The 124,517-nt window shown below is 34.4% G+C and overlaps 11 protein-coding genes, 1 long non-coding RNA gene and 2 pseudogenes across 14 annotated transcripts in view; 5 read left to right on the forward strand and 9 right to left on the reverse strand.

The window, feature by feature from the left end:
* LOC145611509 (DNA replication licensing factor MCM5-like) overlaps positions 1-3,774 on the forward strand; it is a 4,863-nt gene extending 1,089 nt beyond the window's left edge. The window contains exons 5-18 of the mRNA XM_081666845.1: positions 67-203; positions 292-400; positions 495-629; positions 717-794; positions 966-1,070; positions 1,207-1,298; positions 1,409-1,541; positions 1,647-1,742; positions 1,936-2,027; positions 2,122-2,212; positions 2,394-2,503; positions 2,733-2,862; positions 2,945-3,046; positions 3,333-3,774. Of these exons, the coding sequence (XP_081522971.1) occupies positions 67-203; positions 292-400; positions 495-629; positions 717-794; positions 966-1,070; positions 1,207-1,298; positions 1,409-1,541; positions 1,647-1,742; positions 1,936-2,027; positions 2,122-2,212; positions 2,394-2,503; positions 2,733-2,862; positions 2,945-3,046; positions 3,333-3,416 (1,494 nt within the window). The 3' untranslated portion in view covers positions 3,417-3,774. The remainder of the gene's footprint in view (positions 1-66; positions 204-291; positions 401-494; positions 630-716; positions 795-965; positions 1,071-1,206; positions 1,299-1,408; positions 1,542-1,646; positions 1,743-1,935; positions 2,028-2,121; positions 2,213-2,393; positions 2,504-2,732; positions 2,863-2,944; positions 3,047-3,332) is intronic.
* Positions 3,775-5,563: 1,789 nt separating this feature from the next.
* LOC145610229 (uncharacterized) lies at positions 5,564-8,822 on the forward strand. The gene is made up of 9 exons (XM_081665521.1): positions 5,564-5,720; positions 5,804-5,861; positions 5,981-6,089; positions 6,370-6,484; positions 6,595-6,646; positions 6,718-6,864; positions 7,036-7,147; positions 7,225-7,351; positions 8,056-8,822. Exons 1-9 carry the CDS (start codon positions 5,656-5,658, stop codon positions 8,513-8,515), a joined length of 1,245 nt encoding a protein of 414 aa, XP_081521647.1. The 5' UTR covers positions 5,564-5,655; the 3' UTR covers positions 8,516-8,822.
* Positions 8,823-9,412: 590 nt separating this feature from the next.
* On the reverse strand, positions 9,413-12,654 carry LOC145610227 (glycerophosphodiester phosphodiesterase GDPDL7-like). The gene is made up of 9 exons (XM_081665520.1): positions 12,524-12,654; positions 12,129-12,425; positions 11,891-12,003; positions 11,234-11,732; positions 11,087-11,128; positions 10,715-10,996; positions 10,465-10,610; positions 9,861-10,344; positions 9,413-9,738 (listed from the first exon to the last, which is right to left on the reverse strand). The coding sequence occupies exons 1-9, from the start codon at positions 12,621-12,623 to the stop codon at positions 9,440-9,442; spliced, it is 2,262 nt and encodes a 753-aa protein (XP_081521646.1). The 5' UTR covers positions 12,624-12,654; the 3' UTR covers positions 9,413-9,439.
* Positions 12,655-19,858: 7,204 nt separating this feature from the next.
* On the forward strand, positions 19,859-24,578 carry LOC145612293 (uncharacterized). Its single transcript, XR_014106567.1, has 4 exons — positions 19,859-19,933; positions 21,059-21,254; positions 21,757-21,844; positions 24,347-24,578. It is a non-coding gene; the product is annotated as an uncharacterized LOC145612293 (long non-coding RNA).
* A 4,824-nt stretch (positions 24,579-29,402) lies between these two features.
* Positions 29,403-31,511, reverse strand: LOC145611760 (temperature-induced lipocalin-1-like). Its single transcript, XM_081667120.1, has 2 exons — positions 31,013-31,511; positions 29,403-29,833 (listed from the first exon to the last, which is right to left on the reverse strand). The coding sequence occupies exons 1-2, from the start codon at positions 31,400-31,402 to the stop codon at positions 29,648-29,650; spliced, it is 576 nt and encodes a 191-aa protein (XP_081523246.1). The 5' UTR covers positions 31,403-31,511; the 3' UTR covers positions 29,403-29,647.
* Positions 31,512-35,370: 3,859 nt separating this feature from the next.
* On the reverse strand, positions 35,371-38,602 carry LOC145610449 (two-component response regulator ARR10-like). The gene is made up of 6 exons (XM_081665791.1): positions 38,485-38,602; positions 37,803-37,955; positions 36,615-36,971; positions 36,455-36,531; positions 35,582-36,337; positions 35,371-35,433 (listed from the first exon to the last, which is right to left on the reverse strand). The coding sequence occupies exons 1-6, from the start codon at positions 38,600-38,602 to the stop codon at positions 35,371-35,373; spliced, it is 1,524 nt and encodes a 507-aa protein (XP_081521917.1).
* A 5,305-nt stretch (positions 38,603-43,907) lies between these two features.
* On the reverse strand, positions 43,908-46,154 carry LOC145610333 (uncharacterized). The gene is made up of 5 exons (XM_081665660.1): positions 45,650-46,154; positions 45,517-45,553; positions 45,005-45,241; positions 44,842-44,889; positions 43,908-44,719 (listed from the first exon to the last, which is right to left on the reverse strand). Exons 1-5 carry the CDS (start codon positions 45,949-45,951, stop codon positions 44,462-44,464), a joined length of 882 nt encoding a protein of 293 aa, XP_081521786.1. The 5' UTR covers positions 45,952-46,154; the 3' UTR covers positions 43,908-44,461.
* A 1,942-nt stretch (positions 46,155-48,096) lies between these two features.
* Positions 48,097-53,173, forward strand: LOC145612461 (ATPase 8, plasma membrane-type-like). The gene is made up of 12 exons (XM_081667831.1): positions 48,097-48,153; positions 48,440-48,559; positions 48,694-48,930; positions 49,317-49,631; positions 49,878-50,324; positions 50,640-50,762; positions 50,880-50,984; positions 51,117-51,426; positions 51,512-52,026; positions 52,224-52,580; positions 52,662-52,843; positions 53,077-53,173. Exons 1-12 carry the CDS (start codon positions 48,097-48,099, stop codon positions 53,171-53,173), a joined length of 2,865 nt encoding a protein of 954 aa, XP_081523957.1.
* Positions 53,174-55,002: 1,829 nt separating this feature from the next.
* LOC145610341 (FIP1[V]-like protein) lies at positions 55,003-69,165 on the reverse strand. Its single transcript, XM_081665671.1, has 9 exons — positions 68,181-69,165; positions 66,496-66,719; positions 62,051-62,177; positions 61,747-61,815; positions 61,533-61,670; positions 61,352-61,453; positions 60,953-61,278; positions 57,884-59,543; positions 55,003-56,217 (listed from the first exon to the last, which is right to left on the reverse strand). Exons 1-9 carry the CDS (start codon positions 68,964-68,966, stop codon positions 55,654-55,656), a joined length of 3,996 nt encoding a protein of 1,331 aa, XP_081521797.1. The 5' UTR covers positions 68,967-69,165; the 3' UTR covers positions 55,003-55,653.
* Positions 69,166-75,774: 6,609 nt separating this feature from the next.
* On the reverse strand, positions 75,775-76,559 carry LOC145612542 (uncharacterized). Of its 2 annotated transcripts, XM_081667894.1 has the most exons (4): positions 76,427-76,559; positions 76,206-76,343; positions 76,045-76,120; positions 75,775-75,906 (listed from the first exon to the last, which is right to left on the reverse strand). In XM_081667894.1, the coding sequence occupies exons 1-4, from the start codon at positions 76,493-76,495 to the stop codon at positions 75,899-75,901; spliced, it is 291 nt and encodes a 96-aa protein (XP_081524020.1). In that variant the 5' UTR covers positions 76,496-76,559; the 3' UTR covers positions 75,775-75,898. The 2 variants fall into 2 exon arrangements, with proteins under 2 accessions (XP_081524020.1, XP_081524019.1); XM_081667893.1 differs by having other exon boundaries at positions 75,775-76,120.
* A 968-nt stretch (positions 76,560-77,527) lies between these two features.
* On the reverse strand, positions 77,528-81,806 carry LOC145612116 (uncharacterized). Its single transcript, XM_081667485.1, has 9 exons — positions 80,407-81,806; positions 80,118-80,171; positions 79,908-80,010; positions 79,740-79,814; positions 79,510-79,663; positions 79,266-79,335; positions 78,713-78,778; positions 78,082-78,204; positions 77,528-77,928 (listed from the first exon to the last, which is right to left on the reverse strand). The coding sequence occupies exons 1-9, from the start codon at positions 81,362-81,364 to the stop codon at positions 77,741-77,743; spliced, it is 1,791 nt and encodes a 596-aa protein (XP_081523611.1). The 5' UTR covers positions 81,365-81,806; the 3' UTR covers positions 77,528-77,740.
* Positions 81,807-82,647: 841 nt separating this feature from the next.
* LOC145610266 (formin-like protein 13) lies at positions 82,648-98,233 on the reverse strand. 2 transcript variants are annotated; one of them, XM_081665577.1, is made up of 17 exons: positions 97,929-98,233; positions 96,449-97,149; positions 95,393-95,614; positions 93,924-95,305; positions 93,701-93,830; positions 91,965-92,036; positions 91,146-91,244; positions 90,902-90,943; positions 89,750-89,830; positions 89,629-89,679; positions 89,332-89,413; positions 88,057-88,151; positions 85,820-85,891; positions 85,632-85,748; positions 84,724-84,759; positions 84,536-84,602; positions 82,648-83,579 (listed from the first exon to the last, which is right to left on the reverse strand). In XM_081665577.1, the coding sequence occupies exons 1-17, from the start codon at positions 98,005-98,007 to the stop codon at positions 83,452-83,454; spliced, it is 3,456 nt and encodes a 1,151-aa protein (XP_081521703.1). In that variant the 5' UTR covers positions 98,008-98,233; the 3' UTR covers positions 82,648-83,451. The 2 variants fall into 2 exon arrangements, with proteins under 2 accessions (XP_081521703.1, XP_081521701.1); XM_081665575.1 differs by having other exon boundaries at positions 84,691-84,759.
* Positions 98,234-101,402: 3,169 nt separating this feature from the next.
* Positions 101,403-102,089, forward strand: LOC145610450 (EG45-like domain containing protein pseudogene; annotated as a pseudogene).
* Positions 102,090-106,596: 4,507 nt separating this feature from the next.
* LOC145612016 (RING-H2 finger protein ATL13 pseudogene) lies at positions 106,597-108,506 on the reverse strand (annotated as a pseudogene).
* Between the last annotated feature and the right edge of the window lie 16,011 nt (positions 108,507-124,517).

The following is a 124,517-nucleotide window of genomic DNA, read 5'->3' on the forward strand; positions in this document are numbered from 1 at the left end:
GTATTGTTTGATCAATTTCTATCATTTTCATGGGTCGTTGTTCCTGATAATAAATGTAATTGGTAGGATGTTCCAACTGGAGAGCTGCCTAGAAACATGCTTCTTTCCGTTGATAGACATCTTGTTCAAACTATTGTTCCTGGTTCCAGACTCACTGTCATTGGAATTTACAGCATCTTTCAAGCTGCCAATGCATCTACGGCGTAATCACCCTTTACCTTACCATTAAATTATCATTGCAGTCACATACTTATCGCTGTTGTTTCTCATTCGTTGTTGCTTCCCTTACAGTCATAAGGGAGCAGTTGCTATTAGACAACCTTACATAAGAGTTGTAGGGATTGAGGAAGCCAATGAGGCCAGCAACACTCGAGGTCAAGCTGCTTTCACAGTTGATGAGGTGTGCTTCTCTTTTATGTTAACATACCTTCTTTATCTTTTCTTTAGATGTTCAAGTCTTCAGGACTCATGTTTCATATATGCTTTCGTCGCAGATTGAAGAATTCAAAAGGTTTGCTGCTCAGCCTGATACATATGAAATTATATGCTCTAAGGTTGCTCCCTCTATCTTTGGCCATGTTGATGTCAAGAAGGCTGTGGCTAGCCTTTTGTTTGGTGGATCACGCAAGGTACAATCTTATCTTGTTAATCATCTTGTGATTTTCCTTTAATTCTTGGAAATATATGTGATTTACCATTTTTTTTTGTGGATGCAGTGTTTGCCGGATGGTGTGAGGCTTAGAGGTGACATTAATGTGCTGCTATTGGGGGATCCTTCTACCGCCAAATCACAGGTAGCTTTCTCTGCACATTTCATGATTTTGGCGGTCTAATGTTTAACCCTATATTCTTAATGTTTCTTTTAAATCAATAGAAAAATCACTGGCTAGTAAAGCAGCCAATTGACAGCCCATTTTTACCTTAACTCAATAAGCTAATGACTTAATCACATTTTCTCAATGAAGTTTCTCAAGTTTGTCGAGAAGACTGCACCTGTAGCTGTTTATACATCGGGTAAAGGATCTTCAGCTGCTGGACTTACAGCTTCTGTGATTAGAGACAGTGGTTCAGTAAGTTTGCTAATAATTTCTTTAGTCATGAATGTGTTATTCCTATGTCAAACCTAACTGACATTCCACTGAAATTCTTTGCTAATATTTTTCTTAGTTTCATTTCTTGATTCCGATCAATCTTGTTTATGTGCAGCGTGAGTTTTATCTGGAAGGTGGTGCCATGGTACTGGCTGATGGAGGTGTTGTCTGCATTGATGAGTTTGACAAGATGCGAGCAGAGGACAGGTTAAGTGGAGTTTAGTTGCTTTAATTTATTTTTGAAATGACCACAATTGGTGTAATAATTCATTTTGCATATATTTCATAATTGCTGATTTGCAATCTTGCTTGTACAGGGTTGCTATTCATGAAGCTATGGAGCAGCAGACAATCTCCATTGCTAAAGCAGGTATCACTACTGTTCTTAATTCGAGAACCTCTGTGCTTGCAGCTGCCAATCCTCCATCAGGGCGTTATGATGATCTTAAGGTTTGTAGCTTATTTTATAAGTTTTTTTTTTAGTTTATGCTCCATACTACGACAATGTTTGTTTTAGCAGTAAATGCTAATAGCAACAATCCTCCTTTCTTCCAGACTGCGCAGGATAACATTGATTTGCAGACAACTATTCTTTCTAGGTTTGACCTGATCTTCATTGTCAAAGATATCAGGATGTATAGCCAAGATAAGGTATAGATACAGCATAAACTAAAGAAATCTTCAGCATCTTTTTGCTAGTTATGAGTAAATTAAGTGCTCAATTTTCATTCTTTGTGTTTGGTTTAGAACCTGGTTAGTTGGATTCATCTGCTTTCTCTCCCTATGATTCTTCACAAAATAAGCACCCTAGTGGTTTTCTAATTATTCAAATATTTTGTTTCAGGAAATTGCTAAATATATCACACTTCTACATACAAATGCTGCTTCGACTATGGGGGAATCTAAAGTTTCAAATGAGGATAATTGGTTGAAGAGGTACTTGTGTACATTATCAAGACCATATACTTCCTTGGTGCTACATTTGTGACTACTACGTTGGTATTAATTGCTTGTGCTTCATTGTATACAGATACATACACTATTGTAGATCTAATTGCCACCCTCGTCTGTCAGAATCAGCTGCAAAGAAGTTACAAACTGAATATATTAGCATCCGACAGGTATTAACCACTTACCTATTTGCATTGTTGTGAAGTTAGGAATAATTATAGTCAATGTTTTTGGATTGTTGAACTGGGATAATAGTGATGTGAAAGATAAAGTGTCATAATACTCTTGAATTAGTTGAATATGATATATTTTGGTTGTATGTCTAATGGATTCATATTATATCTCTCGTAGAAAATGAGGCAACAATCAAATGAAAGTGGTGAGGCAGCTGCAATACCGATTACTGTCAGGCAACTTGAGGCAATAGTTAGGTTAAGTGAGGCCCTTGCAAAGATGAGATTGTAAGTACTTATATTTAGCTCTAGTACTTGGTAATGGTTTGCTTGCTTAATTTAGTGTACGTTGGAAAGCTGCTTGAGACTGGTGATCTGCTGATCACCACTCTGAGCGAGCTGTAAATCAGTTATGGCTTTTCCTTCCAAGTGAAAACATTTATGCCAAGTGTAGCAAGACGATTCTTTCTGTCATCATCATGTTGGCTTGCTAAATGTTTGTAAACCCTGGTTACAGGTCTGATGTTGCCACAGATGAGCATGTAAAGGAGGCAATACGTTTGTTCAATGTTGCCACCTTGGACGCAGCTAGTTCTGGAATTAATCAGCAAGTAAATCTTACTGCTGAAATGGCAAATGAGATTAAGGTCTTGAAGAATTCTTGTGTTTTTATCAGGTTATCTTTTAGTTTTGTTTTTCTTAGGCCTTTCTTCTGTTTTTTGTAAACAGCAAGCAGAAGTACAGATAAAGAGAAGAATTGGCATCGGTAGCCACATCTCAGAAAGACGTTTAATTGATGACCTGAGCAGGATGGGGTTGAATGAATCCATTGTAAGTGCAAAGGATGACATTCCAAATTATTTTTTAGTTTGCCTTTTGCAACTGTATATTACATCAAAGTTTGGCTGGTACATTCTCCGTTAAAAAATTCTGTTTTGATGGGGAAAACAGATACTGTATACGATAACATATGTTTAAAAAAATTCTATCCTGAACAGGGGTTGATAATTTCTAAGCATGAATTTATTTAATCTCCATTAGAATTTAGAACATTATGAGTGACTTGTGAATCATGCGTTGGTTTCCACATGACATTAACATATTTTTGACTTTGCAGGTGAGAAGAGCTCTATTGATAATGCACCAAAGGGATGAAGTTGAGTACAAGAGAGAAAGACGTGTGATTGTTCGTAAAGCTTGAGGTGTCTATGGCCTATGGAAGCATTCCTAATCGCCAATTTGTTAAGTCAGTGTCATCTCGAAAATCATTTGTGCCGTGCAAACTGTATATTTCCATCAGATCAATGAGATGTTCTTTGGGACAAAATACTTGGTGGTCTTGGACTCAGTTATGGGTGACCAGCAACCTATTTGCATAATATTAGCAATTATGTAAATTAGAAGTTAGGATTTTGTTTGTGTTTGTCTATGATGATTCATGGTTGGCTGTTAACAGGTTACTTTTCTTGCCATGTCGCAGTAGTATCTGTTTCTTCTCAAGTTTCAATTACATAATGAGTACAGTTAGTAGTTTACCTGTAACTATACAGTCTCAACAAGCTGAGCAGCTTTAGGCACCGAAATGACATATAGGTTCACCTTAGGGGCTCCAAAAGGCAATTATTAGTCTTTGGATATACGACTAGGTACTCCTATATACGAAGTAGTATATAATATCTCTACTGGATTATATAATTACATCAAGCTAACAAAAGGTAACATGTTATCAAAAGGAATTGAAACACTCTGTATGTAATATAACAAGACAAGGATAATGGAATAATTTAAATTTTTTATTTATTTTTATTTTTTAGTACATATGTTTTTTGTGTGTGGAACATACTAAGGCCTTGTTCTTTAGAGCTGTTTAGTTGAAATTTACTCTGTCGTACCCTATTTAGAAAAAATAATTAATATTGAATTATTATAATATTAATTAGTATTTAATAATAATAAATAATTAACATTTATTAATAATGTGTAATATTTAATTATAATAATAATAGTAATAATAATAATAATGATAATAATTAATAATAATAATAATAATAACAATAATAATAATTGATTTTTTATAATTAAAATTAATATTTAAACATAATAAATAATATTTAAAGATAATAATAATACTGACCGAGTAATCCCTATAATACTAACCGTATAACATTAACCGAGTAAGGCCTCGTTCTTTAGAGCTGCTCTGCTGAAATCTGCTATGCTCTACTCTGTTGAAAACTACTCTACTTTACTCTGGATTAATATCAATTAATAATATCAGTAAAACAATAATTAATATTAATTAATAATTATAGTTAATATTTAAGATCGGGGACTGATGAAGTAACCCCTATAAAATTGATTGAGGTACTTTGTGCTGTTTTTATGTTATTACTCACCACAACTGTCCAAAATCTCATTTCTTATACTTCCTCCGTTCTTTTTTTTATTGCATCATGAGGGATTTCACCCTTGTCAATGCATTACTTTAGCTATTAATATCTTCAATTATACTTTTGTAAAAAATATAAAAATTTGGTATTTGAAAAGAAGATTTCTAAACGAATCTAACTAGATCCCTCATGACTTTATTTTTCCTGGTGGATAAATCACAATGATGGTCAAAGAAGGTTAAGCGAATAGTGTTAAAGTCCTAATGGTGCAATAAAATAAAAACGGAGGAAGTATTTTGTACACTTTTTTTTTTTCGAAACTAACCTCTAAATTATTCACCCCTCAAGCCACAAAAAAAAAATGTAACTTCTAATTCTATTACGGAGTATATTTTTTCTAAACAAGCATACTACATACTTCCTTCGATCCAAATTAGATGTCATGTTTTGACTTTTGATACTATTCATTAATCTACTTTGACTAAGGGCCTGTTCACACATACTTATTTTCAGTTCAGCTCCAATCAGTTCAGTTCAGTTCAGCTCCTAATTTTCCTCTCTCATAAAATATTCATTTCAGCTCAATTCAGTTCAATATAGCTCCAATCAGTTCAGTTCAGTAAATGTGAACAGGCCCTAACATATGTGATTATAGGTACATAAAAACGTAGTCACGTGAGATATGTACTTAATTAAAATTCAAGTTTTAGTATTTTTTTACATTAATATAATTAAATATTTATTTGATTAAATTTTTACATTAGCAAACGTGATAAAAGAAACATATCATCTAATTTAGAACAGACGAAGTATAACCCGTGCAGGTGCACTACTACACTCTAGACTCTGGAGTCCATATTTTCAATAGTCTTTCAACCCTCACTATTTTTTTTAATCCGGTAATTGTGCCAATCTAGTACTCCGTAGTCCGTATTAGTAATAGTCGGATACAACAGCTAAGCATTGGCGTGGATAGACTATAGTATTCTCCTACAGTCCGACTCCTTAGTTGAAGTAAAGAAGAGAAGAGAAGAGCAGAGGAAGTAGGAGATGATAAAAACTCCAATTCAACAATGCATCTTTGAATCCCAGCTACCAACAACTAAATCGCTCAGGTCTCTTGAAATCTAATTTATCCGATTATTATTTCAGCTTTGTATTTTATTGATTTAATAGTTAGAGAAGTTGTTTGTAATAGGTGCGCTGTTCTTGGTGCCGGCTTTGCTGGGTTGTCAGTGGCATGGCATTTGCTATCCGTAATTCATTTCTCTCTATTTCTTTCTTTACATTTAACAAATTAATTTATTAGGGTTTTGTTAATTGGGTATTGATTGATTGATTGAATTTGAATGTTTTGTTAACTAAAAATTGGCAGCACAGCCCCAAAGAATTGAAAGTAAAAGTTGACATTTTTGATGATGTTGGCATTGCTGGTGGCGCTTCTGGTGTTGCTGGAGGCCTCGTTCACCCCTATTCTCCTAAAGGTAATTAGCAAGTACTCCCTCCGTTTTTAAATACTTGCTTAACTTTTCATTTTCGTCCGTTTTTAAATACTTGCTTTATCTCCTTATTTGGAAAACTTTTACAATATTTAATTCATTTCTCTCAACAAGTGTTGTCATTTATCAAAGTATTTACTACCTAAGTTTCATATTATTTGTAACGATTTGACACAAAGTTGAGAGGAAAAATGTCTAATCGTTGTAAATAATATGAAACGGAGGTAGTAATATTCATTCTCATATTTCTCATTATTTCAACCAGTCAAGCCTCTTTGGAGGGCTGATGAATGCTGGACAGAGTTTTTGAATCTTCTTAATGTTGCTGAAGCCGCCGTAGCAGCTGCATCTTCTGCTGATGACTTCATTGTCAGGAGAACGTCTGTCTTTCTTTGCTTTCACTGTTTATGTACAACTTAATAAATATGCTTACTAGTTACTACCACTTACATTACAACAATCGAATCTAATGGTATAAGTTTTACTTCAGGGGCATATTGAGGCCACCTGTTAATCACAAGATATTGGATGTTCTGCACCAGGTTATACTTCATTTTCACAACCGTAATCCGTCTCCTCTCCTCACTTTATAACTCTGGCTTCTTATTTGCAGAATGCTCTCAATAGTCTACCAACTTGTCCGATACAGACCCTTGATGGAACTGCTGCTAGGGAGCTTATACCAAGTTTATGTACCCCTTTAAACACAGCCTTCTTTATGCCTCTAGCTGTCAATCTTAATCCGCGCAACTATCTTAAGGTGTGCTACTGCTAATCATCTCATTACTTTTTCCTGCTGCTGAATGTTTTTCATTTCATTATGTTCTTTGTCGATGAATAGTACACTGAATAGTCAAATTTGGTTCATGTAACCGACCCCACTCATGGGATTAAGGCTTTGATTGATTGATTGATATGTTCTTTGTGCCAGGCACTTTTTCTCTCAATTCAACATTTGGTCAACAAGATCTCATCAATAGGCTTTCCTACCAAGGAAATAACTTTGCACAAGAAACTTGTAGCTTCACTAAGTGAACTGGGAGGTTATTTCTTATACTATCTTTACACAAGTGATGGAGTGCTTTCCCCTCACCTGACTGGATGCAGTTTGTTTATCCAGATGAATATGATGCGGTCATAGTTTGTCTCGGTGCTAGAGTTGATATGCTGCCTGAGCTATCTGGAATGCTTCCTTTAAGGACATGCAGAGGGATTGTTGCACACCTTCAGTTGCATGATTCCTTGTGGTAAGAGTATAACGAGTTTTAATTTCAAGTTTTCTTTGACAGTAGCATACTGGTTGTATTTTGATTGAATAAAAAAAAGAATGACTTATAAGGACATGGCTGTTAGTAGTGCTGTAGTCCATGTTTTACCTCTTGATGGATGAGTCTATGGAGGGATAGGGGAAGGAAATGATGCTATCCATGATTAGGAGCCTCATAATATTCCAATAGAGGATGAAAATGAGAATATACCACTTGAAGATAAACCATTGAATGTAATGAAGAAATGTTAAAGGAAGAACATGGCCTTTTTATCAATTCTAATTTGTATGAATTCAATTAATAATGATGGAATAGAAACTGTGGATACCAATAATTTACAAGGGGAATTGGGTTGAAAGCTGTAGTCAATTTTTCAATTACGCATACAAAGATGATCTAGATAAAATTATATTGAAAATTTAAAGGTTTTCCCTTGTCCTTGAAGCATCCTACAGTCCCACACTCTATTTTCCAAATGAAAGTGCCTAAATTCATCTATTTCAAAATATTGCAAAATTTCCCATTTTGTTGTTGAAGTTGTAACGGGATTATGCATGTGTACACGTGCGAATCAAATATTTATGTTTTTTTCGTCAATTTCAAAGTGATGAGTCATCTCTCTTTTTTTTTTTGGTGGGACGGGGGGTTATGAAGTTATGTTTATGCTTTATTCTGTAATGCAGTGAAGAGTATTGTGAAGATAGTCCTTCGATCCTGTCAGATGCTTGGCTTGCTGTTCAGGGGCCTAAAAGGCTACTTTTAGGGTCAACATGGGAATGGGGATCAAGAAATTTCTCTTCTATTGTCTCCTCCGAAGAAGCCTCTGGTACTCTGCAACAACTTTTACCTAAGGCAAGTATGGTTTATCCGCAAATAACTAAGTGGACTTTAACAGGAGCACAGGCAGGTGTCAGGGCAATGCCACCTCTAACTCCGCAAGGATCATTTCCACTTTTAGGTTCCATAGATGATCTTGTAGGGGGAGATTGTTCTTCTAAGTATTGGTTGATTGGAGGTCTTGGTGCCAGAGGATTACTTTACCATGGCTGGCTTGGAAAGTTGACTGCACAAGCTGTGCTTTCCTCTAGTGAAGGTGTGTTACCTCCTGAACTAACCTCATGGAAGAAGATGAAAACCAAGTGACTTCAGTGTATTTGATCATTGATGAATACTCATGTAGCTGTCGTAAAACTGCCATACAATTTTAATTTAATTGTTTAGTAAAGTTATACATGGAATTTCTAGTTATGTCTAGTGTTAGTTTAGTTCCACAATTTGATCCTCCATTCATTTATTTGCTTTGTAATGATGTCCTGTTTGGTTAAAAAAAAAAAATATAGTAAAAGTAATTATAATAATTTTTTTTAATTTCCCGAGTAATCTGCATTGTGTATGGTTTATGCTTAGGTTGTCATTTATTTACCTTTTCTTAAAGTGAGCCTCTCTTTTTTGTGTTAATAATGGTAATTAATTAAGAAAAATCATGATGTTGCAAACTTTTGTACACTGTCTATGTCGTCACATTTGAATATTCAGTCATTCTCTCATGTATTTCATATGCAAAGCAATGCACAGGTTATGATAAGTTTTTTGGTTTTCTGAGTCTAGTAGTCTACCATAAGTCATTCCTTGAAATTGTGCCTAGACAGTATTTTTTTTTGTAAATAATGATATTTGAAGAAAATTTTCATCTGACTTGCTCATTCTTCACTCTCTCTGCACTTACCCTAAATTTTCTTAAGTATTACAAGAAATGGGATGTCTCTTGTTTATTGCTTAAAAATATAATTGTCTTAATAGTGTACTATTGTCATTTCTCTGCATTAAAATGAGGTTGTGTTGTACAATAAGCTTTTGGTGCAGGATGCTTTTAACCCTTGTTCTATGGAAGAATTTTATGTGCCCATTGTACATCAAGTATTTTGTCCATCAAAACTAGACTTCTGGTAAGAAGTGTACTGAGATATAATTACCGATGATTGGGGGAATTTTTTCTGTTACAATCTCAAACTGGGGCATACAACATTTACAAAATATTCTGGCAAAAAGCCTTCAAGTACTTCATTGTTAGTGAACTGTTAGAATCAAGCTGAGGGCCAGTGCCACCACTAAGGAGAGACATAAACTGGTGGTGCTCCTCCCACTTTCACTCTGCTTCTGATCTGCAGGTGCAGGAGCTGCTGGGTTTTCCTCCTTGGAAACTGGTGGAAGAGGTGGATCTACGATGTTAGCTACCTCAAGAGCCGGAGCTGGGGCTCCTGATGGAGGAAGTGCTTGTGGCGCAGCTATTTCAAGCAAAGCCCCTGGTTCCACTGGACTTATCGGGTATTCTAGGTTTGTATTTCTTGGATCTGAGCATGGGCTTCCTTCAAGTTTTGCAAGATAAATGTATAAATCTTCTGAAGTAGTGGTGGTAATAAAATTTTGGGACTTTTTTAATTAGGAACTGACAAAATTAGAAAGAGGGACAGGAGTTAAGAGGACTTACTCAAGTAAGCATTGGCTGTAGCCGGGTAGTCAGTCACTACTGCATCAACCTTGAGGGCCTCGATAAGGGTGGCTAGCTCTACCATAGGATCGGCAAAAAAGTCAAATGCCAAGGTGGTGTACTCATTATATAGAGGGGAGACATGTACAGAGATATTTGCTGCATGCATCTCCTCGACGACTTTGGTGAAGTTACTAAGGAAAAAGGCTGTGCTTTTGAAAATGCTGGGCCTCCGGACATCAACAGCATCTGCGTATTTCTTGATTTCATCCACCGATGGCTTTGGGGCATCACCTATTATGTCCATGATATCATAGACTCTATGGTATGACGGGACTTCCTTAAACTTTGCCAGCACCGAGGTATCATCTGATTGGATCATAACTTGCTGGGTCGATTGCTTGTCAAATGTGGCATTGCTCAAGGCAGTGGTGACAGCACCTACTATGTCTAGACCTTTCTTTGAGGCTAGGTAGGGTGCATTCTGGTTTCAAACAGCAAAAACATTGATGAATACAGTTCAGAGACTACTTGTCAATATTTTTTTCTCTCAGAAATTTAACAATAGTTGAAATTGAGATGTGCCATGAAGATTATGTCTCACCTGTATGTTAATTAGAACTCCAGTAACTGCTTTGGCCTTGGCAAAGTCAAGAAACTCAGCTAGGGTTAAGAATTTGCCCTTGTTCTTATTTGCTGGATTTCTTGGCAAGCCTCCCATATCTTGTGACAGTGGGCTCGTCAGTTGTGCTGAAATGACAACAATATTCCTTTTTAAAGTGTTATTCATACAAATTCCAGAATAAAAAAACTAACTGTATTTTAGAATATGGAAAGTATTATGAGAAGTTTACGTTTCAGGCTTTGGATCTCGCTCCAAGTGAGATCAAACGAAAATATTCCTTTCATGGGTTGGATTTCAGGGATGCTGGAGGACCGAGACATGAAAGTAGTGATGGCAGTGGTATCCCCCAAAAGGTCAGCTGAATCGAGGCAGAATGCTACACCATCCTTCGACATTTGGACTGAACAGTCAATTATATCAGCCCCATCCATGACCGCCTTCTCATATGCAAGATCAGTGCATCCTGCATAGTCTCCGCTAGCACCATTGTGACTAATTATTAAAGAGTGCCCTGGAAAACAGAAACCAAAATCTAACTTAAAGTCCTGCATCCACTTGATACAGCTTCAAAAGAGAGAGGAACCAACTATGGGATTCTCACCTTTCTTAGGCTTGCTAGCATTTTTGTTGTGTGCTAAACATGCTGCAAAGGAATAACAGCTTTAGAGGAGAGACAAGCATAGAACAACTAGTTCAATTTTCAGTATAACTCAAATCAAGTACTGGTAACATGTCAGATATCACATACCAATTGCTTCGGATGCTGTAGGAGCAAAGTCTGTGAGCACACCATCAACAGAAAACTGACCGTTATCAATAAACTGCAAGTACTCAGCTGTTGGGTCATAGCTGTAATTATAACTGCCAGGGGAATCATTGGCGAACCCAGAAGCATATACTTCAAGGCCTTGTTTGTGAGCATCAGTTACAAGAGTAGAAGGTGGCATAAGATACATTTCCTTGTTAACTGGCCATATATATGTTTTGGGGACCAGAATGCCAGAAGCAAATGGCTTTATAGCCGCAAGGTTTTTCACTATCTCACCATATGCTTGGTTGGTTGTAGGCTCAATTGCTTCAGGTTCTAGGAACCTCAAAACAAGTTTGGTCCGGACTTTGTCCACTTTAGCTCCTATACTTTTCAAGAAGCCGATTTCAGGAGAAGATATGTAATTGATTCCTGCAAATCTCAAATCCTGAAGGTATAATGCTGGGCTGATTTTGTGCTGGTTGTAGAACAGGTCATACTGCCAAAAAAAGGTATGAAATATAGTCAATTCACCTGATGCATTCTCACTTAAATTACAAATTGCACTCCCCACTATTTTGCTTTCTTTTCTTTGATTCTTTCTATCAGATGGAACAATTGATTGACAGTAAATATGATATTGCAATTTGCGCTAACCTGAACATTCAGCCAGACTCTTGGAGGTGGTTTGCTAATAGAGGTCACATCTTCGACTACGAGTATTTCTTGACCATCAAAAGCATTGGGTCTAGTCAGTACATTCTGGACAGCTGCAAGGTACAAAGAAAGAAACAATATGGTTTGTGGAGTCAATTCAGATTCTTTGCAGCAAAAAAAAACACTTCAAAAATCAGAATCAGAGAAAAAATAGAGAAGTATCATATGAATGACTCACAGGTTAAATTAGGTAAAAGCTGATCTGCAAAATAATCAATAGCAAACCATCCACGCATATCTTTTCCATTCACATTGTATCTCTTTTGGCCTTTCGGAAAGAGGGTGGCTATATTAGTAGAATTGCCAAGATTTAACTCTGTTTGGCAGAAGCCTACGCCATCCTTTGTTAGTTGCAGATCACAATAGTAAATGGAATCAGGTAAGCTCACTTGTGACACAAAATCATATGCATATCGACTCGAATCAGGAAACAATCCTGAAAATCCTCCCCTTGCTATCACAGCAGGCTGTTTCCCTGCACCCCATACATATATCAGAATAGCATTATTCGTTCTGCCTGCGTTTATATGGATGAGAAAATCGTGTTCAATTAAATTCAAAGACATATATTACCAGTTAGTGTCAACCATGTTGGAGGGGCTGGATTTATAGGATGCTTCTGTGCTGTGATTAACTCAATCAAGAGGAATACTACCACCAAATACCTTATCATTTTATTGATTCTCTTGATTGATTTCGCTCCCTGTGAGCGTTCCCGGAATAACTATATTTTTAAACTAAGTTAGCCATGTATCATATACACAACACACACACACAAAAATTATCTCCATAAACCAAAATTACCGTTTTTCTGTTCTTCAGTGCAACAGGAAGAATATCTGCAACCGAGCCTGAAACAGCAAACATACATTTTTTATTTACTAACATAGTTTGTCTGTTGCTTTTATTGCCTATTTTACACAGATGATGATAAACCATTAAATCTGATCCTGCTGTAATTTTCTAAGAATATCATGAAACCCGATCCTGCTGTAATTCTAAAAAAAAAAAATAACGTTCCACATTTGTTCATTCACAAAGTCATATCTCATATGTAATGTATGATGAATTCCTTACAGTTTGATGTCATATTAATTTTTGCTTGGAAATTTTTTGAGGCGCTTATTTACTTGCGTACATGAATGTATGTTATTGTAAATCTCTGAATGCCCAAGGATAAAATGAAAAACATGGAAACGAAAACAAAATTTAATTGAAAAGAGATGGAAGAAGAATGTAGACTTACAATGATCTCAATACAAGAGAAGAAAGCTAGCTCCAAATTTAGGTGGTTAGTTTTTAATAACTCCCACGCATTAATCTTCTTGGCGTTAATTGATATAGCAGCTTCATAGAGGGATGCATCATTTACTAAATTAAAATATAAAATAAAATGTGATTACTATTTAAACAAAGATGACAGGTTTTCAAATTCTATAGTTACCACTAGTCCTTATGTCTTAATTTACCTTTATTTTTTGACCCTCCACCTTTTTTTATTTGCGTGTTAATTTCGCGGGAATTGCAATGTTGATACAGCTCAATACTCCCGAAGTCCCGAGTCCCGACCTCCCCTTAGGCTTTTTAACAAATTATTAAACAGGAGAGAAATCAAATTTATCTCCCCGGGTATTTTCGAGAATTCGCACTTTAAAAGCGGGGGCAACACTGGAAAGAAAATTGTGCACTACCTTTTAAGTTAAACCCCGTCAAACGGCCATTTACTGATGTGTACTAAACCAAGGTTAAGTTGGGGTCCCACAGTTAAATTATTATTCAGTAAATTTATTACCTTTACCCTTCTTCAACCTAGATCCATTTACTCCTCCTTCAACCTCAACGGCTCAACCTCCAGTTCAGTATGTCTTCTCGAGAATGATGTTATGTCCTTTGGATTGCTTTAGGGCGATCAACATGGTCATCTGAATTATATTTGTTGCATTATATTTGTTGGTTTATGGCCAATACTACCCTCATTCTAATACATACAATCTTGTTATTCCACAATTTCGAGTACTAATTCCATTGATCTATTGCTATTATCAACTGTATTTGCTGTGGGGAGTGAATTTCAGGGATAAAATTTAAGAAAACAACTCACTCACGCCACGATATGAGGAAAATGGAATAGAAGTGAAGAACACAAGTTCAGACAAACTACTAACCAAGTAACCATGGTGTTAGTGGAAGGAAACGGCAAACTTAACATCGTTAGCTGACAGAGGGACCCACAGTTACTGCTATATTTCCAAACAAATTATTATTCTATTCAGTTTTTAACTTTTTTATTCTTACTTTATTGTTTGTGTCTTGGGATATATTCAGTTTGTTTATGGGGGGATTAATGGGGGTGCGCTCAACATTAAACAGTGACTCTATTTCTATAGTTCCTAAAAACAAGGATACTTTGTTTTTACTTGTAATTACATAATCTTTAATTAAAGGAAAAATTATCCCCATTAATCTCAACTTTGCCTCGTCCGTCAATATTAATCCTAACTTTTGATTATTTCATATCACTCCCAATTTTGTACCCTATTAAGTTACCTAGACACGTGTTCACACGTGATAGGTCCAAACAAAATTACAAAAAATAAATAAATAAATAAATAAATAAACAAAAAAAAACATTTTAAAAAAAACAAAGAAAAAACCACCTCCGGCAGCGGCGCCCCTATCATTTTCGGCAGGCGGCAGCCTTGCCACCTCTGACAATAGCGCCAACAGGGAGAAATCCCCAGTTCTCCAGCAGTTTTCGCCCCCTTCGCCGCCGATTTCACCCCCTCCTCGCCGATTTCGCCTACACCTTCCTTTCCCCTTCAAATTCCGCCCCATTCCCCATCGAATTTCGCCCCATTCCCCTAACCATGGGCAACATGCGACAATCAACCACAAAATCGGCCACAAACAATCGAAATCGGCCAATTTTGGGGTTGAAATCAACCATTTAGCCCCAACATCGGTCGATTTCGGCAATTTGTGGCCAATTTTGGTGGTCGATCTTGGGGAGGGGGTTGTTTTATTGGTGGGGAAACGGCCGTTTAGGGCTGTGATGGGTTTTCCGGTAGTGGTGGGCTAGTAAGGGAGTGCGTGTGATGGCTGGCTGCCCTGGGCTGTGTGTGGGGAGGGTATGCGTCGGTGGTGGTGGAGGTGGGGCAAGTGCTAGGTTAGTTTTATGAAATTTAATTTTTTTTAAAACATTTTTTTATTTTCTCTTTTTTTCAACCAATTATATATTGACACGTGTGCAAAATAAATCTAATTCACGAATGTTTACCTAATTAACCAATTGCAAGTTATATGGGTGCAATAAAATTAATCCCATACAAAGTTGGGAGTGATGGTGAATAAACGATAGTTGAGATCGATTAATATTGGCGTATGAGGCAAAGTTGAAATTAATGGTGGCAATTTTTCCTTAATTAAATGAGTGAATGACATTGCATCATTTGCATGATTGTATTGTAGATACTTTTATCAGTCTTGGCTTTCAATTTCGTAGGTACTCCAGGGCTGTTTTTGAGATTTTGGAAGCCCTGGGACAAAATAATATATAATGTGCTTACGAAGTATATACTCCCTTCGTCCCCAAATGATATTCCCTTATGGCCTATTTTTAGTCCCATTTGCTTTTTTCAAGTACTATTAATATCAATTTTCGTATCAAATTTCCATTTTATTGCAATGCAAATTTAACTTTTTTATGTAAATTTTGTTTTTCAATTATTTTTATTACTTTCTCTCTATACTATTTTACATACCCAATGTAAATTTATCTTTTCAGTTTAATTTTACTACTTTTATTTAAATTTCTTAATTCCTTTGATTTTTGCCTATCCATAAGGATCTATCATTTGGGGACTGAGAGAGTACGTTAAAGTATATACTTTATTTATTTATTTTTTTTAGTTTTAATGTTGGACAGTTGGAGAGTAATTCCAAACTTGCACCGATTTCACGAACTCAAGCCTACCACGGATATTTATGACAACATATAATGGTCATATATGATTCCAAACAACATTATATGACCCAAAGATGTATCCCCTACGGTATCAAAACATTTCACCGCTGGGCCTCGTAACCTCAAAAGTTCCTCAAAAAGCGTGGATAATAGTCTTCAATTTTGGAATTTTTTGACATCTTTTCGCCTAGAAATAAAAATTGCCGAGATATTTAACATGGTCCCTAATACCCTCCGGGAGTCCAATTCGGTGGGTGGAACCATCCAATACGCCTTGAAACGGTCAATTTACCCGTATGAAACTTGCACAGATTTCGTGAATTGAAGCCTACCACAGACATTTTTAAAAACATATAATGGTCATACATGGTTCCAAACGTCATTATATGACCTTAAAACGTATCGCCTAACGTTTCAAGACATTTCGACACCAGACCCCGTAACCTCAAAAATTCCTTAAAGAGCGTGGATAATAGCCTTAAAAATTGTCGAGATATCTACCATGGTCCCTATTACCCTCCCAGGGTCCGATTGGGTGGGAGCAACCATCCAATATGCCTTAAAACGGTCAATTTACCCGTTCGAAACTTGCACTGATTTCATGAACTGAAGCCTACCACGGACATTTTTTAAAATATATAATGGTCATATAGTTCCAAACGTCATTATATGACCCTAAGATGTATCCCTTAAGTTCTCAAAACTTTTCGCTACCGGACTCCATAACCTCAAAAATTTCTCAAAAAGTGTGGATAATAGCCTTTAATTTTGGAATTTTTTTACCTTTTTTCACCCGAAAATAAAAATTGCCGAGATGTTTACCATGGTCCCTAATATCCTCCGGGAGTCAAATTGGGTGGGTGGACCCATACAATATGCCTTAAAACGGTCAATTTAGCCATTCGAAACTTGAACCGATTTCGTGAACTGAAGCCTACCACAGACATTTTTTACAACATATAATGGTCATATATGGTTTCAAACGTCATCATATGACCCTAAGATGTATCCCCTAGGGAATCAAGACTTTTCGCCACCGGGCCCTGTAACCTCAAAAATTACTAAAAAAAAGCGTGGATAATAGTCTTTAATTTTAGAATTTTTGACCTTTTTTCGCTCGAAAATAAAAATTGCCGAGATGTTTACCATGTTGCTTAATACGCTCCAGGAGTCTAGTTGAGTAGGTGAAACCATCCAATATGCCTAAAAACGGTCAATTTAACCGTTCGAAACTTGCACCGATTTCGTGAACTGAAGCCTACTACGGACATTTTTTACAACATATAATACTCATATATGGTTCCAAACGTCATTATATGATCCCTAAGATGTATCCCCTCGGGAATCAAGAATTTTCGCCACCGGGCCCCGTAACCTCAAAAAATTCCTCAAAAAGCGTGGATTAGCCTTTAATTTTGGAATTTTTTGACCTTTTTTCGCCCGAAAATAAAAAATTTCCGAGATGTTCACCATGGTCCCTAATACCCTCCGGGAGTCCAATAGGGTGGGTGGAACCATCCAATATGCCTTAAAACGGTCAATTTAGCCGTTCGAAACTTGCACAGATTTTGTCAACTGAAGCCTACCACAGACATTTTTTACAACATATAATGGTTATATATGGTTTCAAACGTCATCATATGACCCTAAGATGTATCCCCTAGGGAATCAAGACTTTTCGGCACCGGGCCCCGTAACCTCAAAAATTACTAAAAATGCGTGGATAATAGTTTTAATTTTGGAATTTTTTGACCTTTTTTTGCCCGGAAATAATAATTGCCGAGATGTTTACCATGGTCCTTAATACCCTCCAGGAGTCTAATTGAGTGGGTGGAACCATCCAATATGCCTTAAAACGTTCAATTTAATTGTTCGAAACTTGCACCGATTTCATGAACTAAAGCATACTACGGACATTTTTTACAACATATAATACTCATATATGGTTCCAAACGTTATTATATGACCCCTAAGATGTATCCCTTAAGATCTCAAGAACTTTCGCCACAAGGTCTCGTAACCTCAAAAATTCCTCAAAAAGCATGGATAATAGCCTTTAATTTTGGAATTTTTTGACCTTTTTTCGCCCGGAATTAAAAATTGCCGAGATGTTCACCATGGTCCCTAATACCCTCCGGGAGTCCAATTGGGTGGGTGGAACCATCCAATATGTCTTAACACGGTCAATTTAGCCGTTCGAAACTTGCATCCATTTCGTGAACTGAAGCCTACCACAGACATTTTTCACAACATATAATGGTCATATATGGTTTCAAACGTCATCATATAACCCTAAGATGTATTCCCTAGGGAATCAAGACTTTTCGCCACCGGACCCCGTAACCTCAAAAATTACTAAAAAAGCGTGGATAATATTCTTTAATTTTGGAATTTTTTGACCTTTTTTTCGCCCGGAAATAAAAAATGCCGAGATGTTTACCATGGTCCTTAATACCAAATGTCGAGATGGTTACCATTGTCCCTAATACCCTCTGGGAGTCCAATTGGTTGGGTGGAACCATCCAATATGCCTTAAAACGTTCAATTTAACCGTTCGAAACTTGCATCGATTTCGTGAACTGAAGCCTACTACGGACATTTTTTACAACATCTAATACTCATATATGGTTCCAAATTTTATTTTATGACCCCTAGGATGTATCCCTTAAGGTCTCAAGAACTTTCGCCACAAGGTCCCGTAACCTCAAAAATTCCTCAAAAAGCGTGGATAATAGCCTTTAATTTTGGAATTTTTGGACCTTTTTTCGCGCGGAAATAAAATTTTCCGAGATGTTTACCATGGTCCCTAATACCCTCCGGGAGTCCAATCGGGTGGGTGGAACCATCCAATATGCCTTAAAACGGTCAATTTACCCGTTCGAAACTTGCACCGATTTCGTGAACTGAAGCTTACTACGGACAATGTTTACAACATATAATGGTCATAAATGGTTCCAAACGTCATTATATGACCCTAAGATGTATTCCCTAGGGTCTCAAGACTTTTTCGCCACCGGGCCCCGTAATCTCAGAAATACCTCAAAAAAATGGATAATAGCCTTTAATTTTTGAATTTTTTGACCATTTTTCGCCCGGAAACAAAAATTGTCGAGATGGTTACCATTGTCCCTAATACCCTCTGGGAGTCCAATTGGTTGGGTGGAACCATCCAATATGCCACTAGTGGAAAAAATCTTATTTGTAACAAGCTATTCGTAACGGACATATGATTTTCCGTTACAATTAAGTCATTCGTAACGGGCAAATTCAATGTCCGTTACAAAAAAGTTATGAAATGGGCAGGAAAAGGGTTATTCGTAACGGACAAATTGGTGCCCGTTACGAAAAAGTTGTTATTCGTAATGGACATATTGGTGCCCGTTACGAATAAGTTGTTATTTGTAACAGGCATTATTCTGCCCGTTACGATTAAGTAACTAATCGTAACCAACAAATATTGCCCGTTACAAATAGAAAAGTCAACAGAATTTTGACCTTGTTATTTGTAACTAACATAGGGTGTCCGTTACGAATAAAGTAAGCCCTAAGTTTTCGCTTTCCCCTTTCTCACTCCCTCTGTCAAAAAAATTCCTCTTTCTCTCTCCAATATTGAAGCAGCTCCCGCGCGTTTTGCTCCTCTCATTCTCACTCTTCTCCTCCATTGAAGCGCACTTTGATTTCTCCATTATTGAAGCGCACTCCGAGTTCTCCATTATTGAAGCGCACTCCGATATTGAAGCGCACTCCGAGTTCTCCATTATTGAAGCGCACTCCGAGTTCTCCATTGAAGCGCACTCTGAGTTCTCCATTGAAGCGCAGTCCGAGTTCTCCATTGAAGCGCACTCCGAGTTCTCCATTGAATGAAGCGCACTCCGAGTTCTCCATTAACGAAGCGCACTCCGAGTTCTCCATTGAATGAAGCGCACTCCGAGTTCTCCATTAACGAAGCGCACTCCGAGTTCTCCATTGAAGCGCTGTCTGAGTTCTCCATTGAAGCGCTCATAGTTCTCCATTAAAGCGTACTCTTTCTCTGTCCTCCCCCAATTTCGTAACCCTTGTTTCAGTTTGCTTAATTGCAATTACTGAATTATAGGTTTTATTTTTTTTTCCCCAAATTAATTGATTGATTTTACTATTTTCCATTTGTTTTGGGTTTTATTATGTTTTAGTTTAAAAGCCTTTGAATTTTGAGCTAAGTATGAATTATGTTTTTGTCTGACTTGTTTTTGGAGAAAGTTACCTGCTATCTGAGAATATATGCTGTAATGCTACATTTTCTATGATAAATTCAGTTTATATGAAAAATTATATAGTGGAAATTGCAACCAAGTCAAGGATGAGGCTGCCTACTATATTGATTCAACAATTATTGAGGTGCACAAGTGGAAAGGAAGTTTTGAAAAAAAATAAATAATAATAAAAGATATTTCCTTCAATGGTGTGCTTATTAGATCATATTTCTCTGTAACTGTAATGAGGCTGTGTGGATTATTAGATATATAAAAAATATTGGGGAATAATGCCAGCCTTTGTAGTGCTTATGAGTATGTGTGTGTTTTTACAGGAAGGAACTTATGTGTTTGAACTAATTGTTACTTGAATCAATATGTTGCATTATGTGACTGCAAGACCTTGTTTTGTACAATCATAGAGTTGGCAAAAAATCGCTTTATTGAGCTAGGTGCTGAGCTATGGCATTGTTGTCACTAATTTTTCCCTTGTGTTTTATCCTCAAATTAAAATGGTGTTAAGTTGCTGAAATATCTGTGTTTGCTTCTTGCCGACTAACTGTTATGTCTTATATAGCACTTTGTGCATTCCTGCCCTTTCCTACTGAGATAGTACAGCTTCCATAAGATAGCACAGGGCGTGCCAACTTTCCATGATAGCCTGTACACATTATCTTGTTTGTATCAGAACGCCCAATTAGCAAAATAGTTTGCCTTTTTCTGTTGAGATAGTGGTGATAGGAAATTTTGTGCCATGTTGTAACATTTTATGATTGTTACATTCTGCTGTTTCTTGTGTAATCACTCTCTGGATGTGCAAGAAGCATGAAATTGGTTTAGGACCTCCATTTTCTATCATGATGAAATTAGTGTTCTCTTTGGTTATTGATTGTGTTTATGTTTGTTGATGTTCAGGTTTCATCATATCTGGTTACCGTAATTCCCAGCAATAATAAGCATCGCCAATTGATTATGACATAAGTTTTCATTCGTGGTATAAATTTGACATTTCTACAACACAAGGGCTCTTTTCAATTGCTTGGTTTAGTTTGGTTAGAAAGGAAAATCAGTAGGGAAGGATTTCAAAATTTTTAATCATATTGAGAAAAAGGTATCCTTTTCTCATGAAACTATCTCACTATATAGTTTATCAATAAGGTTAATCCTTTAAAATGAGTAAAAAAAAACCAATCACAATACGATGAAAAGGTATTTGTATTATCAACATAAAACTTATCTCATGTCTTACATTATAATGTTAGTTGTTCAATTTAATGTTACTCTAAAATTGATTAAAAGTTACCCAATAATTATTTGATATGATATACATACATTAATATCGTTAAACATCCGAGAGTGAGGGGTAGCTCAAGTTGATAGAACTTCCCTCTCTATATATATGTATTATTATATGTATTCTTATTTCAAATAACTTTTGAATGTTATCAAAATAAAAACCTTTACAAAATTGTTATCTGACCCTAAGTTTAAAAGTCTTACTACAGTGATATTCCTGGCCATTTGTTTGGAAATGGAAACTTACTTCTATTTAATTTGATATTTTGATTTTGGTGGGAAATGGGAGTGACTTGAATCTGATGTTTCAGGAGCAGCTCGGTCCTTAGCTCCCTCAACTCCATTAAAGAAGCTCCGTCCTCATTTCAAGATGGTGTTTTGATTCGGCTTAAATCTGACAATTTGGTATGAGTAATTAATTGTTTTGTAGCTTGTTTTTTTTTGTTTAATTAGTACATTGCATTTAGAGTTTCTTTCTTATGATTTTTGTTTAATTTTCTTCCAATTTTATGCCAATTCAAATGTGTTAATATTTATTATGCTTTATATTTTCATTAGGAGTAAATCTTGAATAGTCCCCGTTTGGGACTGTTCTTGGAATTGTATTCTCACTTAGGATGTAAATGGATGCTTGTTTTTCGGAAGTAAAGGTAATTTTGTGTTAGCATTCCCTAATGAAGGAGGCGTTGAATGTGGCTACTACATTATGAGATACATGTATGAGATTGTTACTTCTCACTTGGAGTGCAAAGGTGTCTTAGAAGAGGTTAGTAGTTTTTTTTTTTTGCAAATTTTGAAACCTTTTTAGCTCTATACGCTCCCAAGAGTAAGATAATGGTCAATTGTTATTGATTTCAATTCATAAAAACCAAAATATAAGGTAATTAAGGATGTTTAGTGTTATATTGTATTAATTTGGAACAATACATGAAAGATAGGAAAGGTAGAAGTCCCTTAGGCAATTTTCAAGCCTTTTTGGCTCTATACGCTCCTAAAAGTGAGTAATTGGTCAATTCTCATTGATTTCAATTCATAGAAACCAAAATATAAGGTAATTAAGGATGTTATGTGTTATATTGTGTTAATTTGAACAAATACTTGAAAGATGGGAAAGGTAGAAGTCCCTTAGACAATTTTGAAGCGTTTTTGGCTCTATAAGCTCCCAAGAGTGAGATAATGGTCAATTTTCATTGATTTCAATTCATAAAAACCAAAATATAAGGTAATTAAGGATGTTTAGTATTATATTGTGTTAATTTGAACCAATACATGACAGATGGAAAAGGTAGAAATCCCTTAGGCAATTTTGAAGCCTTTTTGGCTCTATACGCTCCTAAAAGTGAGTAATTGGTCAATTCTCATTGATTTCAATTCATAGAAACCAAAATATAAGGTAATTAAGGATGTTATGTGTTATATTGTGTTAATTTGAACAAATACTTGAAATATGGGAAAGGTAGAAGTCCCTTAGACAATTTTGAAGCGTTTTTGGCTCTATAAGCTCCCAAGAGTGAGATAATGGTCAATTTTCATTGATTTCAATTCATAAAAACCAAAATATAAGGTAATTAAGGATGTTTAGTATTATATTGTGTTAATTTGAACCAATACATGAAAGATGGGAAAGGTAGAAGTCCCTTAGGCAATTTTGAAGCCTTTTTGGCTCTATACGCTCCTAAAAGTGAGTAATTGGTCAATTCTCATTGATTTCAATTCATAGAAACCAAAATATAAGGTAATTAAGGATGTTATGTGTTATATTGTGTTAATTTGAACAAATACTTGAAAGATGGGAAATGTAGAAGTCCATTAGACAATTTTGAAGCGTTTTTGGCTCTATAAGCTCCCAAGAGTGAGATAATGGTCAATTTTCATTGATTTCAATTCATAAAAACCAAAATATAAGGTAATTAAGGATGTTTAGTATTATATTGTGTTAATTTGAACCAATACATGAAAGATAGGAAAGGTAGAAGTCCCTTAGGCAATTTTCAAGCCTTTTTGGCTCTATACGCTCCTAAAAGTGAGTAATTGGTCAATTCTCATTGATTTCAATTCATAGAAACCAAAATATAAGGTAATTAAGGATGTTATGTGTTATATTGTGTTAATTTGAACAAATACTTGAAAGATGGGAAAGGTAGAAGTCCCTTAGACAATTTTGAAGCGTTTTTGGCTCTATAAGCTCCCAAGAGTGAGATAATGGTCAATTTTCATTGATTTCAATTCATAAAAACCAAAATATAAGGTAATTAAGGATGTTTAGTATTATATTGTGTTAATTTGAACCAATACATGAAAGATGGGAAAGGTAGAAGTCCCTTAGGCAATTTTGAAGCCTTTTTGGCTCTATACGCTCCTAGAAGTGAGTAAATGGTTACTTTTCATTGATTTCAATTCATAGAAACCAAAATATAAGGTAATTAAGGATGTTTTTGTATTATATTGTGTTAATTTGAACAAATATTTGAAAGATGGGAAAGGTAGAAGGCCCTTAGGCAATTTTGAAGTGTTTTGGGCTCTATACGCTCCCAAGAGTGAGATAGTGGTCAATTATCATTGATTTCAATTCATAGAAACCAAAAAATAATATAATTAAGGATGTTATGTGTTACATTGTGTTAATTTGAACCAATATTTGAAAGATGGGAAAGATAGAAGTCCTTTAGCACAATTTTGAAGCCTTTTTGGCTCTATACGCTCCCAAAAGTGAGTAAATGTTAACTTTTTATTGATTTCAACTCATAGAAATCAAAATATAAGTCAATTAAGGATGTTATGTGTTTTGTTTCTATATTATGAGTTTTATTTCTATAATTTGGTTCATCACATTTATTCTAATGATTCTTTTTATTATGGATTGTTTTTATTTTGTAATCACTTTCATATGGTTTTTTTTTTCAATAGGATTTTAGTCCAAGGACCGCCCCGTATGATGTTGACGAGTTGAATTTGGTTCGAGAACAATGGGCGCAATACTTTAGAAGTAAATATTTATTGAATGCTTAACTATTAGCTTAGGTAGAACAACGTAATATTTTTAGTGTTGTTGTATATGTTGGATAAATTTATACAAGTTTTTATTTGTAATGTGTTACTACTTCAGTTTTTATATTACGTCGTATTAATTTTTACGAAAGATTGTTTGGTATAATTGCTTTTTACAGGAACAGGTATATTATAACAGGTTTTAATTAATATATATTAATTATATATAAATACATGCTGTCGAAATTAAATAAAATGAAAATTTAATTTAATAATTATTTGTAACGGACAGCAAAATTGTCAGTTACAAATAACCAGTTATTCGTAACGGGCACTTTTGTTGCCCGTTACAAATAAGTGTTAAATTATATACAATAAAACTCTATTCGTAACGGACATTTAAGATGTCAGTTACGAATAATGGGTTATTCGTAACGGACATCTAAAATGTCAGTTACGAATAATGGGTTATTCGTAACGGACATCTGAAATGTCAATTACGAATAATGGGTTATTCGTAACGGGCATCTGAAATGTCAGTTACGAATAATGGGTTATTCGTAACGGACATTTCAGATGCCCGTTACGAATAACAATGGCCATCCGTAACGGCCGCATACGTAACGGACGCTGCCCGTTACGGATGGCCCTTTTTTGCCCGTTACGGATGAGGATTTTTCCACTAGTGTGCCTTAAAACGGTCAATTTAACCGTTCGAAACTTGCACCGATTTCGTGAATTGAAGCTTACCACAGACATTTTTTTACAACATATAATGGTCATATATGGTTTCGAATGTCATTATATGAGCCTAAGATGTATCCCCTAGGTAGGGCTGGCAAATGGATCAGGTCGGGTCGGGTTCGTGTTCGGGTCACCTAAATTCGGGTCAGCAACCCCCCAACCTGACCTGATCCATTTAACTTTTTCGGGTTGGAAATCCTGACCCGAACCTGATAATTTCGGGTTCGGGTCAACCCGAAATTGACCTGATATTTTTATTTTATTTTATTTTTTTGGTCTATATCAAGTTTCTTTGTCCTGTAACTGATTTTTGTAAAAAAAAAAGTTCATAAGTTTTCATTTCAAACCAAAATAAACAACAAGGTAACATCCTAAATTCCTAATTAATGATTACAACCCAATTTTTTTTCTTTTAATTAAAAACCATACCTTACAAATCATAAATTAGAGGATATATAACAAAAAATGAGAATAGTACTGTTAACATCATCAAACATCAGCTTCCTCACACCCTTAAATCCTTTAATTTCACTCATTAGAACTTAGGTGTTGCTAGTTGATAGTTTGCTACTATCAATAAAACCGCTGCCGCCACCTCTCATTCTTCATAAATTTGATGCGTAGAAACTAGGAAGTCAAGGAACTGCCTGCCGCTGCCTATTCTTGAATTGCAAATGGATCTCCACGGTTGAAGAGAGAGAAAACTGAAATAGCTAGGAGACAGAAAGAGCTTCTTATGGCTGTGAGAAGTGAGGGCCGTGAAGCTGAGGAGTGAGAGTGTGAGAGGATTTTAGGGTTTTAGTTTTTATTAGAACCTAAATATGGGCTTGGGCTGGTTAACTTTGGTATTTTGTTTTTTTTTTTTTTTTTTGGGTATTTAACTTATTTCGGATTAGATGGGTCGTTTTCGGGTTGAGATTTTCAACCTTAACCTAACCCATTTAATTTCGGGTTCGGGTTCGTGTCGACCCATTTAAGTTTTCGGGTCAAAAATCTCAACCCAAACCCGCTTTTTTCGGGTCGGGTTCGGGTCGGGTTTTCGGGTCGGGTCACTTTTTGCCAGCCCTACCCCTAGGGTCTCAAACCTTTTCGCCACCGGGCCCCGTAACCTTTAAAATTTCTCAAAAAGCATGGATAGTAATCTTTAATTTTGAAACTTTTTGACCTTTTTTCACCCGGAAATGAAAATTGCCGAGATGTTTACCATGGTCGCTAATTCCCTCCGGCAGTCCAATTGGGTGAGTGGAACCTACCATCCAATATGCCTTAAAGCGGTCAATTTACCCGTTCGAAATTTGCACCGATTTCGTGAATTGAAGCCTACCACGAACATTTTTTACAATATATAAAGGTCTTATATGGTTCTAAACGTCTTTATATGTCCCTAAGATGTATCCCATAGGGTCTCAAGATTTTTCACCTCCGGGCCCTGTAACCTCAAATATTCCTCAAAAACCGTGGATAATAGCCTTCAATTTTGGAATCATTTTTACCTTTTTTCGCCCAAAAATAAAAATTGCCGAGATGTTTACCATGGTCCCTAATACGTTCCGGTAGTCCAATTAGGTGGGTGGAATAATCCAATACCTCTTAAAACGTTCAATTTACCCGTTCGAAACTTGCACTGATTTCGTGAACTGAAGCCAACCACGGACATTTTTTACAACATATAATGGTCATATATGGATCCAAACGTCATTATATGACCCTAAGATGTATCCCCAAAGGTCTCTAGACCTTTCGCCACCAGGCCCCGTAACCTCAAAAAGCATGGATAAGCCTTTAATTTTGGAACTTTTTGACCTTTTTTTGCCCGGAAATAAAAATTGTTGAGATGTTTACCATGGTCCCTAATACCCTCCCGAAGTCCAAATGGGTGGGTGGAACCATCCAATATGCCTTAAAAAGGTCAATTTACCCAATCGAAACTTGTACCGATTTCGTGAACTTAAGCCTACCACAGACATTTATTACAACATATAATGGTCATATATGGTTCCAAATGTCATATGACCCTTAGATGTATCCCCTAGGGTCTCAAGACTTTTTGCCACCGGGCCCGTAGCTTTAAAAATTCCTCAAAAAGCGTGGATAATAATAGCGCCTTTAATTTTGGAATTTTTTTACCTTTTTTCGCGCAGAAATTATAATTGCCGAGATGTTTACCATGTTCACTAATACCCTCTGGGAGTGTAATTGGGTGGGTGGAACCATCCAATATGTCTTAAAACGGTCAATTTACCCGTTCGAAACTTGCACCTATTCCGTGAACTGATGCCTACCATGGACATTTTTTTACAACATATAAAGGTCATATATGGTTCCAAACGTCATTATATGACCCTAAGATGTATCTCCTACGGTCATAAGACTTTTCGCCACCGGGCCCGTAACCTCAAAAATTCCTCAAAAAACGTGGATGATAGCCTTCAATTTTGGAACTTTTTGTCTTTTTTTTGCCTTGAAATAAAAATTGCCGAGATGTTTACCATGGTCCCTAATACCTTCCGAGAGTCCAATTGGGTGGGTAGAACCATCCAATATGCCTTAAAACGATCAATTTACCCGTTCAAAACTTGCACTGATTTCGTGAACTTAAGCCTATCACGAACATGGGCATAATTCTTTTTTCTAATTATTTTGAACAAATAATCTAGCTTTGGTTCAAAAAAATAATAAAAGAATAATCTAGTTTAGCTTGTGTGAAAAAAAATCTAATAAAACATCCGATTATAATTTAGAAAGATAGTTAATTGATGTTTGATAGCATATACTTGTATGACTTGTATCATTTTTGAAAATATATTATATGTATGTTTAGGTGATACATGCATATATAAAGACATGTTTTGTTAACCTTACTTTCACTTATTTTATGTTTAATGAAGTAAGATAAGTTAAGTTTGATTTAAATAAGCTAAATTTGGTAAAAATAAGTTATGATAAAGATTATCAAAGTACAAATTACAACTAAAATAAGTATAAATATGTTTACAATAGTTTAGGTTCAGATAAGTGAAAATTAGGTAAGTAAAACACACTTTAAGTGGCAAACATTATTACCCCTTCTAAAGCTTAAGTTAGTAAGTGTTTAGAGAGAGAAGTGTGGATAGAAGTAGAAGTGTATTAACAACAGTATATTTAGACAAATTTAAAAATTCAACTAGAGGTAATTTATTACAACATTCCCCCCCCCCCTTTATGTAATTTCTTACATTGTTTTTATTAGGTAGTTTCTCAAAAATTATGGGTTTAATTATGTAGTTTTTGACAAAAAAAATTATAAAAAATATATAAAAAAATAATAATAAAAAAATATCAAGTTTATAAAAAGTTGATGATTTGAAAATACACAATAAAAAGAATTCAACCAGATATTGCATGATTATATTTTTTCTTAACAATAAATCACAAAAGCTAGTCAAAATTAGAATTTATGAATTATCATCTAATTTAGAACGGAGAAAGTACTTCATACTTGTGCACTACTTCAATTCATTGTGCACGTTAATCGGGTACCAAGTTCCAGAACTAATTCCCTCCGGTTCTGGTTTCCGGTTCAAAATATTCTAGATCCAATTCTAAACGGCGCCAGGATTGATTCCAAAATCTTAGACCTTGTTCATACCGATTCAGGGACCTGGGCACCAAGTTTTGCTCACCTCTAATGGCCAACATAGGAGTGTTGGAAATCAGTGGTATGGGTCCATTAGATAGAGAGGAGTGTTGGATTTCAAATAGTTCAAATAACCTACAAGAATATCTCATGGGCCTAAGAGAATCTTCACGATTTCAAATCATATCAGGCCCAATAAAGCTGAAAATGCTCAAATATAGACGATTGATTATGTTGGAAACTTTATTAAAGCTCCTAGGGGAGGTTATGCTTAAGCATCATCAGGTCCAATATCTTAACTTCTCTCGCCTAGCTAAGACTCTAGGAGACATTGTTTGTATTGTTGTATGGAGTGTACAAGCCAGAGCAGCAACATTTTAGGACCTATTCTGATTTACTAAACTAAACTGAACTATACTGAACTGATAGGAGCTGAGTTGAACTGAACTAAAATGAAATGAATTGTTTATGAGAAAAGGAAATTAGGAACTGAACTGAATTGAAATTAAGCTGAAGAGAACAGATCCTTATTTGAATGTCTACTATAACTAAGCTAAGAACAAGAGGATCATCAGACATTCCAACTACACTACACGAGACACCATGAGAAGGTAATTAAGCTAAAAGAGAAGTAGGATATATATATTTAAGTAGAAACAGAGCATTCCATTTACAAGCAGCACTATAAGACACTAAGCAAAGAGAAATCAATCCAGTAGTTGTAGTCTTGTAGATGCAAGACCCAAGAGAAAACTAGAGCAGTAAGGGAAAACAGATGCAGGACTACAGACATACAAAGCTAGGCTAAATACAGCAACAAGGGAAAACAAAGTACACCATTTGTAAGAAATCCATTGTACTTATTTGCCGAAGATGGATTTAAACCACCAAATGCCTTTGGTGTCCTCGGGAGCATCATCAGCTTCCGGCGGAGGGTCAGCTTGAGGAGTCTTATGAAGTTTGCTGACATCATACCCCTCGTCAGTGGCCTTCTGCACCAGCTGGTTGTATATCTCCTCATCCATATGAGGTGTCCGGCAAAGAATCTGTACACACATTATTATTATCATAATCAAATCTCGGAAACACTCAGCTTATCTATATACCACTGTTTTCATTTCCCACATAATAAGTCTTAATCAGCTAGCTAATCAAATCCCACATACTAAGTCTTAATCAACTTATAGCACAACAGTCAACAGTTAATATAACTAGGTTAGGTCCCGTGCCATGCACGGTTATTTTAATTACTCCATGTTTTCTTTTTATAAAATAATTTATGACATACAAAATAAAAAGTTAATATCTTTGTAGAATAAATTATATTCTGCCATAATTATATCTTAATAATCTTATGTAAAACGATTATTTATTTCCTTATTAATTCGTACTTAATTACGCAATAACATAAAAAAGGTAAATATTATTGCTTGTTTATTTGGTTGACAAAAAAAAAAACTTTTCTTTTAAATAACTTCCTTAAATAAATCTTTTCTAATTATATTAAATTAAAAACAAAATACTAAGGACACACCAGGACATGACACGTGTCATTGTTGGTGTGTCTTTTAGTATATAGTTATTGATTTCCAACACAAAAACTTTTGTATACACTCAGTTTACAGTACATCGATCAGTATAAGGATAACTTTTACCTAATTTTAGGATAATTTTTTGTCTTTTTTGAGTAACTTTAAACATAATACAAATTTTTATATAAATAGACAACAAGGAAAGTTTTATAATGGTAATTTAATTACATTCAATAACTAATAATTGATTTTTAGTCATTTAAAATGTGATTTTAACTAATAATATTTTTTTTTTTAATTTTTTTTTTTTGCAAGAACTAATAATTTTTATTTGTATTGGATTACTTTTATGCATATTAGGGTAACTTTTATTCGTTTCAAAGGTAATTATTGTACACTCGAATTTTTTAAAAGTAATTAATATGGGTTCCACATATTAATACAAGTTGTTGTAAGTAACTGATGGAGGAGGAAGATTTTCATCGATGTCTACACGGAACAGTCACTTTTGATTCAGGTAGCCAACCCGGATTAAGGTTTTGATTGATTGATTGTTGTAACTAACTGATCGATCAGAGGTTTTACATGCACGAAACCAGTATTTGCAATTAAAAAATTGAAATAATAATAATTTATGAGAGTAGTATCAAATTAAATAATTAGAAATATAAAGAAGAGATAAAAGGTGTGTACCCAGAGATATTTGCGAGAAGGCTGGCCAATCAAGGCATACTGATAATCATCATCGAGATAGAGAATCCAATAATCGCCAACAACAGGGATGATTGGCAAGAAAGGAGGGACATAGAATTTAACCTTGAGCTTAGCCTCATCGGATTTGGGGTCGGCTTTGTAGGCGGAACCCTCGATAAAACTCCTCTTGCCACCACTCCAGGTTTCGTTGAGAACGTGGACGGTGGCTCCGTCAGGGTTGAGCTTGTAAGTGGCTCTGGTGTTGACGCCGTCTTTCGGCTGAAACAATGACGGAAATGATGCGATTTCATACCACCTTCCCATGTATCGCTCTAGATTCACCCCTTTCACCACTTCCATCTCCTTCTTAGTAGTACTACTACTACCCATCTCTTAATTCTTAATTCTTTCTCTGTCAATTAATTAATTGCACAATTAATTGGAGAAATACTATGTTCTATTGAATGGAATGTTGGGGAATTGGTTTTAGGGAGTAGTAGTATATAACCAACCCTATCTCATCTCTGATTTTGATTTTTGACAACGATACAATTGCTTTACTTTACGTACGTGGCTATCTTCCCACCTTACATATGGATTTTTTTTCTAGGCTTTTCTATTTGAGGGCCCACACCCCTCTAGTTTTCTTTGTCCTCCTCTTTGTGTTTTACCAACAGCCCCTTGTTTCTCACTTGGGCGGAATGGTGTCAATTCGAATGATCGGGTCGGATCTGATAAGGTCAAGTTGGTCAATTTTAAAAATTGGGTCATATTAAATTGTTATGTTCACGTAATTACGCGGGTCTAAATATGTATTGGATATTTTTCGATTCAATATCGAATCAAATTGGATCAAGTGTGATTTTGATACCTCTTTATATCTTCAATTCCAAATTATTCCTTTCTTTTCACACTACTTCATGTCGGCTCCCATTTATGGTTCACATATCCCAACTACTTATGGCTCAAGGGTACGGACTATGAAGTATTCAATCAACAACAATGCTCCTCTTTAACTTTTACAATTACATTATTAAAGATATAAATTATTAAATCATGTATCGACACATCTAAAAATAGAAATTATAAGTATATACAAGTAAATAAAGAAAATATGAGAGCGAGGGAAGTATTTGATTGTTAATTGCATAACAACATAATAATGAGTCCTTATCAAATAGGAAATTGTTGTAATTATTATGAAACTAGCTTAAAAGAAAATTTGTTGTGAATTGTGATACTTCGAACAATCCCTTTTGCATGCACCCGGTGTACAGTATTTTTATTGTACATCGAACATTTTGCGAAAAGTGACCCTTTTTTTGTACAAAAGTAACCCTTTTTCTTCTACAAAAGTGCTCCATATTTTCACAAAAGTGACCCTTTTTTCACAAAAGTGGCCCTTTTTTTTCACAAAAGTGACCCCTTTTTTTCATAAAAATAACCCTTTTTCACAAAAATGATTTTGTTTTTTCACCAAAGTGACCCTTTTTTTCACAAAAGTAACCCTTTTTCTTCATAAAATTGACCTTTTTTTACAAAAGTAATTAAACTATATATGCAAAACAGAGTATCAAAATTAACGAAACAAACACAAAAATTAACAATAGTCATGAAAAAACTATACAATCACTCAAACAAATCAAAAGTCACCGTCGGAACCACCGTTAGCGACGTCGATCGCGTTGAAACTATTGTTGATTCTACCATTTCCGACCATCTCACTGAGCAAAGCGACGAAAAATTTACAAAAAAAGTACAAACACTAACCTAGAGTAGAAACATCAACATCATCAATTATCACCAGAAACTAGAGGAGAGAGGAAAAACAAAAGAAGATGAGAAGTAGAGGAGAGAGAAAAACAAAAGAAGATGAGAACAAGAGGAGAGAGAAAAAACAGAGAAAAAGAAGATTGAAGAAGAAAGATCAAAAAAAGAATCTGTTGAATAAAGAGGAGAGAGAAAATAATATTTCATTTTTTCCTTGCCAAAATTGGGCCACCAAACTCATGCTTCCTTTTGATTTTCATTAAAATAGTGAACACCCGGTTTAATGAAAAGTTTGTGTACTTCGAAATAGAGAAATACAAAAAGTGGAATGTTCGCATTTGAAGGCCGCCTACATGCATGCAAGCTTCCTCATTAAGGAAAGACCGAAAGATGAGAAATACGAAGCTTCTTGAGTTGCTCCAAAATTACCAGAACAAAGGAGGCATAATTTAAAGGGTAATGCTATATGTAGCCCTAAGGGCTATATTTAATAATTAAATACACTCTTGGAAATTGTATAAATTTAGGAATTTATGACAAAAATACGCGTAAATAAGTGTAATTAGTGTTTATATTTTTATGATTTCTTAACTTTTTACGATTTTCAAGTGTAAATTTAATGCTTATATGTAAATTTAATTACACAAACAAAATAGAATTTTGAGTTTGCATCACTTTAGGGGATCTCTTAGGGTCATGTCATCACTGTTAGGGGTCCAGCCCAAGTTATGGTAAAATGTTCATTATTTTGGTCTTCATAAATGGCCCAAATTGCATTACATTTTACTTACTATTATGAGTCTATCTTGGGGCTTATTTTTTGGTGGCTTATTTAGCAAGCTTATCAAGGGTAATACTTGCTAAGAGAGGGCAGCAAGTGCAGTAAGAGCAGTAGAACAAAACACACACAAAAGTGAGGGTTTTGAGTGAAGGTGGTCTTCGGATTTTTAGGGACAGCTTTCAGATATTTGTCCGTCACCGGAAATTCCACCGTCGAATCATCCCCAAATTTTGACATCTTACTCCTGACATCAAGGGCTTCATTTTGGACGGTTGGATCGTCGTTTTGAGGTCTGGTTTGGTCAGAATCTACTTCGGACAGAATTGCTGTTTTTGGGTGAATTCTACTCTTTTGCTCTCTAATTTTGATCTCTTATTGTTTGTTGTTGTTGGTGGGTTGTTAAACCTTTTGTAGACTGATTTGGGTTTATTTTACCCTCAATTATCAATAAGAGAATCTAGGGTGGACTCCTGAAACGGTCCCGTGGTTTTTATTTTTCACATCGAAGGGGTTTTCCACGTATAATCCGTGTGTGTTGATTATTATAGTTTCTTCCGATTATTGTTGGTATTGTTGTTCATTTGCTACTGCTATATTGCTGCCTTGGTTGTGTGATAATTTTGGTTTCATTATATTGAATTTGGGTTGATTGTCTTGTAAGTGTGACATAGTGGGTGTCGTAGTGACCCCTTCCGATCCCTACAATCACGTGGGGTCTCTCCGTCTCGAAGCTGAACATGTGATGGTGAATGGCTGTAAAATAAAGTCAATGATTGAAATTTGGTCAAAGATCCCTCTTTACAATCTAATAAATGGAGATATAAGAATCTGTTTTGCCACCTTTAATTTTCTGTGTAATGTTAGAACATTTTTCACAAAGTCAACCACTTAAAATGACCTTTTGGCCAAATTTTCCTTTTAACTGTTAGATGATTAAACGAGCATAACTATTTTAATTAAATGAGCAAAAAAACAAAAATAACCCTTGAATGAACCTTGTACCCAAATACATATAACAATCTTTGATAATTGATATGTGAACATTTTTCGATGTAATTATAGGTAAGAATGTTCATCCAGAGCATAAACATAGTTCACTAGCTAACTGGTAGATTGCTGGGCAGAAAAATGGTGTATCAGACATTCAGATAAATGAGCAAGCTTGAAGATATTTGATTCAAGAGAATAAGTGATCTTTGGCTCATTGATATGATAGCGGTACACCAAGTCTTGATACTTCAGTAATCAGTAGATTTCTAATAACACCAAATAAATTACTGCATAGAACTTGCATTGAGTTAACTGTACCACTGGAAATGATGGTTGGCTTCTAGTACGAGTATAAGACACAAAGACACTTTTAAGACTCAAGTAGAATGACATTGTAATAGTCCGTACATACAAGAAGGGGAGTAATATGCTCACCAGTATTTTAATTAAAAAATCAAGATAATAATAAGGAACTTGATCGATAACTCCATGATGTTTTCAATCAACCTTAATTAACTCCTTAAAAATCAATGTTAAATGATTTGACAGAGGAACAAATCCAAAGACAGAGAAAAATAAAAACAGAAAACAAAATAAAATCCAGCCAAAGTATAATAGAGTTACCAACATATTTCTTAGACCAAATTACCTTGTAAAAATGTGTAACACAGGAATAACATTACACAAGAGCAACGCGACTCAATTAATGCTGAAAATTCTACAAAAATTAGATATATAGAGTATCCTAATTAAAATAAACATTACTTTAACAAAATGTGTCCTGTAGGGTGAAGTAACTTATAACATATAAATGAAACTATTGCATGAGGAAGGGATCAAGGCTAAAGTCTCCTCGTCCTGTTGTAGTTTCATCATTTCCCTGCATAAATGCACTTGCGTGAGTACATTATAATAGAGGTTGATCTGAATACAAAACAAGACACCTCGCTCCCTAAGATATATATCCTCCATACATTAAATACAAAGAGGATGCAATGCACTGTTGTAATCAGTAAATGTGGTCATACCTGTTTAAGAAACCTCCCCAAGACATCCTCTAAAGATTCAGAACTACTTTGCCCTTGACCACAAAATAGCTTTGTGTCATCCAACACATTTCCTTTTAATTCATCTGCAGATGAGATCCCATTACAAAAGTCAAGCGCGTCATTTTGACTAGTCTGATTTTGAGCATTAACATGAGTGGTGCTACTAGCAGAGACATTGGTTGAAAGGAGATTTTGAGGGCCCTGAATTGTAGGTTGCATAGAAGCCCCCCATCTCGCTTTGAAATTAGGATCCATTAAATTAGCGGCACCCCTAAATCCTATGCCACTAATATTTGAAAAGGATGAAATGAGAGATGATTGTGGTAGTGAGGTTCCATCGATTGCTGGAGAAAGTAGAGAAGGCGGCTTATTCATTTGCACTGTTGCACTAATGCCTTGACACGAACTAGTATTTTGGTTTGCAGAAAAACTCGATGGGTCAAACTTCACAAAATTATTGTTGGAGTTGCTTGAGTTTGTTTGAAGCATTGGAGAAGAAGAGAGGGCTCTAAGACTAAATAATCCATCAGTAGTGTTCAAGCGACCAAACATTCCTCCTCCTTGTTGTGGTAGAGATGTAATACTAGGAAATTTTCCATTCCCTGCAAGGCTGCGATATATTCCATAGCCTCCTCCTATGTGTGCATCCTCAGGATCAGCCCCGATAGAGCCAAATTTGCTTCCTGGCTGCAGACTCATACCAGAATTCACCTTTCGAAGATAAAGCCTATATTTCTGAAATAATGTAAGAAGGATTTCAATATTAGGCATTATTGTTATTGCCAACATAATGTTAAGTACTTAATCAATCAACATATAGAGTGAAAGAAAGAAAAGTCCATATATATACACCTGTAAATGGCTTGCAACCTTTTCTCTTGTAAGTCCTTCAACGTTCATTAGGTCAAGAATCTTCTTAGGAAAAGCCTCTGCAAAAGATTAAAAAGAAGTATGCAACTAATCAACAAAATGCTAAAATCTATTAATTAAAGAAGTATTTCGATCTACTTACTATCAGGGCCTAATTGGTTGACAGCATCAACAAACTTCTGATGTAGCTCAACCGACCAGAAAAGTCGAGGCTTTTTCTGGGTTGATGGGTCTTCATTCCCAGGGCTACCCTCTTCCATTTCATCATCGTCATCATCATTAAAGTCATCCCCAGAACTTACTTCAGTGCCTTCTCTTTGCATCTTATTTTTTGCCAAGCTAGCTGCTCTTCGTAGAGGAATATGCTTATTGTTCTTTCTGACAACATGCTGCCATATATTTTGTAGCTCCTGAATCCTCACGGGTTTCACCAAATAGTCACAAGCTCCATTCCTAACGCCATCCATGACTCGCTTCGTATCGCTATAAGCTGATAGCACTATTAGTTGAAAAAGGTTTATATTAGAATCTCACCATTTACAATGGGTAAAACTCAACAGAAATAACATCCATGAAATGTTACTCTGTACTGAGTATTACTACTAATTGTAGTGGCTTATTTTATAGATTCAAAGAATTATCATCTAAATAGATCAAGTCATTGACAAAATTTACGGAGTATATTATAATTAATACTGGAGGCAAGGATCGATCCCGTCCCGTAACCTTGAGGTTACGAGATGGGAGTGCTACCATCAAGCCAACTCTACATCCTTAAGATTCAAGATTTATAACTAGAAAGATAATTAGTTTAAAAGCGTGAAAAAGAATGAAATATTATCTTTTTAAAGAAATTTAAATTGATTGGGTTGGATTGGTATTAGTCTGGATACAGCAAAATCATATGTGGCATGAGTGTATGACAACCTAATTTGACAATTTAGCTTTCTATTGGAGTTGTTCTTAACAAAGCGAAAATAGCGAAAAGGCAATAAGTATATATTACGGCATTCAGTTAACTTTGAAAATAGCTAGAAAAATTTATATCAAAAGTAGGTAAATGTTTTTGTAAATAGAAGTTTTTGCTACGGGAATAGGTTAATACGAAGTATTTTGATAAAAGAGAATAGTTACATTAAAATTAGATATGTATGAGGAAATTTGTGTAAAAAAAAATTGTATCAATCTATAAAAATAATTGAAACAGAACCAATCAACAATGGGAAATGCTCAAAATAGCAAACGTAAGCATTTTTCAAGAAAGGAAAGATGATCAAATTGATTCTAAAAACTTAATTTATCAAGGTAGATATTTGTAGGATGAGCTTACTAATGACAGGCAGATTCATTTCCAGACCCACAAGCTGAAGGAGCTTGATACCATTAATTTCCGGCATCTCAACATCGGTGATCACTATATCAAACTTGTTTTTGCTTTCTTTCAAAAGCTTCAGCGCCTCCTTTGCTTCATTGGTCGTCGTGACTATTACCAAAACAATAAAATGAAATAAAAAATAAAATAAAAAATTAGAACTTGAACAAGGAATAATAAAAAACTTATATTCTCAATTTCTCATTGACACAAATTTTCAATAATATATAAAAATATTCATGCTCAATTGTCAACTAGTAATCATGCTTTGAACTTTGATGGAAGGATCGAAAACAAAACTCATAAGACATTAACACATTGCATTTGATGATGTGTTCCTAGTGTATTGTGGAAGATAGTTCCTTTTTTGTTTATAAATGTTTATTTTGGGATACGAAGTAATAAATAATTACAAGGTGTATGCATATCAGATTATCTCTTATGATTGAAAGACCTACTCAACCAAAAAGTTTTTATATATTCTATTATTTTCAATTGATGAAAAATATCGCACAATATACATATAAATAAGGGTTTTTGAGACAAAGAAATAAAGCAAATGAAAAATAAAACTTAAAATAAAAAATGGATGAGTAAAATGAAGAAAGGAGTAAGGTGTAGCCGGAAAAGAAAAACAAACCTTGATAGTGACATTTTTTAAGGAGAGTGTCCATCAACTTGAGACAAGTAGTGTCATCATCCACAACTAGAACCCTAAGTCCCATAGGGAATCGCTCACTTTCAACTAAGTTGTTCATTTTTAAGTTTTGAACGGAATTCAGATGAATAGGATTCTACAGTATGTATGTACAGCATAAACCTTAGGGGTTTGGTATATATATTGCATATATATGTAATTATAGTAGAGTTAAGACCAATAATTACATGAATTAATTTGAAATAATAAAAATTAATTGGATAAATTTTGGTGGAACTTGAGATGGAAAAGACGATGAATGATGTATTAATGATCAGATAAAATTGTTGAATGTAGAAAAGTCAAAAGGGGTACAATGAGGGAATTTAAGTGATTAAATGTCAAATGTGCAAACAAGGTAGCTTATCCCACTCTTGCTTCAATGTTCGATGTCTCTTTAGCTGTTCGAATCCATTTATAAGGTAATAAACTCCTCTTGTCCTACTTTTTATTTTGAAGTCCACTTTTCCTACTTATTTCTACCAGTACTAATCTTACATTATTATTATCATCATAATTTCGGTGCTATTTATTATTATCATTTAATTCATTACATGCTCCTAATTTTAATTTTATTTATTTATTTTTTGGATATTCTAGCTGCTCTTATGGAATGTTGTATATTCTCCTTTATTTTATAATATTTGTTTCTTAATTTCTTTCCTTTTTTTCAAGATTTTTTTTTCATACTTCGTATTTCTGTTACAAATTATTCTTTTATAATAATACAAGTATTTTTAATACTCCAATAGATTCACAAATTAATTATAAGAAAGGTTGTTTTCTAACCATTTTTGTATATGGCCTTAATAAGAAATGATTTATTAGCTATGATAACCTGTTTAATACTGGCTTATTTATACACCACATGTATGGAATATATATCAAGTACTTTGTATACATCTAACAAATTCAACCTTAGATTAAATGTATTGTTAGTAGTACTGTAAAATTTCAAACCGAAACCGTTTAACTGCCCGAAACCGACCGACCCAAATGAGAACCGAACCGATTAAAAACCGATTTTTTTGAAACCGAAAACCGACCCGAACCGTATTTTAATAAACCCGAAACCGAATCGACCCGAATAATGTTAAACCGTATAAAAACCGAACCCGTTAACAAACCGAACCAAATATAAACCGAACTGAAAGAAACCGAACCGAAAAAGAACCGAATCGTATCTAACCCGAAACCGGTTCCAACCCGAAACCGTTTAAACTGGCAAAAAAACCGCTTACACCGAACTGTTAGCAAACTGCTACCCGTTTGCACCGAACCATTTAAAAACCGAACTGATTGTAAATCGAACTGGTTATAAACCGAACCGTTTATGAACCAAATCGCTTCTAAATCGAACTGTTTACAAACTTTTTTATATAATTAAATGGATTTTTTTTTTTGACGGGAATATAATTAAATCGAACCGTTTACAAACTTTTTTTTGACGGGAATATAACTAGTAAGATCAGTATGACTAAACTTGAAACAGAACATAATATGTATTTATAAAATCAATGAGAATTTGTTTATAATATGATGCCTAAATATGAAATGATTCGCGACTTTATATAAAACTTGTGAACGCAAAAGGTTAGCAAGTATTATCAAATTTCAAACCAAAACCATTTAACTACCCGAATCCAAACAACTCGATAAACAATTTATTTTTTGAAACCAAAAACCGACCCGAACCGTAATTTAGTAAACTTGAAATGGAACCGATATGAATAACGTTAAAGTGGTTAAACCATCGAAGAACCGAACCAGTTATAAACTGAACCGAAAACCGAACCAGTTAAAAGCTGAACCGAAAAAGAACCGAACCAGTTATAAACTGAACCAAAAAAGAACCGAACTGTTTCTAACCCGAAACCGTTTCCAACCCGAAACTGTTTGAACCGGGATAAAAACCGTTTACACCGCACCGTTAACAAACCGCAACCCGTCTGCACCAAACCGTTTACTACCCGGACTGTTTACAACCCGAACCGAATTAAAACCGCTTAAGAATAAACCGAAACCGAATCGAACCGATAACTATTTGAACCGAACCAAAACCGATCCATGAGACAATTAAACCGATTCCAAACCGACCCGATTAAATATCGAACCGATTTCAAACCGAACCGAAACCGAACTGTCAAACCGTTTTGACAGTGCTAATTGTTAGTGAAATATACTTGAATTAGTGTATTATACCGGCCTGAGTGTTAACTTTCTCCGCCTTAATATTGATACAAAATATATGACTACTTTTGCTTTGAAAAGTTGAGAAATAGAGAGTGAGGAGATTATTTTATATAATTAAATGGGATTGCATATGAATATGATGATAAATAATAAATACGTAAAAGTTAGCCTACAAGAATAAATAAAGTCTAGTGAATAAAAACTTGGAAAAACGGATGGATAAAAAAAAAGGTGAGTACAATTTAGAAAAACAGGAAGAATTTATGTTAACAACTTGGTTAGAAATCTTTGTTGAATTCCTAAACTTTGTATTGAAAAAGAATTGCTCATTTAAAGCTTTGTTCACTTCACCTTAAAAAAATAATAATGTTCAAAAACAATTTTAATTCAGCAAAATTAATTTATGTTCGACTACCAACATATTTCTAGTTCAACAAAAATAATTAAAGAGTATGTTTTGTTCACCAATAAGTTTAATTAAATTAAAATAAATTCAGTTCAGGAAAAAATAAGTTTAGTTTTAGAAAATAACCAAGTTCGAATTACAACCATAACAAGTTTAAACTAATTCAAATAATTTCAGTTAAGATTAGTGAAAATCAGATGAATAGAACGACACGCCCTTAAGTTAGAATTCAATTTTTTTTTTTTTTGACAAGCTAGACTTCAATTCTAGTGATCCTCATTGATATAAATATTCGGTTTAGTTGGACTAATAAAATCCAGATACTAACTGATTACCTAAAAAGACATGTAATAAATTCAGAATCATAAAAATTAATTAGTTATCTATATTGAGTTTCGGTGCATTCATACGTAAATAATACGCATTGATAAAAACAAATATCCAGCTTGGTTGGACAAATAGAATCTGTATACTGAGGGCTTATTCATATTTACTGAATTGAGTTGAACTGAACTGAATAAACTAAACTGAATAAAACTGAAATGTATATTTTACGAGAGAAGAAAAATTGGAGCTGAACTGAACTGAAAATAAACTGAAGTGAACAGGCCCTGAGTGATTAACATACTCCCTCTGTTTTTTTTTATGCATCAGAGTGACCGGCACATTTGCCGAGACTCTACTTTGACCATAAATATCTTTAATTGTGTATTAGTAAAAATTGTAACAAAATTATATTATGAAACTAGACATTATGACGAATTTAATGATATATAATATAATAACATTTATTTATTTTTTAGAGGTGAAAAAATTAAGTCAACCATGATATGTGAATAGTGCAATTGTCAAAGTGATGCATATAAAAAAACGGAGGGAGTAAAAAAATGGAAAAAAAATGACGTGTAACAAAGTCTAATTCGGTAAAAGCCGTAAAACTAATTGGTTATATATACTTAGGGGTCGTTTGGTTCGCCCAAGGGAATCAGAATGGAATGAAGAAAGGTAATCAAAGAAAACGGAATGAAACCCATTCTTTTTAGCATGTTGTTTGTTTTCAAAAAAACACTCAAGAATCACACCACCACAGCACCACCACAACACAACCGCAACACCTCCAAAATTTGAAATTTAGCAGTCAAATTAATCAATTAATCGATAAAATCAACAAGAATTGAAGCGAGAGATCAAAAAGGATTACTTTATGAACGAAGGTGTGGCGCTTATCGGGAGCCAATTTTTCAGCCATGATTTTAGTGTGATTTGGGCGTTGAAGAAAGATTGGGAGGGGGTGGTTTTCGAGAACGGGAGGGGTGGCGAGGGTCAAGACAAGGGAGGGGTAGAGAAGGACCGATGATCTCCGGCGACGATGGAGGGAGGAGCGACGATCCACGTGCGACCAAAGGCAGCGACTAATGAGGAGGGAGCAAGGTGGTCGAGGGAGATCGGTGGGGAATGAGTGGGGAGCAAGGTGGTCGACTGACGACGGCGACGGCGGAGAAGCGATGACTGGGGAGAGGCAGCAAGGTGGTGGTTGGTGGTGTAGTGGTGATGAGGGGAATGGGAATGCAAAAGGGGAGGGGGTGGGGAATGAGTTTAGAGGGAAAATGGGTGAACCCAAAAATAAAAAGGGGTAAAGGGAATGGGAAAATGTGTCAAACAAACAATAACAAAGGGAATGAAACCCTCTCATTCCCATTCCCTTTGTTTATTACCCCCAACCAAACGCCCCCTTAGTGTCATGGCATTCAAATACACAAAAAATGTAACAAATCAGGAAACGTAATACTCACATTAATGACAGTTATTAATAAGTATTCTTTCTGTTTTGCTAATTTTTACACGGTTACAATAGCAACGCAAATTAAGGAAAAGTAGAAATAAGGATCATGCATGTAATTAGTTATGTTCTCTTCCATCCCTAAATAAAGTTTGCATTAGAAAAGTAACATGGGAACTAAGAAATGAGAGGTTGAAATACTAAAATTACATGGAAAAATAAAATTGATAATCATTTACAAAAAAAAAAAAAAAGAAAAGAGACAAAATGTACTTTTTACTTATTCAATGAGAAAAAAATATTAAAGTAAACAAGTGCACTAATGCTGCACAAAGAATAAGAAAAATTAGAAGGTACTATTGACATTTCATATAATAAAGATAATAAAATTGAGGGTAAATGAGTGATTTTCAAGGAACATTAAATAGTAAAAAAAAATAATAAAATAAAAAAATATAAAAAGAAAGTTACTCCGAGTCTATTCATATTTATTGAACTGAGCTGAACTGAACTGAACTGAACTAAAATGAATGGAGCTGAACTGAACTGAATTGAACTGAATAGAGCTAAAATGAATATTTTATGGGAGAAGGAAATTAGGAATTGAACTGAATAGAGCTAAAATGAATATTTTATGGGAGAAGGAAATTAGGAACTGAACTGAACTGAACTGAAATTAAGCTGAAGTGAACAAGCTCTCCGTAGGAACTATATTTAGGATCACCAAAAATGAAATGTGAACTATATTTAGGGACAGAGGATGTATTAAAGTGGAGAGAGTTAGAGATTTGTTACTTAGCTCCTTCGATGTTAAGTGTTACATTTTGACTTTTTTTCACTATTCCACATTCCACAATTATCATGTTAGGTCTCAAAAACTAACCTAGCCAACCCTATTCAAATGATTCGAATAAATCAAATACTAGTTCAAATTTCGATTTGTATGTAATCGATAATTTAGCAAGACTCATATTTAAATTAGACCCGATCAAACTCAACGTCACCATACCCAAACCAGACACCTATTGACTAGCTACTTAGAAACCTTTTTAGTCGATTTACACTTCAAAGCCATGGATCTAAAAGTACATTTAGCCAAAGTTACAAGGAAGAATAATACATACAATAAGGGCCAAATATGAATTCTGTAAATCTCAACCAAACAGCTAGCACTACAACATAAACAAGATGATCAAACTTCTGCTCATCCAATCAATAAATCTACACATCCAACTACATCATTATACACTCATTGAGACATTGACCCTAACTATATGATACATGATGAATACTTCGAATCCAATGATAGCTAGCTTAGTGATGAATTGCAAGAATCAACCTCCGCATTTCCACCTTGATATGTAAAAATGGCATTGCCTTAAAAGCACATACACGCAACGTTGCAGTGTTGTACCATTATATTCATTCCCCTCATCAATAGATCTTTTGATCCCATGCACATACACCAGGGGCACAAAATAGTCCATACAAAAATTGGTGCTATTTGATCAGTTTAATATGGTCACCACCACCCTATATAGCTACCTCCTACCGAATCCTAGACATCGATAGTGCTTGGATTCGGCTATACTTGGGGCCTCAGTAAGCTGTTTTTGTGGCTGAGTGATGGCCAATTTCTCCATCGAGTTAATGAACTTCCGCAAATGCTTGATGTACTCTGGGTAAGTCTCTAGATTACAATGACCACCACCCTTTACCCATAATGGCTCATACTTATCTTTTGATAGTTCCCATAGTCTCTTCCCATGCGACAAGTCTACGATTTCATCATTTGTTCCCTGCATATACGTATACCAATGATAGACCAAGATAAGGATGTTAAGATATTAGCAGGTGTATTAAAATAAGTAGTTTATGTGCGAGTTGATGAAATAAATGAAGGCAATGGATGCGCGCTTACATGTATAACAAGGACAGGACAGGTGACATGCCGGATTTTATCAATGTTCTGCAAATATATGGAACAGATATACGATGATGAAGCAAGTCATTGATTATGTTTTTCATAAAAAAAAAGTAGTCTAGAAAATAAGGCAGTAAGTAATTTAAAAAAGAGCACGTACTTTGAAAATGTCAAACCATAATGTAACCTTGAGAGGATAGAGGACTCGTATACCAGAAAGAATAGCACTATGAAGAACAATACCCCTTAACCTGGTCATGCGTGATGCTAAATGTAATGTGGGACCACTTCCAACAGATTGGCCATACAAAATCAAGTCTTCCTGATTAATGTTATACTCTCTCTTTAAGCAATGGTAAACAGCTTCAATGTCATAGTACGTGTTATATTCGGTTGGCTGCCATAACATATAATGCATACACATACATTAGTTATAATGAAAATTCTATACTAGTCGTTTTAAATATGACTACTATAATGTTTTAATGATTATGCAGTTCATAATTGACTTATTTTTCTCGGATTAGTGATGTCCAATTACTCACACAGTCACACCTAACATATTCATGATAAATTGATACGGAGTAATATTACTCACATAGTCACATTACATTGGTCAAACACAAAACAATACTAGTCGTATGTAGCTAGGTAAATGACATGTATGCATACCTTGCCAGTTGAACCTCCGTATCCTGCGTAATCATAACTGCAAATTAAACCAACAATTCAAATATAGAAATTAATGAAACAATTATCTTTGATACAAAAAGGATTAAAAAAAAAAAAAAGAAAAAGAAAAAACCTGATGATATTGATACGAAGATGAGCCCTGAGCTCAATAAAGAGATCTTGCAACTGACCAAGGTCAGCAGCATTACCATGAGAATACAAAAGGGTAAATCTTGCAAAAGGATGTTTCCAGAAAGTGGCGACAATTTTATTACCACTTTTAGTATCCAACAAATGAACATCTACATTTTTATCAGATGTTATTCCTGATAAAACCCATTTTCCTTCTTCTTCTTTTTTAATCACATCATATGTTGATGGTTCTGGTGGGAAGAATGCAAACTTCGCTGCTATATTTGATGTCGCATTCCCCATTTTTTTCTTTAATTTTCATTCAATTCAATCAATATTAATAATTTCCCCAAAATGATGATTATTTACAATAAAATTTGGGGAAACCGGAAAGAAGTGAGTGGAATTGGGATTTTCAAGAGATGAGGAAATAAAAAAATGAGAAGAAAGGAGAAAATGTATCCGATCTAACCGGGGTGTTGAGTTGGGAATTCAGGGAGGAATTAAATTTCTCCTCCCCTGTTTTTTGTTCTACTTAATTTATTTTTTTTATTATTTTTTTTTTATAGAATATCATGAGGATGCCAATTCTAATTCTACTACTTATCATATTTGACCAATAGTCAACGCTCATTTGTTTTTTTATTAGTATTTTTAATAATCAACAACCAACGTGTTTAATGTTCAATTAACCAAATAAATATTCCACTCTATATCCAGAAAGCATGAGTTTTATTTGCATTTCCACAAGTTTTTTGAAAGCAATAAATATACTAGAGAATTTTTATCGAAAAAAAAGGTAAGTTGTTTACTCCGTCTATCCCTAAAAGTTTGACCATTATGACTAAAAGTACGTAAGTTATTTACTCCGTATTTTTTTTTATTAAAGCAAATAAACAGTTTGATTTTTCAAGTACCAATCATTTCAATCTTAGCTTCATTATCCACACCATCATTATTATATTGATCTTAATTACAATTTTAGGAAAAGTGTCTAGCCCATACATATTGAATTAAAACCATCGCAAAAATTGAGGTATAATAAAAGTCCTTATTCTTAGCAATAAAAAACACTTTGATTGTATCCATGTTGTGTGAGAGTATTACTTCTTGGACAAAGATTTCATTTTCTTAACATTATGTTTTTTTTAATCTTTCTTTAGATGCTCAACATGTCACTCTGTATCATGGAATAAGAACTACATTATTAAGATAGACTTGTAGAAATTAAAGTTAAAAGTGCCTTGGCCTACTAATATATTTCTCCTACATTTTTTTACACCAGTTATATACAATTACATTTCTTACTTGTATTAGATTTTCTTTTTTTTTTGAAAGAATCTTACTTGTATTAGATTTACATGTTCATACTTTGTCCTTTTTAGCTTTTTTTATATCATTTCCAAAATTTGAAAATTCTTTGATTTCTAATTCCCTTTAGATACCTGTCATAAAGGTACTCCTTCGGTAAACACATACAGTACATGTTTGCTTTAATAAACCTGTGTGATCTAAGGAGGGAATGATCAAATGTTTGCTTTATTTTTTGAGCTTAAGTATAGGCCGGTCAACACAATTAAAACTTGAGATATATGAGCTTTAAAGTTTAAAAACTCCAAATTAGACTCTTGCTTAGATTTTAGTATCACAAACCAAATTAATTGAATTTTACTATCCCATGTTTGAGATTGGCCAGCTTAACCTGGACAAGGAGTAATCAACATAGTGTTTTCAAATACACTGTGATCATCCATTTGGACACCATTGTCATTTTCTAATTTAATCCGGAAAGAAAATAAATACCACTATCATAATATTAAAGTGTGGTTCGAAATTTTTTATTTGCCTCTGATAGAGTAACTTTCTAAAGTATAAACCAAAGAGGATCGAGAATTCCTTATAAATGATAATGTTACATACTTACATTGTATTTGTTAGATTAATGTAAGTAAGTAAGTTGTAAGTAAAATAAAACGGAACCTTATTATATTATAGATACGGTGATTTTTCAGGCTGTCAATATGACTTAATGATAATTTGGTGTCTTTTCATAAAAGGCGTAGAAATTTGTGAGGAAAAAATAAATTCTTAAAATAAGTAATTGTTTGATACCAACCATCTAATGTTCAAAATTAGGTGTCCCTAAAAAAAAGCTAAAACCATCAAATATATATAATTCTAATAAGACATATTTGTTGTCCTCCAAAGAATAAGGAATCGACCTAACATCTATTCTATTTACTTTGTCTTGTTTAATTTCCTTCCAAGTATAAGAGAAAATACCCTCCTTATTCCAACTTTTGCTCTCTTCTTTCCAATATTGGAGGATAAAATTAAATTATAAATTGGAAAAATAAAGATAGATATTAAGTTTGTGTATGTTTTTCCTCATTAGGTGCATAATATTTAATTGAAGAGAGGGAAATCTCTCTCTTCCCATCCATCCAAATGGGCTCTAGTGGAGAACTCTCTCTAGAGCAAATAAAGAACGAAAATGTTGATCTTGTAAGTACCAATTCAATAACAATTTTTTTTTTTTTTGAATAGCAAAAATATTTCATTAATTAAAAGTCATACGATATATGCAATAGAGATTCGACGTTAACAAATACATAAGATATTGAATCAAATAAAATTTTGCTTCATAAAAACTTTGAAATTGCTGAATGAGAATCAAATTTCGTTTCTCACCATGAGAAACAGGGAATTTCTCTTTTGCCTTTATATATAATTACAAAAGAAAATTAAAAGAGTTTCTAACAATGAATGCATGGGTTTTAATATAATGTAGGAGCAAATTCCCGTGGAAGAAGTATTTCAACTATTGAAATGTACCAAAGAAGGCTTAACCTCCACAGAAAAGAATGAAAGGCTCAAAATATTTGGCCCAAACAAACTTGAGGAAAAGAAGGCAAGAAACTTATATTGATATATATGATTTGTTTCATGTTCAATGTTCTCCAATTTTTTTTTATTATTATTGTCAAGTTTTATATTACATTGAATGCATGAATAAGAATAAAACAATTGATAAAAATTGTGCAGGAATCCAAAATCCTGAAATTTTTGGGTTTTATGTGGAATCCTTTATCATGGGTGATGGAGTTGGCTGCTATCATGGCTATTGTTTTAGCAAATGGAGGAGGCAGACCTCCAGATTGGCAAGACTTTGTTGGAATTGTTGTCCTACTTCTAATCAACTCGACTATTAGCTTCATCGAAGAAAATAATGCAGGAAATGCTGCAGCCTCTCTTATGGCCAACCTTGCTCCCAAAACTAAGGTAAATTATTCAATACCATTGCATTATGTTTTAATTTAGGAAAATACGTGAAAAAGAACATTTTAAGAGAGTAATTTTGTGAAAAAGGAACTTTTAAGACAAAAGTTGTGAGAAAGGACCTTATAAGTTATATGAGGTTGTGAAGAGGGACATTGGTTGGTTTTCCGGCTAATCAATGCCTGATTCTAGCATATGACACTGAAAAAAGACCCTCAATTACTTTTTTTTCCCTACGTTTCCCCTCAAGTGCCTAGCATGAGATTCCTCTTAAAAGGTCCTTCCTCACAAATTTTCCTTTAATTTAATTTGTATGTACTTAGGGCGGTAGAAGTTTTAATCTCATTTACATTTATTCTTTCTAATAATTATTGTGTGTGTGTGTCTAGGTATTAAGAGATGGCAAATGGGGCGAGGAAGAAGCATCTGTTCTAGTTCCAGGAGATGTAATTAGTATTAAGTTGGGAGATATTATTCCGGCAGATGCTCGTCTCTTAGAAGGGGATCCCTTGAAGGTAGATCAAGCTGCCCTTACCGGTGAATCATTGCCTGTCACTAAGAACCCTGGTAGTGGAGTCTTCTCTGGTTCTACCTGCAAACAAGGTGAAATTGAGGCTGTTGTCATCGCTACCGGTGTCCATACTTTCTTTGGCAAAGCTGCTCACTTGGTAGATAGCACCAACCATGTTGGCCATTTCCAAAAGGTAATGATTTTAAAGGCCCCAGTTAATCTCTGAAATTAACATTTCAAGTTAATCTCCTCTCATAACTTTATGCATTTATTTCTGTGCCACTTTAGTATTTCACTTTTATTATTTAGAAAATAAAAGTAAAACAATATGTTAGTGAGAGGAGATATATTTCCATGTTTATCTCAGAGATAAACGTATGTATGTGATCTCATATTTAATAAATTAATTTACTTGTTTGTTGAATCAATGTACATACAGGTGTTGACTTCCATTGGTAACTTTTGCATTGTCTCGATTGCTGTTGGTATGTTGATTGAGATTATAGTGATGTTTCCCATTCAACATAGGAACTACAGGGAAGGCATTGACAACCTCTTGGTTCTTCTAATCGGAGGGATTCCAATCGCGATGCCCACAGTGTTGTCAGTGACAATGGCTATTGGTTCTCATCGATTATCCCAACAAGGAGCTATCACCAAGAGGATGACAGCCATTGAAGAAATGGCTGGTATGGATGTCCTATGTAGTGACAAAACCGGTACCCTCACCCTTAATAAATTAACTGTTGACAAGACCCTTATTGAGGTCTTCTCCAAGGGTGTAGACAGGGACAATGTGGTCTTGTTAGGCGCTCGTGCCTCTAGAGTTGAAAATCAAGATGCCATTGATGCTTGCATAGTTGGAATGTTAAGTGATCCTAAAGAGGTAAATATACACAAACGAATATACAAACATATTCCTCAATATATATTCTATTCACCTGATTTTCATTGATCTGAACTTATCTTAACTTATCTAAACTTATTAGACCTTATTAAAACTTATTTTAGATGTAATTTGGACTTGGTTAACCCTTATTAAAACTTATTAGACCTGATCTGAACTTATCTGAACTTATTACACCTGAAATAAGTGAAAATATGGTGAACAGAACAGACCCTTAGTTTTTATATATTTTGTTTGATCAATTGTTATAGTTGTAGATTTTTTAACTTGTTCAAAATTTCTTTTGTCTTGTAGGCAAGAGAAGGAATAGAAGAGGTACATTTCCTACCTTTCAATCCTGTCGAGAAGCGTACTGCCATTACTTACATCGACTCAAACGGAATTTGGCATAGGGTTAGCAAAGGTGCTCCCGAACAGGTAATAACTACCAAGAGAAAAGATATGGATAATTTTGTATACTCTAAAAGGTAATTTAGATTTTTAAAAACATTCTCTTGATTCTCATTTTTTCCCCTCTTTTTGTACCTTGTACAGATCATTGAGCTTTGTGACCTTAAGGGCGAGCCATTGAAAAAAGCTCATGCTGTGATTGATAGTTATGCTGATCGCGGACTTAGATCTTTAGCTGTTGCTAGGCAGGTAATGTATGATACTTTTATTCTTTCCTTTAAAAGGGAAAAGAGTGAATTCTCATATACATACTTCGTATTTATAATAAGTATTTTGTTAAAAACAACTTTGATATATTAAATTTACACTATCTTGGCTTAGACCGTGCCAGAGAAAACTAAGGAGAGTGCTGGCAGCCCATGGGAGTTTGTAGGCCTCTTGCCACTTTTTGATCCTCCAAGACATGACAGTGCAGAGACTATTCGTCGAGCACTTGATCTCGGTGTCAATGTTAAGATGATCACTGGTGACCAACTTGCTATAGGAAAGGAGACCGGTCGTAGGCTTGGCATGGGCACCAACATGTATCCTTCTTCTACCCTTTTAGGACAAAACATGGACGAGTCTATTGCTTCGATTCCTGTGGAAGAGCTCATCGAAAAGGCTGATGGTTTTGCTGGAGTATTCCCCGGTATAACACACACGTACCCTTCTTGCTCAAAATTCAAAACCAATGGCTTATCTTATTTTTTTATAACACAATACATTATATGCAGAACACAAGTATGAGATTGTAAAAAAGCTCCAAGAAAGGAATCACATTTGTGGTATGACTGGAGATGGTGTGAATGATGCCCCTGCACTAAAGAAGGCAGACATTGGTATCGCGGTGGATGATGCAACAGATGCAGCTAGAAGTGCATCAGACATAGTGTTAACCGAGCCAGGGCTGAGTGTGATAATTAGTGCAGTGCTAACTAGTAGGGCCATCTTTCAAAGGATGAAGAATTACACTATATATGCCGTTTCAATTACCATTCGTATAGTGTTTGGGTTTCTGTTGGTTGTCCTTATATGGAAATATGACTTTCCTCCTTTCATGGTCTTGATCATTGCCATCCTCAACGACGGTACCATAATGACAATATCTAAGGATAGGGTGAAGCCCTCACCAGTGCCCGATTCCTGGAAACTCAATGAGATCTTTGTCACTGGAATCATTCTTGGCAGTTACATGGCTCTCACTACTGTTGTATTTTTCTTCATGGCACATGATACTGAAGTATTCACTGTGAGTCGATCGTCATGCTACTATTCAACTAATATATTTGATAGAGTATAAACATAATCATAGGCCTTATAAAACATAATCCTGAGCCTCAACCATCAACTTAAGCTTTTGATTGAGTTGGCCCTTTAACAATAATCTTCGAGTTAGATCCTAATTAAAATCCCTATCTAATAACTAGTAATATGTTGGTTGTGCAGGATTGGTTCGGTGTAAGACCAATCAAGGCCAATGATGATGAACTAACAGCAGCTTTATACCTTCAAGTGAGTATCATCAGTCAAGCGCTCATATTTGTTACCCGATCAAGGAGTTGGTCTTTTGTAGAACGGCCGGGTATTCTTCTAATGTTTGCCTTCCTTGCTGCTCAACTAGTAGCTACACTCATCGCAGTATACGCTGAGTGGGACTTTGCTAGGGTGACCGGTATTGGATGGGGATGGGCTGGAGTTATTTGGCTCTACAGCATTGTCACTTACATACCCCTCGACATCCTTAAATTTGTTGCTCGTTACTCCTTAACAGGTCAAGCATGGGACAACATGATCCAAAATAAGGTAACATTGAGCCATACTACACCAATTCGATCAATGCTCCAATATAAGTATTTTATATATATTTATTTTCATATTTTGTAGACTGCTTTCACTACGAAAAGAGATTATGGCAAGGGTGAACGAGAGGTGCAGTGGGTCGTAGCTCAACGTACCCTTCATGGTCTCCAATCACCCGCAAATGATGGCTTGTTGAATGACACCAATAACTATCGAGAGCTGTCTGAGATAGCTGAGCAAGCCAAAAAGCGAGCTGAAATGGCAAGGTATATTTAATCTTTAGCTTTTAATATATATAGTCTTCTTTTTCAAATATTGTATACACTTAAAACTTTCTTGTTGTAATTGTGTATGCCGAAAATGAAGATAAATTCAATAGTTTATTATCATGTATGATAGAGAATATTACTCGAATATTCTCCTCATAGGTATAGAATTCTCTATCAATGTAAAATTGCAAATGGTTCGAACAAATATTAAAGAAGTTATTTGAGTGCAGGCTGCAAGAATTGCACACTTTGAAAGGACGCGTTGAGTCTGTGGTTAAGACCAAGGGATTGGACATTGATACCATTCAACAAAGCTACACTGTATAAATGAAGTGGATAATTCCAAGCATACAGAGGAATATGAATGGAAGTGGAAGAGACAAAGTAATTAAGAAATAGTTACTATGTTTTAGGATTAACTATTAGTGATTAAAATTTCATTGCATAAGGTTGTATACTTGTATTAGACCCAAAAAAACTACACAAAGAGGGGAAAAAAAATTGAATGTTTTATAATATATAGAATGAAACAATTTTTCTGCACATTTAATGCATGCATTAAATAAAAATGATTTATACCAAAATTAAAGTTCTCTAACTCCGTAGTTGATACTCCCTCCATTTTATTCAAGAAGGAAAAATCGTTCGTTAGTTTCATTTTAATACAAGTATTAATGTTGCATTGAAAAACGACTCTTATTCTCTACTTTCCATTATTCTTGTGATAGAAGCATACAAAAACTATATTATGGGACATCAATAGGAAATATGCTACCTCTTTGCATATTGGCAAATATAAAAGTTAATAAAACGAGCGTCCGTGTCGATGTATAACTTGACCAATTAATATCTTTAATTTTATAATCCTTTTGTCCCATAATTAAATGTCCGTTTATAATATTTCATAAAAAATTAAGGAAAGTGAAGAAAGTATAAGATCACGTGTGTAAGTACATTGAGAAAAGTCATGAAGAGTATTTTATTTTGTTTTTTAGTAAATACAATAATGAAAGTACATCTAATTTATTTGTTGGTTTGTACAAGTATTGCATGTGGGCACTAAATTGAAAGGGCATCAAGGGAAGTTTAGTAGATTAAAAGGTATAAACTCAATTTATATGAACTAATTAAACTTGAAATAAGTGAAAATAAGGTAAACTTATTAAACCTGAAATAAGTGAAAATAAAGTAAACACAACAGAACCTTAATTAGTTTAACTTATAAAATTTCAAGTGATGAGAGACTTAGAGCTCTCCTACCAGTTTTAAGTGATATTGGGATCGATTTTCATAGCCTTGCCCTTGTAGCTCTCTAAACACAAAAAATTAAAAAATTAAAAATAAATAAAAAAATTTAAAAAAAAAAAATCAATTGAGGTACATATACAATGTAGCTAAAGAGGAAGCCATTTATTCACTTGTACGTCCTCATAACCAAATCAAAACTTTACATATCATTTGGCATTGTTATGCTTTTCTGTATTTTGATTTTTGTATTTTAAAACCATATGATATATTTCATATAATGAATCAAAAATTAGTCAAACTTTGTAAAATCATGATTATTTTTAAAACTGACATAAAAGTGAAAATACTTTTTTCTTGTTCTCTGTTTTTGGTTTTTTGTTTTACAAAAAAAAAAAACTAAAAACTAGGGTTCGTTTGGCATCGTTGTGGTTCTCTGTTTTTTGGTTTTCAAACTCATATGATAGTATGTCATATAATAAAACAAAAATTAGACAAACCCATTAAAATCATGATAATTTGAAAACTGACATCGGAAAAGTGAAAACACCTTTTTCTTATTTCCTTTTTTGGTTTTTTGTTTTCAAAAAAACAGAAAACTAAAAACAAAAAACAATGCCAAACAAGCTCTAAATAACAATGCCAAACAAACAATTGGTTTTAATATATACTGTATTAACAAAAATTAAAGTGTATATGAATAGGGTAAAAATCAACGTTTAATACAATAACCCATGTGGCCAAGTTAAAAACTAAGACAACGCCTTCTTATATATATCATTATATTGTATATGTATATGTTATTACAGCGTCTAAAATTTTGGGCATATGTTATAAGAAAATCACTTAAATACCTACATGACTACACGTCTATAAGAGGGATACACTACCTTACAAAAACATTTACTGTATAATTTGCAGTAAACTCGTATTCTTCACTGTATAAGAAACTTCCGAATGTGTACTACGGTAATCTAACAAGCAAAGATATAAGACTAAATGTTTACTTTGAACTAAGTCAGAAATACATTAAAGTACAGAAAAGAAATCTCACAAACGTCAAGTGAGAAGTATTCTGCTTCAAAAACAAGCAGAACTTTCAGCTTTTAAGACCCGTTCTGTAACAGTCTGGCAATGCTGTCACTGCTACTGGCTTCCAATCCATTCATGTCGAAGCCCTGCATGAAGTCCTTTCGATCAACTGGCGGTCCTTTCCGGCAATTGATCTTTCATTGGATCAACAGTCCACAAATGGTATCATTAAATGGAAGCACCATACACAAGCTGTGCCACCAACATCATCAATGACAGATTCAGATTTCAGTTTTACATTCAGGATTTACACATTACAATTAGAAAAGCATACAGTGGTACCATTGGCACAAAATGAATCCCAATTAACTTGGATTGTACATTGTCCCAACTTGTAAATGCTACATCTTGGTAAGTTTGAAGCCGTTACATATGGGATCTTCACATTTCTCGATAAGCTCTGGCCTAGCAGAAGGCAAGCCAGAAATAGGGCCAAGTGAACAGCAAATGAATGCTATATATTCATGCTTTTAGCTGCTAATCCATCTCCTTTTCCTGGGTGGCCGCTCATGTTTGACTTCAGCATTTGCGGCGGGAGTATCATTTTGAGAGGAGGGCAAAGGTTCACTCTCCATCTTCTTGATTGCCAATGGGTCCTTCTCACTTGTCAATGGAAGCTTGAAACGTTCACTCCGCCTCTTCAATTTCTCAACTGTATCCAGGTGGCGACCATCCAATGCTCTTTCATCTCCATCTTTCCCCTCTGAACCTCCACCCTCTTTTCCTCCAGCCAAAGGCTGAATACTATCACAAGCCTCAACCTTCTTGGCAATCTCATCATGAACACCAAAAGATGATCCAGAGCTAGTATTTTTATTCTTGCTAATTTCCTTATTCTTCAACGATGATGACTTTGAGTAGAGATCATAATCCCTATCCTTATGACTTGTCCAGCGTTCTAGCTTGGACCGCCCTCTCTTTGAATCATGCAGCTCGTCATCGGAGGAAACATCTCCTCCTACCTCTCCAGTAAGATTGTGCAGTGAGGTATCATGCTCAACCATAGATTGTTCACTCCTGCCCTTTATATCAGCCTACCAAATGCAAATCATATATTGAAAAAAGGTAGACTTCACATAGACATGAAAGGAAGTTTTTAAAAAAAAAGAGAGAAAACTCTTCTCAGGCAAATCATATATTGGGAATAAAAATAATCCACATAATAAACAACTCTTCTCAGGCAGAATAAAAAATATAAAAATAGAAAGAAAAAAAAAAAAAAAAAACACCATACAGATATGATGCAATACTTTTCATTACATGAGCAATTTCAAGGTTTTGAAGCAAAATAGAAAGCCAGATGCAATTGCTGAAACAAAGCTTTCATAAAGCAGGTATTTAGGAGTATCACACCAAAAGCTGCTATAAATCCCAAGCTATAAGTTATGGAATACTCAATGGTCATGCGTGACATTTATTTTTACCTCTTATATCAACTACTCAAATCATCAGACAATTCTACCACTCAGTGGCAGTTAAAAAGATAAACAAAACCAACCTTGTTAAAAACACATCAATAAAAGACTTTGCTTCATTTTTACCTCTTATATCAACTACTGAAATCATCATACAGTTCTACCACTCAGTGGCAATTAAAAAGATAAACAAAACCAACCTTGTTAAAAAAAACATCAATAAAAGACTTGCTTCCTAGTATCAGGTATCAAGCCAAGAGTAAAACCAACGAGTTTGAATCAACCATCGTCAGAACCTACTTCCCATCTTCCAACCCTCTTCTGCCACCTTCTCCCCCATCTCAACCGCATCCCAGTCCTCCTCCTCCTCTTTCACCCCTCCCTCATTTTTAATATCTTAACCTCCTTAACCACATCCCTCTCCCCAAGACCCCAAGTCCCCAACCACTTTTCTCCCCCACCTCCTTAACCACATCCCTCTCCCCAACCTCCTTAACCACATCCATTTCCCCCACCACATCCCTCTCCCTCCCACCCCCTCCCCCCCCCCCCCTCCCCTCTCCCACCTTCTCCTTAACCACATCCCTTTCCCCCACCACCCCTTTCAACCACATCCCTCTCCCCCACCTCTACATCATCCTCTCTTTATCCTCAATATCCAAAATAAGGTGAAGCATATAACTTTGATAGTTGATCTTGCTAAAAACCAAAGGATTGTGGTGGTTAATAACAATCATCAAGTTGGTTGTATAGGAGATGACGGTTCAAAGCGTTGAATGATTTTTATGTTGATTACATGGGTTGAGATTTGGATGAGTACCCTTCTTCCTCTAGGTTTGAAAAACCCATATCATAGGCACTACAAGTATCAGTTATGCTAATTGCATGGCATAAACAAAAGTTACAAAACATGTAGTATGAATTAGATAGTTCCAACCCATACCTGAAGCGCAACCAAACACCCCCTGAATTATAAGTTCAAATAGATGAAAATGAACTTAGCAAGACACAAAAAAAAATTTAGTTACTTCATCCAGGGACTAGTAACAGCATGCTACTCTCTGCCTGCCCAACAAGCACTGACCCAATAAATTTGCCTGATAAGGTCAACGACCAATTTTCATTTGCATCTTGCAGAGTTGCATCACATTACAGCAAACCCTTTTCCACAATTACAACAAGAATCTATACCCTATAAGGAGCCTAAATTTAGTTTCTGTCAATTTAAATATGGTGGATCTGCGTAAATGAGAAACCAAAAATTAGGGAATTATATAGAACGTACCATCTCATTTGCTAAGCCTTTATCTCCCTGATATCTCTTGGATGACCCTGAAGTATTGTGGCCTTCAGATTCTCTAGTCCTTTTGACATTTTCTTTGTGCTTTTTCTCATGCAACCTCAGGCTTTCTGAAGAATCGATGGCACGATTGTTTCGAGCACTGGACCTCTCTTGCCTTGATCTTTTCCCCTCACTAACAAATTGATTTCCACGTGCATAAACATCCTCACCTCCTCTGTGTTGCAAACTAGGCTCTTCTTCAACTCTCTCCCTCCTCTTAAGCTGTTCACCATGCCTTCCTGTATCTTTATCGTGACCCTTGTATTCCTCTCCACGAGAATGGCCAACCCATATCTTTTCTTCTACATTCCTACTGCTTCTGATAGGAGCTCTTCCATCTTCTCTCTCCCTTCTGGACAAAGTTTCCTCATAAGACTGTTTAGCCCGATACCATTCGTCTCTATCTCTTTGCTGCTCAGCCCTCTCCCTCTCCCTCTGTACCCAAACATCATCCTTAAGCCTAACCAAATGATGATCATCCATGTTGTCTCTAATCCTTGGTTGATCTTCTCGCTTCCGTAAACTTAGGATCCCGTCTCTTTCTCGCTTTCGACGAGTACTGCTGCTGTCTCTGTGAGAAAGCAAGTGGTCATCTTTTTCAACATGATCCCTTCTTGCATGCTCATCATCTTTCCGTCTCTTACTGTGATGATCATCCAAGATCTCGTGTCGACTTTTTGAAACATCATCCTTCTCCCTGTAACGAAATCCTACATCTTTGTCATGATAACCTCTCCAAATACCATTATCCAAAACTTTTCTTGAATGAAGATATTCATCTTTGTCGCTTCTATCAACTTCCCTGGCCTTACTCCTACGCCTAGATACCATTTCATCAGCACGCTCCTGCTTCCTAGCATCTTCAGCTCTAATCCTCCGTCCATGTGGATCTTCATCTCGTCGTTGCCAGCCAGCTTCAGAGATATCCCTCTCTTTCCTCCGGTCACTACTTTCTGATCTTGCATGGAAATGGTTGACCGCAAGAGGATCCCACTCTCGATGAGAATAATATTCCTCCCTTCCTTTTGCTAAAATGTAATTTCTTTCCATCTCCACTCTTCCCTCACGATCTTTTCTCCGCGAATCATGTCCACCTTCACCATGATTCCGCTTGACATCACCTGGGTAGGTGGAGCGCCCATTTTGCACAACTTCTTCGTCAACACCCTCACGCCACTTTTGATGATCTCTGCTGCTTCCAGTAGCCTTACTGTTGTCACTACTTCTGGAAGCCTTAAAGTCGCCCACTTCATCAAGTTCATTATTTTCTTCTGGCTCAACTTGAGAACTTATTTTTAGTTGCTTTGCGTGACTTAGATTATGTTTTTCCTTTGAGGTATTACTAGAAGCAATCACATTAGAGTCATCTTTTCTTTTTCCAGAATCTATATCAGCTGAATTATCTTCCACTGCAGCAGCTTTCCTTTCCGAACTTCCTTCTCGAGCATCTTCCAAGGGAGTGGCAGAGAACGATTTGGGACTGTGCTTACCTTCCATGCTCTCGATAGAATCTTCCCTTTGATAATCATGAGATCTTCTATCCAATGCACTCTCTCCCGAAGACATATGAGGAGATCTCTCACGTGCCTTTTCCTTGGTCCACCTGATGAGAAGTATATCAGTAACCATAAACAATACACAAACAAAGGATTTGTACAGTTCATATTAACATAAAAACATAATTATTTCTTTTTTTTTTAACAAAAAAAAAAACATAGTTATTTCTATATAACCGTATAGTGATTCATAATTTCAGAATATCTCTTCCAAGGAGGCAGTGGGATTTAACTCTCCCATGGGGGTAGGAATGTAGGATATAGCCAAAAGAAGTTGATCATAGATACTTAATAAGCCATCTATTTACCCAAACCATCAAAAAACTGCACAGGATTGAAACTTGTCAACCTATATATTGCAACACTCATGGGCTCAATATATCACTTCAAGAGGCATAGCATCAGCAGATTCAGCACAAGTTATGACATGCATTAAGACAAGTATCGAAAATGAAAGTGATTCAAAGACCTGTTTATATAACAAAAAAGGCCTAAGCCACAATAGAACAACATCAGGTTTAATTTAGACAGCAATTAAATCTGAGTCATATAATACCAAGTTAAACAACAGCAGTGAAACATCATTACATCCCTTAACAGTAAGAAGATAAATTACACTGGACCCTCCCATACCCAATTTACACCAAGATAGAAAGCACCCTGACAGTCTTGGAGGAAACGGTATGGCAACATATGGCTCTGTATGGTTTTAGTTATATTAGCCACATAAATTAGGATGTGGGAGTAGCTTTGACATGGATGTGTGAACATTTATAGTACTAACTCTTATTATTTTTAGTACACCACTTTGACTTTTGCACTATTCACATACTAACTTCGACTAAGTATTATTAATAAAATATATATGTGATTTTTATTATATAACTAGGGTGGTTAATGCGCGCGACGAGCACGCCATATCTAGTCATGTTTGGGGAGCTCTTTCAATTGACTACATAATGAGTGAAAATATGTAAACAAATATTTTAAGGTATATATGTCCACACTCCACACACTATTCTTAGAAGTTAAAAAATTATATAACATTAATGAGGGTACTGAGGGCAACAAGGTAAATAAACATTTTATAGGGTATAAAATATTAAATACTATTCACAAGTATTAAATTTTTAAATCATACAGGAAAAGGCTTAGAGGCAATTAACATCATATCAATAAGGGCATATAGCCATATAGGTAAACAAACATTTTAAAGATATAATAGTTCTCACACTATTCATAAGTGTTTTCTCATACTTTTTAAAAGATAGCGAAATGTTATTAGATTAGTCACAACGCATTGTTACATAATATCATACTTTCTATGTTACTATTCATAAGTGCCGGTCAAAGTGATGCAATTACAAAAACAAAGGGAGTACGGTAACAACCAGGATGATAGATGAAAATGAAGAGAAAATGCATAACTAAGAATGTAATAGCATCCAATTGATACCTCTCTTCATATGGCGAGCCAATATTTTCAGAAGAAGCATGATCTCTTGAGCCAGGATGGTGATCACTTGGAGCTCTTTGAGGTGACAACCTGGCCACTTCCTCTATATCAGCGTGAGAATTTATGATAGGATTCTTTTTCCGAGAATCATCTTCCTTAATAACATCACTTCCCCGTGGATAACCGTCAAAAAATCCATCCCCACACTCAGGACCATCCTCATCAACTACAACTACCTGGTCATCCTCTCTAGCAGAATCACTATCTGGATGCTCTCCATCATCATTACCAGCAGATTCATCTTCAATAGAATCCTGCAAAACAATCTATTTTCCCAAGCACCATTTCATCAATACTGACCACACGGTGAGAAATCCAGTGCTTGGTACAACTATTTACCTCAATGACTGCATCTGAATCACGAACGCGTGGTGGCCGAGTATCAACAGAGGGCAGGCGCTCGCCATTGCCAGTTTCCACTTGTATGGCTCTGCCAGTTGGCTGAGAGAAGAAATAAGATAACCACTTAGCTCATCTATGCAATGCATGGTAAATGTAACAGGAAACTAGCAGAACTTACCAATGGAGGCCGCACACGAGCAGATCCTTTAGCCAGGTCACCTTGTCCACCATCAACTTTCACAGTATCCACATTTTCAGCTGAGTCATGAATACCAGCTGCTGCTGCAAGTTCTGGGGGCATATCAGGATCATACTCCTGATTCAACAAACAAAAAACATAAGCTTTCTACGTACTTCATTGCAAGTGTATTTTAGGATCAAAAGTAATTTACCTGCTCCGTACGACCACTCTCGTATACACGAATTTTGCTTTGCATAGTAGACTCCAAGCGCAGTTGTTCCTGGAGAAACAAATACCAATTTAATAACAAACCCTCTTTTGACCATTATAATCTTAGTCTCAATAACATTGGATCAAGAGCTAAATTCATTTCATGCTTCTTAAATACAGCTGAACTTATGGGTCAATTTTCCATTACATCCAAGAATCTTGACTAATCATCCAAATAGGCCAAATAATAAAAAATAAAAAAATAAAAAAATAAAGGAAAGAGTAGGAGAACAAGATCCACACACCAACTGCTTGCAATATTCTTTCCAGCTCTCCTCATTCAAGCCAAAATTGAAAAAATCAGATACATCTACACCAGTATATTTCCAAGGTTTTTCCTCAAAGCTATCAATGTCAACATCAAAGATAGTCCTGTAGAAACATCAGCAAATGGCACAACAAGAATTAGATCCAAAGTCAAAATAGTTTTTGTTGATTAAAAGTATTTACTGAGGGTGCATATCTCTTGAGCTACAATATATTTTACATTTCATTCACCAGAAATTCCCTGCCATCACAGTAGAACTATAAAATTCCTGAAACTTCTTCTGCTACAAGTCAAATAATTTAACAAAGTATAATGGAGTTTTCTACTGTACTGCCTTTGTAATATCGGGTATACCTAAGGATAGTTCACACTTGCTTTCCAATTAGAGAGCAATATAATCATCACCTTGCTCTCCATATATTATTGATAAACAATATTTTTCAATAGGGAGAAAAGGTACAACAGCATGATTTCTTGACAAAATAAATAAGACAATAAATAAAAAGTTAGCCACTGAGAAGTGAAAAACTTACTCATCAAAAACTAGACAGAGAAAGATATCCCTTCATATGCAGCAGTACATATCTTATAAATTTTTCTCAAATTAAAGTTGCAGACAATAATATTTTCATCCAGTCCAATACACAAAAGTGTAGAACCAAAGCAATGACAGCACATCCATACTATAAGCTCATACTCTACCCGCCCCTAACTTTCTTAGCACTTGGGTTGACACAAAGATTAAGAGCAATATTAAAAAAAATAAAAATTAAAAAAAAATTTTAAAAATAAAAAAATAAAAAATAAAAAAAGTGGATGGAAAGAGAAAATTTTTGATGTGCTGAACAGAGAAACTTTTAAGTATGAAGAAAATTTTGGGACAGCTGAAAAAGAAAGTGTGAAGAAAATTCACGGGTGGAGGGAGGAAGAATCAAAAAAAGGTTACAACAATGGGGTCAATGACTGTCAACCCAGCTCAAAGCAAGAAACATTTCTTTTTTTTAATGGAGCATGAACATCAGTGCATGGGAAAGGGAAAAATAAAGTTAATTTATTTTCCCCCTGCCTTCCAAAATAGTGTGAACAAAGAAAAGGCAGAGCATACTGGAGTTCCATACTTCCATCAGCCTTCTTGATGGATGATTCACTACTTTCCACAGGGGATTGTCATAAAGTTTTGTCCAAAATTAGCATAGCACGTCACTGCCTAGAAAAATCGGCATTGCCATGACATCTTGACAAGAAGTCAGAATTGCCACCCTCAGTTTTAACTGGGACTCTGGGAGAGAAGGGGTCAAAAGGAAGTATTGATGACAAAGGCAGATAACACCTCTGACCTGGCAGAAGGGCCAGAAGGTTGAACCAAATCATAAATAAAGAAAACGAAACAACTATTTTGCATGGTAAACGATACAAGGGTTCATCAATATGAAGCACAATTTGCCAATGTATGACAATAAACTCTCTAGCCATGCAATCAAATACAAAATACTACCTCCGGTTCATTTTACTTGCAACAATTTCCATTTTGGGGTGGTTCAAATTACTTGCAACAAATTTTTTTTTTCCTTATTTGGTAACTTTTGGCCTGTAAAATGACATATATGCCCTTACTTTTTTTCTTAAACACCCTTATTAATTTACAAATCTGATTTTATTAGATTAAACCTCAATCTTAATTAATTAAACTCTCATCCCATTTAACATTCTCTCTCCTCCCCCAACCCCATTTTCATGGTAGCTTCTTGGTGTTACGAGCGGTGGGGGTTGCAGATCGGCGTTGTGGGTTTGGTTTCGTGGGTTGCAGATCGGCGGATTTGGTTCGTGGTTTCAGATCGGCGGGTTTGGTTAGTGGGTTTAGACCGCCGGGTTTGATTCGTGGGTATGGTTTCGTGGGTAGATTTCGTTGGTTTCGAGGGTTGGTTTCGTTGATTCGTGGGCAGATCGGCGTTGTGGGCTGGGTTTGTGGGGTGCTGGGTTCGGTCTGGTGGTGGGTTCGTGGTTGCTGGGTTCGGTCTGGTGGTGGGTTCGTGGTTGCTGGGTTCGTGGTTGCTGGGTTCGTGGTGGTGGTGGGTCGGCGGGTTGCTGAGATTCGTGGGGTTGCTGTGTTCGGTGGGTGCTGGGTTCGGTGGATTGCTGGGTGCGTGGGGGTGGTGGCGGTAGTGGTGCGTTGGCGGTGTTGGGTTCGGTCTAGGTGGTGGTAGATGGTTTCAGTGATGTTGGGTGGTGGTGGTGGGTGGTTTGGGTGATACTTGGTGGTGTCAGTAGTGGTGGTGGGTTAATGTTTTAATTTAATTAATATTGTTTTTTTTTTGTTGTTGGATTAATAATTAAGCATATACCCTTATTTTTCCATAATCAAGCTTTCAATCTTTTGCCTTGGTTTGCGTAAAGTTGTCCTTTGTTGCGACTAAAATGAACCGGAGGTAGTATAAAAGAAAGCAAAAGGCAGAATTGAACACAAAATAGAGGAAGCATCATCAGCTTCAAGTGAGACTCTGGAGAATCAAAGAGAGAGGAAGATGCTTAATGTTGTTGGAATGTTTAAGGCATGCAGTTTAAAATAGAAACTTTCAGAGGATAAGACGTTGGCCCCACTTATAGGATCAGAAATGAGAGAAAGATATCTGGATTATGCCAATTCAAATTAATTGGGAACCAAGTGGGTGTTACTGGAGATGTCTCCTGTAAGAATTCTCAGCCAGGATGATGAGTCGATGAGATTAAGGATAGATAGAGGAAATTAATCAGGTAGTTTAGTGGAAGTCAGGTGAGGGTTACAAGAAATTTCTACAGAGGACCAGAAATACTATGCAAAAGATTCATAAAAATAAAGGTGGAGAAGGCATTAAAAAGAATGAAAGTAAGGAAAGCAGTTGCCTCAGATGGTATTCCTATTGAAATATTGAGATGACTTGGAAAGGTTGGTAATGATTGGTTGACAAATCTTTTACATAAAATTGGAGGACAAACAAGATGCCCTAGCGATTGGAGGAAAATCAATTCGGTACCTATTTTTAAAAATGAAGGCGTTGCACAAGACCGTTCAAACTTCAGGCTATAGAGGGATAAAGCTTATGAGTTATATAATTAGATTATAGAAGAGGGTGACAGAACATACAATACAAGTATAATTGTTGTGAGTATACGTAGGGACAATCTTCCATAGAAGTTGGCCAACTAATGACACAAATGACGGGGTATAACAGGGGGAGAAAGATGTACAGAGTCTTAACTTATATAGAGTAAGACATGTAGTTACAAGGTCTTAAGAAGATACAATATGGTGTTTGCTAATCCCTATACCGCAAATTAATTGTCACACCAAGCTTTGCACAAAAATTTATTTGGTAAGTTGCTATTGGTCGATCTACTATATTTTAATAGAAAAGTAGATGAGATGGGAAATGAAGGGAAAAGTAGAATAAGATAGGGTGGAGGGCTTTTGATGATGGGAATAAATAGTGGGTCCATCAATCCGTGCCATATAAGGACAGATGAAAAAGAAAATATTGACAAAAAAAATTAAAAAAAACAAGAACTATTATGTACTCCCCCCCCCCCCCCCCCCTCCCCTCTTTTCTGTTTTAATCACTTAACATTTTAGTCCGTTCTCTTTTGTTCTACCCAATTTGCTTTATCCTATTTTGGCTTACCCCTTTTACAATCTCACCCTATATTGCACAAACTCAGATTTGGATGTCGTGTCCGACACAGTAACGGATCCTTCGACACCCCAGATTTTATAAAATTTCATATAAGGCCACTCTAAATTTGGGTGTCCTATTGGAGGTTTAGATACTGGACACTCGACATACAGCAGGGTGTGACCCTTTCAACCTCACAATAATCACATATTTTCACACATACTCTCTTTCTTTATACACCTTTTTCTTACACAAACCACCTTTTTAAATTCTCTCTTACTTTATCCTACTTATCTCACATTTACTCACCTTGATATTTTCTCAAAATATCCTAAAAAAGTCTATTGAAATGCAAAAAGATAATCTACATAAAGTACTCCTTGCAAGTTGCAACAACGCAAATCTTGGCTCCAAAGGGGGACCAGTGGGCTCTGTTTGGTTTGTCTAATTTCGTCTGAAAATATACTTCCTTATTGGAACAAGGGAGGAGGACACGGAATTTAAGATGAGGAGAGAGATAGTGAGTAATAAAGATAGAGATCCATGTAATGAGGAGAGAGATATAGAGAAAGAATGTGCATATAGGGTAATGGTTGCAATATTTGTGAAACTTCCTAAAATAATAATTGTTGCAATATTAAGGGGGAACGGAGGAAGTATTATCCTAAAACTTACCTAAACTTAGATAATTTTGTCCAAACTTATCTCAAACAAAGTAACCCAGCAAAATATCATCTAGCAAAACAGAAAAGAGCCAACACAGTTGCAAACTCACTTGTGAGACGGAAGAGTGAATTCCAAACCACGTCCAGGCACATTGCTGCCCCAAAAGCCCGTATGAAAACCCTTCTGCACTGGAGGACCTTTAGGTGGCCTCCAATCACCCCTTCCACGACCAGCCATAGTGCTTATACTGACTGGGGGGCGAACTTGACCAGGGGCTCCACCAGAACCAACGGAAGGTCCTCCAGGCAGAGGTGCTGCACCAGGTCTTATATACTGCAAAATCAGCCAGATGACTTATTCAGTATAAATATGAAGACAAACACAAATAAAAATTGCATAGAATCATCGTATAGTTGCATTTTTTACCCTTTTGCCCCTCTCATTACAAACAAGGAGAGAGAAAGCATAATTCTAACCAAATTGAGAATATAAGGGCATATTATAGATGAATTGATCAAAAGCAAAAATAGAATATGCAGGACGACAAGCAAGCAATCATACGGGTCTGACTGAAAAACCTCACTTCAAAACAAAAATAAAAGCATGTAGCTCATTTTGAGAAAAGCTCATAACATAGGTATGCTCTACAAACCGGTCAAACAAGGAGACATAACCCACTAAGTAGTCTGACAAATACGCCAAACACATGACAAAATTCATAACCCTATTAAGTCAAAAAAAGTAAAAGTTTAATATGAATATGAAGTCAGCACAGAGCCAAGAGAACAAATACTGTCTTCACCCAACTATGACTTGAGTAAAATTTCTTTTAAAGGTCAGTTTTTGGCTTGCTTTCAGGTTTTTTTTTTAACACAATTAGAACCACCAAGGTGCTATGAGCAGGAGAATCCCAGAGTATCAACATTATTCCCCAATTGCATATCATGGAAACATGTCTTCTGAATAACAATGCCTTTCCTATGCATCAGTCTAATCCCGTCCTCCAAGCATATAAATCTCACAGTAGTCTTTTGCCCTTAACTACAATACTAAAGGATCCATTGTCAAAACGGAATTCAAAGTAGCAGAACGGATGTGTTTCTTAAATAGACAATGACTTATCTGGAACAGTACCAACCAGAATCTCTTCCCTGTACAATAAATACTGGCAACCTTTTAAATGAGGTGCTATTATTGTAGTCAAGTATATTTGTATATATTGCAAAAATCTTCTGACTGACTACAGAAAGGACAAGAGGGTATACTCCATAAAGCTCACAAAGTAATATATGAGCAAGAGCTTATCCAGCAAGTAGAGTCAGAATACAGTTCGTGGCCAACTTGAACTCTGAGTCGTGAATTGGAAAGTATACAGCAAACCAAACCAACCCAAATAAAGGAATTTAGTATTTCTGGAACATCAGTCACAGTTATGTCCTGAATAGAATCAGACCTTATAACAGAACTGCTTACTACTGTAAGAATTAGGGTAGAGCCGTAGAGCAGGCACTTAGTTCAAACCAACACCCGATCTCTTTTTACATAAAAGTAAAGCGCGAAACCATAATAATTTGGGGATAGCAATAACTAAACACTTCAGAAAAAAATTGAGGAAATTGATGGTAATTTTATATCACTGACATATATAAACACATACAGGAAGTATTCATCTTGTGTAATCTAATCTAATCTAATCTCAATCTGTATCTTATAAAGGCATAATTAGACTATACAATGAATAGAATTACAATAAAAATGTGTGATGGATGTAACAGAAACCCCATATAAACTGACCTTAAACTGAGAATGAAAAGGGTGATAACCATAATTGCTATAACCAACTTTTGGAGCAGTTGAAAGCCCTGCATTAGCATTAACTTTGGAAGCATCAGTAGTCTCTTTGCCTTGAGAAGATTGTCCTGCCTCGTCTCCCCAATCTTGATCCTCCACAGGTTGAACAACTCCAGCAGCATCATCATCATCAGCCAGAATCACAAGTGGGTCACCATCTTCATCCTCATCATCGCTCCCAACCATCATCCCATTCGGCGGCGCCGGAGCGTGGCGAGCATCATTCAGCACAATTTGCAAATCATCCTCACTATCGCTCTCACTGTCCCACTCATCACCGCCACCGCCACCACCAGATGACGCGGGTACCACGGGTTCCGGCCCAAATTCTTCGATAGCAAAAGTATGGTCTTTGTCCAATTCATTCTGAAACGCATCTACATCTCTAAATTGTTGGTCGTTGACATCGGCAGTAAGCAAAACCCTAGCTCCGGCGGCGGCGGCGGAATTGTTGGAATCTTCAAAACCCGTATTATATTCGGAGTTATCTACACGGTGAGAATCTTCATTATCATTGTCACGAGAATCAAGCTGCTGCTTCGTATGAGAGTAATTCGAATTGGGAATTTCATCTGCATCTTCTGATTCAAGATTGAGATCAATCGGACGGGAAGAAGGTGGAGGTTGTAACGGCGGCGGCGGCGGCGGAGGGGGGAGGGAAGAAGACGAAGAAGGGAAGGAAGTGAGGACGTCAGTGTAGAGATCGCCGAACTCGTCGTCATCCTCCATGGTAGGAGCTCAAATTAGCAGAAAAATGAAAAACAGAAATTTGATGAAAATAATGATAATAATTGCATAAGATTGGTTTAGGTTTGATATAATTTGAAGAAGGAATTCGAGAGAAGAGGGAAGGGAAGAGAAGCCTCACTGCAAGTTTTAGTCGCAAAAGGAATTGGTGATTTTCTCCACCTCCTCGCTCTCTTCAACCTAATTTTATATTGGGCCCTAATTTTATTTACCTCATTTTGGGTACAATCAACGATTTCAAGCTAGCTCGGCTCAATCTTTCTTTTTTTTTTGGTTTAAAGTAAATACAAGTACATCAAGACTCCCGAACAAGTTTAGGTACAAAATGTTTGATTATGTTACCCTAACTTCGTTCCGTTTCAGATCTTGATATCATGTTAAAAAATTACTTATTTAAAAAGTTTAATTAGTGCGACGGAGTAATAAAGACTTAGGATTAGCTTTTGTTATTCTATCACAATTCCCATTTTTCTCGAATCTTTCATTCACAATTCTCGCACCTAGGATTAGCTTTTGTTATTCTATCACAATTCCCATTTTTCTCGAATCTTTCATTCACAGTTCTCGCACCTCTTGGAACTATTCCGTAGAAGCGAAGTCATATTAAAACTCGAGAGGGTCAAATTTATCTATAACTTGACTTTATACATATTAAGAAAGTGAAATTTTCTTTGGTGACCATCAGCTTTTTTATTTTTCACTTTGGTGAATTGCAATTTTCTTTTTCAATCTTTGGTAATCTTATGAATAAATCACTCATGACTTTGAAAAACACCCCCACCTCAACGAGCCACCCTACCCCACCCCAGCGCCTTATCCCATTGGCGCCCACCCCCCTCCTACGCTAGCGATCCCACCCACTCCCTTTCCCCACCCCAACAGCGTTCAATACTCAACGTATTAAAGTGAAAATCGAAAGAATCATTTTATGTTATTGTTTAGCTTACTTTATACACCAAACTTAGTAAAGTAAGACAGATAAACAAGTTGATCATTTGGTGCACATAACACCAAACTTATGTTATGTTATTGTTTAGCTTGGTTTATTATTAGTTTTTTAGGGTTTTTTTTTTCAACCAATCACGTGACAACGTGTGTCCAATACAGGGGCGGATCTAGGGGGGTTCATTGAACCCACAAAATTTTTGAAAAAAATTATAAGTTTTTTTTTTGGTTAATAAAACTTGAAAAACGCATTTATGGTTAATAAAACTTGAAAAACGCATTTATACAATTGATGTGCGTAATTAGAGTTGGAAAACAACGGAGCTCGGTGGTATTGGCCTGCCACACAAAAGGCGCTTTGGGCTTATTGGTCAGATATTCGATTCTTTCCTATTTAATTTTTTCTTAGTCTTTTTTTAAATTTTAGATTCAATCTGTCTAGAAAAATGCTTTAATGATATCAACTTTCTTTAACTTTTACAAAAATGTAATCTAAGATATTTAAGTTATAGAATTTGCATCCCCTTAAAAAAAACTAAAAAAAAATAAATATTATAATTCTATATCTTTTAATTTTGGAAAAATTAACCGCAACAGCACCAAATATGATAAAGGATAGTGTAGTAACAAAACCTTTTGAGGGTGTACTCTACATCACAAACTACGCACTTGGGCACTTGGGTGCATATAACAACATAAATGACACTGGCGAAGTGGCGAAATGATATTTCGTCAAAAAGAGAAATCTTCAATATTTTAATGCTTTAAAAAAAATTATTTATTTTTGTTGACTTTCATCCCACTTGATTTTTCATATCACATGACTAAGTAGTCTTTAGGGGTAAAAGATTGGTTTGCAATTTGGATTATAACCAAAACCAAATCCAATCCGAAGTAATTCGATTTTGAATTTCTCTAACCGAATCCAAAACGAATTAAGATTCGATCTAATCCATATCAAACCGAATTAATTCATTTTTTCTAATTTGAATCCAATCCAATCCAATCGATATTTCTTGTCTTCTTTCACATCATATGTACATGTACTTCACTCAAATGATTCCTGCAATTATTCAACCTTTTCTCGTTGTATACATTAACTTTTAGTGTCCATTAACAATGACTAAGAAATTGAGATATGAGGGAAAATATGAGAAGATGTGATTGGTGAGTTATGACTTTGTGAAATTGTGAGAAACTAAAGAAGTCAAGAAGAGGAAAAGGGAATTTGAGTTTTTTTTTATTTTTTTTATTTTGGTTTATGTATGAAACGAGAAAAAGGGTTGAGATACTTTGTAAAGGAGGATATGGGCTTGATGTCATGGTCCGAAATTTTGCTTTATAATTCGGTTTTCGGTTTTTTAAAACCCAAACCAAATCGAAACCGCAATTCATATTTTTAAATTTTTCTGAACCGATCTGATATGAATTAAAAAAAAAAAAGCCAAACTGAATTCCTAAATAGGTTTGCTTTCCGGTTCGATTCGATTATAATCATATCCGAATTAATTTCGCTCCTAATAATCTTTCCTTCCATTAATTATTTTCCTTTAAACACTTCTCAACCTCCACCATAAAAGTCGATTATTTCAAAAAGTTTTCGCCATTATTTTCCTTTGTTTTTTTCAGTTAATTTTTAAGCTATAAAAATACTAAAATTTACAGCTTAAGTAGTTGGGTAGAATTTCTTAAGTCTTGGATAAAAGGTTATTACTTTGGATTTGGACTAATTTGCGTTATCAAATTCTATAAAGTAATTAAAATACCTTCACATTTTGTTTTAATTATTAGGGCAGCTAACGTGCATGATTCAATCAAAATTAAAGGAAGTAAATTAATCATGATGCTTTTGATCTACATCATTGCCCCTTTCTTATGCTTAATTCCTTTATCCCTACCTTATAAAGAGTACAAGATTACTCTTATGAATAGTGTGTTGCCAACTATATCCTTCAAAATGTGTAATTACATAAATAACCTCATTAGGATGTACAATTAAATGAAATTTGTATAAATGTACCCTCTAAATATTTATTTATTTAATGGCCTTCATTGAGGCTAGTTGTCTATTTTTTTAAACTCTTAAGACTTAAGCATGGACATTTATACTACCCCTAAAATCTTTTTTTTTTTTTTTTTGAAAGAACCCCTAAAATCTTTTTGTACATACTCTCTCTTATCAATGTTGCCAACAACCAAATTTTAGATTTAAGGCCAAACCGAAAGGATATGGCTAGCTATACCAAATTTTTGATTTAAGGTCAAACCGAAAGAGCTCTCAGGATATGGCTAGCTATACCGTGCGCATCACATGCGTTAGCTTCCCTAATTTTGGAAAAAAATGTTGAACTCCTTTTTAATATCAATTTTAAGTTACCATACATAATTGGCCTATTTTGTATAATAATTAACCTATTTTTTTTAATTAACCAACACAAATAACCATAAATTCATTTAGCGGTTAACAAAGGTATACCTCCGATTGAATCAGCGATTAACCATGGTAAATTATTAATTGAATTTGCGGTTTCTAGCTAATTGAATGCACTATTACATTTTTGTGCTCATTAATACAAGTAATTGAAATTTATCATGCTACAACAACAATTATACTCTCTAAAATGTTTATTGATAAGAAAACTTCATATCCTGAAATAGTTAAGTGATATCCTTGTTGCTTTTGTTAAGTCTACATAAATCCACCTCACGATTCACATTATTAAGATTTAAGGAAGCCTTGTTTGGTAAATAACTTTTAAAAGAATTTTTAGCTTATTAGGACTTTTAGAGGTTTGACCAAATGAAAAAGTTAATTTAAGTGTTTAGTAAATAGCTTATTAAAAGAATTTATAGGCTCAAAAAACTCTCTTTAAATTCATTCGCAAAATTGATTTGGAGGCTCCCCGGAGAAGATGACATATTGATTCATTCCAACAAAAGTGCGAAAAAAGCCGATAATTTGAAGTTCCAAGGATTGTCCAACAAGGCAACAACATTTTAGAGTAGGTCATAGTGGCACATTGTGTGAGTACAATTTTGATACCAAAAAATAAAAAGCTACAATTTTTTTTTTTTTTTTTTTTTTTTTTTTTTTTTTTTTTGGATTTTGGTACAAAAGTGTGATTACTTGGTATTTTGATACCAAGATATGCAATTTCCGTACTAAAATTACACTACTCAAAATCTCAGACAATTTTCCACTAGGAGTTCCCCGTTTGAAATTGAGCCCATTTACTTTTGCTCGGAGAGAAGGGAACATGTTTGAACTGGGATACATCATCTAAAAAAAACAAAACAAAACAAAACAAATATCTCTATTTTACATTACAAATACTCCATAATATACCTAGGGATGTCAATGGGGCGGGGCGGGGCGGATGTTGGTCTTCCCATCCCCATCCCCATCCTCACCTAATATTTTCATCCCCATCCCCGCGGCGGGTCTAATTTTCATCCCCATCCCCGCCCCACCGGGTACAACTCCAAAACCATCCCCGCCCACCCCCCACTTGGATATCCATCCCCACCTAATCCCCACCAAAAACCCGCCTAATCCCCACCCAAGATCCACCGAATCTCCGTATCTCAAATACACAATCCTACATAATTAATACGAATTATAAAATAAAACATTCTAAACACATTTTTGTGTTATAATATAAGTGTCGTACAAAGTATTATAATTAATATTGTATTTCACGTAATTATTTTATAAATAGTATAAAAGTATGTAATTTTGCTTTAAAAAATATATAGATGTGGGTATGAGGTGGGGATGGGGCGGGTACGAAGTGGGGCGGGTGGGGCGGGGCGGGGATGGGGCGGGTACAACTTAAAATCCACCCCCGCCCCATCACCCATGGCGGGTATGGTTTTTATCCCCATCCCCGCCCCACCACCCGCTAAACCGAGACCCATCCCCGCCCCACTGGGGCGGGTCTCCTACTTGACCCGCCCCATTGACATCCCTAAATATACCATTACTTTATAGCACATTGTCAATTTCGTATTTTTACCTCTCTCTCTTCCTTTTTTCCATTACCAATAAAACTATGCCCAACCCCTACAGCGTAATATTAAAAAAATGGAGGAAGGATTAAAAAACAATGAGCCATGATTAAGAGCTCAAATAGTTCCTTAACACAACTTCTACTTTTTATGATCAAAAGAGCTCTTGAAGCCTTCAATTTCTTTACAAAACAAAGAGCCATGTACCAAAACAAGCATTGCAACCGCGCTGAAGAAAATTGTATGATCATCTGATGTACGACCGTACACTGGTAGTAGTATCAATCACCCTCATTAAGTGGCCAATTTCCTAACAAGAACCATTTTTACTATTGTTTTGCTACCAAGGGGATACAACAGGCATAATACATCTTTTGGGGGTTAAACCTTGCAAATCCCAGTAATAGGTTGAATAGCTAACTAGCCTCACTTAGTCACTTATGTAGGGCTAAGTCAATAAGACGATGAATTCCCAAGAACTAACTAAGAACAGAACCAGCTTGTTAAAATGCTAAAATATCTCCTCCCGATAACAAAGACAGCCTAAAACATCAATCCTACATCCTTTAGCCAACTCTTTCATGAGCAAAACTGTCCAAGTTAACCAGGAAGATTAAGTTGGGATGAAAGGGGTATCAAACAATGTAGAATTTGTATGCCAAAATAGGATCTATTTCTAGTATATGATCAATCTATTGGTTGAACTAGATAGCAGAAACACATGACTGGCAACGACATGTAAAACCACCATTCAAAATATATATGGTGAGAATTTTAGATAATCCTCAACTATACGCCTCTTCAAGGAACCACTATAAATGTGCTTTGCTATAAGAATAGCCACCTACTCTCATACACAGCTAGTCAGGGAAAATGTAGGATCTTCTCTATATCATCCTTCGTAACCCTTCAACAAACTAATATGGGCACAATATCTGAAAGTTTTAATAAAACTAATTTCCAAGAACCCCAAAATGAAACCTAATTTATATGGTAATGTTATGAAACTAAGAAAATGCACCCACCAACCAATTTAACATAGTTTGAACATGGAAAGAAAGTAAGCAAAAGGAAGAAGAATCAGTAGATTTATGATACAAAGTCCTAATTCTTAAGAAATTATATTTAACAATCATATACAATCCTCCTCCAATTCAGAACAATCCTTTGGCTGTCTTATCATAGAATTGATCATGCTGATTGAAAATGTTTTCCAGTTTGTGACCATAGATGATACATAGCACCTAGTTAAACCACTTGAGGCAGAGGACTACTGAAGGTCTGAAGGTGATTTCTAATTATTGGCCCTTAGAATTGTAGGAAGACGAAGCTAGTTTAGCGAAGGCATGAGACAGGCGCTGTACACAACAAATAAAGCTGGATGGACTAAGCTATATATATGCATTACGACAACACACTTTGCTCAAAAACAACATGAGCTTTGGACTTCTAAATCTCAAAAGCGGTCACCAAGTTCACTTCCCCTTGACTAGTAGTCCCACTGATATTCATTCTTTCAGTTTTGTTTTCACAGAAGAGATACTACAAGTCAATTGCTCTGGCCTACAAAGACCACTCTATAGGGTTGCATTTGCACCATCTATATCAATTGTCAACCCCAGCTTTGATATTGCTCAGCTACAGTTCAACCCGAAAGAAATCCTAGCTACTTAAGTACTCGACTAGGCTAGACATCCTTAATATAAATGGATATAACTGTGCTCTTGGGATCAAAAAGCACCCTTAATAAACCCACATTCCATAATGAACAATTCAACAAAGACAAACAAGAAGAAAAAAAAAAGAAACAATCACAATCCTAAAAGTTCAAAGTGTGTAAGGAGATATCCAAAATTTATTTATTTGGTCCAAAAAGCACCAAAAGTACATCATTTAAAACACAAAAAAAGATACAATGAACAAGGGAATTGATCAGCATGTTCCCAATTAGCAATGGATTTTCACAAGTCTGCCAAAATAGATGAAACCATCCCAATAATTAGCTAGTATAGTTGAACATATTAGTTTCAGCAATTAATCAAACAAGTAATAATCTAATTAGCAGGTGTCTTGTAGGTGAAAGATTGTTGTGGAAGAGTTAACGGACCTCGCCTAAGCTCATTATCATCCAATAATCTTTGAGTCCTCTTCTTCCCGCAATGAAGCCTATCGAAGTGCTTCACCTGCGATTTAATTTTGCAATCAAGTTTAGAACAATAGATTATCACAAAAATCAATAAAATCAAAGAGAAAGAGATACTGTAGTACCCAAGCAGGGCGGCAACTGTTCTCGAAATTAGCCCTAAATTTCTTGCAATCGGCGGGATAGAGAAGGCCGACGGAAGCACATTCGGAGGCAACCTTGCCGGATTCTCTCTCCAAACAAGCGTAGAATTCATCCCGAGCCTGAATTTCAATTCTGAATTGTCAATTGAAATACTAGATTAAAGTATCAAATTATTAATTAGGGATTACTGATTGCAGATTACCTTGTAGCAAGCTTGTCTTGCACTGGCTAGCACATCGCTATGGACTTCATCAGATTTTTCTGCAGACATGATTCTTGATTTCCAATTTTCTCTCCAACTTTCTTATTTCACAAGTTGGGTTGCTTCCGCTGTATAAACAATAGAGAATATACTGTACAAGTTTTTATCCTTATACGGAGTTTAAAATAAAAAAAAATTATCTAATACGATATACCAGTAACATTTTTGTAAATAAATCAACAAATTTGTCAGATTGGGATTTTATGTTGATTTATTACAGAAATGTCACTGGATAATGTTTTTTTTTAATTTTTTTTATTTTACAAAGATAAACTGGGCCTCCATCGTAATGTAAATAAACAAAGAGATTGTGAGATTAATAATCTCCTTCTTATTGGTGATGTGATATACTTTTAGAACGAGTACATTAGAACGGTGCCATGTGAAATATAATTCTAGACAGATAAAGATCATAAATTGAGATGTTTAGTTACTCATACACGAGTTTTTTTGGTGCAAAAAGAGTTGTTTGACCATTAGTGAGTAGCCTTTTTGAAGGTTAAAAAATGTTAAAAGTAGTAGTTGACAAAAAAGGCATAAGAAATATTGGATAACCTACTTAACACAGGTATCTGAGCTTTGTAGCACAAATAAATGTGCTTTGAAATTAATTTACTTAGGATAACTATTCATAGGATCAGGACAAGGAGGCCTAAAATCACATAAGTGACATAACGAGAAGGTCAGGCAACGGAGGAGGGGGAATCACATAAGTGACATAACGAGGTGGGAGAGCTACATCCATGAGACTATGAGAGTATGAGACCATGACTGCAAGGAGGATGCAGGGGTACTTAAGGCTAGGAGGAGAATGTTAAGTTGGACTGCGGAGATTGGAGACCAAAAATAGATTATATGTTCACACATTTTTGCATTGGCAAATCAGCCGCAGACTAACCTGTAGCTAATACATCAGCAACATACAATGCTTCGAGCTGAGATAATAAAAATAACTGTAATGTGTTAACACTATATAGAATAATCTTGGTTTGTTTAAGTCTTACCAGCAATGAGTTTGGACGGAAATGGACAAAGTTTGTTGCTGAATAACAAAAACAGCCAGTACTTTTATTAAAATCAGATAGTGCACGTACATTTACATCTATCATAAATTTGTTGAGGGGTGTAAACAATATTGAAGGTAGAAATGGGCTAGTAAGGCTAACTATATCTGTATAAAGTGTGCACGTTCAACTTCATTTACTCTCACAAACCATCAATCTTTATTAAGTACTTGGATTTGTGCGATTTAGATCAGAAGCTCTTCTTTTGTTTCTTTTGATCTAATGAAGCTGGGATTCTGCATCTTTGTCTTGCTAAATGTTGTCTTCTCATCTGAACGTTTTGTGTGTGTAATCCAGTCTGCTCCTTGACCTCCACAAAATCATCACTGATCAAAGATTGCTGATGATAGTATCGAAAAGCCACGAACAACATGAAGGCTGCCATGAATATGAAAGGCATCGAGTCAAGCATTGTATATATTGACAATCTATCAAATCTAGTTCTAAGATCACCACATTCAAGACTTTATTACAAAAGTATCGTTTTAGTATGTACAAAATCTGAGCAAATAACAGTTTATGAGGCCTTACCTGCCCATGCACGAGCAACTACTGAAGAGAAATTCCAGATGATGGTGAAGATAGAGAATGCTAGAGCTTTTTTATGTGAGCATGACTCCCAAGCATCTCGGAAACGCCCAACCCAGAACTTGCCTGAAATGTGTCAATTAAATACAGACCGATTGTTGGAATAGCAGTAGCAAATGACAAGTAGGAGTAATTGTATGGAACATTATGCCGTATTGCCGTTGTTAGCAACTAAGCATGGGGATAGGGACATCATTTCATAACTTCTCCATAGTACATACCCTTCCTTTTACCAAATTATACTTAACTCATTCTCTTCCTTTCTTTTTAACTCCTTTTCTTATTTCCACTAATACTCACTACTCAGTCTACTCATTTGCCTTTTTTTTATTACATTTCTTATTTTATCCTTCACTATTCAATCTCTCATATTCTAATTTTTTTCTTCTTCTTACAACTACCCATGTTTTACACTATCAGATTTAACGAGTGTAGCCCAAATCCATATTTAACATGTACCCATAGTATCATAGGCTCATAGCAATATATGTATAATATTATTTATTTTTTTAAAAAAAAAAAAATTAAAGTATGAGGGAGGGGGGAAAAAAAGCTAAAATTAAATTTATTTTACCGTGTGCAGTAATCTGAGTAGAATAGGAAGAACAAAGTTTGGGAATGACGAAAACTCCAAAAAAGCCTGCATCAATCCAAATGCACATGCAGATGTGAGAAAGAGAGGAGAATTTCTAATTCAAGTTAGAGACCATGCTCAGTTTTCTTTTCTTTTCTTTTACTCGTACAGTATACTAGAACTCGTACTAGTTAAGTAAAGCCACCAAACAAACAAAGCGTAAAGCTACTGCAGACTTGTTTAAGCATTCCCAGTAAACCATTACACATCTGCCACTTATTTGCAGTTCCTGACGCCTCCAAGTTTGTGCACATAAATATTACTGTAGAAATATTTACTACTCTAATTCAAATAAAAACTTTTAACTCGCAGCTAATTAAACTCAGATACTTAAACATTGCGAGTCAACTTATTGTTGCCAGGCAGCCATTAAACTTGGCATATATTTAACCAATACTTCGTGTAATATATCCAAATAAAGAGGATGCTGCTAAACAAAGATTAAGATACTTGATACGCTGTAATTTTATAATGGTCAATCGATGAAACTTACTCAACTTCAACATCTTCCAAACAGTGATGGAGCTGCCACACCTTGCCAAGACAAATAACACCACTGCCAACTACAATTTCATTTGCACACAGCAAGCACATATTAATCAAATCTGTATTTACAATAAGTTGGAACTAATCAAGGATACATCCAGATAATTGATATTGTACGCCGTAACTCAACTAGTAATGTGACAACTAATTCAAAAGTGTGATTAATTAATTACTTAATTAAGGAAGTTAACCTTCATTGTCACGGCAGGATCTCCAGAAAAAAATCCTCTAAGCTTGAGAAGAAATTCATTCAAATAAGGAAGAACCAGCTTTACAAGCCAAACTGCTTCTTCTTCTCCCATGACATAGTTTTCACGCCGCCAATCTTCTCTATCCATAAGTCCTCTGTTTCCAAGTCCGAAGCATCAGTAGGAAAAAGGAGAACAAGAAAAGAATAAGGCTTAGAACTTAGAAGAGGTACCTTCTCATAAATGACTTGTATATGAACACGACGACGAGATAGACAAGACTTATATAGGAGCCAGCTGAAATGAGGCTGCAGTTGTAACAAAAGGGAAAATTTTCAGCACTACTACCAAAGCTTCTACATTTCAGGAACAGAGAAAAGTATTACAATAGGAATGTTAACCTGAAATTGAAGTCTTTGGCATAGGAGGATGAGATTATAACGAAGGTTCCGAAGCCAAAAATGAATGCTGATTTGGCTACATCTCTCCACATTACCAAATCCACTGGGAAGACATTACATTGGATATTCAAGAATAGGCATTTGATAATGCACTGTACATAGAATTAGTTGATAAAAACAAAGTTATTTAATGCACAATTGCAAACTTACCTAAAGTCTGAAGCTTGCTATGGGTGGAGGTATCATATTCATTTAAGTCCTCTCCTGAAAATGCAGGTGAAAGTAGCAAGTATTAGCAAGGGGAAGAGTCACATATGATAGTTATTATATTTATGATAATATTTGCACAAATATATATTGATCAATAGTACACACTCCAATTTGAAAAGTTTTCCCAAAATCAAAAACTAAAAAAAAAAAAGTATTAAACAAAATCAGAGTTAACTATCTGCAAGAAAATCATGTAGTACTAGTGCAAAGATCTGTAGTAAGAGCTTACGCGTAGTAGTTGAAGTTGGGGCACTGAGGGTCGATTTTGATCGGGGCGAAAGGGGTTTGCAGCAGGCTGTTGTTGAAGTTGGAGTCGAAGTCGTAGTTGTGGTTGAAGGGTGGGGGCTTGGAATTGACTTAGCACCTGTAGTAAGGCCTACACTGCTGTTGGTAGCAGATGGACTTAGCTCCTTCTTAGTCTTGTTTTTCATGGAGCTTTTCTTAGAAAGATCAAGTTGAATAAGTTTATCATCACTACTGCCTTGATCATGTGTGTCTGAATGTTTGTCATGACTACTGTCAACAATCTCATTCTTTTCTTCATGTTTAACATCAAGTGTATGATCATCCAGATGATCACTAATAGTATTGATTATCTTTTCTTTCGGACTTACTTGAACCGCCTCCATCTTCACCTCCTCCGTACCACAAGTATTTACAAAGGTAGTGGTCACATCCTGATCTTGGGTATTATCAGAATCGTTGACATTATTATCCAGCAGGTCATGTTGATCTGAATCACATAGGGTCAATTTGGGTCTCATGTTGGAGTTGGTGATACGATCCCAATTCTCGGAATTAGCCTTGATCAATTGAGTCTCATTGGTTGAGCTGACTTCCTTGAGTGGTTCAGATCTCGTCTTCTTGAGCACCTGAGTCGGAGATCTAACATTGTGATTGGAATCAGAAACAGCATTCGTAGGATCGGAAATGGGACTGATCTCTAGTCCCTCCTGCTGCTGCTGCTGCTGCTGCTGCGGCTGCTGCTGCTGTTTGGCAATGACGACTGCAGTAGTAGAAGTTGAATTCCAGACTTTTCGCTTTGCCCCCAGGGGCTTCGGACTCATTCCTGGGTTATTGACGGCATTGACAGTAGCACGGCCAACCTTGACTCGGCCCATATCAGTTCTAGTAGCTGTTCTTCTCGCTGTTGTTGTCATCTTTGTTGTCTTACCACTTTCTTCCATTTTTCAAACTTTGTTAACTTCACAGTACACAGCAGTAGACTGAGTAGAGTAGCAAGTTCCACACTTGGACTGTATGTGTGTGTATACGTGTACTTTATTTGGCTGCTTCATTTGATTGCGCTGAAACCAAACAAAAACCTCGGGATTCCCTCCTCTCTTACTCTCATATCAAACCATCATCACTTACGGAGTACTACGTTGCAATTCATGTCCTGTCTCGCTGTCTGAAATGGGCTTCCTTTTCTCTCGGTTTTCTTTTGTTTAAAAAAAATAAGGCAAAAGCTAACGAGCGAGTGTCTCTCGAGGCATTAGATATGAGATCTAAATGTGGAATATTATTGTAAAATTAACATTAATTATATCGATTGACACGTGATTTTATCATGCATTCTGCGCTTAATACTGGTTTAAACACGAGTAATATATTACAAGTAATTCCTTATCTAAGGGTTATGAACGCTTGTTAGCAAGATCCAAAAAAAAAACAATTCTAGTTGTAGACGTCACTACTCTAACCAACTGCTGTTAAAAAGTAAAAGTATAACTAAAAAAGGGATTTCTGGCAAATGATAGTTATCATTGAATTTTGATACCCTCTGTCTTCTGTCATTTCTTTTAACACGTTGTGGAGAGCTTTAAGATAACAATAAATTTATAAGGTTAGGTTAGTAGTACTAGAGATCTAGAGCGTCAATGAAAGCAGAAGGTGCTGCTCACCTTTTAGGGAAAAAAAAAATTACCAATCTCGCCGGATCACATGCAAAGCCACGGATTGCACCTAACTTTTTTATACTCCTTTAAAAAACTATCTTTTTCTTGAAGGCCCTCGTTTAAAAAATTTAGTTCGCTTTGGATGCACATGATTTTCTATGCCGCATATAATTGGTGCAGGATTCTCTATCAAGCTCTTTAATGAAACAATAAAAAAAATTACAAAGTATCGCTCGAATCACACACTAATTATTATTCCGTATGAATATTAAAAACCATACTCTCCGTCCCTAAATCACATTCATCACATTCGTACTACGGAAGAAGTATCATTTTCTATGTACGAAGTATAACTTTTTAGAATTTTTAACTTATACTATATCATAATGAATGCATACATTTGGAGGTACTCTAGCCCAATTAGGTTTTTTTTTTTTTTTTTTTTTTTTTTGGGGGGGGGGGGGGTGGGGGGGTGGGAGCTTCTAGGTTTCCAAGAGGGAAGGTTTGTTTTGGAGGATAGAGAACTAAGAGAAGTGAACATTTCTATTTAGGAGAGAGAAAGCACACTTTAAGTTTATGAAGTCTACTGGCCTGTTCTCTCCAGCTTCAGCTCTAGCTAAGCTCTGTAAATCAAAACAGACCCTAAGAAGATGAGAAATTACATACATTATTAAATCAATTTCTTACTAAGAAAATTATATTTAGTGGATCTTGGAAAAACTTTATTTTATTTTATAATTATATATTTATATTATTATTATTATTATTATTATTGAGCAAGAACCTTCAAAGCCAAGCTATCCATCCCCAACTATCATTATCTTTTTATTATAATATTTTTAATGACATGAGGTCCCAATAATTTTCTATGAACAAAGAAAAACAAAAATGTAAAGTGTACCAAAAAAAAAAAAAAAAAAAAAAAGAAGTTATGTTTCGTTATTCCTATACAGAGCTTCTATAATAAAAGAATATACAGATTTCCTACACCTTAAATTCATTTCATTAATACTCACTTATCATTTCCTAACTACTCAAGTAGTGACAAATTGATATTTTAAGTACTATAATACAGTGAAACAGAAATAACAAAGCAGAGGTCTTTGAAAGCACCATACAACATTGGGTTCTTACCAAGGATTCCAAAAGCTAGAACCAGAGGCGGCACGGCAAATAAACGGGTGATAACCTTCGCCTTGTGACAAACTCAACCCCTATGACTAGCTGCTGAACCGAGGCTTCGCACTCATCCCCCTAAAGAAAATACCTTACAATTTTTGCTACAACCACTCACATTGAGTACTAAACTAAGTTTCTACATCTAATTCACTTCAGTCATTTTTTTTAATCATTATTGGAAGGGTCGGAATCAATTATTAATTTCCCGTGAGTCCTAATTTAGTTTCTACATCTTTCAGTTTTCTTTTCTCAAGTTCGAGTTGCTTGCAGTTCTCCTCATGTGCTCGGTTGAACATTCTTGTGAAATTGAGCAGAGTTGTGACAACTACAATAGAACATGACAGATGTGAACCAGATAGATCACTTTACATATATGTCAATATGCAACACAAAGAAAGTTATATAGTGGTTATGAACCTGTTTGATAGTTATTAATAAAATGATTTTTTAGTCTCAATACCTAGTACCCATGGTAATGTTAGTCCGACCTTAAATACCTCTTTTTCTTCACAAAATATCATTAGCATTCAAAAGGTGGTACTGTATATTATGAAGTTTATGAACAAAAACTAATTGGAGGTAGAGTTTCAATAATATGGTAATGAACATAAGATTCTGATTTCCTAACAAAGTTGCATATAATTCTATATTCATTCCCAATAATTATGACCGCTTACCAAACGTGTAGTTAGATGCATGCTCCCCCCCCCCCCCCCCCCCCCACAACACCCCTCCCCCTCCCCGTCTCCCCTCCCCCACAAAAAACACACACACACAATCTATATCCATTCCCACTGAATATGACCGCTTACTAAATGTGTAGTCAGATGCCTGATTTCCTAACAAAATTACATACAAATCTATGCTATATTCATTCCCACTAATTATGATTTATGACCGCTTACCAAGTGTGTAGTTAGATGAATGCCCGCCCCACCCCCCCCCCCCCCCCCAAAAAAAAAAGACACACACAAACACAAAAAGCAGGCATGTCACTCTAGCATCATTAATGAACATCCGACTTGTTGGCACCTTCGTATACAAAAATTATTTCCTCACCGAGAATATAAATATAGAAGTCAAGCCATTATTGAGCCATAGGGTTGTAATTTCAATTTGTTCACATTCTTTTAGAAATTATATGAGGAAAATTACAAGATCAAAACTCTACCCATAAACATGAAGCAAATAATTACTTTTATTATCTCTTCAATTATTTTTCCACATTGCTTCCTATTTCTACGGAATAAGGACGCAACTAGATTCATTGGAAGACATTACCTTGCTCAAATGGGCAACAAGCTGGATCTTCCCCAAAGTACACTATTAAAGTGTCAACATTTCTACCCTGCATACCATTGATTATGTGAGTCAACAATTTAAACTTATAGACAGAAGCATTAACAATGAAAGAAAGCACAAGGCTTTAGACGTACTACACGAGAGTAAAGTAATGCCAGCGAGCGCACCTCTGCCTCAGCAATATAGAGAAACTCCTTGAGATTCTGAAAATTTAAAAGAAAGTACAATTGAAGGCACCTAAAATGAAAGGGAGTGACATTATGTGAATCGACACTCTTACCAATCGCCTTATAAAAGTATATCAAGTACAGTTTCAATTTTGATTAATTCTATGAGTTCTTTTCCAAAATTAATTCCTTCTTTCTGGAAAGTATTCTGATCACAAGTCTGCTGAAAATTATAGGTGAAGCATTTTGTGATCTTCCTAGACAATTCCAAAGGAATTACCCACATTAATATCTTAACCCATAATAGAGACAAAAACTATAATGCTATGGATGATGAATTCCTATTGTTTGTTCCATATAATTTAGAAAAATTCTAGACGATGACCTCCAGTTCGTGAATTTCCAAAAGGGAATTTTTTTTTTAAATCACAAACCATCTAGAAATTCCGTATAATTTAAGTGCTCTAAGTTGGAGTTTCAACCAATAAAAGACCCTGTGGTGAAGGGCAATTATCACACTTATAAAACAGTTAAGAGTTTTTGAAAAAAAAAAAAAAAACTAGCGACATCATTAATGATATGAATGTGTGTAATAGGCTCTGATGAGAACATTAGAAAGGTCTTTTCTTCCAGACTATTAGGAAAACAAGGGTCAACAAATACACAGCAATAACTGTAGAGAGAGTATCATGGGGTAGTTGACTAGTCACTATTCCACAGTGACATATTAACCACGCACCTTTAATCCGTGGTGTATAAACAAAATTATGATTTCCTATATTTTGCTAAGCAATAGGAAGAGCTGCATCTGATGATATTAATCAAGAATATCACAATTATGTACAGTATGCTTTTTTTTTAATACAGCTAAACAATGGGGTATGAATTAAAAACTTTAATTTTACTACCTTCCGAAATGCATATGAGATGGGCCCATCATTCTCCGACATGGACAATTCCTGCACAACCTTTTCCAGCCCTTTGTTAACTGCTTGCATCTCCTCTGCCAAAAATTTTTGTTGGATCTGATTGGAGGTTTCATCTCATCAGAACCAGTGCAACAACAGATTCTGCCAATGGAAACTGAGAGGTGTACCTTTGTAGCTGGTTCAATGCTAGCAAAATCCTTTGAGAAATCTAGGAGCTCTGGAAGTTTTTCAGAGATCACCTATGAACCATCAGCAAAATAAAGGAAAAATATTGGGCTTAGAAGTACTTAACACAAAGCCAAAGGATCTTATAGCAACTAACACATTAATGTCAAGCAAAACACTGGTACACCACAGATGCTACCTCAGTCGCATATTACAACAGATAAATCAATCACAACATAAAAAAAAAAAAAAAAAAAAAAAAAAAAAAAAAAAAAAAAAACAATTTTTTAGAGAAAACCGTTCATGATGCCATACATAAAGACCGAAATACCCTCTTTATTTTTTTTCACTCTTTTCCATGCTTGCCACCACCCATACCAACTGCCACCAAATTTCCGATCATCAAGAGTCCGACAATCAGGTGGGACCTATTCTGACAGCAACAGTCTGCATACACCTTGGAGGCTGAGGAGGAATCTTTCATGTCGTTGAATGAGTTAAATAATTTTTTTTTACAAAAAATAAGATAGGCAGTTGGTTTTTGCAACTACACCATGGTATAGGTTCATCCTGTATGTCTTATGCGCCTATAACAATATATCATGGTAAAAACATGTAAACAAGGTGCCAGCACCATGGCAAAGGCGCATAACAGTCACCTATATTATGGCAAAAAAATATTAACTCAGAATTCTCAAAATTCGTGTTAAAATTTACAAATATTGACAAATCGTTTTAATTGATAAATCGGTGGCAGTGGGCTTCGGTGAACGCTGGCAGTGGTCACAAGGTGGTGGCTAATGGGTGAAGAGAGAGAGAGAGAGAGAGAGAAAGAGAGAGAGAGAGGGGCTACACTGAAGAGAGAAACAAGGCGTTTTGATCATTTAATATGGCGTCACGATCAATTTCATGGTGGCATTTAGTTACCCCTAAAACAACATCCAGGGATAGACTTTAACAAAGCACAAAATATTAAGAACAAATGAAACTCAATATTGCATATGATTAAATTAATTATACATTTTGGTGCATACATAACATTTTTCCATGCAGTACAGACATAAACAAGAAATCAAGTCCTTGAATAAATTTTTATTTGCAAAAACTGCAATCATGCAAGAAACCTCTAAAGTACAAATACAAATCAATTCCATGCAGCTTGAGCATAAGCAAAGGGTATGACGACATAGGGCCCCAGGACCCAAGAAAAATAGCGTGTTGGTTTCTAATACTTTAACTTTTCTCGCTATTAGATTTTGGCTGATCACCACTGGTATTATGGGCTCTGGCACTCTAAAATGAACTGAACTAGAAAGGAACCTTGGAAAAATTCAATAAGCTAATTACCCAAATTGAGCACAAAACCTTGCCAGCCCCTGAAATATGAACAACAAAACATATCCTTAATGGGATAGTCTCTACTATCATACAGGTGTGCTGCATGGCTGTTGCTCATTATGATGGAGCAGGCAAGGGGCCTCCTATTCTGAACCAATCTTTATCTACTACGTAATTTTTCTGGGCAAGGACAGCTTAAGCTGAAAAAAGTGGAACGGACTTTTAACTTCACTTAAAGGATCAAAATCACATTTGTAGGATGAAACTTTTTCTGTATAAGTTGAAGGGAACTGCCTTAGCATGTACCATCAAAACTAACACTTGGATAAAATATTGGCAGAATTAAATATTTTAGGTTCAGTAGAGAAGGATGTTGTAACTGAGGTGGAGGCAATAACGGTGACTTTTTTGAATCAGGGATACCGACTTAGCATTGGGCTTCATTCTTTACCTGGTCTTGGATTGAAGCTTAACCAAAGCAAATCTCACTGTTTCAAAGTCTACTCTGTCCACATGGATCTAGGATTCCTAATTATAACATGAATGAAGCCAATGGACTGATAAAGTGATAAGTATTACACCAAGAATGGACAGATGTGAGACTGGCACTAGCTCTTGATATGGGCTTTTCAATATGGCCACATAATAACTTTTTCTATGATCATAAATGAAATCATTCATGGCTCCGTGATAGATATATCAAATATTTACTGTAATCTTATTGTTTTCCAAAAGGTACACTGCCAAAGCAAGGAAAAGTACTTGTGGAACGGAAGGGGACATCTTGTTTTTCTATGCTATCATTTTGTCTTAAACTTTGAGCGTTGCATTTTGTATGTAAGTGATTTTAACAAAATACTTCAGCAAAGCATTTCTTATGAAACTAGGCATTTTCCTATACCTTGCAAAGATAGTGCATTAGAGTCATCTTGTTATTACGTGCACGGGTTTCGGTGAGCTTCAGCAGGCTATCAAGCCGAAAACCAACAGCAGAACCTAGCAATAAAATTTTTTTATCAAATCAATGTTTTGAAACTAAATAAATTTGATGTAAATGCCAGTTCTAGGTGAAAGACAAAGACATATGAAACAATTATGTAATACTTGAAATGAAAAACTCTGACCAACATGTCATCACAGCCAAAAGAGACTCCACTTCTATCCATGCACCCAGGAAAAAGTGACACCATTAATACTTATTCACATACTCCACTAAAACCATGCCCATTTATTTTTATTGCAATAATTTATGTATTTAACACTAGAATTATCTCTTGTATACACTACTGGCTTCAAGTACTATCTTCTCTGCAAAATTAGAGTGAAGATCAAGCATTCAAGCAACAAGCTCTTGCATGAAAATATAATAGCCCACCAATACTTGTGAGCTATTTCTAACAGCCCCAATACACATTCATTATCACAACAGCACCATTGGAAACCAGAAGTCAGGGTCACCACTCCTCATAGGAAAACTCTGCATTAATGGATGGATACAAGTGGAAGATAACATCTAAAAGGAATTCTCTTTTAGAAATAAAGAACATTTTCCCACGTGTTTACATGTTTTTGAAATCCACTTCGGAGCTTGAATAGGGAAAAAAAAAAAAAAAACCAACAACAACAAAACACATAGGAACTACTGGCAATTGAATCCATGAGATTAAATTTATACATTCACGAAATTCTACAAACCAAAAAGGAACAATGTTTGGCTAGGAAAATAAATACAGGCCTTAATGGCAAATTATCAAAATGATCATTCCAAAAATAGGATCTCAATAATCCCCAATATTGCATTAATATCTATGACCAGCAATTTCTACTACCTTTATGGCAAACCAAGCTTAAGATATACACAATTCGACCTAAAATTTTCAATTTCTGTGGTTTTTTTCTTTCAAATTCTATATTCAATTTGTGATTTGTGGAAAGTCACTGTTGGATATTAATTTTTACATAGCTTCTCAAAATTTCCTTTGACCATAGTACTTAAACATCATCCACAAGGGCCACTAGGGGACTTCCTAGCAATCAAAAATCATTATAAAAAATCACCAGCGAGGATCTATTCAGGGAAAGGGAATTTCCTTTAAAAATCCTATATGGTTTGACGCTAAAAATTAATGTTTCATCACTTGCATGCATAAATCAATGGGAATTGGATACAACTTACCCCTAGCTGTACCCTGGTTTAATGCATTTCCCAGTGATAGAACTGTTTGCATAATTCCTTTGAGTTTCATCGAACTTCTGATCTGGAGAACACAAATTGTTGCATGACTAAGATAGTGGTAAAATAGTGGTGAATTGGTGATACATAGCCATATTTCAGAACATCGGAATAAGGGGCTATATAGAATAAAACCAGCCTAAAGTCAAGGATTTTTTTTTTAAAAAAAAAATAAAAATAAAAAAAAAATTATAGTGAAAAAGTAAAAAACACAGACTTAATGAATTAGTATTTACTTGCCTGATCTGCAGCAGAATTCACAACGTTGAGGCTCTTCCTAAGATCAGAAGCCTAAAGCAGAAAACAGTAATCAAAATTGTGCAGTAAAGATAGTTTTAAAGCCAGGAGTATACACACTTACTTGATTACTAAACTGCATCTTAAATGCGAAAACTCTTAGCTTAGCCTCCACTCTTGGCACTTGCATTAATTCTAATAATAACTGTCATAAAATGGTAATCGTTACACAACAAAAAGTCAAAAACCTCGCACAAGTCCTGTTCGGAGGAGGTCTTGGTGGTCCAGAATCTCCAGCTATATGCAACCTCACCCACTAAATAGACAAAAGTTATTTGAGAAAGACCCTTACAATTACCTCTTTGAAGGAAACTGCAATAGACGAAAATTGTGGAGGCAATAAAGCTCTCGTTTCCATTATTTTTTTACTCAGACAGAGGCTATAAAGTTACGTGTCATAATAAGTGTCACAAGGAGTATAATACTAATATATTTTAGATAAGACTACAAGATATAAACCCTGATCGTGATATTATTAGTTTATAGATAGAGAATACAAGTAGTATCTAGCTCTTATATGGAGTTTGCATATATGGATACCAGCTACTCTGTAATTGCTTTTTTCTTGTAAGCTTTTGACTTATTCATGTAGACTAACAGCCAACATCATGATAGGTAAACACATGGCTTTATTTTATTTTTATTTTTATTTTATTTATTTTTTATTATTATTATTTTTTTTTTTGAAACGAAACACATGGCTTTATAGCTTCTGCTTTCTTGATAACTTTTGCTTGCTTCACCAAAGGTTGTCTAACGAGCACATAAAACAACTAAAACTTAAATCAGGCTTTATAACCATGTGATGAGTTATTTAGTTCAGCATGGATCACATATTGGTCTGATTTCTTGTGAAAAGAAAATCAATTTTATACATTGATTTTCAGAAGGTGGTTATTCAAGTTGGGTCAGTTTTTCACTTACAAGTTGGGTAAACAAGCCAAATGAACCAACCAATAAAAAAATATTCCGAATATTACCAACATAAAATTCTTGGTGGGAAGACTGGGAAGTTAATCATATGAATCATGAAGACTATGATTATTTGGATGTATAAACATAGTCCAAACCTCTTAACAAATAAACACAAAAAAAATATGAATTTAGACATCAATATGACAAAAGCACTATATGCAACCCATGAATAATCGCCGGCTTTTGAATTAGTTGGGCTCCAACAACAAAGAGAAATGGCCTTAAAAGGAAACTTGCATACCTGTTCACACTTCCCAAGCTTATCAACCTGTCCTTTGTATCCCTTTGTACATTAGCCAAAATAAATCTTGTTAGCATTTCATAATATTTGATATAAATTAGAGGTGAAAATTACAAGAAAAAAAAAATGATGACCTGATATATCCCATTGAAGTAATTAATCCTTGTGAGACTATAATACAATAAACGCACACAATTTCTAAACTTTTCATTACAGATGTTTGCTAAGAGTGCAAAAGACGGACCTTAAGTAGCTCCATATCCTCTTTGGTCGGGCAAAACTTTATGAGGTTCTCAACTTGATCAATGTCCAAAGAAGAATCGTCTAGAGAAAGGATATAAGCCTAAAAGGTCAAACAAATTTTATGTGAAAATGCACCATACATAAAATCCTATGTTAGATACAGAGCATCCATATGAACCAGAAACCAAGAAAGTTCAACAACATTATCAGGTAGACAATATCAAACAAAAAATGAAAATAATGCACCATTAAAAAAAATGCATGATTAAAAAAATCATTAACAATAAGCCATTGTGCATCTACAAAGATTATCAAGATCTAAAAACACAAAAGATTTAGAGAATTAACAAAACTTTTATGATCAAAAGAATTTTAAGCATATTCAAACACGACTCCAGCTTCACTACTTCAAGTTCAACTCCTCAATGTATCTCCAAAACCTTGAAATATACTTTAAGTGTATTTGACCATTTTAAAATACTATGAATCAAAATAAGGTACTTAATATTAAAACAATAATATAAAAAGATAACTTTCTTGGTACAAAAGATCAGTTTCTACTTCCCAATGCAAAATTTATAAATAGGGTTATTATGTAACTTCTTTTCGGGATTCAGAGTTAGGAACAAATTGAATTAAATAATGCAATTTTTTTATGTAATAAATCAAATCGACTCGAATATTTTCTAGGGAAGGCATACTTAAGCAATGCAAGAGACATCGTATGGCATACAAGATTACAATTGGACATATTTGGTAGGGCCGTAGGGGTTCAACACACCAACTGTATTAGTTGAACATTTGAAATAGATCAGCATACCGTCAGTTCTTTCAAAGGAACTTTGACTTTTGAGAGCATGATCTCACAATTATAAGCTCGCCGATGATCAATCTGTAAGAGACAATCAAATATAAGTACAGGTAGTGACAATCAAGGAAGGAAAAGGTTGCTTCCTATCAAACAAGTATACATGAAATTGTAATTTGTAAATATCTGAAAACAGTGAAAGAGTAAGCCATAAAAAAGAACAGAAACTAAAATAAAAGATTTTTTTTAAAAAAAAAAAAGGAAAAGAAAAGCCAACTAAAAGGTGTAAAAATATGTCCCATCCATAAACATGATGGCTCTTGCAATCGACCCCCTCTCTTGGGGATAAGGCTGGTGAAAAAGAGGGAAAATTTTTAGTGAACATTTAGTGTCGATAAATCATAGATAAATTGTATGTGAATTATGTAAACATCTAAAAAGTGTGAACCCAAAATTGGGGCATGCATTGTACAGCTAATGCAAAGCTTGAACGAATGCTGCACAATGAATAATCATCAAACAATCAAAGTATACCACACATAAAAATAAAACAATGAATCCATGAATCAAAAAGCATATCACAGAGGAGGGAAGATAATTAGATGAGTGAAAGGAAACAGCTTACTTCCTATCAGATATAAAGAAGACCATCCTTCTAATGGTCACTTGACTTACCTTACTTTGACAAAAATATCGACAACCATTACAACTACTCAGAATCAATATAATTGGATAATAGGTCCAGAAGCAAACCTACTCCTACTAGCTCAAAGGCTACGCAAATAAAAAAACCAATTCTGTTATGGTAGTGAATAGGAGTTAAACAGATTTCTTGGAGTTGCTAGTCATGTACCAACACTTCAGCTAAAAAGCCTACAATGGACAGGTTCTTGATCTTCTTGCAAGCTTAGACAAAACACCAAACCAAGAAAGAGCTTCCCAAGTGTTCCTTGTCTTTCATTTCCTTTTTCCCTGCTGGCAGATATTTACTGCCATCATTTTTAAATTCTTTTTTGGGTAGAAAATTATGTTTCTCATTAAGTAACCAATTACCTAACCATTCTTTGTCTCTGCCAGCAGAACTATTTGGCTGTTGCAGGAAACTTTAAAGTTAATCCAGCATAGTTACACCAAACTAGAAGATGTAGAAAAAAACTGATTCAGTTAGCCAAGAGCATTAAGGCTTTTGGTTGATCTGATTTTTCTTTGGTTTGATATGGTCTAATCTAATTGTCTAATTTGACTAAACTTTGACCTTAAATGTACGTCAATGTAGAAGAAAAACATTACTCCATCAAGTAGGATCTTGGTAGATTCGCCTCCTTAAATGTGTATTTTTCAACTACCTAATTTTCATAGTTGCTATAAATATGAAATTAAAAAAATGTGGCAATAAACAAACAAAATTAAGGTGAAGAGTTTAAAGCCTAAGAATCTCCCATTATTCACACCAATATGCATCCTCAAGTATCCATTAGCAGACACATCAATTCAACAATAACAATAACAAAGAATTACTCCCAAAATGGTCTGGAGTCTTCTAACCTGAATTGTCGTAAGGAACCTTTCACAAAAAATGAAACAATGAAAATAGAGGGTTGAGTTGAAGGAACTAAATAAAGATTAATGAGAAAGTAAAAGAAATGTACAGAAAAAATTAGGGAGTGGACACATCCATTCAATTGAAAAATATCATGTCTAGCACAAGTACCTTGTTAACCAAAAACATAAACAGTTTAAACTCTAACCAGTTGCACTATATCAGATTTGGGAGCTCCAAGACCACACTTAGACTTTCCAATGGTAGTTCCTTGATTTGAATTTGGTACTGAAGCAGAGAAGAGATTCTCCAGTTCTGACATGTCGATTTCTGGAGCACTAGGATGATAAAAACATAAAATGGCAATTGTGAGATATGATATATATCAGAAACTATAGGCCCTACACCACATTCCTTTCCAAGCAACATACATTGAGGTCTCTCCAGACTTTTGAGTTTCCGACCAAAGACTTCCTTGCACTGCTCTAGTCAGCTTCAACCAGTGCAATGGCTTTAATTTACTGGTTTGGGAGTTTTTTGGTACCGAAGAACGTGAAATACTACGTCCCTTCATATTCAGAGAGCTTAAAGGCACTGTTGGATCTGGAATAGTACCCAACTTAGAAGCTCCATTATTTAGACCAACAGGAAGTGGAGGCGCACAAGGAACAGATGGAGAAACTTGTGGTTGCTGGGATTGAAGTCCGAGACCACGAGGAGGTGGAGGTGGAGGGGGAGGTGACGGGGGTGCCAGAAATGACCTTGAAGAACCCGACTTCTGAGGCGGAAGTGGGGCTGGGGGAGGTGCAGATTTTCCAATGTTCTCCTTCAAAGAAGATGCGGGAGGAAGTGGGGGAGGGGAAGGTATAGACTTTGCTGCACTGTTTTTATATGGTGATGCAAGAGACTGGGATGGCAGAGGTCCAATTTCTTCCAGCTTATCAGAAGGTTTGGGAAGAACATCAGGTAGAGGTGGTAGGTGAACATCAGCATCATTGGTTGACTTTTTATCTAAAGAAAGTGTTGGAGGACATAGTGGCGCAGCAGCAGCAGCAGCAGCAAGAGGAGGAGGAGGAGGAGGTGGTGGATTAGAAAGTGTTGGCGAAGAAGGAGATTCAAAGGTTGATTCTTGTCTTGAAGGATTCACATGTGATATTGGAGGGGATGGAAGTGATGATGTTGCCATTTCAAAACATGATTCCTTTCTTAGAGAATTTTCTGAAGGTAATGAGAATTCTGATAGACATCTGGCCATAACGCTAGAATTTTCATGTGAAGGATCAACAGATGGCTGTTTGAGAGTTGCAGGAGGAGGCAGAGGCCCTTTCCTTGAAGCATTCAGCGGTGACTTAGTAATTGCTGATGATTGTGATGCGGCAGAAAGCATTCTTGTTTCTGGGCAGAGAGCAGTTTGAGCAATTTCTTTAGGTTGATATTGAAGCAACTGGCCCAGATTGCAATCCTTCGATACTTTTTGACAAAGCAAAACCTGATCATCCTTGTCCTCAGATTTACAAAGAATGTAATATTTCTTCTCTTCCTTTGGCTTCTGATGGTTTGATCTACGCATTGGACTGATATTCACAGCATCTGGAGCAGTAGCGAAGTCAAAGTGTTCAGATGAACTGTGTGGTGGTGGAACTTTTTGTATCACACTTTGAGCAACATCAGCACTGGATTCTAGCCAATCAAAATGACTAAAAAACTCCTGAACTCTAGCAAATGCTTCCACAGGAAGGCCCTCATTTTCCTCAAAGCATGACAAATTTGCAGCAACAACAGAAGCAGAGGCATCCATGTCTGAAAACAGAACCTGATTACAGCTCATTAGGCAGATTGAAAATCCATCAGCTTATACCAAGCAGACAAATAACTAAACAATTGTCACCAACAGACGAACCTCTGCACTAAAATCCTTCGGAAACTGATCCTTAGTGTCCCAAGGTGTATCAATTTCATCTCGATTAAGCATTAAAATGTTGGACCTTATAAATGCTGTGTTGAACATGATACGGAACATCATGTCTTCATGCTCCATATCCTTATAGAGGCTTGTACACTCGAGAACAATATCGCCTTGGATATTACAGTTCAGATCAATTTTAACAATCTTTGATTCAGCCTACACCAATTAGAAACAACTCAAAAAGCAATAATTACTGCAAGGTGTATAGGTCTATAGGATATAACCTTTTTGAAGTTATGATCTTGTGAATCACTTTTTACCATTTATATTGTTAATTACAGGACATATCCCCTATAAAGGGCAACTCAACACAATAAAAGCAAATAAGGCTTACAGTGGAGTAGAGCGAAGAGGGGAGGGGGGCAAAAGTGATGTGCAAAGGCAAATTGTTATTGATCTCAGTAAAAATAAAATGCAAATTAGTAGAAACTAGAAGGCTAAAAAAAAGATCAAATGTACTGATTGCTTATCAACAGAATTAAATGTCAAGACAAAACAATTTTGCGAGGTGGAACAATGAACCCAAGGATATTAAAACTAAACAAACAACAGAAATCTGGACTCCTGGAGTAATAGACTTAGCAGCACACAACAGAAAGACAAGGACAATAAGAAAAAGTCAAGGTTAAGAGCCAAGTTCAACAGCTACATGAGCCTACATCGAAAACGGGGGGTGGCTACAAAATAGGAAGTATAAGCATTTATTCGGCTTAAACCGACCACTACATGTATTCCAATTCAAAAAAAAAAAAAAAAGAGGGGGGAGCACACAGATATACAAAGCTACAAAGCATACAAGATGATGAAAATGTGATGATGAAATGAGTGAAGCCACAAAAACAAAGATCATACTTGAACTGTAAGGGAGAAAAGAATGAAATGCTAATGTATTAGTATCAAATCAAAAAGTTGCAAATGATGTATTATCCAGAAGACTAGTAATTACAGCATGAATAAGGTTGTGTCTTACATTTATTGGCAGAAAATCACCTGCTTATATGTACGAGTAGCTTTGCATTGTTCTTGAGTTGAGAACAATAATTTTGGACTTCTATCCTCACCACCAAGAGGATCTTGTCCATAAATCCGAAATGAAGGACGACAACCCCCCTCTCCATTGAAATCAGGTATACGTCTGAAAATTATACAATCCAAAGTCAATGCCCTATCCAAGGGAGGCCACTGTAAAGCAACGTTTCTCCTTGATATATATTGAAGGTATCGAAGCTGCGATGGGATGGGATTTAAAGGTGACAACAATGGCAAAAGCTCGCGAGGAGCTTGCTTGTAAACCATATCCAAGATTCTCTGCTCCCCGGTGTATTGTTTCCTATAAATCAAAAGTGCAGCTAGCATAAAAGCCAGGACTGGCCAACCACCTCTTTCACAATGCAACAACAATACATTTTGTGGCCCCAGTGCAAGCCAACTTTCAGTTGAACGCAGAAAGTGGTGGATTAAGTCCATTGAAAGGATAGGACAACCCTCATAATGCCTTGGATAATCCATTATGGTCATATCATACTCCGACATAATCTTTGAAATCGAGTTCTCCACCTCCGCCTTCCGGAAATTGAAAACCAGCAATGCAGCATCTGAAAATTGTGCTTGTAGCTGACTCACTATGCCTGCTAAGTAACCTTTATATCTCTTCTCTTCCCAGGAGTCGGTAGTAAAACAACAATCAAAGACTGTAAAGATAAAATTAAAATAACAAAAATAAAATTAAGTAGATGATTATTCCAAACATTAAAAAATCTATTGACCTCCCAAACAAAAAAAAAAAAAAAAAAAAAAAAAAAAAAAAAAAAAAAAAAAAAAACTTAATAGAAATCCCTAATTTTGGTAACAATAAATCGTATGCACTAAAAAGAGCAATTCTCTATAAAAACTAAGGGTCTGTTCACTTCAGCTTAATTTCAGTTCAGCTCCCATCAGTTCAGTTCAGTTAGCTCCAATTAATTCAGTTCAGTTCAGCTCCTAATTTCCTTCTCTCTTAAATTATTCAATTTACCTCAGTTCAGTTCAGCTCACCTCAGTAAATGTAAATAGGCCCTAAATTATAAATTAAACTGATACCATATTTGACTTTAGATGCTCGATTAAAATTATTTTTTTAAAAAAAAAAAAAAGAGTTATATGCAAAACAAAAATTCAGTTGTTTGTGGATATCTTCAATCAAACAATGCTTCATAATTATTGAAATAAATAAATAAATAATGCAGGCAACGAGAATAGATTTCAGTATAATTTAACTAAAAAGCTAAGAACATTAGAAGTAACTAATAGAAGGATGAAGCAATATGAGTAAACTAAGAACAGCAAACATAATGATTACAATTCAAGTTAAATTGTAAATATAACTAAAAATTATGTATAGTAAAGGTAGAAGAAAGCAATTGAAACATATAATGTATGTAAAAAAAAACAAGAAAGAGAAAGACGAAGAGCGAGAATGGAAGGGAATCACCATAAAGTCTATCAGATATCTCCAAGAGTCCGTCAATTGGCTTGCGATAGTGGAAGAGCTTGCGGAGAAGCAGCGACATTTTATTCAATTCAATTCAATTACAACCAAAATTAGCAATTGAGTTTTAATATCATACTCAGAGTTTGAGGATGAGAATATCCAAATTTGAAAATTTTGAGGTACAATTCTAAATTCTCAAGAAAACATTTCACTTTTGCTTCTTCGGTCGCTGCCAACCAAACCGCCAATCCCTTCAATTCGTTCGTCAAAACCAAAAAGGGCCTTAAGGGACGTGGAAGTCCCCAGCGCAGGACACCACGGCATGTCATCGGGAAGCAAATCCTAATTTTATACTCCTCCATTTATAAACACTTGCTCACTTTTTTCGGTTGTTTTTAAATACTCTTACATCACTTAGAGCTTGTTCTCATTGACTGAATTGAATTGAACTGAGCTGAGCTGAATTGAATTGAACTGAAATGAATATTTTATAAGAGAAGAAAATTAGAAGCTGAATGGAACTGAACCGAACTGAATTTCAACGTATGAGAACAGGCCCTTAGTGATGTGCGGAGTTTTAAGAGGATAATATAATATTGTGAGTGGGAACCACCATAGAAGAGAGAGAAATGATAACGACTTAACGAGTGTAATTTAATTGGGGTTTAAAGTAAGAGAGAGAAATGATAAAATATAGTATAAATTTACCAAATAGAAAAGTGATGTATTTAAAAAAAAAAAAAAAAAAAAAAAAAAAAAAAGAGTATTTGTTAATGCTTTGTTTAGATAGGAAACAAGGAAGGTAAAAAAAAAGGAAGGGAAGAGAGAAGAAAGGGAAGGGAAAATGAGCTAAAAACTTTTTACAAATCATAATTGTTTCCCTTTTCTATATTATTTACAGTACTTTTTTTGAAATGATTTATAAATGTCAATATATTTTTTGGTTATACAGCAGACTAGTTAGCATGATAATTTATTTCAAGTTTTAATATATACTCCACTATTTTGTTTTTTTTTGGCAACTTTGATAAGGTTAGTTTAATATTCTATAGTCAATAATCAAATTGATACGGAGTAGTGAATTTATAATTATTGCACATTTGCACGTATTGCTTATATCATTTATCATAAATGTAGCTATAACAATAATAATACTCCCTCCGACCCTTTATTACATGTCTATTTCTCATTTTGCACGGGAATTAAGAAAGTTAAAGATTCCTTAAAACTAAAAATTGGGAGTACAAATATGCATGTGGGGTTAGAAAGAGATAGAGAGAAAGAAAGAAAAAGTGGTTGAGAATTAGGAGAGAGAAAGTATTGGGAATTGATGTAAAGTACAAAAAAAGAAAAAGGAAATTGATGACAAATCATCAAAACAAGAATAATATTGGCAAAAAGTACAACCTATAAATAGAAATAGGCACTTAATTTTGGTCACCCCAAAAAGGAATACAGACATGTAATAAAGGGACGGAGGGAGTATAAATGATGGGAGATGACACAATGAATTATAATGACTAGTATTATACAAGCCAAAGAGATTAATATTAAGTCATTTAGGAGTATAAGGCAAAGAAATTTTGTTGTCCCTTAACATAAATGACGACTAGTATTAAATAAAATATAAAATAGTTTTACTATGTTGTTGATCAAACACAGACTTCAATTTGCAGTAAAATTTAATAATTTAAACAACAACGTACAAAAAATAATAAAAGAGTATTTTTACAATGGTACTCTATCATATGGAGTTGTATTCTTAGAAAAAAAAAATGTGTAACTTTCTAAATTTACATACGACTCAAACTCAATTTTGTTCTTTTAGGTGTTTTTAGAGAGTCACAAGGACGGATGATGAATTGATAAGATCCCAACATTTCCAAGATTTCTGAAAGGCTAAAATAAGGAGGAAAGCTCTAACCAATTGAACTTTTTCTCACTCTATTGTACAAATATAAATAAACCTCTATATCCAAGGTAGAATCTCAACTTAAATTTGTACCTAATTAATTTCTTGTATTTATTATTTGTCATTTATTTTATTAATTCTTTTCAATCAATATTATTGCTTGCTAGTTTATTCTTATGCATAAAATTACAATTTTAAAAGTTTATGCATAACCGACCTTAGAGCACTCTCACTCATGAGCATTTTTTTTGCCCATGAGGAGATTTTAATGAAAACAATGAAATTTTGGTTTCCCACTCATGAGCATTAGAAAAAATGCCCATGGGGAAATCCTCAAATGCCCATAGCAATGGCAAAAATTAATTGCTACAGTAGCGTGGGCCATGGTACCAAATCATCAAAAAAATAAAAGAAAAAATAAATAATGTGATGATAGTAATACTTTAGGAGAGAGAAAAAATAGGAGAGAGAGTGGTCTGGGTTTTTTCTTAGCCCATGAATGTGTGAGAACTTGTAGAAAAAAATGCCCATAAGAAAAAGTGGAAAAGAGGAGTGAGAAAGTGGGTAGAGAGATAATGGCATTTTTTTTATTTGCCCATGAATTAGAGTAGTCTTAGAACGAATATCTGGAATGGCCTGGATCGGAGGGAGTAATCATTAGGTAAAACGTTCATGCAGAACCTTATAAATAAGACTTAAGAATTATTGTTAAATAATCTGAATGATAATAATATGATGTAACTATTACTTCTTATTATGATCTAATAATCAAGCAATCAATCGAAATAGATAATAAAAGAAGAAATAAGGTAGCACATAACACATTAGATTGTTTTTTGTAATAGAGAGAAATGAAGTCATTAATTAAACAGTACTCCCTCCGTCCCTTAATATAATGTCTATTTCTCTTTATTATGTGAGGAATAAATGCTCAAAAGAGGCATTGTATTAAGGGACGGAGAGAGTATTATTGTGTTTCTCTAGGAGCACCATGGAAGAAAATCATTTATGAAATCCCGATTTTACTTTTAAAAAACCGAGCATCGGACTAATGACACTTAATTAGTTAATTGGGTCAATGAACGAAACTTAGGCTAATTAAATTCCGTAGTGATTTTGATTCTTAATTATTTGATTGTCATAATCGTGTTGATCCCCATAATCTAATCTAAAGAAAACCAAATCCATATTTTGTTATACTCCAAACATATATATAGTGACTCTTATACTCCAAACATATATATGACTTTAAGAACTTTGTCATAATATGTAGTATTATTATATATAGTGACTCTTATAAGTTGAATTTATAGAAATTTCTATTGCGTGTAAATCTTAAGAAGTTATATCAAAGTTCTTAAAGTCATAATTATACAGCAAGCCAAACATGAAAAATCAAGATGCGTACATAGACCGATTATCTCTTTAGTCTTTACTACTTACTAGCCTATGCCTATATAAGTACATGGTATGTTGCTCATATTTTTCATGCAACGCTTCATATTTTATTTTTCATATTTTATAAAAATTATTGTTGATAAGTAATTTTCATTGGATTGAAGATGGCCTCTCTAGTACATTCCATGATCGTCGTAGTCATTATTGCATCTTTTGCATCAATGGCAATTGCCATTCCCGGAACTGCCACATATTACACTACATATGTTCGTAAGTAATTACATACATATTCATCATGTTTCATTACATGCATTGCATGGTACATGTATATCTTATCATGCTATATATACTTCCTCTGTCTCGTACCAATCCCAACGTCTAGATTTATAAAAACGTGTTATGTGTTGTTATCTTAGAATTACGAAATTGCTACATTGCGTAAAACCTTGTCATATATAACATTACTTCTGAAGTATTGAGACAATTTCTAGTGGAAAATAGAGGCAATATGATGACATTTTTTGTATATATTTATATATAAATTTCCTTGTCTATGGATTTGTTTTGTAGCTTCATCATGTTATGGATTTGAAAACCAAGGAACGATGATAGCAGCCGCAAGTGCAGACATCTTCCAAAATAAGGCAGCTTGTGGTAGGATGTACCGTGTCACTTGTACTAGTGGAACCAACCTAGGCGTACCTCAACCTTGCCGAGGTGGTAGTGTTACCGTCAAAGTTGTAGACCTTTGCCCCGGTTGCTCAGCAAACGGCCTTGATCTCTCCATGGAAGCTTTCTCCGTGATTGCTGACCCTAACGCCGGTAGAATTAACATCGACTTCACCCCGTAAGTCAATAACCACTATAGTAGTGTACATACAACATACTAGCTTATACTATATACTGTATTATTGCAACTATATAATATAAACTCGTCAATAACAATTTTCTTGTGATTATAGGGTCTAAACTATGAAGAATTGATTCTTGAAGAAGTATCAATAAAGAGAAGGATGGCAAATTACGTTATACTTCGTACTACTTGTTAAGCAAATAAAATAATATGTACTTGGATGTATATAAATACTTCCTAAGCCAAATTCTTGGTTTGTTTGTACTATTACGATGAATAAAAGCTTAACTTTGGATTGATTCATTGATCTCTACAAATTTTACTTGACAGGACTACAGGAGCAAAACTAGTATTGTACTTGTATATGAGTATATGTTGCAATCGAGATACAAATGAACCATTAGAGATAATTACCTTATATTTTTAATGCAAACAGCCAAACATGCAATGATAATTACGTTATATATCTCATAAGAAAATGGCTTTGTTAAAATTTTAATGTGCTACATCGCACCAATTTAATCTATATACGCAAAACAATTGATTTTCTTATTTTATGGTGTGTAAATATTGGTGATGGGGGTAATTTTTTCTTGTATATTATTGACTTATTGTTAGTGAAGCGGGAAGTTGATCATTGTTTTTTTGAAGATGTGAGTAAGAATAATTTTATGTTATTTCATATGTTTACATTTTATAAAAACAGTGAATAATTAAAGTGGTTCCAAAGTGAGATAAGTGTTGGTTAAAAGTAAATTCAAATGGTTTTATTATAAGAAAAGCGAGGCAACTAATCTATCCGGAATAGAAGGAGTATTAATGTATTATCTTCCATAATTATGTAAGAAACTGAAAATTCTTAAGGTGAAATCAATTAATGTCACTTTTTCTGTATTAGAATGACTTTTGTTCTTCTATTAGTGAACCCATACTTTTATACTTCTAGCAATTTACGGCAAATTTACGTGATGACACAGACTTGCTATACCTTAGAATAATTAGTCAAAATCCTTTTGTTTGTTAATAATTTTGATCCGATATCGTAAAACTAGTTTTGGAATTTTGGGTACATTGTCCATATACACATTAGTCTCATACAATGACTATTTGAGTAGTCATTATGTAATGACTACTCTACTATTTACATGCGAGATGATGAATTTAAAATCGGGCCTGAAATCATTGCAAACATTCTTCTGCGTCTTGGCCAAGCAAAAGCAGAATTGTTACCAACTTACCTCATTGTAAAATATGTGTGCAATGATCACCAAGGACTAATACTCCGTAATACAGACATATTTAATCTCGTCACCTTTAAGGACAACATTTTAATCAACTAAGATAATCATTATGAAGTAATTCATATCACCAGGGAAAAAATTATCTATCTATATGAGTTTATATAACATATCATTTCCTATAATTTGGTCAAATTTCATTCATATAACACTCTATATATCATCACCAAGAGTATGTCTCGTAATGGCAGATCTACAGTGGGGCTTGGGTGGCACAGGCCCCACCAAAATTAGTTTTTTTTTTTTAATTTTTTTAGTTTTATTTATATAAATTGCAATTTAGTAGCTTAAATACAACTTTAAATGCAATGTATGATATTAAGCTAGCTTTGTTCCGCTAATGCAAATGCCTTATGTTTGGTCTTAGCTTCAATCCTTAAAACAAGCATTTTTCTTATTAATTTTTTTAGTGAGCTGATGAGGTTCATTTTCCATGATCATTAAAGATGATAATAGAATATCCTTTTTAAAAAAAAAAAAAAAAAAAAAATATTCTTAAAGCAATAATCTTTCAGAAAAAACAAATTTGGTACCCATAATATAAACCATTGGCCCTCAAACTGGTCCAGAATATTAGATTATGGAGTCCTGCTTTTTTCTTTTCCTTTTTTTTATATGTTGGGCTATTCATTTGTTCTTTACCATGGACTAGCCCACTCCATTGCCTTCTTTGAACATGAGTCAAGCAAGCCCACGTGGAAGGCCAGCAGGTCTCATGTTCTAGCTTGTTGAATTTCAAATTTCAATGGTATACTTTGTGCATCATTACTCATTAGAAACATACGTAGTATATAGTACAATTGAAGCTTTAATGGTACTTCATATTATATATCAGATAACACATTAATATCATCGAGGTCTTAATGGTACTATCAAATATAAGTTTATAATGTTCATAAAACTCTATTTGTAGTTTTGTACTACTCACTAGATTAGCGTAAAATTCAGTAATCGTTCTAACGGTACAAAAATACACGGTACCAATATGTACTAAGACTTCCCCGGTTGTGCCTAGAATAGATTAAGGAAAATTTATACCGCTTGTATCGATCTTCTATAAACGAAATCCTTACATGGCCCGCCCCATATTCTAGACCACCTAGCGAGCATGTAGACCGATACACAGTGATCATACCGAATTTCGAAAATGATATTTATACATGACCCACCAATCCACCATACTATCTCGTGATACCTAAAGTTTAAAACCATAAAACTCAAGAAAGCACTTGGTCACCAACATAGCTAATATTCCATTCATAATTCCACATATTATGACGATAATTATGGAAGAAACGAGTTCATAAAACAAAGTTTATATCAGATGTTACGTGACACATAAATACCATACCATTAATATCACATTGAGGGACGTAGGAAGGGGACGGGGGACGAAAGGAGTAAGAAAGGTTTTGGTTGGGCATATTGAATGCTCTTAACAGCCTGTAAGATGGACAGTAGTTATATACAAATATTATAATTTAATGTCGCATTAATTTTATAACGTATAGTCATTTTTCTTTTGGATCCATGGATTGTGCCTTCTAAGCTTTGCTAAATCATTCATTTATTCACCTTTGATCTTGACTAATACCAAACTTACTAGTACATCCTTTATTAGCTTACCTTCAATACCAATCAACGTTGTTGTTGGATGTATTGTAAGCTTCATAAGTAGCCCAAAATATATTTCAATACCTTTGAATTGAGTGTGAATGGTGAGTAGAGATTATTGTACATGCACGTGTCAAAAAGTTGATTCGATTGGTACGGTTGAATTGAATGTGCCTATTTATTAAGATTTGGACAAGGTCCTATTTGAAACGATAAATCATAAATCATCTAGGACTAGGAACTAATATTAAATTTAAAATTATTCTTATTCGTATATAATATTTTCTTAAATCAGATCAACTCAATAAACAAGTTGATAAAGCTATAATAATAAATTGGAATTTTTTTTTGGTGTTTGTCGATCATTTAAGATTTCTTTTTTTTTTTAGAAAATGTAGTTAGTTAGATTAATCAAATGATTGATAATCACTATTCATAAGTACATATGGAAAACCTCTCTTGGAACATGATTATAATCTTTCAAGATTTAATTAAATACTAGAAAGTTAACATAAATGATCACCCCCTTTTCAAATTTTCATCCAAAGGGTAAATCTCTAATTTCTTACCCTTTTTTTTTTTATTTTTTATTTTGGGCAACACAGAGTACTTAAACCTCAAACTCATATCTGTTGGGCTTCCGTTACAAACTACAAAATCCATTAATCTCTTTTTGTTTGAAAATTATGAATAGGCAATGCAATATGGGGCCCACTGGCCCAAAGTACATAAATTCCAAAACTGGCTTAATTATACACTTATTGCAGAAATTTCCCTTTCATCATTCAATGTACTAGTTTTTGAACTTTTCCTACAACAATTTTTTTTTTTTTTTTTTTTAATATGTAATTTGAATATACTTCGTGTATTTATTTGATGATGAAGTAATATATTAATATAACAGAGATAGGCAAAATCTCGTTTTGGAATTAGTTTGACCACTGTGGATGCCCTTATTTTTCTTAATCTAAAAAAAATATTAATAGGGCATGTCCTATAAGTATCACAAATTTTCTTCTAGTGAAGTAGTAGTTGTCAACTATAGTTGGTAAATCACATAGTAGTTGGTATTACTACTAAGATACTAGATTTTGAGGTGGAGACATTTATACTACGGAGTACCATAAGTGATGATGTCTTTGCTTAATCTACTACTTGTACTTTCAGTAGATCAATGGATGATTATGGATCTTTTAAATGAGGATATAATAACAACATACGACTATTTTATATAAACTACTCCGTAACAAATATAAAGTATGCTACGTATATATTATTTTTAAAAAGAAAAAAGAAAAAACGTACGTAGTATATTATTTCTAGTAAATTGAGGGTAAGGCCACACCCTCATGTGCCACCCCCCCACCCTGGATGCGCCAGTATGTTAGTTGTACTTTCACTGTAAAACTAATGCTACAAGAGTTTTACATGTATTATATGTAAAGATTAGACATTTGGCAATACTTATAATGCCGTATTAATCATCAGAAACAAACTTGATTAATTGTTAATACAGAAAAAATTCTTACATTATGCAAATGCGTGCAACTAATTAATTAGGCAAAGAAAATATGCATAGAGAAAGAAAACGAATCTCGAAGCAAAAAAAATTAATCAACTTTATGTATACTGCAAAATGAACATTCCAATCTATTCCTTGTCACTAAAAAAAAAGGTGTTTAGTTTACCAATCACATGCACAAAAATTTGTATATCATACCAATTCCAATTCCTTTCCTTTTCTTTTTTCTTTTTTTATAAATTCACCACTCTAATTTTCATGTCCAAAATCTAAAAAATAAAAAAATAAAACACTAATAGAAATGTAGAATATAGAAATTTACCTTTAAAAAACAAGTGAAGATTACACTAAATATTAGATGAGAAAGAGGAAGAATGATTATGAACAATCTTGTTTTGTCTTCCCATAAGCCACATCAATGTTCTTCTAGTAGATGAAGATGTTGTAGTTGGATTTGCTAATGAATCAACACTATAACAACTTTGAGTTTCTTCATCAATCCCTAATTCACTCACATCAATCTCAAACTCCGAAGTCGTCCTCCTAGATGATCGATCGATCTCATTCCCATTCACATTCAAATTACCACTTCGTGGATTCCCATGATTCCCTAATTTCTTATTTTTTTCACCACTACCTCTTAACCAAATCTTCGAAAACGAAAAACTCTCCTTCTTAATACTACCACTACTACCCCCAACATTATTGTTATTACTATTCCCATGAAGGTCAAGTGCTCGGAATGCCTCGATCCCATTGAATTCTCTCCTAGAATCACACCCATACTCCGACATTGCGCCTCTATACGCAACCTTACCACCACCACCACCCTTGCTCTTATTGCGACTATTACTCGCCTTCTTCACCGGTGTTCGTATTGGTACTTGTAACGACGTCGTTTCGTCCATAACATAAGCAAATGATCCCATTGAATAACACCTCCTTGATCCCAAATTATTACTCCCACTACTATTATTGTTATTGTAGTTTTGACCATTATTACTATTATTAGTAACAATATTGTCACTACTTCCTTCACCACCTTCTACATTCCTAAACTTCCCCAACTTCACCGTAACAATCTTATCATCTTTTTTCACAGCAATGTCATCTATATTTTCATGTGATTTTACTAAATCACTCCGATTCGACCCGAACTCATCCCGATTCAACCCAGACCCAACAACCTCTCTTTCTAACTCCCTGGAGCTCTCCACCGTGTTACTCCCCGATTCAAGCACACAAACAACCGGCGAGAGCGAAAACCCGTGGGGGGAATTCGTCGTTGGCGCCCCGAAATCCTGTAACAAGCTCGCCCGACAAAGCGGGCAAGTCGAGTGAGAGAGAAGCCATGTATCAATGCAATCGACATGAAAAGCGTGGCTGCATTTGGGCAAAAGACGAAGCTTATCGTCCGGCTCAAACTCACACAAACAAACGGCACAATCAAAAGGGTCTTTTAAACCGATAATCGCTTTGTACTGAAAAACAGGGAGTGTATCAATATAAGATTGGTCAACCCCAGCATCATGTAAATGAAATAGTTGTTGTAATTGGCCTTGAAGTGCTGTCACACTTTCAGCAAATTCATCTGGGTTTCGTTGATTTGGCCTTAATAGAAATCTCACAACAAGGTGTAATAGCCCAGATACAAAAAATATTATTGCTAGGATTATTATGATTAGGATTATACTTGGACTGATTTTGCTGTCCAAGTTTAAGCTTGGTGGTTGGATGTTTTGGTGGGGTGGCAGTGGCGGAGCTAGCATTTTTAATGGTTGTTGCAATGGAGGATTATCCATCGCTTTTAGTTTGTTTTAAGTAATTTGGATAAAACAGAAAATTAATAATAATAACCCAGATTTTTTTAAGAACTCTAGTATGAATAAGAAGAAAATGTGGGGATTTTTTTTGTGGAGGAGAGAGAAAATGAAGGATCTGCAAGTCAAAGGGGGGAGAGAGATGGTGATGTAAGTGGGTATGAAGCAATAAATGAGAAACAGAGAGGGGTAAGAATTTGAAATTGAAAGCAATGAAATAATAAATTGAATCTACCATCAAAAGAGAGGAGAGAGAAGGGTAATTAATTACATAATAAAAGATCTGATTAATTTTGAAAAATCCCTACCTTATAAAAAGTAGAAAATTACTCTTATGAATAGTGTAATGTCAATTATACCCTTTAAAATGTGTATTTACATATATATCCTCATTAATATGTACAAGGTTTTTTAATAATAGTGTTTGGATAATTATACCCCCTAAAATATTTAATTATGTACTTATTTGCTCTCATGCTTTAATGTTAGTTGTCTTGTACATTTATACTCATAAACATAGTTGTTTACATATTATTTTATCATTAATTTTGTCAACAACTAAATTTGTGATTTTAAAACCAAGCCGAAAGAACTTCTAGATATGACTAGCTATGTGTGCGCATCGCGCGCGTTAGCTGCCCTAGTAAAATAAAATTTGGAGAGTAATAAATAATTGAAAGTGAGGAAGAAAAGACAGGGGAGAAATTAAATGAGGAAGGAAGGTGGGATATAATTTTTATTTATTTAATTTAAATTGTATTTTGGGGGGAAGAGAATGGAGATTATGACTTTTTTGTATTTTTTTCACCAAATGTGAGAGATAGGTTGACTTGAAGAGTGGCCAACATTTGAGCATCATATTCGATGCTTCATTAAATCATTACTTACAAAATAAATAAAATAGTTACTCATATTGTATTTTACTCGTACTTTTTTTTTTTTGTTTGTTTTATTTTTACGATTAAATGACATATTACCTCCGTTGAAATAATGTTAATGTGCAACTTTCACTATCAATATTTATCTTTCATTAGCCATTACTCCCTCCGTCCCAAAAAGAACGACCCATTTGGCCAAAACTTTGTCCCAAAAAGAATGACCCATTTGCATTAAAACACCCACTAATTTGCTACAATATTTGTGCAAAATTAGCTTCCTCATATAAAAATTTGATTTTCCATGTTATTTTATTACTTTATCTCTCTATTTTTTTACAAACCCCATGTAAATTTATCTTTCCAATATACTTTTACTTCTTTTTACTTAACTTCCTTAATACCCGCGTAATCAACCCAAATGAGTCGTTCTTTTTGGGACGGAGGGAGTAGTAAAAAAATAATAATAATAATAATAATAATATAAAAATATGCATTGTATGTGATCAATCTAATATGGAGTAATATTTAGGGCTTGTTCTGATTTATTGAATTGAGATTAACTGAAGTGAACTAATTGGAGTTGAACTGAACTGAATAGAACTGAATTGAACTAAACTGAACTGAATAGAACTGAAATGAATATTTTATGAGAGAAGGAAATTAGGAGCCGAAATGAACTGAACTGATTGGAGCTGAACTGAACTGCACTGATAAAATTAAGCTGAAAAGAACAAGCCCTTACTTCGTAGAGGTACATTATTATAACAAATACATTTGTATGTTATTAATAATACGGAGTGTATAGTCAAAGTGATATAAGTAGTGCAAAAGTCAAAGTGATGTAATTATTTTTAAAAAATACGTACTCGTAGTAGATTAGAGTATTTTGTTGAAATCTCCCACAAATCAACTCGATCCGATTTATGAGTAACAATTTAAATACTTTGAGAGTATTGCTACTCTTAATTCACCTATTACTGAGTGTGAGTATTACGTAGTTTGAGATCAGATTTAGAAAAAAAACAAAATGCTACTTGTATATAAGTTTTAAAAGAGTTGACAAAAAGAAGTGATTTGGAGGGAAAGAAGTGAGGGTGATATGAACGTTACGAAAATTATGATATGTGTTAGACGACTTTAAATTATGGCAGTTTATATATTAGTGTACTTTAATTTGTTCGCACTCTTTTAGTATTTTTTAGCTTTCGTATTAGGGATGTCAGTGGGGTGGGTCAAGTAGGAGACCCGCCCCATCCCCGCCCCAGTGGGGCGGGGATGGGTCTCGGTTTGGCGGGTGGTGGGGCGGGGATGGGGATAAAAACCATACCCGCCATGGGTGATGGGGCGGGGGTGGATTTTAAGTTGTACCCGCCCCATCCCCGCCCCGCCCCACTTCATACCCGCCCCATTTCCACCTCATACCCACATCTATATATCTTTTAAAGCAGAATTACATACTTTTATACTATTTATAAAATAATTACGTGAAATACAATATTAATTATAATACTTTGTATGACACTTATATTATAACACAAAAATGTGTGTAGAATGTTTTATTTTATAATTCGTATTAATTATGTAAGATTGTTTATTTGAGATACAGAGATTAGGTGGATCTTGGATGGGGATTAGGCGGGTCTTTGGTGGGGATAAGGTAGGGATGGATATCCAAGTGGGGATGGGGCGGGGATGGTTTTGGAGTTGTACCCGGTGGGGCGGGGATGGGGATGAAAATTGGACCCGCCGCGGGGATGGGGATGGGGATGAAAATATTAGGTGGGGATGGGGATGGGAAGACCAACATCCGCCCCGCCCCGCCCCATTGACATCCCTATTTCGTATCAAATCTGATGGATATGGATTTTTCATTTGCACGGTGACTAATAATGTATGAAAGTCAACGCTTTTCATCTTTAATTCTTTAGTGTGTCAAAAAAGTATGGGAATGTAAACTTGTAATATCAATGTCAAATAAAATTACTACCTCCGTTACATGTTATATGCAACGAATTTGACATAAAGCAGAGAGGGAAAATGTCTAATCGTTGCACATAACCTGTAACGGAGGTAGTAAAAAAAAACATTTAAGGTCTAATACACTAATTACTCTCCACCCCTTTCAAATAAAGCAAAATATAAAATAAAAAAAAAAAAGATTGTGTTTATAAATCATAAATTAGTATGTCTTTTTTTTTTTTTTTGATAAATTGTTGATTTGTAATCTATCCACTAAACATACCTTGGGGTTTTTTTTGTGTTTTTTTTTGTCTTGTTATTTGTTAATCTAAAGTGTTTTGTATAAAGAATTTCATCCAAATAAGTTTTTCATACAATTTTCTTTTCTAATAAGGATCTTGTTAACGAGCGTCTCGAGACATTAGATAACTACTTAATATATAACCTAAAATAGTGTTATTTTTTAAATGCATGTCAAAATCACATGTCAATTGGCGTGTAATTAATGCATATTTACCTTAATTTCATTTTTAATTCTCTTATCTAACGTTGTGAGAGCCATGTTAGCTTTGCCTTCTAATAATCGTAGGATAAAAATAATAATAATAATAAAAATAAAAAAAATACCGTCAAATCAAGCTAATCAATATCTGTAAAATATCATTATAGTTTGTATGTAAAAGAAGTACAAACAATTAGATCTTTTGGCAAATAACAAACACAAATATTTGTATTAAATTTAATTTAATTACTATCTTTAGCTATTTTTGGCAACCAAAATGTGTAAAAACATTATCCAAATTGAAAAGGAAAAAAGCTTTTAACTTTAGGCAAAGTACAAAGTAGCAAAATGGGGGTCAAATTCCACATAAACCACATAAAAATGGTAGTGGACTTAGATATGAGTGTAGTAAGCCAAGGGAAAGGCCTACATAAAAGAAGGTTCTGTGCTTGTTGATGTCTCCTTAGTGGCATATTTGGACATTGGCTTTTGTAGCCTTTGGAAAAGTGGGGATTCATTATTATATACCTTTCCAATGATCTCATGATTTGCGTCCAAATAGATTCAAGCTTCGAGAATAATGGAGTTTGATTAAGTCTTCTAATTTGTCAACGATTTGCCTAATGTTGAACCTAATTAATTAACAACTTTTAAGGCAGGTTTTCACAAGTTTCACCTGCTCAAGATATGAATTTAATTTGTTTAATTTTGTCTTAATGTGTCAAATTAGTAGTTTAGATTTGATTTAAGTCAAATAATGAAACAACACTATCTTTATTTAATAATCTACTTTTTTTGTTTTGAGAACTTGTTACAATATGGGAATTTGATGCCATTTCGAGCAATGTTATCTATGTTACTTAGAAGTGATCAATTAACAACAGTCAATCTTGAAAAAAAGTGAGGGATTGGGCAACCCTAAAAAGTAAAAACGTATATTTTTTGCTCAAAAACTGAGTAATTCGGCCTAAAAAGCCCTTTTTAATCCAATAATCTTGACACAACAGTTTCATACTAATATAAGCATATAAATATTATAAACCCGTAATAAGTTTACTTGTGGTATGCGTAGAGGAAGTCAAGGGAGTATTCCGATCCACTAATCATAGATGATTACCATAACATGGTATGTCCTTTTTTACATTAGATTAAGCAAAAAATCAACAATAGAAAATAAAACCATATACTTAGGGTCCGTTTGGCATCGCTGTGGTTTTCTGTTTTTTGGTTTTTTATTTTTTAAAAGTATATTATATATGTCACATAATGGATCAAAATATATTTAGACTTATTAAAATCATAATAATTTTGAAAACTGACAACAAAAAAGTGGAAACACCTTTTTCTTGTTTCCTGTTTTTGGTTTTTAGTTTTCAAAAAAACAAGAAACTAAAAACAAAAAATGATGCCAAACAAGTTAATGAGTTAATTTTCAAAGATCAACGACAAAGAGCTATTGGGCTATTGCTATTACTATTGCTATTATACTTGTAGGCTGAAAGTAGTTAAGACATTGAACACGACGTATTCAAGTACAATGTTCGAGTAGCCTAGCCTCCATGCTAGTTGTAATTTAAAGCTCGTTGTAGTAACTTAACCATTTTCACCTCCCTCCTAGCATCAATAACTTGACGCGTAATATGCTACCACTAATACTCCCTCTCTCTTAATTAATTGATGAATTATTATGCCCAGACCAATCTTTATGGTTGTTTGATTGGGTTGAAAAACAAAAAACATCTATCACTTGCTCATAATTCATGTAACTATGTACACATGTATGGAGTAGGATATGTATTATGTTACAAATCAATTGTGTGCCGCTAAATTTTTTTTTTTTTTTTTGAACCAGGCCGGTAAAGATTTAAGTTGTTCTCGATAATTCATAAGAAGTCCGGTCTAATTATATTAGCTAGTTACCTTAATAATTATAGAAACTATCTAGCTAGCAAAATGTATCTATTTCTAAATGGATCGATGAAGGACTAAAATTAATTAAAAAAAAAAAGCTTTGATTATATCTAATGTAAGTATATTCTACGTAGGAAAAAAAAACCTTGGCAATTATACCGTGTAACATTAATTTAACGTTGATTACATATTTACTAGCTACATCACAGTACTCCCTCCGTCCCTAAATTACATTCCTCTTTCTCTCTATTATGTGAGGAATTAAAACTAGAAAGAGGAATGTAATTTAGGGACGGAGGTAGTATTAATTTTCCTATGTTTTGGGTGTTAGTAGTTAGTACTCTTTAGTCATATACCAAGTACGGAGTATTACTACTATTGGAGTATTGGCACAATTGGTCAATGGCACTAATGCACTATAAGAATGCATGAGCATTATGCATTTATGCTATCATGTACAGTACTTTTTTTCCTAATTTTTGGACGAGCATATTGTAGTACGTGTGGTGTAATAGTATATTACTGTAATCCTAGTAGTTTGTAATTTAATTTTACTGAATACTTGACTTTCTTCTGCCTCATTTTCTGCCAATCAATTCGTAGGACTAGCAGATCCCAACTCCCTAGTATTAAACACCCTAGTATTAAGACGCCTGTTTTGATTTCAATGCATGCCATCAATTTCGCCAACCTTAAACATAGCATGGGTACGTGTTAGAGGACCAACTCAACCAAAAGCTTAAGCCGATGGTTGAGGCCCAGGAATATGTTTTATACTCTATCACTCCCTCACACATGAAAGGCCCTTTGGGCTTGAAATGTGGATGCAACACAGGCCCACCCATACCTGGTGCAAATTAATTCCACTTCAAAGAAGGGGTGGATGAGCTGAAATTCAAACCCGTGACCTTTGTGTCACGCTGGCTCTGATACCATGTTAGAGGACCAACTCAACCATCAGCTTAAGCTTTTGGTTGAGGCCTACAAATATGTTTTATACTCTATCAGTACGTTAGATGACTATAAGAGCACTCGATCGGGTTCACGTTCACCTCACCCTCGATCTACCCCTTTTATTGTCATCCGTTATGATCCTATCCCAAATTTGATACATATATCTACTACTTGATACAATATTAGTTTATGGATGCAATATAAATATAATGCATTGCAAAATTACAGGCAATTTGTAGACAATATATTTGATTTAACTTAATGTACATACGTAGTATACACTTTAGGCTCAACTCTCATATATTATGAAACCCTCTCTTTGTTATTCAGAATTAATTTGAATTTGCATGATTGAACTAATCTTCATTAGTATATATAGATAGTCATGTGAGATATGATTAATTTCATCTCAATGTATAGTTTTATAATAACTAAAGATAATGATTTAAATATAAGTCTGAAAACTGTGTGAAATTAACATAAAATCTACAAATATGAACAGAGGAAGTATCATGTATCATTTAATCATTAATAAATGCATGCAAGGTAGAACAATGCATGTTATCAACGTTTGAATGTTTGATTATTCATGTCTAATATTTCTAAGGGCATGTTTACTTCAGCTGAATTTCAGTTCAGGTCAGTTTAGTTCCTAATTTACTTCTCTCATAAAATGTTCATTTCAGCTCAGCTCAGTTCAGTTTAATTTAATAAATGTGAACATGCCCTGAGTTATTAAATCCTTGCATGCAGTCCATAGTATAATTTTTTTGTAAATGTTGACCGGCTTTACAAAATTTAATAGTTGAAATTGACGGTAAAAATAAAGAGCTGAAATTTATATATGAAAATTAAAGGTAGCTAAAAGCCTAAATACTACGGAGTACTCCGTATTGAAGAGACAATATATAGCTAATTTACTTCTCATGAGCAACACCATGAAAGTTGAAAATTTTGACCCACCAATTAACGCATGATTTTGTATTCAATCCAATTTGATTAGCTTAGTTTTTTGGGTCATATTAGTGTTTCATATATATTTATTGGTTTTTTTCCCTAATATGAATGGGGGAAGAGCTTGACCCAACAAATTTAGTATTTTAGCTGTTCTAACACTTCTAATACAGAGTAGTACATATGATTATATGAACGGTTGGAAAGTGTGCTTTAAGCCTTTAAGGTGGCTGCTAAATTGATCTTACAACTCAAGCATATCCTTGAGCAATGATCAGTTGTCGTGAATGGGACTAAGTATGTCACCAACTTCTTTTTGACCAACTTTTAGTACCCTATTTGCCAAGCAATCTAAGGATTATGCAAGAAAGCAATGATGCCCCAATATACCATTCATATTTCATCCTATCCCGAGTTAGGGCTAATTAATACTCATAAGACTCTGTCAATTAAACGTCGTAATTTCAACATCTTACTCTTAAACTTGTTTAACTTAAGCTTGTTTTGATTGTTCTATTCAAGTCTTTACTATTTGGCTCAAAATTATGGTAAAAATATTTTGATTGAAAGTAGGATTTCTTTAATTATGATAATGCAAGACAAGTTAATGTTAAAAATACTAAATTTAGGGTTCAACTAACACATGACTATGCTGGCAATCTCAGCATGGCCTAGCTAGCTATGTTTCAAATTGGCCTAGTTAGGCATGGACTAAGTCCAATTTCACTTCAATTGAGGCCAAAACTAACCCAAAATATGGATTTCAACGAATGTGAGTTAAATTTTATGTTGTCAAAACAAATCGTGCTAAGTTCAATGGTTTAACGCCTTTACCACTCTGATCTACCCTAACATGTAAACACCTTTATTAGTTATAATTAAAGTATATTGACTAATTTAATTGGTAAATTATGCATGAAGTCATTCTCATAAACAAGATTTTAGACATCATCATTTAAAATGTGTCGTTCTATTATATTTTAATTTTGGGTTATAAAAGGCACTAATATGAGTAATATCAATTGTTAATTTGTTTACAATGTGAAAAGAGGATTTGTATAGTATATGTAACCTAATTTATTCAATGGGTCAATATGCATTATAATTAAACTTCCACGTTTTAAGGATTAGCTTCATAGTTACATCCTGTATGTAAGACTCAAGTTAAACGTAGAAAAAGAGTAGCACCAAAGTCAAGAAAATCCGAACACGAGAATTCCAAGCAAGTGAGCCATATCGAGATTTTCGATAAACAAGTAATTAGTTAGGAAAACGGAGATGTGACATCAAACCAAGACACTAATAAAGCCGTTAAGAAATATTTTAGTAACATTGGGCATAACAAAATGTGCACAAAATTTACTAAAATGACTAAATTAAAGATTTTGGATAAGCATTAGTATATAACTATAATGTTAATCACCCCTGCTTGATCAGTTCGAAGTTACTTAGCACGTTGCTCCGACTAGCATTAGGAATATGACTTGTATAAAATAGCTGTGTCTTTCGAATCATCACTTAATTTTAATTAATTAGAAACTAATATAAGAAATTGTACGAGTTGATTTAATTTTTTCAATTATCTTCAAAATTTATACATCATCACTATTAATTTTCAATGGATAAAGTACAATAAAATAAAATCGAACATACAAAAATGTTTTAATAATTAAAACTTGATTCTAAAATTGGCTAGTGCATATTATTGCCATATCTTTGGACATGTTCATGAATAGTATGAAAACCAAGTGTCCTACTTAACCTAAGAGTCCAAAAGTAAACGCAGCTATGATTTTAATTTGACATTGCTTAATTTGCTGCAAATTATCAATTGTGTGTACCTAATCTAAACAACTCTACGTATACCAATAAAGAAATTTCAAAAGAGAAGATTTGAAAATGAGTCAATAATCTTTGTATCGAGATCTAACCGCAAAATCGCTTAACTATCAAATCAATCATATACACGTTTAATTTCAGACATTAGTATATAATATTTGGTTTTACACTTAGCTAAAGAACTAGTGTTAATTGTCATTTGAGTATTTAATTTTAATGATAACCAAGCACTCCAAAACAACAAGCACATACATACACCATAAAATCCATATTTTAATTTGCATTTAACGAGATTTTTTAATTCATGAATTGATGACTATAAATTTCTTGAATTAAAACTCATATAATGAAAATAGAAAAATCTAATTAAATCGAGTCCAACAAGATTCCACATAATGATATTCTAATTTGATTGTACTCCGCTATCTACGAGTATGAGAGGTTGTTTGTTGTAATTTGTAAGATATCAGATCAACAAAGATTTAGTTGATAAAATCATGGAGGGTGATACCCGGGATATGTAAAGTTTATAATCAAATCTCGTGTATTTTCACTCTTTACATACAAAAATAAAATGTACTGCATGGAAATCCAATTCAACATGTAAGAAAGAATAGTTTTAATTTTATTAAATAGAAAAAAAGGCTTTAGAAGTACTATAATATACAAGTAATTAGCACTCTTAAGTGAAGAGACACTTGAACTAATATAATCCTCAAAGTCAGAGTAAGCATATGATGTACGACGTAACAGTCTTAAGTTTTGCAATCCCAACTTTAGAGACACACACCTAGTGCTTTGTTAATTAATATTCATTTTTAATACTAATACACTATTATTCAGATTAGTTAGTCATTTGGGCGTCCCTATGTTTTTGGCTTTTTGCGTTAATAAGCCTAATTTCATAATATTTCCACATTCTCCGGATCAGACCTATGCATTTTTCTACTCAATTTTATTTTTTTAAAAAAATAATAAGTTTAGTGTTTCTCTATGTTCTACAGAACTTAATTATATCCATTAAAAAATAAAATTAAAACAAAAATTTTATTAATGTGTGTAGATTTTATAGTTTGTAGCTCATAATTTAAGTTAAACTTTCCTATATCTTATTATAGTACAAAGAATGCATGGATGACGAACTTTATTGTTAACTAGGGTGTCCTACGCGCGCGATGCGCGCGAAGGGGTAGCTCTTGCGCCAAAGTTGTATTGGCATGTATTACACATTTGGTTTGGGTGGTAGACCTGTTAATTTTAATAAGTATTATTTGGTTTCACTACAAGAAAATTGTCTTTTCGTAACGATTATTTTGTAGTGATTGTACAAATTGATGTTCATGTTTCAATAATACTTAGTATAATATTTCTAGCGTGTTTTTCTTCAAATGAATTTTTTGTGAGCTTTTGTAATACGGAGTAATAATATGTAAAATGTTGTAGCTAAAAACTTAATAATGTAAATTCTTTAATGTTCTATGACGATTATCTATTATCTATATCAATACTAAAGCAATAACCAATTAATTATATTTTTCCTCTTAAATTCTCTCCTTAACCTTTTTTTTTTAGGGAAAAATTCTCTCCATAACTAACACCAACTTTTTTATTCTAAAATCTATTTCCCTTAATTTTAATATTTTTAAGTTTTTTTTATACCTCTTGATAACATATGTCTGCTCAAATATCATTGTACTATTTAATATGAATCCCGCTGTTTATATGTACATTTCAAAAGCTAATAAACCTTAACAATAGTTCCAATTAAAGGACGATAAGATAGTGGGCTTGTTTGGTAAATGGCTTTTCATTGGCTTTTTGATTGGCTTTTGGCTTTTGGCTTTTTCATTTGGTCAAACATCTAAAAATTGTGTTTGGTAAATGGCTTTTTTAGCCAGCTGAAAAGCTGGCTTTTAAGCCAAAATGAAAAAGCTACTTGGAGTAGCTTTTGGCTTTTGGCTTTTGGCTTTTGGCTATCTAAGTTATAAATAACATACAACAGCCAATTTTACCAAACATGTTTTTAAACTAATAAAAAGTCAAACAGCCAATAAAAAAACCAATACAAACAGCCAGTCAAACCAGCCAATCAAACCAGCCGACAGCCAACAGCCAGCAGCCAATTGCCAAACAAGGCCAGTAAATAAGAAGAGCAACTATGAAAGAGTAAAAATAAACAGTCTCTTGGTAATAAACCATCTCTTCGTACATACAATTTTTTTTCTTTTTAAATAATAAAACTATTATATGAAGTGTAAATCATTATAATTTTTTTATTAGAAAAACCGAATAATTTATGATATGTGTTTAATGAAAAAAAAAACACTAAATGTATTAATGATAGTAAACATATTATTGAGGGTAAAAAAGTAAATACACATTTTGTAGACAATTTTGTACACATTTTTGAGGGCATAATTGGTAGCACACTATTCCTAAGAGTTATCTTCTACTTTTTATAAGGTAGGGATAATACTAGGGCAACTTTATAGTTAGCCACGTCTGAGAAGCTCTTTCGATTTGCCTTATGTCATAAATTTAGTATTTATTGACAATATTTATGTGAGAAAATAAGTAAGAAATATTTTTAGGGGTATAAGTGTTCACACACTACTTTTAAAAATTAAAAAAAAAAGGTAATTAATATTAATGAGCGCAAATTATCCACACCATTCATAACTTATACTTTTTATAAAGTAGAGATATAAGCTATCATTCAAAAAAATAATAATAGACGATCCTTTAGCTTTAAAAGTACGTTTTATAATAACTACATTTATTTAATTTGTTTGTCTAATTAATGGGGAGTTGGGAGATAGCTCGATGATAATTATTAGTTAATGTATTTACCTTATGTCCATATGATTTGTTTGAGATTTGTCATGTTTGTGCGAAAATGATATGTCTATATAGACAATAATGGAAAATGTGACTTTTATGGAATAATTGGGAAGCTCTCTATTGTCAATTTGTTTTAATAATGAAATTCTAGCTAGTTGTGTATGCTTTTCACTTCTGATCTTGGAGTTGATCGAATATAAACCTTACATTGACCCTTTAATAATTATTATATCATCCATCTAAATTCATGATAAGTGTGTAGACCCAATTTTCTATATCAAACATCGAATTATAAAGTTTTATTTCAAGACAAAGAGATTATAGAACCTTAATTCTATACTCCTTATGAGGTCATGTTCGTTTGGACTTTATAAGTTCATTTCAGTACAATTTAGTTCAGTTCAGTTCAATTCTACAAATTTCAATTCAGTGCTACAAATTTCAGTTCAGTTAGTTTAAGCCAAAATATAATTTATTGATTAAAAATATATAATTTGTAATGATAGTTTAAGCAAAAAAAAGAAACCCTTCCAAATTTGAAATTTTGAATACTAGACTACTAGTAGTCGTATAGTAGTATATAATTTGAATAGTTGATGAACCTGGTCTATGTAAAGTTATGCTGCTTTACGGCCCAACAGCTCAGGTTTGATGCCCAGTGAAGTTACGCAGATTGGCCCAACAATCTGGTAAACACAATTTATCTAACTTTCGGTTCAGTTGAATACCCAATTATTGGGCCACAATTATTGTCATCATCTTGCATGTAACCTAATACTCGTAAATGATACTATTGCATAGCTTTGATAATTACTCCTTTGAGAGAAAGTAAACATTAATAAAGAGACGAAGGGAGTAAGAATAATCCTACGCGACTTTATTATTTCCTACAAAAAAATCACAATAAATGATACTGTAAAAGCCCAATTGTTATAATTTTAAAAGGAAATAGAGGGAAGTACCTTAACTTTACAAAAGAAAAGAAGCTTATTTGTTTCTCCATTTCTAACGATAAGGTTGTAAACTTAAAAATATTTGGAACAATTTCTTTGTAATTGTTATTATGGTGAAATATACTTCGTGCTCAAAAGTGTATTTTATTTAAAAATTGTAAGCACAAAATTGATAGGGATAGTTACGTGTTTGTATTACATTACCTAGCAAGGACTTTGCATACATGTGATGTATCTTTGACAAAACAAATACTACCTATGTTAATTGTTATGTGCAACTTTGGGGTATTATTTGTGAGATATAAAATATTCCAAAGTTGCACATAATATTTAACGGAGGTAGACCCCGTTCTTTAGAGCTGCTCTGCTCTGCTTCAATCTGCCCTGCTCTGCTCTGCTCTGCCCTGCTCTGCTCTGCCCTGCTCTGCTCTGCTTAAAATTAATACTTAATATTGAATTATTATAATAATAATGTATATTTAATAATAATAATAAATAATTAATACTTAATGATAATAATAATTAATATTTAATAATAATAATAAATAAATAATATTTAATAATAATAATAATTAATATTTAATAATAATAATATATAATTTATATTTAATAATAATAATATATAATTAATATTTTATTTAATAATAATAATAATTAATATTTAATAATAATAATAATTAATATTTAATAATATTAATATTATTAATAATAATTAATATTTAATGATTATAATAATAGTAATAGTAGTAGTAGTAGTAGTAGTAGTAGTAGTAGTAGTAGTAGTTGTAGACTTGTAGTAGTAATAATAATAATAATAATAATAATAATATTTAATATTTAATATTTAATAACAATAACAAATCATTACTATTATTATTATAGTATTAGTAGTAGTAGTAGTAGTAGTAGTAGTAGTAGTAATAATAATAATAATAATAATAGTAATAGTAATAATAATATTAGTAATAATAATAACTATGATAATAATAATAATAATAATAATGAAATCTGCTCTGCTCTGCTCGGCTCTGCTTTGCTTTGCTCTGCTCTGCTTCAATCTGCTCTGCTCTACTCTGCTCTGCTTTGCTGAAATCTGCTCTGCTCTGCTGAAATCTGCTCTGCTCTGCCCAGAAGCTCAAAAGAACAGGGCCGTAGTAGGTTAAAAGCTATAAAAGATATTTGTATGTTAGTTATTTGAATTGTCTTTTTAAATTATGTTTCATTCTAAAATCAATTAGCAGCGAAAGAAGTATACGGGGTAACCCAAGTCATCACAGTGGTCAATCTCTTCTCTCATCTCAAATTAACAATATATAAATAATGTGCGTACAATTTACATGCTAATTTTTGTACTTTTGTTACTATGTATTTGAGAGGACCTCTGTTAAGCCAAGCAAAACAGATTGAAATCCTGTTGAGTCCTCTACCTCCATAAAAATGACGAATCATGACATCCTTATATGAACTGATCTCAAGATAAGAGTTATATATTGGCATCAGCTCTTAGACCTTCGACGACCAACGGCAATTTCTTGTAGTAGAAAAGAACTACTTTATAAAGGGATGATCTTTATTATCATGGATAAATATGTTCGAGTAAAGGTTATTTTGAAATGTAGCTTATTATTCACGAACTTATTCAAATACCGTTTTGAATTTTGATATGCAATTTAAGTAGTCTCCAACTAGTCAATAACTAGTCAATTTAATACCTTTCAACTTGCACTCTTTAAAAGATAGTAATGCCTTTGCTAACTATAATTAGAACTAGAGTGTGGTAAAGTAATGGTTGACCACCAAGCCCCACGGAGTGAGCAAAAGCATCTAAACGAGAAAGAGAAACTCAACATAGAATAATTAATCACAATATTAATAATTAATGCTATACTACTTGAACATAATATAAGGTCTAATCATTTCATAATGTCTAGCATTATCTATTAATTTAATCAAGTTGGACCGACCAGTCCGATTTCTGTTGTTTTAATGCTCACTGATCGTGTTAAAGTTCACGTACACTACTTAGGTGGCACTTAATTAGTGTCCTGCCCAAAAGTTATATTATATCCTTTGAAAATTGGATTGTTCTGAATTATGGCTAACAACAAAACTTATCACGTATTCACGTTAACCGGTTAACATGTTTCGTTTTAACTTTCAGTCTTCTATTCAATAGGCAACGGTGATGATACAGAGTGATAAATTTAGATATATTTGTATCAAAAATCTTATGCCAAGATAATGTTTGTCTAACAAGGATTTGGACCTCAAAAAGGAGATATATATATATATATATATATATATATATATATATATATATATATATATATATATATATATATATATATATATATATATATATTCAATATCGTTAATATTATCTGCTTGTATTAATCAACGGTTTACAAGAATTATTTTAATATACAAAACTAGTTTTTAGGCTTGAACGATGCCCTGAGTTACTGCTTTATTCTATGATTGACATCCTTATTTATATTTAATTTATTAGTTTGTAATATAATGATAGCTTAGTGGTTAACACTGTAGCTTTAATTTCAAACTTAAGGTCGTGGGTTCAAATCTTCTTGTACAATCCATATTTTTAAACACGTGAAATGAAGACTTGATTTATTGAGGAGAGTGCCACATGGTATTAGGCTTGTTTAGTAATTCTTTTAATATATTATATATAGATATAGATATAGATATTACTAGTTACCTAGTCAAGTAACTAAAAAAAAACTAATATAGCAACAAGTGAGCTTATGAGATGTGCGAAAATGTAATCCAATTCATCTTTTGTTACTCGTATTCTTTTTTTTTTTTTTTTTTTTTTTTTTGTTTGTTATTGACATGATATCCTTTTGCACCACTCAAGAAAAACTGACTTTTTTTGAAGTTAAATATTGGTACCTAAATTATACTACTTTCTAATTAAAAGAGTAACTCTTACCATTTTTAGAGAACTACTCCGAGTACCTTATAAGATAATTCATTTAACTAATCATTGGCATATACTACAAGTAGGGATTTTTGTGAGTTACAAATGTTAATAATGACGCACAAGTCCAAACTAATTTAGCATGGATTTGAAGTGAAGCGCAAATGAGAGCTTAGATTATAAATTTAATGTTTAAATCTTACAAAGTTGTCAAACGGTTGCATTAATCAAACGACTTATTGTATAGTTTAGCTATTTTAAAAGTTCCAAAAGATGATTGTTTCTAAAAAGAATTATTGTCTATAAATAGCATTTTCTCACAGTTTTACTAAATTTAGTGAATAAGTGATGGTTGTCTAGTGTAGGAGAAAAAGTGAATAGATAACAATATCGATTTATGAGTTTACTTACATATATCATTTAAAGGGACAAAAATCGAT

Source organism: Chenopodium album, chromosome 24, assembly GCF_948465745.1.
Source record: "Chenopodium album chromosome 24, dcCheAlbu1.1, whole genome shotgun sequence".
In the NCBI taxonomy this organism is placed as follows: Eukaryota; Viridiplantae; Streptophyta; class Magnoliopsida; order Caryophyllales; family Amaranthaceae; genus Chenopodium; species Chenopodium album.

Coding starts and splice junctions, on each gene's coding strand:
- LOC145610227 (XM_081665520.1), bottom strand. CDS start 12,623: ATGATAAGGTATTTGGTGGTAGTATTCCTCTTGATTGAGTTAATCACA. Junction 10,611..10,714: donor CGAGATCCAAAGCCTGAAAC/GTAAACTTCTCA, acceptor TTGTCATTTCAG/CACAACTGACGAGCCCACTG. Junction 10,345..10,464: donor GAGTTCTAATTAACATACAG/GTGAGACATAAT, acceptor GTTTGAAACCAG/AATGCACCCTACCTAGCCTC.
- LOC145612542 (XM_081667893.1), bottom strand. CDS start 76,495: ATGTCTGCAGAAAAATCTGATGAAGTCCATAGCGATGTGCTAGCCAGT. Junction 76,344..76,426: donor CAAGACAAGCTTGCTACAAG/GTAATCTGCAAT, acceptor ATTGAAATTCAG/GCTCGGGATGAATTCTACGC. Junction 76,121..76,205: donor ACAGTTGCCGCCCTGCTTGG/GTACTACAGTAT, acceptor ATTAAATCGCAG/GTGAAGCACTTCGATAGGCT.
- LOC145610229 (XM_081665521.1), top strand. CDS start 5,656: ATGATAAAAACTCCAATTCAACAATGCATCTTTGAATCCCAGCTACCA. Junction 6,090..6,369: donor TCACCCCTATTCTCCTAAAG/GTAATTAGCAAG, acceptor TATTTCAACCAG/TCAAGCCTCTTTGGAGGGCT. Junction 6,485..6,594: donor GACTTCATTGTCAGGAGAAC/GTCTGTCTTTCT, acceptor GTTTTACTTCAG/GGGCATATTGAGGCCACCTG.
- LOC145610266 (XM_081665575.1), bottom strand. CDS start 98,007: ATGTCGCTGCTTCTCCGCAAGCTCTTCCACTATCGCAAGCCAATTGAC. Junction 93,831..93,923: donor AAGTCTGGAGAGACCTCAAT/GTATGTTGCTTG, acceptor TTATCATCCTAG/TGCTCCAGAAATCGACATGT. Junction 92,037..93,700: donor AATCTGATATAGTGCAACTG/GTTAGAGTTTAA, acceptor TGTCTCTTACAG/ATTGATCATCGGCGAGCTTA.
- LOC145612116 (XM_081667485.1), bottom strand. CDS start 81,364: ATGGAAGAAAGTGGTAAGACAACAAAGATGACAACAACAGCGAGAAGA. Junction 80,172..80,406: donor CCCAACTTCAACTACTACGC/GTAAGCTCTTAC, acceptor CTGCATTTTCAG/GAGAGGACTTAAATGAATAT. Junction 77,929..78,081: donor AGTTGCTCGTGCATGGGCAG/GTAAGGCCTCAT, acceptor TATTCATGGCAG/CCTTCATGTTGTTCGTGGCT.
- LOC145612461 (XM_081667831.1), top strand. CDS start 48,097: ATGGGCTCTAGTGGAGAACTCTCTCTAGAGCAAATAAAGAACGAAAAT. Junction 48,560..48,693: donor ACAAACTTGAGGAAAAGAAG/GCAAGAAACTTA, acceptor AAAATTGTGCAG/GAATCCAAAATCCTGAAATT. Junction 51,427..51,511: donor TTTTGCTGGAGTATTCCCCG/GTATAACACACA, acceptor CATTATATGCAG/AACACAAGTATGAGATTGTA.
- LOC145611760 (XM_081667120.1), bottom strand. CDS start 31,402: ATGGGTAGTAGTAGTACTACTAAGAAGGAGATGGAAGTGGTGAAAGGG. Junction 29,834..31,012: donor CTTCTCGCAAATATCTCTGG/GTACACACCTTT, acceptor ATGTGTGTACAG/ATTCTTTGCCGGACACCTCA.
- LOC145610449 (XM_081665791.1), bottom strand. CDS start 38,602: ATGAACAACTTAGTTGAAAGTGAGCGATTCCCTATGGGACTTAGGGTT. Junction 36,972..37,802: donor AATGAATCTGCCTGTCATTA/GTAAGCTCATCC, acceptor TTCAACTAATAG/TGCTATCAGCTTATAGCGAT. Junction 36,338..36,454: donor AGGTTGCAAGCCATTTACAG/GTGTATATATAT, acceptor ACATTATTTCAG/AAATATAGGCTTTATCTTCG.
- LOC145610333 (XM_081665660.1), bottom strand. CDS start 45,951: ATGGGGAATGCGACATCAAATATAGCAGCGAAGTTTGCATTCTTCCCA. Junction 45,554..45,649: donor CTTCGTATCAATATCATCAG/GTTTTTTCTTTT, acceptor TTTAATTTGCAG/TTATGATTACGCAGGATACG. Junction 45,242..45,516: donor ACGGAGGTTCAACTGGCAAG/GTATGCATACAT, acceptor ATGTTATGGCAG/CCAACCGAATATAACACGTA.
- LOC145610341 (XM_081665671.1), bottom strand. CDS start 68,966: ATGGAGGATGACGACGAGTTCGGCGATCTCTACACTGACGTCCTCACT. Junction 61,816..62,050: donor AAGAATATTGCAAGCAGTTG/GTGTGTGGATCT, acceptor TTGTTTCTCCAG/GAACAACTGCGCTTGGAGTC. Junction 61,279..61,351: donor ATTCAGATGCAGTCATTGAG/GTAAATAGTTGT, acceptor TTGGGAAAATAG/ATTGTTTTGCAGGATTCTAT.